Source organism: Trachypithecus francoisi, unplaced genomic scaffold (genome assembly GCF_009764315.1).
Source record: "Trachypithecus francoisi isolate TF-2019V2 unplaced genomic scaffold, Tfra_2.0 Lachesis_group8, whole genome shotgun sequence".
NCBI lineage: Eukaryota > Metazoa > Chordata > Mammalia > Primates > Cercopithecidae > Trachypithecus > Trachypithecus francoisi.
This window is the reverse complement of record NW_022681473.1, coordinates 18,203,142-18,319,196: the sequence shown is the minus strand read 5'-3', so window position 1 is coordinate 18,319,196 and position 116,055 is coordinate 18,203,142. Positions and strand designations below refer to the sequence as shown.

General features: G+C 48.0%; 5 protein-coding genes across 27 annotated transcripts; 2 read left to right on the top strand and 3 right to left on the bottom strand.

The window, feature by feature from the left end:
* Positions 1–228: 228 nt before the first annotated feature.
* Positions 229–15,042, bottom strand: HARBI1 (harbinger transposase derived 1). 4 transcript variants are annotated; one of them, XM_033204900.1, is made up of 3 exons: positions 14,667–15,042; positions 13,354–14,167; positions 229–819 (listed from the first exon to the last, which is right to left on the bottom strand). In XM_033204900.1, exons 2-3 carry the CDS (start codon positions 14,021–14,023, stop codon positions 440–442), a joined length of 1,050 nt encoding a protein of 349 aa, XP_033060791.1. In that variant the 5' UTR covers positions 14,024–14,167; positions 14,667–15,042; the 3' UTR covers positions 229–439. The 4 variants fall into 4 exon arrangements, with proteins under 4 accessions (XP_033060791.1, XP_033060788.1, XP_033060789.1 ...); XM_033204897.1 differs by having other exon boundaries at positions 14,893–15,036; XM_033204898.1 differs by having other exon boundaries at positions 14,935–15,029.
* A 187-nt stretch (positions 15,043–15,229) lies between these two features.
* Positions 15,230–82,381, top strand: ATG13 (autophagy related 13). 17 transcript variants are annotated; one of them, XR_004435744.1, is made up of 21 exons: positions 15,284–15,653; positions 32,866–32,921; positions 47,286–47,367; positions 48,352–48,432; positions 49,207–49,326; positions 53,115–53,161; positions 54,151–54,291; positions 60,382–60,422; positions 61,223–61,319; positions 61,657–61,755; positions 63,510–63,603; positions 68,359–68,457; positions 69,208–69,318; positions 70,058–70,194; positions 72,741–72,855; positions 73,452–73,529; positions 73,749–73,865; positions 74,363–74,491; positions 77,207–79,073; positions 79,483–79,638; positions 82,048–82,381. XR_004435744.1 is itself a non-coding variant. In XM_033204879.1 (21 exons), the coding sequence occupies exons 5-21, from the start codon at positions 47,299–47,301 to the stop codon at positions 77,282–77,284; spliced, it is 1,653 nt and encodes a 550-aa protein (XP_033060770.1). In that variant the 5' UTR covers positions 15,299–15,653; positions 16,025–16,140; positions 24,595–24,753; positions 32,866–32,921; positions 47,286–47,298; the 3' UTR covers positions 77,285–79,479. The 17 variants fall into 17 exon arrangements, 14 of the variants coding, with proteins under 14 accessions (XP_033060772.1, XP_033060777.1, XP_033060768.1 ...); XM_033204879.1 differs by lacking the exons at positions 79,483–79,638; positions 82,048–82,381 and adding exons at positions 16,025–16,140; positions 24,595–24,753 and having other exon boundaries at positions 15,299–15,653; positions 77,207–79,479; XR_004435742.1 differs by lacking the exons at positions 79,483–79,638; positions 82,048–82,381 and having other exon boundaries at positions 77,207–78,352; positions 78,876–79,479.
* LOC117080174 (40S ribosomal protein S2-like) lies at positions 40,819–42,070 on the bottom strand. The gene is made up of 2 exons (XM_033204901.1): positions 41,779–42,070; positions 40,819–41,462 (listed from the first exon to the last, which is right to left on the bottom strand). Exons 1-2 carry the CDS (start codon positions 42,061–42,063, stop codon positions 40,857–40,859), a joined length of 891 nt encoding a protein of 296 aa, XP_033060792.1. The 5' UTR covers positions 42,064–42,070; the 3' UTR covers positions 40,819–40,856.
* On the bottom strand, positions 82,328–107,414 carry ARHGAP1 (Rho GTPase activating protein 1). Of its 4 annotated transcripts, none has more exons than XM_033204892.1 (14): positions 107,282–107,414; positions 101,706–101,887; positions 101,392–101,487; positions 100,096–100,152; positions 93,019–93,106; positions 87,272–87,403; positions 86,524–86,610; positions 86,243–86,341; positions 85,875–85,982; positions 85,723–85,799; positions 85,444–85,521; positions 84,904–85,032; positions 84,619–84,722; positions 82,328–84,474 (listed from the first exon to the last, which is right to left on the bottom strand). In XM_033204892.1, exons 2-14 carry the CDS (start codon positions 101,836–101,838, stop codon positions 84,286–84,288), a joined length of 1,377 nt encoding a protein of 458 aa, XP_033060783.1. In that variant the 5' UTR covers positions 101,839–101,887; positions 107,282–107,414; the 3' UTR covers positions 82,328–84,285. The 4 variants fall into 4 exon arrangements, with proteins under 4 accessions (XP_033060783.1, XP_033060784.1, XP_033060787.1 ...); XM_033204893.1 differs by having other exon boundaries at positions 100,096–100,125; XM_033204896.1 differs by lacking the exon at positions 84,904–85,032.
* An 80-nt stretch (positions 107,415–107,494) lies between these two features.
* On the top strand, positions 107,495–112,954 carry ZNF408 (zinc finger protein 408). The gene is made up of 5 exons (XM_033204876.1): positions 107,495–107,830; positions 108,130–108,407; positions 109,765–109,826; positions 110,055–110,314; positions 111,395–112,954. Exons 1-5 carry the CDS (start codon positions 107,779–107,781, stop codon positions 112,900–112,902), a joined length of 2,160 nt encoding a protein of 719 aa, XP_033060767.1. The 5' UTR covers positions 107,495–107,778; the 3' UTR covers positions 112,903–112,954.
* The last annotated feature ends 3,101 nt before the right edge of the window (positions 112,955–116,055 follow it).

Here is a 116,055-nt window from a genome sequence, read left to right as displayed (position 1 = left end):
CAACCTCTGCCTCCCAGGTTCGAGCGATTATCCTGCCTCAGCCTCCCAAGCAGCTGGGATTACAGGCACCTGCCACTTTTTAGTAGCGACAGGGTCTCACCATGTTGGCCAGGCTGGTCTTGAACTCCTGACCTTTACTATGACTTCGTAGCCACAATCATAAATGTTTGCAACCACTGAGCTTTCAAATTAGTGGTACTCAACCTGGAGTTCCCTGGACAGTAGGTATCCGCTGTCTTGGTTTCGGTTTAATGCATTTGCAAATGAATCAAGATATTCTGGCATAGCCCCAACCTTACCAAAACACACAGATTAAATGTCAGTTTATGACAAGTATCTGAATACTCAGTCATGCTAGATGATGGAACTGTGTAGAAGGTGATGAGGAAGAAAGTCTGTCACAACTCCTGGGAAGTCTCCCTCCTCTCCACCTTCTACATTAGCTAAAATGAGTGAGCATTAACTCCTGACGAATACGGTCAGCCTCTAAGTCCAGGGACTCCATGTGCTCATACTCTTCTTCAGGGGGCTGTTCCATGGGTCCTGTCATCGGAGAGGACCAAACATCCATCCCATGCTCCAGGGAGATGTTGTGGAGAACACAACAGGCCAAGATGATGTGGCTGGATTTCTCTGGTGAGTACTGCAGCGCCCCCTTGGATCCATCCAGGCAGCGGAATCGGGAGCAGAGGGTTCGGAAAGTCTTCTCAATCACACTGTGAGTTGCAGAATGGGCCATATTATAGCGATATTCTGCTGGAGTTTCAGGAATGTGAAGTGGGGTCATGAGCCAGGTTCGAAGAAAGAAGGAACTGTCACCTGTGGGGAAGACCCAAAGAAATCATAAGTGACTATAAGTGGAATACAAACAGGAAGCGAAATGCAGAAAACATATACTGACAATGGACAAGAAAATACAACAGCCTCTGGTGCCAAAGCACACTAGAAAAACCAAGCAGAAAAAAGAAATCATGCCAATGCCAGGAGCAGAAAGACACGAGTTCTGGCTGAGAATATTGTTGGTAAAAATTGACATAGAGAAAAACGCTGGCACCTAAAGGAAGCCAAATATGAAAGAATGTAAAAAGGAGGTGAAGGCACTGGAGGAAATAAAATTCCTGCATTTGGATGGGCGTGGTGACTCACGCCTGTAATCCCAGCACTTTGGGAGGCTGAGGCGGGTAGATCACCACCTGAGGTCAGGAGTTCAAGACCAGCCTGACCAACATGGGAGGCGGAGGTTGCAGTGAGCCAAAATCACGCCATTGTACTCCAATCCGGGCGACAAGCGCAAAACTCCATCTCAAATAAAATAAAATTCCTGCATTTTCCTAATATTGTTATTTAATAAAAGGCTTAATGAAACCAAATAAAACCAAATAGCATGCCAATCTTCAAAATCTCTAAAGAGCAAGAATGAAAGAGGAAAAAAGACAATTCAGCCGAGAGATCCCAAACACTTGTGAGGGAAAGTCTTAACTTTACCCTCAAAATTTCAAGTCTAAAAGCACTACCAAGGGATTTCAGGGGATTTCATGGACTATAGTAATTTATTCTCCCAGCGCTGAGAAGAATAAGATAAAAGTCCGAGCACTTATGGCAGAGATCAGAACTCAGGTGTTCTGCCTTCCTATATATCACAATTACTAGAACCATGCCTTTGTAAGAGGATTTCACATGAACAAAGAGAGCATACATATAATCATGCAAATAGTAATAGTGATAAGCAAATGAATTCAGAAGTCAATTAAAAAAATACACACGGCCGGGCGCGGTGGCTCAAGCCTGTAATCCCAGCACTTTGGGAGGCGGAGACGGGAGGATCATGAGGTCAGGAGATCGAGACCATCCTGGCTAACACGGTGAAACCCTGTCCCTACTAAAAAATACAAAAAAAACTAGCCAGGCGAGGTGGCGGGCGCCTGTAGTCCCAGCTACTCGGGAGGCTGAGGCAGGAGAATGGCATGAACCCGGGAGGTGGAGCTTGCAGTGAGCTGAGAGCCGGCCACTGCACTCCAGCCCGGGCGACAGAGCAAGACTCCGTCTCAAAAAAAAAAAATACACACAAGGCATTCTCCTTAAGTGACTTCTTTATCAAATGATCCCAGGAAGTGCTAACAAAACAACAACAACAAAAAACTGGGGTGCAATGTCCTGATACAACAGCACAATGTTAATATAATGTTTTCTTGTCCTGACTCACTGTCACTACATCTGGCAGATGAGATGTCCCACACAGAGGCAAAACCTCTTAGAAATTTGAGAGACAAATAGCCCCTGGAGTACCAGTTTGCATACCACTGTGTTCCAGCCCCACCGTCAATTTCAGTAAATCGTTCTGGACTGTTCAGACAGTGGTAGGCACTGTTCCCAACATACAGGGCTCATTTCTTTTAGGCGCTTACATTTATTTTTTTAGAGACAGAGTTTTGCTCTGTCACCCAGGCAGGAATGCAGTGGAGTGATAACAGTTCACTGCAGCCTCAACCTTCCAGCCTCCTACCTCAGCCTTCCGAATATCTGGGACCACGGGCATGTGCTACCATGCCTGGCAAATTTTTTTAATGTTTTCTAAAGAGGAGGTCTCATGATGTCACCTAGGCTGGTCTCTAAGTCCTGTGCCCAAGCAATCCACCCACCTCGACCTTGCAAAGCCCTGGGATTACGACGCCTAGCAGGAGCTTACATTTCTAAGAAATGGATTAACTGTAAATATCTAAGAAGTCTCTCTTTTTTTTTTTTTTTTTTTTTTTTGAGACAGAGTCTTGCTCTGTGGCCCAGGCTGGAGTGCAGTGGCCGGATCTCAGCTCACTGCAAGCTCCGCCTCCCGGGTTCCCGCCATTCTCCTGCCTCAGCCTCCCGAGTAGCTGGGACTACAGGTGCCGCCACCTCGCCCGGCTAATTGTATTTTTAGTAGAGACGGGGTTTCACCGTGTTAGCCAGGAGGGTCTCGATCTCCTGACCTCGTGATCCACCCGTCTCGGCCTCCCAAAGTGCTGGGATTACAGGCTTGAGCCACCGCGCCCGGCCTAAGAAGTCTCACAGAATTTTCAAATTTACTGTTTAGCTGACTTTTCCCCTCCCAAATATAACTTTTTATTTTTATTTTTTTTAGACAGAATCTGCTCTGTTGCCCAGGCTGGAGTATAGTGGTGCAATCTCAGCTCACGACCACCTCTGCCTCCCAGGTTTAAGCAATTCTCCTGCCTCAGCCTCCTGAGTAGCTGGTACTACAGGCACGTGCCACCACGTCCGGCTAATTTTTTGTGTTTTTAGTAGAGACAGGGTTTCACCATTTTGGCCAGGCTGGTCTCGATCTCCTGACCTCGTGATCTGCCCGCCTTGGCCTCCCAAAGTGCTAGGATTCCAGGCGTGAGCTACTGCGCCTAGCCCTTTTTTTTTTTTTTGAGACAGAGTCTCACTCTGTTGCCCAGGCTGGAGTGCAATGGCATGATCTCAGCTCACTGCAACCTCCACCTCCCAGGTTCAAATAATTCTCCTGCCTCAGCTTCCTGAGTAGCTGGGATTACAGGCACCTGTACCACGCCCGGCTAATTTTTATATTTTTAGTAGAGACGGGGTTTCACTATGCAGGCCAGGCTGGTCTCAAACTCCTGATTTCAGGCGATCCACCCCCTTCAGCTTCCCAAAGTGCTGGGATTACAGGTGTGAGACACTACACCTGGCCATAACCTTTTTTTTCATTGAACATAACCCTACTAAATAATGAATTTAAGAAACTGATGCTATAAATAATAGTGAAAAATAATATCCGTGACTCATTGAATGCCTACTGTGTAGCATGTACTGTGCTGGTAGTTTTTTTTTTTTTTTTTTTAGCTTTCTTGTCTTTTTCTTTTCTTTTTTTTGAGACGGAGTCTCACTCTGTCACCCAGGCTGCAGTGCAGTGGCACAATCTCGGCTCACTGCAATCTCTGCCTCCCAGGTTCAAGCAATTCTCCTGCCTCAGCCTCCCGAGTAGCTGGGACTACAGGCACGTGCCACTGTGACTGGCTAATTTTGGTATTTTTAGTAGAGATGGGGGGGGGGGTTCACCATGTTGGCCAGGCCGGTCTCGAACTCCCAACCTCAGATGATCCGCTCCCTTCAGCCTCCCAAAGTGCTGGGATTACAATCGTGAGCCACCATACCCTGGCCTAACTTTATTTTCAATATTTATTTAGTTTAGTTTAGTTTTATATTTTTGAGACAGAGTCTCACTCTGTCACCCACACTGAAGTGCAGTGGTATGATCATAGCTCACTGCAACCTCAAACTCCTAAGCTCAAGCAATCTTCCCAACACAGCCTCCTGAGTAGCTGGGATTACAGGCGCATGCCACAACATCCAGCTAATTTTTAAACTTTTTGTAGAGACAGGGTCTTGTTATGTTGCTAGGCTGATCCTGAACTCCTGGCCTCAAGCATTCCTCCCGCTTCAGGAGAACTCCCACCCGCTTCACCTCCCAAGGTGCTGAGATTACAGGCATGACCACCACACCCAGCTGGTACTCTTTAAAGATTATCAGGCTGGGCATGGTGGCTCATGCCCATAATTCCAGCACTTTGGGAGGCTAAGGCAGGCGGATAACCTGAGGTCAGGAGTTTGAGACCAGTCTGGTGAACATAGCAAAACCCCATCTCTACTAAAAATACAAAAGTCAGCCAGGCATGGTGGTGCATGCCTGTAGTCCTAGCTACTTGGGAGGCTGAGGTAGAACTGCTTGAATCTGGGAGGTGGAGGCTGCAGTAAGCCAAGATCACGCCACTGCACTCCAGCCTAGGCGACAGGGTGAGACTGTCTCCAAAAAAAAAAAGATTATCTCTTATTATGCAATCCCAACTCTGCTAGGTTAGATATTGAACTCATTTTTCAAATGAGAAGATCAAAGTATATGTCTGTCATCCTTTGATATGTCAGGCAAAGGAAAGACCTAGTCACTAAATGCTAATTTCAGACTCCAAATACTAAAACAAGAGCATAATAAAACAAGAGTATAATGCTGTAAAGGAGAATAAAGTAAGTATATAAGATGAATACTGAAACCTGGAGATGCTAAATGATACTTGTTAAAGTTTCTCTAGGAAATGGTATGAGTCTTAAACGGAGGAGATACACAGGAAATGCTAAAGGAGACCTTTTGTAAAATTGCTCTACCTCACTAAATGGTTATAAACCAAGCACCACTGGAAAACAGACACTCAAGAGGGGATTAGGATCAGAATTGCTAAACAGATTGCAATTGCTTATATGATCAGTCATCCACAAGGCATTCTGGCAGATCTTACCCAAAGCTGCTTAATAGGACTAGGCCAAGAGCTAACGAAATAAGAACTGAGGCTGAATTGTTTGCAGGAATAGGTATATTTAGAAGGGAATTTAGATAATGCATTCTGAAAGGACAGATGAGAATGAGGACAGGAATGGATAATATTGTAGGAAAAATAATGCTAAAAAAAAAAAAAGGGCTGGAGGATCACAGCTAGTTCTAGGTTTGAGAAATCTAGAACTGTTCCTCAAACCTAAGGGTTGTTTCTTAAAATACAATTAGGTGGCCGGGTGCAGGGCTTCACACCTGTAATCCCAGCACTTTGGGAGGCCATGGTGGGTGGATCACCTGAGGTCAGGAGTTTGAGACCAGCCTGACCAACATGGTGAAGCCCCATCTCTACTAAAACACAAAAATTAGCCGGGCGTGGTGGCGGGCACCTGTAATCTCAGCTACTCAGGAGGCTGAGGCAGGAGAATTGCTTGAATCCAGGAGGCATAGGTTGCAGTGAGCCGAGATCACTCCGTTGCACCGCAGCCTGGGCAACAAGAGCGAAACTCCGTCTCAAAAAAAAACGACGACGACAAAAATACAATTAGCCATCTATTCTCTCTTTCGTTAACATCTTGTCATTCCTTATAATCCTGCCAATCTTCCCATAATTACTCCCATTGTCCACACAACCTCTAGAGACCAGCGTTTTCCAAATCTGTCTATTCATATGAATTATTCAAGGTCTCTCTCTGTTGCCCAGACTGGAGTGCAATGGCACGATCATATCTCACTGCAGTTTTGAACTTCTGGGCTCAAGTGATCCTCCCAAGTCAGCCTCCTAAGTAAGCTGGGACTACAGGCACACGTCACCATGCCTGGCAATTTAAAAAAAAAATTTTTTTTTGAGCCCAGGCTGGAGTACAGTCGTAGAATCTCGGTTCACTGCAACCTCCCCCTCCCGGGTTCAAGCAATTCTCCTGCCTCAGCTGCCCGAGTAGCTGGGATTACAGGCATGCACCACCATGCCCAGCTAATTTTGTATTTTTAGTAGAGACATGGTTTCACCATGTTGGCCAGGCTGGTCTTGAACTCCCAACCTCAGGTGACCTGCCTGTCTCCGCCTCCCAAAGTGTTAGGATTACAGGCTTGAGCCACCCCGCCTGATAATTTTTTTTTTTTTTCCGAGACAAAGTTTCACTGTTGTCCCCCAAGCTGGAGTGCAATGGCGTGATCTCAGCTCACTGCAACCTCCGCCTCCCAGGTTCAAGCGATTCTCCTGCCTCAGCCTCCCGAGTAGCTGGGATTATAGGCGCGTGCCACCAAACTTGGCTAATTTTTGTATTTTTAGTAGAGATGGGATTTCACCATCTTGGCCAGGCTGGTCTCAAACTTCTGACCTCAGGTGATCCGCCTGCCTCAGCCTCCAAAATTGCTGGGATTTAGCACCTGGCTAAAATTAGCACCAGGCTAATTTTCCTACTTTTAGTAGAGATGGGGTTTCACCATCTTGGCCAGGCTTATCTTGAACTCCTGACCTCATTATCCACCTGCCTCGGCCTCCCAAAGTGCTGGGATCACAGGTGTGAGCCACCTTTTTTTTTTTTTTTTTTAAGATGGAGTCTCACCGGGTCATCCAGACTGGAATGCAGAGGCACGATTTCCGCTCACTGCAACCTCCATCTACCAGGATCAAGTAATTCTCCTGCATCAGCCTCCTGAGTAGCTGGAATCACAGGCTCATGCCACCACGCCCGGCTAATTTTTGTATATTTAGTAGAGACGGGATTTCACCATGTTGACCAGAGGAGTCCTGACCTCAAGTGATCCACCCACCTCGGCCTCCCAAAATGCTGGGATTACAGGCATGAGCCACCACGCCCAGCCTAAGGAAATCAGTTTCTACATCTTCAACTTCCACAGGTATATTCGAAGCTTTCTTAGTGCCTCATACCAAAACTAGCTTTAATAAATACTTGCTGACCAGACACAGTGGCTCATATCTGTAATCCCAGCACTTTGGGAGGCTGAGGTGGACCAGCTGAGCTCAGGAGTTTGAGACCTGCCTGGTCAACACAGTGAGACCCGGACTCTTACTTTTTTGAGAGTAAGTCTCACTCATTGCCCAGGCTACAGTGCAATGGTGCAATCTCGGCTCACTGCAACCTCCACCTCCCGGGTTCAAGCGATTCTCCTGCCTCAGCCTCCTGAGTAGCTAGGATTACAGGTGCCCACCACCATGCCTGGGTAATTTTTGTATTTTTGGTAGAGACAGGGTTTCACCATGTTGGCCAGGCTGGTCTCAAACTCCTGACCTTAGGTGATCCGCCTGCTTTGGCCTCCCAAAGTGCTGGGATTACAGGCATGACCCACAGTGCCCAGCCAAAAAATTTTTAAAAAATTAGTCAGAGGCCGGGCGCGGTGGCTCAAGCCTGTAATCCCAGCACTTTGGGAGGCCGAGACGGGCGGATCATGAGGTCAGGAGATCGAGACCATCCTGGCTAACACCGTGAAACCCCGTCTCTACTAAAAAAATACAAAAAACTAGCCGGGCGAGGTGGCGGGCGCCTGTGGTCCCAGCTACTCGGGAGGCTGAGGCAGGAGAATGGCGTGAACCCGGGAGGCGGAGCTTGCAGTGAGCTGAGATCCGGCCACTGCACTCCAGCCTGGGCGACAGAGCGAGACTCCGCCTCAAAAAAAAAAATAAAAAAATTAGTCAGGCATGATGGCAAGCACCTATGCTCCCAACTACTTGGTAGACTGATGTGGGAGGATCAACTGAGCCCAGGAGGTCAAGGCTTCAATGAGTTGTAATCATGCCAGTGCACTCCAGCATGGGTGACAGAGTGAGACCCTGTCTCAAAAATGTATGTGTATATATATAATATAATAAACAGGCCGGGCGCGGTGGCTCACACCTGTAATCCCAGCACTTTGCGAGGCCGAGGCAGGTGGATCACGAGGTCAGGAGATCCAGACCATCCTGCCTAACACGGTGAAACCCCATTTCTACTAAAAATACAAAAAATTAGCTGGGTGTGGTGGCGGGCACCTGTAGTCCCAGTTACTCGGGAGGCTGAGGCAGGAGAATGGTGTGAACCCGGGAGGCAGAGCTTGCAGTGAGCCGAGCTCACGCCACTGCACTCCAGCCTCGGTGACAGAGCGAGACTCCATCTCAAAAAAATATAAAAAATAAACATTTGTTAAATGTTGCTACAGTATCCTTTTTTCCCACTCCTACTCTTTCTGTAGAGAGGGGAATCAGCAGTTATTTATCAGAATTTTTACTAATTTTCAATTATGTACTATAAGCAATGTAAAAAACTACTTTAAAGCCATAATTCCAACTGAATCTTGGATCCCAAGGTGGGAAGAAAAAGAAAATCACTACCTCCTACGTGATCTTGAAGTCCTTACAAGGAATATTTGCCAAATCGAGTAATTCGTACTATGATCTCATTTAAACACTGAAACACAAGGGATTTAAATGTTATGTGCCTCAGTCTCTTCTTTTGTAAAAATGTTAATATTATTATTTAACTCTTAAAGAGTTTTTATAAGCATTAAGTGATATAACTGATGCAAAATGCTTACAATATTGCCTGTCAAATTCTAAGGGCTAAGTTTTAGCTGGCTTAATAGTTAGGGAACTGGGCAGGGTGCAGTAGCTCATGCCTGTAATTCCAGCAATTTGGGAGTACGAGGTGGGCTAACTGCTTGAGCCTAAGGGTTCGAGACCAGCCTGGGCAGCATGACAAAACACCAAATTTACCAAAAATACAAAAATTAGCCCCACATGGTGGTATGCATCTGTAGTCCCAGCTACTCAGTAGGCTGAGGTAGGAGGATAAATTGAGTCCAGGAGGTCAAGGCTGCAGTGAGTCATAATCACACCACTGCACTCCAGCCTGGGTGACAGAGTGAGACCCTGTCACCAAAAAAAAAAAAAAAAAAAATTGGGGGGAACCAAAGTGAAGAGATTCATAAGAAATCAGCTTGGAACCCAAGTAGCCCCACAGCTATAGAAGAAACGGCCAGATGAGACAATTGCAAAATAGACTTTCCCACACTTCTTGGTGTGAGTTGTCTGAAATAAAATCTGAAAGCTCAAAATAGGCAAAAGGTATGTTTAAGATAAAGGTCCAGTAGAGTAGCAAGAAGGTGGCGCACTAAAAATGGTATGGAGAAGCAAAAATCAAGAAATTCACTAAGCTCCAAGATACTACACGTGGTACCCTGGCAACTCTACACCCATCAGTGTCGTCTTCGCCCACTTGGAACATGGGAGGTTTCTCTATAAAGTGCTAGTAAATATGTTAAAGAGAAATATTTCTTGAGCATCAACTCATAGTAAGCACTGTGCTATGAGCATGTGCAGTGTAGATATGATTAGTGGTTGTGATTAGTTGGGTGTGGTGGTGTATGTCTGTGATACCAGCTACTGGTACTATGAGCCTGGGCTGAGGCCAGAGGATTGCTTGAGGCCAGGAGTTCGAGACTAGCCTAGGCAACATAACAAGACCCAATCTCAAAAAAACAAAAGTTAGAGAAGTCTTCCAATCCTTCACATAGCTTTCATCTCTCATATGTTGTATACAAGATAACCCTTGTCCTGATGCTCACATAAAAGTAGCACATAAAAAAAAAACAACCCAAAAAACTAAGCTGCTGGGTTCAAGGGTTTTATCACTACTAACTGCACTCCTCAAAGCTATACAGTCACCTTGGTTCACACTGCTTACTGTTGAATAGATTCTTGTCCTACTCATAACAGTAAGCCAGTCTTTCCAATGGAACTCGGGCAGGTCTGTGAAGTAAGTTGATACCATAAGAATTGTGTACATGCATTGTCTACTATCATTTTTATGCAGATATCACAGTGACAATCAATAACGCAAAAATAATTTCTTGCTTTTTTTTTTTTTAGATGGAGTTTCGTTCTTGTTGCCCAGGTTGGAGTGCAATGGTATGATCTCGACTCACTGTAACCTCTGCCTCCCGGGTTCCAGCAATTCACCTGCCTCAGCCTCCCAAGTAGCTGAGATTATAGACCCCTGCCACCACGCCCAGCTAATTTTTTGTATTTTTAGTAGAGAAGGGGTTTCACACCATTTTGGCCAGGCTGGTCTTGAACTCCTGACATCAGGTGATCCGCCTGCCTCGGCCTCCGAAAGTGCTGGGATTACAGGCATGAGCCACTGACCTGGCCTTTTTTTTTTTTTTTTTTTGAGATGGAGTCTTGCTCCACCGCCCAGGCTGGAGTGCAGTGGTGAGATCTCAGCTCACTGCAACCTCCGCCTCCTGGGCTCAAGCAATTCTCCTGCCTCAGCCTCCCAAGTAGCTGGGACTACAAGTATGTGCCACCAGGCCCGGCTAAATTTTGTGTTTTTAGTAGAGAAGGGGTTTGAACACGTTGGCCAGGCTGGTTTTGAACTCCAACTCTTGACCTCAGATGATCCACCGCTTTGGTCTCCCAAAGTGCTGGGATTACAGGCATAAGCCATCACGCCCAGCCACATTTGTGTATCTGTACAATACTTTATAGGGAACTCTCATATATATTACCTAATCCTCACAATAGATATTACTGTGGTTGGTGTCAGATTAATCATTTTACAGACAATTAACAGAGCCAGATAAGGCTCAATTGTATGGATGTACAATACTTAAACAATTCTGGACAATCCTGATAAGTATGTTGGCTTTTTTTTTTTTTTTTTGAGACGGAGTCTGGCTCTGTTGCCTAGGCTGGAGTGCAGTGGCATGATCTCGGCTCACTGCAACCTCCACCTCCCAGGTTCAAGCAATTCTCCTACCTCAGCCTCCTGAGCAGCTGGGATTACAGACGTGTGCCACCACGCCCTGGTAATTTTTGTATTTTTAGTAGAGGAGGGGTTTCACTATGTTGGCCAAGCTGGTCTTGAACGCCTGACCTCAGGTGATACGCCCTCCATGGCCTCCCACAGTGTGGGGATTATAGGCGTGAGCCATCGTGTCCAGCAGTATTTTGGCTTTATTTCAGGGGATTGTTTTATTTATTTGTTTACTTATTTATATTATTACTTTTCTGAAAGACACTGTCTCACTTTGTTGCCCAGGCTGATCTCGAGCTCCTGGATTCAAGTGACCCTCTCACCTTGACTTCCCAAAGTGCTGAGATTACGGGCAGGAGCCACCGCACCCAGACAGGATTGTTTTTGTAAGGTTGTTTTTGTTGCTGCAGCTATTGTTTGCAATAAAAATTCTTGTATGCAATTTTGTTTTGCATATGTATAAATCTATACCTGTAAGATAAATTCTTAGGAGTAGAAGAGCTGGGTGAAATAACATAAAATACATTTGTTAATATATATGTATTTTTGGCTGGGCACAGTGGCTTACGCCTGTAATCCCAGCACTTTGGGAGGCTGAGATGGGCAGATTACCTGAGGTTGGGAGTTAGAGACTAGCCTGACCAACATGGTGAAACCCATCTCTACCAAAAATACAAAATTAGCTGGGCGTGGTGGTGCATGCCTATAATCCCAGCTACTCAGGAGGCTGAGGCAGGAGAATTGCTTGAACCTAGGAGGCGGAGGTTGCGGTGAGCCGAGATCGCGTCATTGCACTCCAGCCTGGGCAACAAGAGCAAAACTCTGTCTCAAAAAATAATAATAATAGGCCGGGCGCGGTGGCTCAAGCCTGTAATCCCAGCACTTTGGGAGGCCGAGACGGGTGGATCGCGAGGTCAGGAGATCGAGACCATCCTAGCTAACACGGCGAAACCCCGTCTCTACTAAAAAATAGAAAAAAACTAGCCGGGCGAGTTGGCGGGCGCCTGTAGTCCCAGCTACTCGGGAGGCTGAGGCAGGAGAATGGCGTAAACCCGGGAGGCGGAGCTTGCAGTGAGCTGAGATCCGGCCACTGCACTCCAGCCTGGGCGACTGCGAGACTCCGTCTCAAAAAAAAAAAAAAAAAAAAATAATAATAATAATAATATTTTTTACTTTGGGTGTGGTGGCTCACAGTCACATTCCCAGAGCTTTGAGAGGCCGAAATGGGAGGATAGCTTGAGGCCAGGAGCTCAAGACTAGTCTGGTCAACATAGTGAGACTCTGACTCTACACAAAATAAAAAAATTAAAATAAAATAAGAAAAAAATGTTTAATTGTTTTGGAGACAGCATCTTGCTATCTTGCTCAGGCTGGTCTCAAGGTCCAGGCTCAAGTGATCCTCTTGCCTTAGCCTCCCCGGTAGTTGGAATTACAATTACCAGTTGTACTAGTTCGTGCCACTGTGCTGGCTCTAATAGTATGCTTTAAAGTTTTAATAGTGTCTATTAAATGTTGATTTTTAAAAAATTAAGGCTAAGAAAATTCTCACCTGAGGTCTCATAAAAAAGTGACAGGACTGAGATTCAGCTCTACAGACTCCCATATCTCATTCTACTCCACTACATAATTTTTCTTTTTATTTTTTTTTGAGACAGGGTTTCGCTCTTGTTGCCCAAGCTGGAGCGCACTGGCGCGATCTCGGCTCACTGCAACCTCTGCCTCCTGGGTTCAAGCGATTCTCCTGCCTCAGCCTCCAGAGTGGTTGGGATTGCAGGCATGCGCCACCACGGCCAGTTAATTTTGTATTTTTAGTATAGACAGGGTTTCTCTATGTTGGTCAGGCTGGTCTTGAACTCCCAACCTCAGGTGATCTGCCTACCTCGGCCTCCCAAACTGCTGGGATTACAGGCATGAGCTACCCACTCAGCCACTTTTCTTTTTTTTTTTTGAGATGCACTTTTTGCTCTGTTGCCCAGGCGGGGGTGCAATGGTGCCATCTCGGCTCACTGCAACCTCTGCATCCTGGGTTCAGGCGATTGTCCCGCCTCAGCCTCCCAAGTAGCTAGGACTAAAGGCGCCTGCCACCATGCTCAGACAATTTTGTATTTTCAGTAGAGACGAAGTTTCACCATGTTGGCCAGGCTGCTTTCCAACTCTTGACCTCAGGTGATCCACCACCTCAGCCTCCCAAAGTGCTGGGGCTGTGTGAACTACTGCCCCCGGCCTACATAACTTTTCTATGCCTCCAAACAAAATGAAAATTCACACTTGCAAACTTACCCAGAAGCCAGCTATCTTTGTGCATACCAGCTTCAAATTGACTACTGAGGGAAGACTGCTGCAGCACGGCGCAGTCCTGTAGGCTGCCTGGCCAGTTTGTCTCCACGGTCATTAGTGCCCCTCTAATGTCACATACCATCAGGCAGTTTAAAGAATGCAGGCCTTTTCGGTTCACATAGGAGAGGTCTTCAGCATTTGGTGCCTTGATGGCCACATGGATACAGTCAACTATCCCCATCACCCCTGGCATCCCTGCCAACCCATAGAATTCATCCTTCAGAGCCTGTAGGGAGGCTTCATCAGCTGGAAAGCGAATGAACTGTGAGGCCCTTTCCACAAGTGCTTCGGTGACATTGGCAACACAACGACTCATAGACGCCTGACTGATTCCAATGGCATCTCCCATTCGAGTCTGGAAGGAACCTGAGGTATAAAAACCCAATGCTGCAAGGATCTGTGTCTCTGGGCTAATAGCCCTGGATCGCTGAGTAGGCCTAGAAAGATTCGCCCCCAAGAGCTCCACCAAGTAATAAATGAACTGTCGCGGAAACCCATACATGGACATCAAGTATTCATCAGACACATCATCCAGCTTAAAACGGTCCAATGTCCGGTGACCACGGCCATACAGCAAGAGGTCACAGTCAAGCACTGTTATTGGTATAGCCATGGTAAATGTGAAAGTTGTCTCTCTTCTCTGCTTTTTCTGAACTGTTTCCAATGAAGATGTTGGTGCAAGAAGGTATTTTTAAGAAAGTATCAGAATCCAACAGCTAACCACAGTTAAATGGCTCTGCCATTTATAATCTTCTCTCTGTAAATGTTAAAAGAAAAAACATTAGAAACCTACCAAAGACTTTAAAGTGACTCAAAGGCTGGAGCAGCTCCTTTTCTGCAAATTTCCATTTTGTTGAGGCAAAACCTACTGTACTTACAACTCTGGATTTTTCTCCACTAACTCATGGCTGCACGACAGGCTTGCTCTGATTGAAGGATAATGGGAATTTAACCTTTGTGGCTCATTTAATGCCTGGCATTTCAATTGAGAACACCAAAAGAATAATGGAGGTGATGACAATTATTCACAAGGTAAAAGAGGTCAGCTCCTAACTATATAGGCCAAGAAGCAGCTGGCATATGTCATAACCACCTTGGGTAAGAATTGGTCACGGGTTTCATTATCCAAAAACTTCTGGTTCTACCTGATAAGTACAGGACAAATGCTGGGGTGCTCAAACCAGTCTAACAAGAAAAGAAGGGGCCAAAAAAAAAAAACCAACAACAAGGTCCACAACCCAGCCTTATGGATGTACACTGTGTGCTGTAACAAAAGGCTTTTCCCTCACTCCAAGAACTCCAAATCGTGAAGCTGAGGGCCAGGAAGTAGGGAAGACCAGGCACATTGGAAGTCGGGAGCTAAAAAGAGGCTGGCCGAACCAGGTTTGGGAGGCGACTCCGCCACTTTTAAAGGGCACCCTAAAAACGGATGTCAAAGTCTGATTGCGCCGGCCACTCAGTTAGCCCAGACCCGTCACCCACCTCTCCGCGGCTGCCAGGTTAACAGCCACACTCCCCACCCACCTAGCCGGGTTGGACCCTCCTCCGGAACCGGCTACTGCACACAGGCCGCCACGGCGCGCAACAGCGGCACCGCCCCTTCCGCGTCAGGGCCCGCCCCACGCCGCGTCCTCACTGCCGCTGCCACCGCGACCTGCGGTTCGTCCCCGCATATTCCACACATCACCCGAACGGTCTCTCTCTCTCAAACACCCCCTTCCGTCTTTATTTTATCTTGAGTCGCTTAGAAAGATTAGAGAACAAAGCTTACGTGGAAAGAAAATCAACTTTCATGGATATTTTGAGGACTAAAAGAATAAATAGGGCATCCTTACTGTAGCGAAAGTGCGACTAAGGTTAGGCATCTGGATTTCCCCCATAGCCCTCTTCCACCCCCCCGCCCCCGGCCATTACCGAAGCGGATGAAAACAAACACTAACGATGGCGGCGCCGGAGAGCGACCGGCTGCTGGGCTTAAGGCAGGAGTGACCGCTTAACCAGTAAGGGAAGCACTGAAGAGCGCCAGTCGACGTGGGTGCGACAACTCGCGGAGTCCTAAGAGCAAAACGTCTGGGGCCTGCGAGCCAGGACGCTTCTGAAGCCTTAGGTGTCTATCGGCGACGTGTACGGTCACTGCAGCCCCGGAGCGCGGAACCCTCAGCCAGGAGGCGCGGCTGGCCGGTCCCAGGTCCCGGCCTCCGTAATGAGAGCCCGGAGCCACACTTTGTGCCGCAGCTTCGCAGGTACTAACTTTTGGGGGGGATACCCCGAGATCTCTCAGCGCCCCCGGGTGGGAGGCTATGGATCTGCGTCCCCTTGGCTGCTGCTTCGTGGAAGTCGAAGGAGATTAGCCACGGTTCAATCCCGTGGGCCTTTGAGTTTTCTGTGGGAAATTGGGTTGGTCTAGGCCCCGTTGGCCCCTGCTTGTTGGACAGAGAATCCCCTCCACCCCTAGAGGTTTCCTCTCTACTTTTTCTGCTCTTTGGGTTAGGTCGTCAGGCGTTTTGGAGGTAATTTGGGGGGCCATAACTCCGGGGTTGGGTGCCAGTATGAGTGAGGTAGAGTTTCATTCAATCAAGATTTGTTGAGTGCCAAATATGTACTCCGCGTGTAGGTGAGGGTGACTGTTGACTAGTGAAAAAAGGGACCCAAGGTTCACGACTGTCTTCTTACTGTCGGTGGAACGACCTGTGGAAACCTGCGATCCATTCTCATTAAGTAAATCTCTGGGTAAGTGGCTAACCACCTTCTTGAGCTCATCACTAATTCATCTCAGTTTTCACTTTTCCAGTGAGTTCCCAGTTAGCTTGATCAATTCGGCGTAGCGTTTCACTTTTAGTATTTCTTTGTTCTCTCACCACCCCACAGCCCAAAAGAAAAAAGATTTTAAAAAATTACCTATTTTCGCCGGGCGCGGTGGCTCAAGCCTGTAATCCCAGCACTTTGGGAGGCCGAGACGGGCGGATCACGAGGTCAGGAGATCGAGACCATCCTGGCTAACACAGTGAAACCCCGTCTCTACTAAAAAATACAAAAAACTAGCTGGGCGTGGTGGCGGGCGCCTGTAGTCCCAGCTACTCGGGAGGCTGAGGCAGGAGAATGGCGTAAACCCGGGAGGCGGAGCTTGCAGTGAGCTGAGATCCGGCCACTGCACTCCAGCCTGGGCGACACAGCGAGACTCCGTCTCAAAAAAATAAATAAATAAAATAAAATAAAATAATTACCTATTTTCTCATTACACACTTAGTTTAAAACTCATCTCGTAAGGTGATAGAATTTATTGGACACCTTTAGTGGGAAAGTATTATAATAAGCAACAACAGACTCTTCCTTTACACTAAATTAGCTTCCAGATTTTGTGTGTTATTTTATGGCTGTTAGTCCTTTTCATGTGTGCATGTAGTGGCTCCAGCTCAGTTATAAGGTTTGTTGTTGTTGTTTTCAACTCTCCATTTATCAGCTCAGGTGAAGTCTTAATTTTTCAGATTTAAAAATTTTTACTATTAGGGATAAAGTATTGCTCTGTCACCCAAGCTGGAGTACAGTGGCGCCTTCGTAGCTAACTTTAACCTCAAACTCCTAGGCTCAGGGAATCATCCCACCTCAGCCTTCCAAAGTGTTGGGATTACATACATAAACCACAGAGTCGGGCCCAGGAGCTTAATCTCAAAGGAAGTTTACCTGAACTATAGGTGTGGAATATTCGAAAGTAACTTCCAGCATGGGATGTGGAGCTAAGTAAGATGAATTTACATAAACCATCATTTTTCCTGCATGTGTTTAGCGGAGGACAGTGCATAGAGTTGCTGGTCATTGCTTCCTATCAAATTGTGGAAACCAATAAAAACTGAAAGTATTCTATGAGAGAATAGAGGTACTATAGCTAGGAAGAATGCAAAGGAGGCTTTCCAGAGGGAATCAAACCTTTGTAAAGTTTGGGTTTAAAATCTTTAAAAGGATTTTAAGTCTCTAAAAGGATTTAAAGGTTATTTCAAATAATTAGCTGCTTTTTTTTTAATGTCCTTGGAAGGTAGATTTCTTGCCTTTTTTTTTTTTTTTTTTTTGAGATGGAGTTTCACTCTTGTTGCCCAGGCTAGAGTGCAATGCGCGATCTTGGCTCACCGCAACCTCCGCCTCCCGGGTTCAAGCGATTCTCCTGCCTCAGCCTCCTGAGTAGCTGGGATTACAAGCATTTGCCAGCACACCCAGATAATTTTGTATTTTTAGTAGAGATGGGGTTTTTCCATGTTAGTCAGGCTGTTATTGAACTCCCGACCTCAGGTTATCCGCCCGCCTTGGCCTCCTGAAGTGCTGAGATTACAGACATGAGCCACCATGCCCAGCCAATTTCTTGCTTTTAACTAAAGAGTAAATGCGGGCCAGTTTATTAAAAATCCTCCGAAGGGGCCAGGCAGGGTGGCTCACGCCTGTAATCCCAGCACTTTGGGAGGCTGAGGCAGGCGAATCACGAGGTCAGAAGTTCAAGATCAGCCTGGCCAACATGGTGAAACCCCCGTCTCTACTAAAAATACAAAAAATTAGCTGGACGTGGTGGTGGGCGCCTGTAATCCAGCTGCTCGGGTGATTGAGGCAGGAGAATCGCTTGAACCCAGGAGGCGGAGGTTGCGATGAGCCCTAGGTCATGCCACTGCACTCCAACCCGGGAGACAATGCCCCTCTGTCTCAAAAAAAAAAAAAAAATCCTCTGAGGACCAGTATAGGTTACATAGGCAATTTGTCTGTTTTTGTTTTGTTTTGTTTGCAATGGAGTTTCACTCTTGTTGCCCACGCTGGAGGACAGTGGCATGATCTCGGCACACTACAACAACCTCTGCCTCCCGAGTTGAAGCAATTCTCCTGCCTCAGCCCGAGTAACAGGGATTACAGGCACCCACCACCACGACTGGCTAATTTTTTGTATTTTTAGTAGAGATGGGGTTTCACCATGTTGGCCAGGCTGGTCTCCAACTCCTGACCTCAGGTGATCCACCCGCCTCGGCCTCCCAAAATGCTGGAATTACAGGCATGAGCCACTGCACCAGGCCTGGCAATCTGTCTTATCCTGGTATTTTTTTGCATGACCTTGGTCATAACAGAAGGGATGAGAATGTGAATTACCACTGCTTAGAAAAACAACTCAGTTGGGCTGGGCATGGTTGTTCAAACCTGAAACCCTAGCACTTTGGGAGACTGAGGCCGGCAGATCACCTGAGGTCGGAAGTTTGAGACCAGCCTGGCCAACATGGAGAAACCCTGTTTCTACTAAAAATACAAAAATACCCAGGCGTGGTGGCACGTGCCTGTAATCCTAGCTATTCGGGAGGCTGAGACAGGAGGATTGCTTGAACTGGGGAGGCAGAGGTTTCTGTGAGCCGAGATCATGCCATTGCATTCCAGCCTGGGCAACGAGCAAAAACTCCGTCTCGAAAGAAAAACGAATCAATTAACATGCATGGTTGACTTAACAGGGTCTCCTCAGTAAAAGTAAAGGTAAATCAAGAATTCATAGAAGTCATAACTTACAGAAACCTCCTGTGGAGCAGAAAAATAAAATGAAAAAAGTAATAACTTAGTATTGCTGTTTTGGAAAATGCTGCTTTCACTTTTGATTCATACACGTGAAAGAAATGGTAAAGAGATAGTTAAGAATCATTTTACTTTTTTTTTCTTTCTTTCTTTCTTTTTTTTTTTTTTTTTTTTTTTTTGAGATAGAATCTCACTCTGTCACCCAGGCTGGAGTGCAGTGGCCGGATCTCAGCTCACTGCAAGCTCCGCCTCCCGGGTTTATGCCATTCTCCTGCCTCAGCCTCCCGAGTAGCTGGGACTACAGGCGCCCACCACCACGCCTGGCTAGTTTTTTGTATTTTTTTAGTAGAGACAGGGTTTCACCGTGTTAGCCAGGATGGTCTCGATCTCCTGACCTCGTGATCCGCCCATCTCGGCCTCCCAAAGTGCTGGGATTACAGGCTTGAGCCACTGCGCCCGGCCTCTTTTTTTTTTTTTAATACAGAGTCTTGCTCTGTTGCCCAGGCTGGAGTGTAGTGGCGCAATCTCAGCTCCCTGCAACCTCTGCCTCCCAGGTTTAAGCGATTCTCCTGCCTCAGCCTCCTGAGTAACTGGGGTTACAGGTGCGCACCATCACGCCCGGCTAATTTTTGTATTTTTAGTAGAGGCGGGGTTTCTCTATGTTGGTCAGGCTGGTCTCCAACTCCTGACCTAGTGATCCACCCACCTCGGCCTCCCAAAGTGTTGGAATTATAGACATGAGCCACCGCGCCCAGCCATATTTGCTTATTATTTTGAGTTGTTGATACTTTCTTTTTACATGAAGTCTGTAGTTTATAAAAGGATGAATTTGTCTACTTAAGAGTGGGGGGGAAGAGTTACGGGTGTGTACTGGCAGTAGGCTGTGGATTCGGAGCTGTGAAAGCTTCTCCCAAGCTATTCAGTCTTGTTTCTGTCTGTTTCTTGGGGTTTCAGTGTTTCTAAACTAAGTTTTAGGTTAATATCTTGGGTTTTCATTTCCTTATGCATGTAGGTAGTTTGATTATGGATCTTACATTTATGTGCTCTTCTGACTTGTGCTTTTAATGTTTTGAGAGGAACTTGCCCACCTCTCAACATTGCCATGATAGATGGCAGACCTCTTTGTGGCTTCTCCAGGATTCTTTGAGCATCTGTGATCAAGGAAAGGAGCACTTGGCTTCGGGGCTTTATGCAGGGTACAGTGCTTTTACCTGCCTATAAGGTTAAGGTCATATCTCCCAACCCTATTCTTACTCTCATATGTTTGTCAAAAGGACCTAACCCTTGTCCCTTGTAGGCCTCAGTTCCCTGGCATCAGATTTCTCTTACGTCTGTAGCTTTCATTGTACTCTGTATGGAATCTGGGATATCTCCCGTTTTTCTAGTTCAGCTGTGTGTCAGAACATTTTTATTGTCATTTTATCTACATCTTTATGTGTTTGTAGTGACGGGGGAACTGACAGCATTAGTTCAGTCCACCCTGTTGAAGAAAGGCTACTTAAGATTTTTTTTTTTTTTTTGGAGATGGAGTTTTGCTCTGTTGCCCAGGCTGGAGTGCAGTAAAGCAATCTCAGCTTACTGCAACCTCTGCCTCCCAGGTTCAAGCGATTCTCTTGCCTCAGCTTCCCATGGAGCTGGGATTACAGGTGCCTGCCTCCACACCTGGCTAATTTTTTGCATTTTTAGTAGAGACAGGGTTTTACCATGGTGGTCAGGCTGGTCTTGAACTTCTGTCCTCAGGTAATCCACCTGCTTCAGCCTCCCAAAGTGCTGTGATTACAGACATGAGCCACTGTACATGGCCTGCTTCAGAGATTTTTTTTTTTTTTTTTTTTTTGCCAAAGTCTTGCTCTGTTGCTCAGGCTGGAGTGCAATGATGTGATCTTGGCTCACTGCAACCTCTGCCTCCTGGGTTGAGGGGATTCTCCTGCCTCAGCCTGCTGAGTAGCTGGACTACAGGCGCCCACCACCACGCCTGGCTAGTTTTTTGTATTTTTTTAGTAGAGACAGGGTTTCACCGTGTTAGCCAGGATGGTCTCGATCTCCTGACCTCGTGATCCGCCCATCTCGGCCTCCCAAAGTGCTGGGATTACAGGCTTGAGCCACTGCGCCCGGCCTCTTTTTTTTTTTTTAATACAGAGTCTTGCTCTGTTGCCCAGGCTGGAGTGTAGTGGCGCAATCTCAGCTCCCTGCAACCTCTGCCTCCCAGGTTTAAGCGATTCTCCTGCCTCAGCCTCCTGAGTAACTGGGGTTACAGGTGCGCACCATCACGCCCGGCTAATTTTTGTATTTTTAGTAGAGGCGGGGTTTCTCTATGTTGGTCAGGCTGGTCTCCAACTCCTGACCTAGTGATCCACCCACCTCGGCCTCCCAAAGTGTTGGAATTATAGACATGAGCCACCGCGCCCAGCCATATTTGCTTATTATTTTGAGTTGTTGATACTTTCTTTTTACATGAAGTCTGTAGTTTATAAAAGGATGAATTTGTCTACTTAAGAGTGGGGGGGAAGAGTTACGGGTGTGTACTGGCAGTAGGCTGTGGATTCGGAGCTGTGAAAGCTTCTCCCAAGCTATTCAGTCTTGTTTCTGTCTGTTTCTTGGGGTTTCAGTGTTTCTAAACTAAGTTTTAGGTTAATATCTTGGGTTTTCATTTCCTTATGCATGTAGGTAGTTTGATTATGGATCTTACATTTATGTGCTCTTCTGACTTGTGCTTTTAATGTTTTGAGAGGAACTTGCCCACCTCTCAACATTGCCATGATAGATGGCAGACCTCTTTGTGGCTTCTCCAGGATTCTTTGAGCATCTGTGATCAAGGAAAGGAGCACTTGGCTTCGGGGCTTTATGCAGGGTACAGTGCTTTTACCTGCCTATAAGGTTAAGGTCATATCTCCCAACCCTATTCTTACTCTCATATGTTTGTCAAAAGGACCTAACCCTTGTCCCTTGTAGGCCTCAGTTCCCTGGCATCAGATTTCTCTTACGTCTGTAGCTTTCATTGTACTCTGTATGGAATCTGGGATATCTCCCGTTTTTCTAGTTCAGCTGTGTGTCAGAACATTTTTATTGTCATTTTATCTACATCTTTATGTGTTTGTAGTGACGGGGGAACTGACAGCATTAGTTCAGTCCACCCTGTTGAAGAAAGGCTACTTAAGATTTTTTTTTTTTTTTGGAGATGGAGTTTTGCTCTGTTGCCCAGGCTGGAGTGCAGTAAAGCAATCTCAGCTTACTGCAACCTCTGCCTCCCAGGTTCAAGCGATTCTCTTGCCTCAGCTTCCCATGGAGCTGGGATTACAGGTGCCTGCCTCCACACCTGGCTAATTTTTTGCATTTTTAGTAGAGACAGGGTTTTACCATGGTGGTCAGGCTGGTCTTGAACTTCTGTCCTCAGGTAATCCACCTGCTTCAGCCTCCCAAAGTGCTGTGATTACAGACATGAGCCACTGTACATGGCCTGCTTCAGAGATTTTTTTTTTTTTTTTTTTTTGCCAAAGTCTTGCTCTGTTGCTCAGGCTGGAGTGCAATGATGTGATCTTGGCTCACTGCAACCTCTGCCTCCTGGGTTGAGGGGATTCTCCTGCCTCAGCCTGCTGAGTAGCTGGGACTACAGGCACATTCCACCACACTCAGCTACTTTTTGTATTTTTGGTAGAGATGGGGTTTCGCCATATTGCCCAGGGTGGTCTTGAACTCCTGGACTAAAGCCATCCACCTGTCTCAGCCTCCCAAAGTGCTAGGATTACAGGCATGAGCCTCCGCGCCTGGTCTCACTCATGTTTATCATGGCTTAATGCATTAAAGTCTTTGCCACCTTCATTCTTTTTTTTTAATCCAGAAACATTTTAATCTGTTAAAAAACAAAGCAAAGGCCAGGCGCGGTGTCTCATGCCTGTAATCCCAGCACTTTGGGAGGCCGAGGCGGGCGGATCACAAGGTCAGGAGATCGAGATCATCCTGGCTAACACGGTGAAACCGCCGTCTCTACTAAAAATACAAAAAAAAAAAAGCCGGGCATGGTAGCGGGCGCCTGTAGTCCCAGCTACTCAGGAGGCTGAGTCAGGAGAATGGCATGAACCCAGGAGGCGGAGCTTGCAGTGAGCCAAGATCGCGCCACTGCACTCCAGCCTGGGTGACAGAGCGGAGACTCCATCTCAAAAAGAAAAAAACAAAGCAAAACAAACAAACGACAAAAACCCAAAACCACTTTGCTCCTTTTCACAATAGTGCGCATTTATACCATAATTTAGTTACAGCTACAAAACATCAGAAGATTTCTTTTTTAATGTATCTTATCTATGGAATTAAAAAAAAAATTTGTGTGTACCCTTCTAGTCTTTAATTGGTGAAATACGTCCCAAAAAAGAAACTATTGCATTTAAGCCACATCACCAAAAAACAAAACGCAAAACAAAAAAAACAAAACCAACCGAGCATAATAACCGTTTTACTGATGTGTCTTTTTTTTTTTTTTTTTTTTTGAGACGGAGTCTCGCTGTTTCGCCCAGCCTGGAGTGCAGTGGCGCGATCTCGGCTCACTGCAAGCTCCGCCTCCCGGGTTCCCGCCATTCTCCCGCCTCAGCCTCCAAGTTGCTGGGACTACAGGCGCCCGCCACCGCGCCCGGCTAGTTTTTTGTATTTTTAGTAGAGACGGGGTTTCACCGTGTTAGCCAGGAGGGTCTCGATCTCCTGACCTCGTGATCCACCCGCCTCGGCCTCCCAAAGTGCTGGGATTACAGGCTTGAGCCACTGCGCCCGGCCTTACTGATGTGTCTTACAGATTGACATGACCAAAGCCATATGTTTTCATTTAATTTCCATTTCCCCCTCCCACAACATGCACCAATTGAATATATGCTCTGGGAGCCATAAAATTACCAAACATCTGCCTCTTCAAAAGAATGCATTAAAATATATATATATATATATATTTTTTTTTTTTTTTGAGATGGAGTCTGACTTTGTCGCCCAGGCTGGAGTGCAGTGGTGCAATCTCGGCTCACTGCAAGCTCCGCCTCCCAGGTTCATGCCATTCTCCTGCGTCAGCCTCCCGAGTAGCTGGGACTACAGGCGCCCGCCAGCACATCCAGCTAATTTCGTATTTTTAGTAGAGACGGGGTTTCACTGTGTTAGCCAGGATGATCTCCATCTCCCGACCTTGTGATCTGCCCGCTTCGGCCTCCCAAAGTGCTGGGATTACAGGCGTGAGCCACCGTGCCCGGCCAAGAATGCATTAAAATATTTAAAGAATTTTTTGTTGTTTAAAAGGTGAAAAAATGTAAACAAGAAACTGATTCACTCCCTTACTTCATACATTCACAATCTAAACCAAAAACGAATTTTTTTTTTTTTGAGACGGAGTCTCATTCTGTCGCCCAGGCTGGAGTGCAGTGGCGCGATCTCGGCTCACTGCAAGCTCCGCCTCCAGGGTTCACGCCATTCTCCTGCCTCAGCCTCCGGAGTAGCTGGGACTACAGGCGCCTGCCACTTCGCCCGGCTAGTTTTTTGTATCTTTTAGTAGAGACGGGGTTTCACCGTGTTAGCCAGGATGGTCTCGATCTCCTGACCTTGTGATCCGCCCGTCTCGGCCTCCCAAAGTGCTGGGATTACAGGCTTGAGCCACCGCGCCCGGCCCCGGCTGATTTTTTGTATTTTTAGTGGAGACGGGATTTCACCGTGTTAGCCAGGATGTTCTCCATCTCCTGACCTGATCCGCCCGCCTCGGCCTCCCAAAGTGCTGGAACTACAGGCGTGAGCCATCTCACCCGGCAAAAACGAAATTTTAAAAGCAAGAAGAAACTACTGCTGCAAGTTTTTGTAAGTCCGTTTTCTCTGTACACGCAAACTGCTCACTACTGAAGGGAAAAAAATATATAATCCATGGTGTCTGCTGATTCAAAAGGGAGAAACAAAGTTGTCATTTAGTATCCAAAAACTGATACATGTATGTTCTGCTTTTATAACGTATATTTTTCTCTTTGCTCTTTTTCATATCCAAAACTTGTACGTGCTATTTTAGGGGCACCGCAGATTAGATTCCAACACTTGGTGAACAGAATTCACAAGCTGTGACAAAACTGACAAAACTCTGTCATCTTTGGGGTGCAATTTTGTTTATATACACTATATGTGTATATTTATTTTAGATTTGGCTGTAGTGGACTGGCCGTGGTTCAAGTGCCACTTTCATTCTAAGGCAAGGATATGCTGTGATGAAATCTTGGAAGTACAGCTAGAGTCATCATTCTATCTGTTTGAAAAAGGGTATTTGGGCCAGGCACAGTGGCTCACACCTGTAATCCCAGCACTTTGGGAGGCCGAGGCAGGCGGGTCACGAGGTCAGGAGACTGTCTGGGCTAATACAGTGAAACCCCATTTCTACTAAACACACAAAAAATTAGCCAGGCGTGGTTGGTGGGCACCTGTGGTCCCAGCTACTTGGGAGGCTGAGGCAGGAGAATGGCGTGAACCTGGGAGGCAGAGCTTGCAGTGAGCCGAGATCGCGCCACTGCACTCCAGTCTGGGTGACAGAGCGAGACTCCGTCTCAAAAAAAAGAAAAATGTATTTGAAGTACGTCCATAAAGAAAGAGACCTAATTTTAGAAGACCTTTATGCTGGATGAAAGTTTTTCTCCACTGTATTATGGACTATATGATGGCAACTAGTTTTGTTTTTTGTTTTGTTTTGTTTTGAGATGGAGTCTGTCTCTGTCACCTAGGCTGGAATGCAGTGGCATGATCTTGGCTCACTGCAACCTCCGCCTCCTAGGTTCAAGCAGTTCTCCTGCCTCAGCCTCCCAAGTAGCTGGGATTACAGGTGTGCACCACCACACCCAGCTAATTTTTGTATTTTTAGTAGAAGTGGGGTTTCACCGTGTTGGCCAGGCTGGTCTCGAATTCCTGACCTCAGATGATCTGCCCGCCTTGGCATCCCAAAGTGCTGGGATTACAGGCCTGAGCAATCGCGCCCGGCTGACAACTAGTTTTTTTGTTAATTTGATTTTTTTAAATTCAAATCTACAGAAAAGTTGGAAGAATATTACAGTGAATTTTTATGTACTCTTGCCTTAGATTTGTACATTGTTCACTCTTTACCACGTTACTTCATTTCTTTCTCCTATATATTGTGTAACTCTTATTTTTGCGTTGTGTTTACACACTCTTATTTTTTTTTTCTGAACCCTTGAGAGATGTTACTTATATCTCTTATTAATAAGAGTGTGGACTAAAATGTAATTTTATCAAATTCGAAAATTTTTTTTTTTTTTTTTTTTGAGATGTAGTCTCGCTCTGCCGCCCAGGCTGGAGTAGAGTGGCGCAGTCTCGGCTCCCTGCAACCTCCACCTCCCGGGTTCAAATGATTCTCCTGCCTCAGCCTCCTGAGTAGCTGGGAATACAGGCATGCGTCACCACACCCGGCTCATTTTTGTATTTTTAGTAGAGAAAGTGTTTCACCATGGTGGCCAGGCTGGTCTGGAACTCTTGACCTCAAGTGTTCACACGCCGCAGCCTGCCAAAGTGCTGGAATTACAGGCCTGAGCCACTGTAAGCAGCCAAATTCAGGAAATTTAATATTGATGCAATACTGTTACTTGGTATACAGTTGGGTTCAAATGTTTCCAGTTGTTTCAACACTGTCGTTAACAGAAACTTTTTAGAAAATCCAGGAACCAGTCCAGAATCAAGCTTTAGCTTTGCATTTAGTTATCATACTTTATTCTCCTTTAATCTAAAATGGTTCTTCAGATTTTTCTGTTTTTGGTCTTTTATAACAGTGACGTTTTTGAAGAGTGACGATCCGATGATATTATTAAATGTCCTGTCTTTCAATTTGAGCTTGTCCAGTCACTTCCTCATGGTTAGTTTCAGGTCATACAGTTTTAGCAAGAAAGTTATGTAAGTAATACATCACATCAGAAGGGATGGGACATCAGTTTCTTCAGTTGTTGTCCAGGCCAAGGTGAAAGTTCCCCTTCACCCTTGAAAAAATCAGCTCGTTAGCTCATTGACTGGGCATGATTGCTCGTGCTGTAATCCTAGCACTTTGGGAGGCTGAGGTGAGAGGATTGCCTGAGTGCAAGAGTTTGAGAACAGCCTGAGCAACATAGTGAGTTTCTGTCTGTACAAAAAAATAAAAAATTACCTGGGCGTGGTGTTGTGTACCTGTAGTCCCAGCTGAAGTGGGAGGACTGCTTGAGCCTGGGAGCTCAAGGCTACAGTGAGCCCTGATCGTGTTACCGCATCGCAGCCTAAGCAACAGAGCAAGACCTTGTCTCCAAAAGATAATCAACTCATGCACAAGGCCAGGTTCCTAATTCCAACACTTTAGGGGGCCAAGATGGGAGGATCACTTGAAGCCAGGAGTTCCAGACCAGCCTGGACAACATACAAGATCATGTTGCTACCAAAAAATAAAAACCAACTCACAAAAGGCATATGAATTGGAAAAAAAGGCATACAGATTTTTTTCCCTAAGGTACTTTTGCTATAGCATCCTCTTTCTTTCTTTCTTTCTTCCTTCCTTTCTTTCTTTCTTGCTTGCTTGCTTGCTTTCTTGCTTTCTTCCTTTCTTTCCTTTCTTTCCTTTTTTTCTTTCCTTTCTTTCTTTTTGATACAGGGTTTTGCTTTGTCACCCAGGCTAGAGTTGCAGTGACATGATCACAGCTCACTGCAGCCATAACCTCCTGAGTTCAAGTGATCCTCCCACATCAGCCTCCTGAGTAGCTGGGACTATAGGCGAGCATCACCACACCCAGCCCATTTTTTGTATTTTTGTAGATAAGTGTTACCCAGCCTGATCTTGAATTCCTGAGCTCAAGCTGTCCTCCTGCCTCGGGGTCCTAAAGTATTGAGATTATAGGTATGAGTCACTGAGCTGTCCAAGACATACAAATTTATCACAGAGTGATTGCTTATCCCCCCAGGTGGTTCAGAAGGTTATATACCATTCTGGCAAAACAAGTTATGGAAACCTGGAGAAGAGGAATTCTGCCGAGGGGATTACTAGGGAGAATGAATGGATCAGGGAACAGAGATTAACTTGTACATTATCTTGTAAAAGAGTCCATTTAGGTGTGGTTACATTCTTGGTGTCACAGCATACAGAAGAAAAACAGTTGTTCCTTTGGGAGGGTCTGTATTTTAGGCGCATAAAGGAACTTAAGCTACTGTATGCTTTGGAAGAGAAGGTGTGTGGATGGAGTGAGGTATCAGAGATACCTTGAGGTTTCTTTGGTTGAGCATAGGGGGTATTGATTTCTTTTGTTTTTTGAGACAAAAGTTTTGCTCTTGTTGCCCAGGCTGGAGTGCAGTGGCGCAGCCTCAGCTCACTGCAACCTCCACCTCCTGGGTTCAAGTGATTCTCCTGCCTCAGCCTCCATATACCACCACGCCTAGCTTATTTTTTGAGTAGAGACAGGGTTTCACCATGTTGGCCAGGCTGATGTCAAACTTCTGACTTCAGGTGATCCACCCGCCTCAGCCTCCCAAAGTGCTGGGATTGCCCTGCCTGGATATTGATTTCTGAGCCCCAATATCAGTATGTTATCTTTGACGACTTTGTTAAGATTGTGTCCACCAGGATTCTCTTTGTAATTAATAAGTAGTGACCTGTGTTCCCATAGATTGTGTAAATATCTCATTTATAAAGAAAGTTTCACCCAGAAATTTTAGTGTTCCTTGGTGACTTGCTTGAACCAGTTATTCCTATAATGGTTACAAAATTGTCATTTTCTAAGTCTACTATTCTTCTTACATTTACTTATTGCATTATACTATAAAGAAGTGTTTTCCCATCTTCATTTATTGCACAGTTACCTCTGAAGCCAAAGTATTAGGAGGAAGATGTGAACGTTTGCTATAGAAAAAAAGGACTGTCAGGAAAGGATTGTCTCTGCTCTTCCACTGTTAGCTTAGGAAATAAGACTGGGTATGGTAATCCTGTAATCCCAGCACTGTCGGAATCCGAGGCGGATGGATCACTTGAGGCCAGGAGTTCGAGACCAGCCTAGCCAACATGGCAAAACCTCATCTCTACTAAAAATAAGAAAATTAGGCTGGGCGCGGTGGCTCAAGCCTGTAAATCCCAGCACTTTGGGAGGCCGAGATGGGCGGATCACGAGGTCAGGAGATCGAGACCATCCTGGCTAACACGGTGAAACCCCGTCTCTACTAAAAATACAAAAGACTAGCCGGGCGAGGTGGCGGGCGCCTGTAGTCCCAGCTACTCCGGAGGCTGAGGCAGGAGAACAGCGTAAACCCAGGAGGCGGAGCTTGCAGTGAGCTGAGATCCGGCCACTGCGCTCCAGCCAGGGCGACAGGGCAAGACTCCGTCTCAAAAAAAAAAAAAAAGAAAATTAGCCCGGGCCAGGTGTGGTGGCTCACACCTGTAATCTCAGCACTGTGGGAGGCTGCAGTGGGAAGATCACCTGTGGTGATCTTTTTTTTTTTTTTTTGAGACGGAGTCTGGCTCTGTCGCCCAGGCTAGAGTGCAGTGGCGCGATCTCGGCTCACATGTTAAAATTCCATCTCTACAAAAATACAAAAATTAGCCGGGTATGATGGCGGGTGCCTATAATCCCAGCTACTTGGGAGACTGAGGCCAAAGAATCACAAACTTGGGAGGCAGAGGTTTCAGTGAGCTGAGATCGCACCACTGCACTCCATCCAGGGTGACAGAGCAAGACTCTGTCTTAAAAAATAAATAAAGAGAAATGTAAAATTATAAACTTAATTTTAATGCTTTCAAAACCTACATGTTCTGACATGATAAAAATGAGTTTAGAAGCTTTTCTTTTTTTTTTGAGAAGGAGTTTTGCTCTTGTTGCCCAGGCTGGAGTGCAACGGCGTGATCTCGGCTCACCATGACCTCCGCCTCCTGGGCTCAAGCAATTCTCCTGCCTCAGCCTCACAAGTAGCTGAGATTACAGGCATGTGCCACCATGCATGGCTAATTTTTTTTTTTTTTTTAAGTAGAGATTGGTTTTCTCCATGTTCATCAGGCCGGTCTCGAACTCCTGACCTCAGGTGATCTGCCCGCTTCAGCTTTCCAAAGCACTGGTATTACAGGCGTGAGCCACCATGCCTGGCCTGAATTTAAAAGCATTTTTTTTTTTTTTTGAGACAGAGTCTGGCTCTGTCGCCCAGGCTGGAGTGCAGTGGCACGATCTCAGCTCACTGCAAGCTCTGCCTCCTGGGTTCACGCCATTCTCCTGCCTCAGCCTCCCAAGTAGCTGGGACTACAGGCGCCTGCCACCACGTCCGGCTAATTTTTTGTATTTTTAGTAGAGTCGGGGTTTCACCATGTTAGCCAGGATGGTCTCTATCTTCAGACCTCGTGATCCGCCCACCTCGGCCTCCCAAAGTGCTAGGATTACAGGCGTGAGCCACCACGCCCAGCGTTTAAAAGCATTTTTAAGGCCAAGTGCAGTGGCTCATGCCTGCAATCCCCAGCAGTTTGGGAGACTGAGATGGGAGGATTGCTTGAGCCCAGGAGTTCACAACCAGCCTGGACAACAAAGCAAAGCCCCATGTCTACCAAAAAATACAAAAAATTAGCTGAGTGTGGTGGCATGCTAGTAGTCCCAGCTACTCCAGAGGCTGAAGTGGGAGACTCACCTGAGTCCGGCAGGTTGAGGCTGCAGTGATTAGTGATCGGGCCACTGCACTCCAGCCTGAACAAAGGACTGAGACCTTGTCTCAAAAACAAAAACAAAAACAAAAAAAGGCAGGAAAAAAAAGCATTTTGGCCAGGCCTAGTAGCTCACGCCTGTAATCCCAGCATTTGGGAGACCAAGGTGGGTAGATCGCCTGAGGTCAGGAGTTCTAGATCACCTTCGCCAACATGGTGAAACCCCATCTCCACTAAAAATACAAAAATAAGCTGGCGTGGTGGCGTGTGCCTCTGGTCTCAGCTACTCAGGAGGCTGAGGCAGGAGAATCACCTGAACCTGGCAGGTGGAGATTGCAGTGAGATTGCGCCACTGCATACCAGCCTGGGCGACAGAGTGAGACTCTGTCTCAAAAAAAAAAAAACCCCAAAACAAAACCCTGCGTTTTAAGCCTCCAAAGTGTTGAGTATTTGTCAGGAAGTAGTTTTTTTTTTTTTTTGAGACAGAGTCTTGCTCTGTCGCCTAGGCTGGAGTGCAGTGCCATGATCTTGGCTCACTGCAGCCTCTGCCTCCCGGGTTCATGCCATTCTCCTGCCTCATCCTACAGAGTAGCTGGGACTACAGGCGCCCGCTACCCTGCCCGGCTAATTTTTTTTTTTTTTTTGTAGTTTTAGTAGAGACAGGGTTTCACCGTGTTCGCCAGAATGGTCTCAATCTCCTGACCTCGTGATCCACCCACCTCGGCCTCCCAAAGTGCTGGGATTACAGGCGTGAGCCACTGCACCCGGCCTTGTTTTTTTTTTAATTGCAGACAAAACATTCTATTATTTCTGTAATAGTTTTGAGGTTACTGCTTATAGACTTTGTGTAAGTAGAAGTAGGCATTATACACATGTGAAAGCCATGTTGTTAATTTGCCAGGAACTGTTACTCAGAAAAACTGAATTTGGGATTCATTTTTAGAATCAAGGAAATATTAATTGGTTAACTGTTCATTGTTAATATTAGATTAGTTCTGTATACATCTAACAGTCTGTTCTCTACACAGCAACCTGAGCAATCCTTGTTAAAAATCTACTTGATTGAGGTGTAATTGACATACAATAAATTATATCCATTACAAATTTACAGTTTGACAAGTTTTGGCAAATGTGGAAGTCTTATAATCACCACCACAATCAAAACATGGAAATTCCTATCAGTAGAAGTTTTCTCCCTACCATTTCTACCTCCACTCCCAGCCCCAAGTAATATTGATGTTTTCTTTTCTTCTTTTTTTTTTTTTTTTTGGAGGCGGAGTCTCGCTCCGTCACCCAGGCTGGAGTGTCTGTGCGGTGATGTGATCTTGGCTCACTACAACCTCCTCCTGGGCTCAAGAGAGCCTCCCACCTCAGCCTTCCAAGCAGCTGGGACTACAGATGTGTGCCACCATGCCTGGCTAATTTTTGTATTTTTAGTAGAGAGGGGGTTTCACCATGTGGACTAGGCCGGTCTTGAATTCCTGACTTCAGGTGCCCCACCCACCTCAGCTTCCAAAGTGCTGGGATTACAGGTGTGAACCACTGCACCTGTCTGATACTGATCTGTTTTCTATCACAAGAGACTACATTTACCTTTTCTAGAGCATGGTATAGATGCAGTCACACTCATAGTGTGTATTTTTGTGTCTGCTTTCACTTTGTATTATGTGAGATTCATCTGTTTGTATTCATAAGGAGGTTTTTTGTTTCCGAGACAGAGTCTTGGTCTTGTTGCCAGGCTGGAGTACAATGGCACAATCTCTGCTCACTGCAACCTCTGCTTCCTGGGTTGAAGCCATTCTCCTGCCTCAGCTTCCCAAGTAGCTGGGATTCCAGGAGCCCGTCATCAAGCCCAGCTAATTTTTGTATTTTTAGTAGAGACGGAGTTTCTCCATGTTGGTCACGCTGGTCTCAAACTCCCGACCTCAGGTGATCCACCCGCCTTGGCCTCCCAAAGTGCTGGGAATACAGACATGAGCCACTGCGCCTGGCCAACCCTGCTTAATCTTAATAAGCACTTACTACTTTCAAACATATTTTAATTATTTTTATTGTCAGTTTCCCCCTTATTAGAATACAAGCTCCATAATATCAGGAACTTTTGACTGATTACAAATTTCTGGTTAAACATGACAGGGTGACTACATATATCTATTCTGTTTTGTTTATTTATTTTATTTTTGGTCTCCTAAGGCTCTGTCTTCCCAAAGATACTAAGTAACAGGCAGAATTGTTACATGCCTCTGTTGCCCAGGCTGTTGTACAGTGATATTCACAGGCATGATCATATTTCTCCACAGCATCTTGGACTCAAGTGATTCTCCTGCCTCAACCTCCTGAGTAGCTGGTACTACAGGTATGTGCCACTAGGCCCCACTTCTTTTTAAGCCATATAAAATTATAGTAAAGGAATAAAATGGATATAAACATGCAAGAATAGAACCGGAAAAGTAGAGAAGGAGAGATTCTCTACGTTTTTGGGAGAAGGAAACCTAGAGGAGGAATTTTAACTGTTTTAACAATGCAGAAGCAGCAGCAGCCTGAGAATGAAATGAAGTTGGAACAGGAAGTGAACTGATTTGAACCAAGAACCCTGTAATGGTTCCAGACTGGAGGTTCTCGGTAGCTGAGGTTCAGGGAAGGCTCCAGATTCAGAATAACAAACACCGCTTGTGTGTTTCGTGGTGAGTGAGTGGACCAGTTACAAAGGCCAAATGGAGACAAATATGGTAAAATCAGTTTACCTGATTTATCATTCTGCTTGCTACATCCAGAAAGCTGATAGGTAGACTTAGGCTTGGCCCTGGCAAGAAATTAGAGGCTTTTTTTTTTTTTTTTTTTTTTTGAGACAGGGTCTCACTCTGTCACCCAGACTAGAGTGCAGTGAAGTGGTGCAATCACGGCTTGCTGCAGCCTTGACCTTCCAGCTTAAGCAGTCTGCCTACCTCAGCCTCCCCAGTGGCTGGCACTACAGGTGCACGCCACCATGCCTGGCTACTTACTTTTTTTGCAGAAACAAAGTGTCACTATGTTCCCTGGCTGGTCTTGAACTCCTGGGCTCAAGTGATTCTCCTGCCTTGGCCTCCCAAGTAGCTGGGACCACAGGTGCATGCCACCACACTTGGCTAATTTTTTTTTTTTTTGGTAGAGACAGAGTCTCTCCGTGTTGTCCAGGCTGATCTCAAACTCCTAGGCTCAAGAGGTCATCCCACCTTGGCCTTCCAAATTGTTGGGATTACGTGTGTAAGCCACCACGCCCAGCCTGTTCCCTTTTTATTTTCCAATAGTTTGTTGACATCTTTGATTTGTTATTTCTTCTTCTGTCTTTGGGTTTTATTTATAGCTTTTTTATGTCTGTGCTTTTAATTGAGGATTAGGAAGATAGTTTAAATATGTCTTTTTTATCTGCCTATTTAAGTAGAACCCTGTACGTATGTATGTAAGTATAAATTAATGAATGACAGGGTCTCACTCTGTTACCTAATTTGGAGTGCAGTGGTGCAATCATAGCTCACTGTAGTTTCAAACTCCTGGCTCAAGCAATCTGTCCACTTCGGGCTTCCAAAGTGCTGGGATTTTAGGTTTGAACCACCAGGCTGGCCTATTTCTTTATTTAAAATTAGAATTTCAGTACAAAAGTAAGTAAAAGATGTAGAGAACCTGCTTATCCAGTCAAATGTTGTTTTCCATTCGTTTATTATTACCTTTTGCACTTAAGTAGTGTGATAGAATCTTCTGTCCAGCATTTGGAAGTCAGTGATTATCTATAGGCATTATCTAACAATGGGATAATTTGTTTTTTTGGTAATTGTTCAAAAACATTTAGTCTGGTCTGGGTGCCATGGCTCACAACTATAATCCCAGCACTTTGGGAGGCTGAGGTGAGAGGATCATTTGAGACCAGGAGTTCGAGACCAGCATGGGGAACAAACGGAGACACCCGACCCACCCCCCAGGTTTCTGCAAAAAATTAAAAAATTAGCTGGGTGTAGTGACACATACCTGTGGTCTCAGCTACTCGAGAGGCTGAGATGGGAGGATCACTTGGGCCCAGGAGGTCCAGGCTTGCAGTGAGTTATGATGGCACCACTGCACTCCAGCCTGGATGACAGAACAAGACCTTGTCTCAAAACAAAAACAAAAAAGCATTTAGTCTGATACAAGTCTATACATGTTCTCTTACACTTTGGGAACCTCAAAGTGTTATTTGTTAGCAATTTCTATTTGCAAAAGTGATGTGCAGAGATGTTGCAAAATTGAAATTGCTATTTAAAGTTCAATAAATAGTTTTTGTTATTACTCAACTGTCTTGTCATGAAGAAAGGTCTTAATTAAATGAGATTACTTCTAAGACAAGAAAACCTGTAAGTATCAAGTCATGGGACAATAAGTGTAGATGAAGTTTAAAGGGATAGCAATATTTGTGGGAACATTATAGAGTATATTTTTTTTTTAACTGATGAAGGCATTTTAGAAACAGTGACATGATACATTTAATCAATTATTCATGAATGGGAACTACATAAATTTTTTGTGAAAACCTGAAATTATACATAGTAATTGGGTTATATCCCTAGGACAGAAAATTTTAATAACAAGATAGTAAGCAGCTCACGTGAACTTACATATTCAGCATATTAGCAGGAAAGAGGCAAGAAATTTGAAGAACTTGCAGAAAAGTTGCACAGTAAATGAGAGACTAGAATGCTCAAAGGTGAAGTGGCCTTGATTTGAAGTAAGTGGTAACCTAAAAGCTCTTTTTCTTTGGCTTAGTCTCCTAGCAGCTGATGTGTGGCCTTAAAACCTATACTATCAAGGAGTCTCCACCCTTAATGTAGACAGTCATTTTGGCCATCACAAGAATTGTGGCAGTAAGTAGTCTGCAAAGTCTGAAGAGAAGAAAGTCAAATACATAACGTTGTCAGGTGCCTCTATAGACTTTCGGCAGTAGAACCAGCAAACCATTTGCCCCTGTGGTAGAGAATGATACGTAAAGTTTGTAGTGTGGGGTGATACCAGGTAACCATCTGGTACTGTTTTACTTCCCAAAACAGTATCTTTTTAGGAAAGATAACATCCTTATACTTGACACATCTCTTTCTCTCTACTTTCTCAAAAATTGGAATCATGGGCCTAGCACAGTGGCTCACAACTATAATCCCAGCGCTTTGGGAGATGGGGGTGGGAGGATCAGTTGAGGCAAGCAGTTTGAGACCAGCCTGGGCGACAGAGCAAGACCCTGTCACCAAAAAAAAAAAAAAAATTTTTTTGTTTTTGGTGACAGGGTCTTGCTCTGTCGCCCAGGCTGGAGTGCAAGGGTGGGATCTCGGCTCGCTGCAACCTCCACCTCTTGGGTTCAAGCTCTTCTCCTGCCTCAGCTTCCTGAGTAGCTGGGGTTACAGGCACCTGCCACCATGCCTGGCTCATTTTTGTATTTTTTGGTGGAGATGAGGCTTCACCATGTTGGTCAGGCTGGTCTAGAACTCCTGACCTCATGATCCACCAACCTCAGCCTCCCAAAGTGCTGGGATTACAAGCGTGAGCCACTGCACCCAGCCCCCCAAAATCTTATTTTATTTATTTTTTTAGAGATGGAATTTTGCTCTTGTTGCCTAGGCTGGAGTGCAATGGTGCAATCTTGGCTCACTGCAACCTCTACCTCCTGTATTCAAGTAATTCTCGTGCCTCAGCCTCCTGAGTAGCTGGGATTACAGTCACCCGCCACTGCACCCGGCTAATTTTGTATTTTTAGTAAAGACGGTATTTCGCCATGTTGGTCAGGCTGGTCTTGAATTCCTGACCTTAGGTGATCCGCCCACCTCTGCCTCCCAAAGTGTTGTGATTACAGGTGTGAGCCACCATGCTTAGCCAAAAGTTTTTTTTAATTAGCTGCGCATGGTGGTGCAAGTTTATAGTCCCAGCTACTCGAGAGGCTTAGATAGGAGGATTGCTTGAGACCAGGAGTTCCAGGTTACAGTGAGCTATGATTATGCCACTACACTCCAGCCACGGCAACAGTGTGAGACCCTGTTTCAAAAATGTATATATATGTGCTATATAAACAGTCTCTTGTAATTTGTGTTGTCCCCAAAACCTTGATTGAATTAATAAAATTAGTTTCTTTTACTTCATTAAGACCACAAATAAATGAAAGAAATTTTTTAGTTTCCTAAGCCTGAATATTGGAATCCTGGACTTTGGTACAGGATCACCATTTGCCACTATCAGTGACTAGACTCTTTGCTGAAAGTGCCAGCAGGCCTCTGATCACCTTTTTGAAATCACTTGACCTATTTTCTCAGCTGACTTTGCCTGGAATTTATTTATTTTTTAATTTAATTTAATTTTATTTTATTTTATTTTATTTTGAGACAGAGTCTTGCTCTATCGCTAGGCTGGAGTGCAGTGGCGCAATCTCGGCTCACTGCAGTCTCCACCTCCCAGGTTCAAGAGATTCTCTTGCCTCAGCCTCCTGAGTAGCTGGGATTACAGGCATGTGCCACCACACCCAGCTAATTTTTTTTATTTTTATTTTTAGCGGAGACGGGGTTTCACCATGTTGGCCAGTATGGTCTCGATCTGATCTTGTGATCCACCCGCCTCGGCCTCCCAAAGTGCTGGGATTGGATTCTTTTTTTCTTTTAATTTAGTTTAGTTTTCTTTTTTTTTTTTTTTTTTTTTTGAGACGGAGTCTGTCGCCCAGGCTGGTATACAGTGGCACGATCTCAGCTCACTGCAACCTCCGCCTCCCAGGTTCAGGAGTCCTCCTGACTCAGCCTCCTGAGTAGCTGGGACTATAGGCATGCACCAACACACCCAGCTAATTTTTGTATTTTTAGTAGAGACAGCGTTTCACCATGTTGGCTAGTCTGGTCTTGATCTCTTGACCTTGTGATCAGCCTGCCTCGGCCTCCCAAAGTTCTGGGATTACAGGCGTGAGCCACTGCATCCAGCCATTGATAAAGAATTCTACCAACTGCAGATTAAGGATCAGTGGTTGCCTAAGGATAAGGAGTATTAAGGAGTGGCTAAAATTAGGAGGCATGAAGAAACTTTTGGGAACTATTGGGGTTCACTATTTTGTTTTTGGTGATGGTTTTACCATACATAAGTATGTTAAATCGTATTAAATTGTATACTTTCAACATATTGTTTGTTGAGAGCTACAACTCAGCTATTTTTAGTTATCTATTTTGAGATGGAGTCTCACCCTGCTGCCCAGGATGGGATGCAGTGGTGCAATAAAACAAAATGTTTCTATGAGAAAATATAGGAGAATATCTTCATGATTTGCAGATCAGCAAAAATTTATTTTCTTTTCTCTTAATTTTAATAATTAATCTTTCGTTTGATGGTTAGCACTTTTTTATGTTCAAAAAAATAATGTTTTTCCCGGGTTCAAGTGATTCTCTTGCCTAAGCCTCCCGAGCAGCTGGGATTAGAGGCGTGTACAACCACTCCTGGCTAATTTTTATATTTTTTGGTAGAGACAAGGTTTCGCCATGTTGGCCAGGATGGTCTCAAATTCCTGACCTCAAGTGATCTGCCTGCCTCAGCTTCCCAAAGTGCATCAAAGCTATTTTTAATATGGAAATAAAGAGCACCCAGATGAGAACAAGCAAAGGCTGTTCAGAGCAAAAGAGTCAGCTGTTACCATTTGCATTTGGCAGAGACTCAGAAGCGGACAGAGGAATGGGAAAGCTTTATAGTTGGGGGGGAAAGCGCAAGGTTTCAGGTTTGCCCTAATTGGAGGCTCCTGGCATAGGGCAGCGAGAGGCAGCCTGACTAGAAGCAGAGCATCCTGTGTGATTGGTTAGGAGGTGCGTATTTGGCTTTCTTCAGTTGGTCCTAAGTTGGAGGCCATGGGGACCAAAATGGTAGGGTATTAAGTCCTAGCTCTTTTGGGCCAGTGGTTTTTTGTTTTCATTTTTAATTTATGATTGATACATAATAATTATACATATTTATGGGGTTCATGTTTTGATGCATGTCTAAATTGTATCGTGACCTATTCAGGATAATTAGCATATTCGTCACCTTAAACATTTATTGTTTCTTTGTGATGAGAACATTTAAAAACCTCTCTTTTTGGCTGGGCGAGGTGGCTCATGTCTGTAATCCCAGCACTTTGGGAGGCTGAGGCAGGTGAATTGCTTGAGTCTGGGAGTTCAAAACCAGCCTAGCCAACGTGGCATAACCCTGTCTACTAAAAATACAAAAATCAACTGGGCAAGATGGCGCAAGCCTGTAATCCCAGCTACTCAGGGAGGCTAAGGCACCAGAATCGCTTGAACCCAGGAGTCAGAGGTTGCAGTAAGCCAATATCGCACCATTGCACTCCAGCCTGGGTGACAGAGCGTTTTGTTTGTCAAAAAACAAAACAAAACAAAAAAAACTCTCTTTTGCTATTTTGAAATATACATTATTGTTAACTCTAGTCATTCAGCTATGATGTAGAACATCAGAACTTAATCTTCTTCTCTAACTGTGGACTTGTACCTGTTGACAAATTTCTCACCGTCATTCTACACCCTACTTCCCCATCCTCTGGTAACTCCTATTCTACTCTCTACTACTTTAATAACAACATCTTAGATTCCACATGAGTGAGATCATGCAGTATTTGTCTTTCCATGCTTAGCTTATTTCACTTAACATAATGCTCTCCAGGTTCATTCATGTTGCTGCAAATGACAGGATTTTACTCTTTTTCTGTTGGTAATTTCCATGATACATATATTCCTTTTTTTTTTTTTTTGAGACAGAGTCTCACTCTGTCACCCAGGCTGGAGTGCAATGTTGTGGTATTGGCAACCTCTGCCTCCCGAGTTCAAGCCATTCTCCTGCCTCAGCCTTCCAAGTAGCCTTGTCTACAGGTGTGTGCCACCACAGTTGGCTAATTTTTTTTTTTTTTTTTGAGAAGGAGTCTCACTCTGTTGCTCTGGCTGGAGTGCAGTGGTGCGATCTCGGCTCACTGCAACCTCTGCCTCCTGGGTTCAAGTGATTCTCCTGCCTCGGCCTCCCGAGTAGCTGGGACTACAGGCGCCCGCCACCATGTCTGGCTAATTTTTTGTATTTTTAGTAGAGAAGGGGTTTTACTATGTTGGCCAGGCTGATCTCTAACTCCTGACCTCATGATCCGCCTGCCTTGGCCTCCCAAAGTGCTGGGATTATAGGCGTGAGCCACCACGCCCGGCTTCCACATTTTCCTTATCTTCGTTGTTAGACATTTAGGGTGATTCTATATCTTGGCTATTGTGAATTGAGCCTATTGTTATAGTGGTTATTGTTGGCTTCCTGGACTCGTTGCTAGAGATAGTCTGACTTCATTGTCTCATTAGTGTAGATAGTAGGTTGGCTTCTTGTGCTGGTTCCTTCAGATTGTGGGTCAGAATTCTGTCCTTTTTTTTTTTTTTTTTGAGACAGAGTCTCGCTCTGTCTCCCGGGCTGGAGTGCAGTGGCCGGATCTCAGCTCACTGCAAGCTCCACCTCCCGGGTTTACGCCATTCTCCTGCCTCAGCCTCCCGAGTAGCTGGGACTACAGGCGCCAGCCACCTCGCCCGGCTAGCTTTTTGTATTTTTTTTAGTAGAGACGGGGTTTCACCATGTTAGCCAGGATGGTCTCAAACTCCTGATCTCGTGATCCGCCCGTCTCGGCCTCCCAAAGTGCTGGGATTACAGGCTTGAGCCACAGCGCCCGGCCAGAATTCTGTCTTTATATATATATTGTCCAGCTGTAACTGTAATAGGTCCATTGTTCATTTTGTGCAGCGAGTATGCCAAGACACTGGATTGCAACAGAGAAAGAGGTTTAATTGTAGGGCTACCCAAAGAGGAAACAGGGAAGCCTCAAATCCGCCTCCCCGGGGAGTTTGGGGGTAGAGTTTGAATTTAAGAGTTCGAGAGTGGGCTGAAGTGTGGAGATCATTGATTGGTCAGAGTATGCAGGGTAAAGTCATGGCACAGAGAGATGAAGAAGCTATATTCTTACACTGGTTTGGTTTCTCTGTGGGGGTCTTTAAACTGTTTGGTGTCAGCTATTCTGCTGTACCTCAGGATCTGCTTATGCAATTTTTTTTTTTTTTTTTGATAGGGTCTTGCTCTGTCGACCAGGTTGGAGTGTAGTAGCACAATCTTGGCTCACTGCAATCTCTGCCTCCCAGGGTCAAGTGATCCTCCTATCTCAGCCTCCTGAGTAACTGGGACTACCATGCCCTGCTAATTTTTATATATTTTTTTTTTTTTTTTTAGTAACAGGCTTAATTCATTTTATTTTTCTTGTATAAAAAGCCTATGTTGTAGCCACAGCTGGAGCCTGGGTGCGCTGCACGGAGACTCTGGTGTGGGTCTTGACAAGGTGGTCAGTGAATTCCTGATAGGGAGACTTGGTAAACACAGTCTCCTTCCAGAGGTCAGGGGTCAGGTAGCTGTAGGTCTTAGAGATGGCATCAAAGGTGGCCTTGGCAAAGTTGCCCAGTGTGGCAGTGCAGCCCCGGGCTGAGGTGTAGCAGTCATCAATACCAGCCATCATGAGCAGCTTCTTGGGCACAGGCGCTGAGAGGATGCCAGTGCCCCTGGGTGCAGGGATGAGGCGCACCAGCACAGAGCCGCAGCGGCCTGTCACCTTGCAAGGGACGGTGTGGGGCTTGCCGATCTTGTTCCCCCAGTAGCCTCTGCGCACTGGGACAATGGAGAGTTTGGCCAGGATGATGGCCCCACGGATGGCGGTGGCCACCTCCTTGGAGCACTTAACACCCAGGCCAACGTGGCCATTGTAGTCCCCCATAGCAACAAACGCCTTGAACCTGGTGCGCTGGCCAGCACGGGTCTGCTTCTGCACCGGCATAATCTTCAAAACCTCGTCTTTGAGAGAGGCCCCTAAGAAAAAGTCAGTGATCTCAGATTTCTTTTTTTTTTTTTTTTTTTTTTTTTTTTTGAGACGGAGTCTCGCTCTGTCGCCCAGGCTGGAGTGCAGTGGCCGGATCTCAGCTCACTGCAAGCTCCGTCTCCCGGGTTTACGCCATTCTCCTGCCTCAGCCTCCCGAGTAGCTGGGACTACAGGCGCCCGCCACGTCGCCCGGCTAGTTTTTTTGTATTTTTTAGTAGAGACGGGGTTTCACCAGGTTAGCCGGGATGGTCTCGATCTCCTGACCTCGTGATCCGCCCGCCTCGGCCTCCCAAAGTGCTGGGATTACAGGCTTGAGCCACCGCGCCCGGCCGATCTCAGATTTCTTAATGGGCAGAGGGAAGAGGTAGATCTCCTCCAGGGACTTGATCTTCATGTCCTTGACCAAGCGGCCCAGCTTGGTGACGGGCATCCACTCCTTATCCTCGGCCTTGCCTCCGCGAGCTCCACGGCCTCGGCCCCGACTGCGTCCACGGCCGCGACCCCGGCCCCGGATGCCACTGCCGAAACCTCCGCGGAAGCCACCGCGGTTCCCCATCCCAGGGCCACCAGGGCCTCTGGGCCCCCCTGCTGCACCAGCGTCATCCGCCATTTGGTGTTTTCTCGGAGAAGAAGAATATATATATTTTTTCTAGAGATGGTGATTCACCATGTTGCCCAGGCTGGTCTCGAACTCTTGGACTGAAGTGATTCTTCCACCTTGGCCCCCCAAAGTACTGGGATTACAGGCATAAGCCACTGTGCCTGTGTACTTAAGCAATTCTTAAACAAAAGTCTTATGATTCTAACATCAGGGAGCCTAGCTATAGAACAGTAGGGACGCAAATGGTTACAAGGAAGTGGGTCAAAGTGCAGCCTGATTAATGGTTAATTATATTTCTGTCCAGAATTCTTGTTAATCTTCTAAGAATGGCTTCATAGCCGTTGTCTGTTAGTATATTCAGTCTCTTTTTAAAAAATGAAGGCCGGGCGCGGTGGCTCAAGCCTGTAATCCCAGCACTTTGGGAGGCCGAGACGGGCGGATCACGAGGTCAGGAGATCGAGGCCATCCTGGCTAACATGGTGAAACCCCGTCTCTACTAAAAAAATACAAAAAACTAGCCGGGCGAGGTGGTGGGCGCCTGTAGTCCCAGCTACTCGGGAGGCTGAGGCAGGAGAATGGCGTGAACCTGGGAGGCGGAGCTTGCAGTGAGCTGAGATCCGGCCACTGCGCTCCAGCCTGGGCGACAGAGTGAGACTCCGTCTCAAAAAAAAAAAAGAAAAATAGGTCAGGCGCAGTGACTCACGCCTGTAATCCCAGATGGTCAGGAGATCGAGACCATTCTGGCAAACACAGTGAAACCCCATCTCTACTAAAAATACAAAAAAAAATAGCTGGGCATGGTGGCGGGCGCCTGTGGTCCCAGCTACTCGGGAGGCTGAGTCCGGAGAATGATGTGAACCCAGTGGGGCGGAGCTTGCAGTGAGTGGGGATTGCGCCACTGCACTCCAGCCTGGGCGACAGAGCGAGACTCTGTCTCAAAAATAAATAAATAAATAAAAATAAATTAAAAATAGGTTCCATCAGAATGGCAAGCCACCTCTGGGAGAAGATATTTGCAGTATGTATATCCAACGAAGTACTTGTATCCAGAATATATGTTTAAAACTCCAGTAAGAAAAAGAAAACCCAGTGGTAAAAATGGGCAAAAGGCTTAAACTAGCACTTCACAAAAGAGGATATCTTAGCTGTAGCCTATGGTTCCAGCTACTTGGAGGCCGAGGCAGGAGGATCGCCTGAGCCTGGATGATTGAGGCCGCAGTGAGCTATGATCATGCCACTGCACTCCAGCCTAGGCAACAGAGCAATATTTTGTCTCACAAAATTAAAAAATACAATAATAAAATAGGATATCCAAATTGCTAATAAGCATATGAAAAGGTGCTAATAGGGAAAATTTCAGTCATCAGGGAAATGCAGATTAGATGAGATACTACCAGATACTACTATCTTTACCAGAATGGCTGAAATTAAAGAGTAAGTATTACCAAGTGATATATAGATTTATAGCAGCTGGAACACTCAAACACTGCTGCTGGGACTGAACTGGTACAGATACTTTAAACCTTTCTGGCAGTGTCTATTTAAGCTAAACATATGTACCGTATACTCAGTGACCCACCATTAACATTCCTGGCTTTGCCTCTGATAGCAGTGAATGTTTACATCCACCAAAAGACATATACAAAAATATGATAGCTAAAAACAGGAAACAACCCAAATGTTTATCATCAGTAGAATTTTATTTATTTGTTTATTTATTTAAGACGGAGTCTTGCTCCATTTCCCAGGCTGGAGTGCAGTGGCGCGATCTCAGCTCACTACAACTTCTGTCTCCTGGGTTCAAGCAGTTCTCTGCCTCAGCCTCCTGGGTAGCTGGGATTGCAGGTGCCCACCACCACACCCAGCCAATTTTTGTGTTTTTAGTAGAGAAGGGGTTTCACCGTCTTGGCCAGGCTGATCTTGAACTCCTGACCGCATGATCCACCCGCCTCGGCCTCCGAAAGTGCTGGGATTACAGGCGTGAGCCACTGTTCCCAGCCTAGAATTTATTTTTAATATTATGTTATATTCATGAGATAGGGTACTATGAAGCAATGAAAAAGAATAAGCTACTGCTACATCCAACAGTATAGATGAATTGTATTACAGACATAATGTTGAATAAAAGCCACACACAAGAGAGTTAATATTATTGATTATATTTGTAAGAAATTCAAAACAGCCCAAACTAATCTGTGGTGATAGAGATCAGTAATTACTTCCTTTTGGTGGATTTATAGACTGAGAGGGGTGTAATGGAGCCTTCTAGAATATTGGATATGTTCTATAACTGTATCTGGATTGTGGTTATATGGGTGTATACATATAAAAATATTTGTTGACCTGTACACCCAAGATTTGTGCATTTCAATGCATCTAAGTTACACCTGAATTTGTTTTTTCTTTTTTCTTTTTTTGAGACAGAGTTTTACTCCTGTTGCCCAGGCTGGAGTGCAGTGGAGCAGCCATGGCTCACTGCAGCCTTGACCTCCAGGGCTCAGGCCATTCTCCCACATCATCCTCCCGAGTAGCTGGGACTACAGGCATGCGCCACCATGCCTGGCTAAATTTTTTTGTATTTTAAGTAGAGACAGGTTGTGCCATGTTGTCCAGGCTGGTCTCCAGCTCCTGGTCTAAAGTGATCCACCTGCCTCAACCTCCCAAACTGTTGGGATTACAGGCGTGCGCCACCGTCCCCGGCCAAAAAAAATTTAACATGTACACATTATTTCCTCTTTCAGTTCTCCTTTTGTTTATTCTTTTCCTTAAAATCTTTTCCCAATCTGGCTTCCCTGTTTTTGTTAAATGAAACTCTAACCTCTCAGTTATCCACGTTTAAAACTCTGCCACTCCTTTATCCTGTTTCTTAAGTCAGTCATTAAATCTTATCAACTCTTCCTTGTTTTTTTATTTTTGTGGGGGTTTTTTTTGTTTGTCTTTTGTTTTTTGTTTTTTGTGTTTTTTTTTTGAGATGGAGTCTCACTCTGCCACCCAGGCTGGAGTGCAGTGGCGCAGTCTGGGCCCGCTGCAACCTCTGCCTCCCGGGTTCAAGCAATTCTCTTGCCTTAGCCTCCCGAATAGCTGGTATTAACAGGCGTGTGCCACCACGTCCAGCTAATTTTTGCATTTTTAGTAGAGGCCGGGTTTCACCGTGTTGGCCAGGCTGATCTCAAACTCCCAACCTCAGGTGATCCACCCACCTTGGCCTTCCAAAGTGCTGGGTTAACAGGCATGAGCCACCGCGCCTGGCCTTCAGCTTCTCTAAAATATCGCCCAATCATGCCTGTGCTAGAGTTTTGGCCTTGATCACAATCCTTAATTAAAATTGCCAAGGACCTAACTGATTTCCCCACTTTTCATACTCAAAAGTGTTCTGCATTATGCCCATAAAGCTGTCTTTCTATTTTTTTTTTTTTTTTGAGAGAGAGTCTCGCTCTTTTGCCCAGGCTGTAGTGCAGTGGCGCGATCTTGGCTCACTGCAAGCTCCACCTCCCAGGTTCACGCCATTCTCCTGCCTCAGCCTCCCGAGTAGCAGGGACTACAGGCGCCCGCCACCTCGCCCAGCTAATTTTTTGTATTTTTAGTAGAGTGGGGATTTCACCATGTTAGTCAGGATGGTCTCGATCTCCTGACCTCATGATCTACCCGCCTTGGCCTCCCAAAGTGCTGGGATTACAGGTGTGAGCCACTGTGCCCGGCCAAAGCTGTCTTTCTGAAGCAACATTCAGGATGTTGTTACCATTGTGTCACGTCCTCTTGTCAAAAGCCTTGGGTGAGCCTCCCTTGTCTTCTACACTAGGTGCAGATCTGGCTTCTAGATGCTGATTGTATTCAAGATGCTCATGGTCTGACCCCAATACTGTATTACTTCCTGTGAACAAAAGTTCTCTGCAAAGGAATTTGGGGGAAAGAGACTTTATCCCAGTGAACAGTTTGCAAACTGGCAGAACAAAGGGAGGGGTACAGGTTTTATAGTGCCTGGGTTCAGAGTCAGGTCTATTTATGCAAAGGAAGGATTGAAACTTGCTTAGTTCTGGTTGGTCAGCATAGCTGAGTTCTGATTGGTTGATACAGCTGAGCCCTGAACCAGAAAGGGTGAGTTTCCAAGCCCAAAACCAGAAGTCTCTCAGACATTTGTTTCAGACGGCTGATTGAGGGAGTTCAGGGGTTGGGGGTTGGGGGTTCTTGCCCAATTTAGCTTGGGATCAACAGCTCCAACATGTTCGGCTTGATTATAAAAAGGGAGGTCCTGTGCTACTTTTATACATGTTTTTGAGAACAAAGCGTACATGACTACTTGGTCCCCCAGCTATGGCCATCTTGTTCTGTTTTAAACATGGCACACTGCTCAGCTGCGGGAGTCCATTTTATCTGCTGGCCCAGGACGTCCATTAACATTTTCCATCTATACTTAATCCTTTGGAAGACTGGAATACTTATTACTTCTAAACCTAATTTGCTCTCTGTTGTTTATGCCTCTTTGTTCATGCTTGTCTCTCTCTAAATGCATCCTTTCTATCATCTCAAATCATTTCAACCTGGGAGGGCCTTTTTTTTTTTTTTTAAATATGAGATGGGGTCTCAGCATGTTGGTCTTGCCCAAGCTGGTCCAGATTCCATGGCTCAAGCAGTCCTCCTGCCTTGGCCTCCCAATGTGTTGGGATTACAGGCATGACCCATAGCGGCCAGCCAGGGAGGGCATTTATGGTGTGTTTCATGAAATCCATGAATCCCCATGAAATTATATGCAAACATTCCTGTATGTATATATTTTTCTGGAGAAAGGGCTTTTGTCAATAGATTCTCAAAAGCCTGTAACTCCCCAAAGTTAAATTGATTTAGTGGACTTTGAAGGAAGATAAATTAACTCGTGTGTTCAGCAAAGTTTATGTCTCATTAAAATGTAGTCCTAAATCTGCTGGATGATGAAATAATTTTGAATGGATAATTTTATTTAAAGCTTAAAGTTTCAGAATCAGGTAAAATGTTCTCATTCATTTTTTAGGTTCCTAGATGTAAGTCTTTGTGAAATCTATTTTCCTCAAGAGATAGTATCTCAGTGTTTTTCACTTTGGTATCTTTAGTTAAAGGAAATTTTTTTTCCTCCCACTCCCACATGATTATTCCTAGTCTAGTAGACAATACCATCTCTGTATGCTTTGATGTATCAATGCCTCTTTAAAGATACTAGTCATGTTGTTTTCATTTTTTTTTTTTTTTTTTTTTTTTAGATTCCTATAGGCAATGGAAACTGATCTCAATTCCCAGGACAGAAAGGATCTGGACAAGTTTATTAAATTTTTTGCCCTCAAGGTAATATGTCCATTCTCGTGAGCCCAGAAGTGTTAGAAATAACTTCCGTGCTTCTGCCTTTTGCGAACAACTCTCTTTGGAAAGTAGCATAACAGCTTGCAGCTTGCCCATTTTAAGGGATACTTCTGTCTGTTGTCAACCAAACTGTGAGGTATGGGGGTGGTATTGGGGGTGTAGCTAAAATGTAGCTTCCAATTTTCTACAGCTACTTGTTCAAAAAAAAATTTTTTTTTTTTTTTTTTTTTTTTGCAAGACTGCAGAAATGTCAAATTGCTATGCCAGGTTATTGGCACAGTATGTTCCCTTTGGGTGGGAACAAAGACCGTCAGCCGGAATGGGCAGCATTTCGGACGTCTTTCCTTAAGTTTCAGCTAATCCTGAAATGTTCAAATTTTATATATTCTTCCCTTCCTGGTAAATGGGGAATTAAAATTGAATTTTGAATCCCATATTTTCCTAAATCTAAAAATCATTTCCACCTATGTCACTCCTCTCAACCATTGCCATGCTAGAACAATCCATGTAGTTGATTTTAGTTGTGAAATTATGTGGAAGACTTTTGCCATATGGGCCAAATGGTATGAATAATTGTGGAATTTTTGTTTTAAATCTACCATGGGGTTGTAAGTTTGTGGCAGTGAATATTTAAAACCACAGTTGGGCTCGTTTCTTTATGAACATCATAGCCACTATGCTCAGCTTTCCTTCTGCCGTATAAGAATATTACAGTTTCCAAGCCTCAACCTGTAATTCCTTTCGTTGGTTGACACTATACCTTCAGGATGTTTATAAAGTTGTTTTTTGTACGTAATGTTTTTTCTATCTGTTCTCAAAAATTAAAATTATACTGTTTTCCAAAGTATACTTACGGTTAATTGGCATCGTTTAAACCCTGTATTGGGAGGATTTTAACCCTGATCAGGAGCCAGATTAGTTTGTTAAGACTTTTCATCATTTTGGGATTTCTTTTTTTTTTTTTTCCAGACTGTGCAAGTGATTGTCCAGGCTCGTCTTGGTGAAAAGATTTGCACTCGTTCATCTTCTTCTCCAACGGGTTCAGATTGGGTAAAATTCTATTATTTACTAAGGTGTATACTGTAGTGTTTGTCACAAGGAATGAATGTAAAGTTCTCAAGTGCAATAATAAGTAATACCATTTATATTATTATAAATAACATTAAAATATCTAATTCCATTTGATCCATTTACTTGAAAAGGATATTCTAATTGTATGTTAATCCTGAATTTATTTGGTTCTTAACTTTCTGCTTTGATAGATGAAAAGCTCAGTCCTTGGAAGACAAAAATTGTATCTTGGCCAATTTTTGTAATGATGATTACCTTTTTCAACTTGAGATTTGTGGCTTTGATGCAGTATTATCCCTTATGGGGAAGGGAGAAGTGAATGAATTGTCTTCCTTTTTTTTTTTTTTTTTTTTTTTGAGACGGAGTCTTGCTCTGCCGCCCAGGCTGGAGTGCAGTGGCCGGCTCTCAGCTCACTGCAAGCTCCGCCTCCCGGGTTCATGCCATTCTCCTGTCTCAGCCTCCCGAGTAGCTGGGACTACAGGCGCCCGCCTCGTCGCCCGGCTAGTTTTTGTATTTTTTTAGTAGAAACGGGGTTTCACCGTATTAGCCAGGATGGTCTCGATCTCCTGACCTCGTGATCCGCCCGTCTCGGCCTCCCAAAGTGCTGGGATTACAGGCTTGAGCCACCGCGCCCGGCCTGAATTGTCTTCCTTAATCAGCCACAGCAATACTTGCATTACCCAACATACACTAATTTCTGTTTTCATAATGTTCCTGTGAGTGTTTCATGCAAAAGTCCCTTTTGTTTTCCAGTTCAACTTAGCAATCAAAGACATCCCAGAGGTTACACATGAAGCAAAGAAGGCACTGGCAGGGCAGCTGCCTGCGGTCGGGAGGTCTATGTGTGTGGAAATTTCACTTAAGACTTCTGAGGTAAGGCTATGGCCAGGTTGGTGTCTTCATTTAGCACTCAAGGCTCCTCCTCTGAGTCCAATTCATTTCTCGGTCTTATTCCTGCCCTTTCCTCTCTGATGTGCTTATCATTCTCTGAGGGGGTCATGGTTTTTTTTTGTTTGTTTGCTTGATTATTTGTTTTTGAGACTGAGTCTCGGTCTATTGCCCAGGCTGGAGTGCAGTGGAGCGATCTCGGCTCACTGCAACCTCTGCCTCCCGGGTTCAAGTGATTCTCCTGCCTCAGCCTCCTGAGTAGCTGGGATTACAGGTACGCACCACCACGCCTGGCTGATTTTTGTATTTTTAGTAGAGACGAGGTTTCACTGTGTTGGTCAGGCTGGTCTCGAATTCCTGACCTTGTGATTCACCTGCCTTGGCCTCCCAAAGTGCTGGGATTACAAGAGTGAGCCACCGCGCCTGCCCTGTTTTTTGTTTTTATTTTATTTTATTTTTTGAGACAGAGTTTCACTCTTGTTGCCCAGGCTGGAATGAAGTGGCATGATCTTGACTTGCTGCAGCCTTCACTTCCTGGATTCAAGCGATTCTCCTGCTTCAGTCTCCCAAGTGACTTGGATTACAGGCTCCTGCCACCATGCCTGGCTAATTTTTGTATTTTTACTAGAGGCAGGGTTTCGCCGTTTTGACCAGACTGGTCTTGAACTCCTGACCTCCGGTGACCCGCCCACTTTCTGCCTCCTAAAGTGTTGGGATTACAGGTGTGAGCCACTGCACCCGGCCTGTTTTGTTTTTTGAGACAGGATCTTGCTTAGTTACCTAGGCTGGAGTAAGTGGCACAATCATGGCTCATTGCAGCCTCAACCTCCTAGGCTCAAACAATCCTCCCACCACAGCCTCCTGAGTAGCTGAGACTATAGGCATGCACCACCATGCCCAGCTAGTTTTTGTATTTTTTGTAGAGATGGGGTGTCACCATGTTGCCCAGGCTGGTCTCAAACTCCTGAGCTCAAGCGATCTGCCTGCCTCAATCTGTCAGAGTGCTGGGATTATAGGGATCATGGTTTTTGAACTTATTATTCCAACAACTTGATATAGGCTCTTTACCCTCTTGTTCGCATGACATACTTCTGCTCATCCTTCAAGAGTCATGTGCTCTAGAAACTTTCCCCCTTTTAGTGGGAGATATAACTGCAGTCTTTACTTAGACTTCCTATGGTGCTTTGTTTATATTTGTTTCCACAGTGTGACTTACTGGGTGGTGGTGGTGGTGGTTGCTTTTTGGGTTTTTTTTTTTTGAGACAGAGTCTTGCTCTGTTGCCTAGCTTAGAGTGCAGTGGCATGATCTCAGCTCACTGCAACCTCCACCTCCCGTGTTCAAGCAATTCTCGTGCCTCAGCTTCCCGAGTAGCTGGGGTTACAGGTGTGTGCCACCATGCCCGGCTATTTTTTGTATTTTTTATAGAGACGGGGTTTTACTATGTTGGCCAGACTGGTCTCAAACTCCTGACTTCAGGTGATCCATCTGCCTGGGCCTCCCAAAATGCTAAGATTACAGGCCTGAGCCACCATGCCCAGCCTGCTGTTTTGAGACTGGGTCTCAGTCTATCACCCAGGCTGGAGTTCAGTGGTGCAGTCATGGCTCACTGCAGCCTCAAATTCCTGGGTTCAAGGGATCCTCCCACCTCAGCCTTTCCGAGTAGCTGGGAGTACAGGCATGCACCACCACACACGGCTAATGTTTAAAAAAAAAATAAAAAATTTTGTAGAGACAGGGTCTCCCTGTACTGCCCAGGCTGGAGTGCAGTTCTGCTTATAGCTCACTGCAGCTTCAAACTCCTGGCCTCAGCTGATCCTCCTGCCTCACACTCCCAAAGTGCCGGGATTATAGGAGTAAGCCACTTTGCCCAGCCAGTATTATGAGTTTTAAAAAATGTGTTTGCTTGCCTTATTTCACATTAGGATTGGTGCAGATACTGTTTCAATGTATTTTCACTAATAGATTGTAAGGCTGTATGATATAATTAAAGGTAAATAGAATTTGGAGCTACACGGAGCCAAGTTCAATCCCAGCCGAGTGACTTTAGCTAAATTACTTAACGCCACCCCCACTAGCACTTTTTTTTTTTCTGTTCTGTTGCCCAGGCTGGAGTGTAGTGGCATGATCTTGGCTCACTGCAACCTTCCCCTCCCTGGTTCAAGCAATTCTCCTACCTCAGCCTCCCGAGTAGCTGGGATTACAGGTACCCGCCACCATGCCCAGCTAATTTTTGTATTTTTAGTAGAGACGGGGTTTCACCATGTTGGCGAGGATGGTTTCTATCTCTTAACCTCATGATTCGCCCACCTCTGCCTCCCAGAGTGCTGGGATTACAGGCATGAGCCACCACGCCCAGCTAATTTTTGTATTTTTAGTAGAGACGGGGGTCTCACCATATTGGTCAGGCTGGTCTTGAACTCCTGACCTCAGATGGTCCACCTGCTTCGGCCTCCAAAAGTGCTGGGTTTACAGGCGTGAGCCACTGTGCCTTGCCCTAAAAGATTTTTAACTAAAGAACTTGTTAAGGTAGCAAGCTTTCCTAAATTGTAGTTATCACCTAAAAGTATTCCTCCTGGAATTGGAGGGAAAGGCTCTTCCCCTCATTTAAAATGTGTTCGCCTTTCTGAAGAGCAGTTTGGAAATACATATCAAAAGTCTTAAAAGCATGTATACTTGCTCTTTGACCTAGCAATTCTTTTTTTTTTTTGACATGGAGTCTTGCTCTGTCACCAGACTGGAGTGCAGTGGCGTGGCCTTGGCTCACTGCAATCTCTGCCTTACGGGTTCAAGTGATTGCCCTGCCTCAGCCTCCCTAGTAGCTGGGATTACAGGCACGCACCACCACACCCGGCTAATTTTTTGTATTTTAGTAGAGATGAGGTTTCACCATGTTGGCCAGGATGGCCTTGATCTCTTGACCTCATGGTCTGCTGGCCTCGGCCTCCCAAAGTGCTGGGATTACAAGTGTGAACCACCATGCCCAGCCCAGCAATTGTAATTCTGAAAATTTTCTGAAAGAAATTAATTGAGTTTGTTGGAAAAGTTTGAGTCTCAAGGTTGTTTATCACTAATGTTTGCAGTAATGAAAATTAGAAACAACCTTTATGTTCAAACTGAGATGAAGATACAAAAACCAAAACTAAAGAAACAACCTTGGCTGGGCGCGGTGGCTCACGCCTGTCATCCCAGCACTTTGGGAGTTCGAGGCAGGTGCATCATGAGATCAGGAGATCGAGACCATCCTGGCTAACACGTGAAACCCCGTCTCTACTAAAAATACAAAAAATTAGCCGGCTGTGGTGGCGGGTGCCTATAGTCCCAGCTACTTGGGAGGCTGAGGCAGGAGAATGGCATGAACCTGGGAGACGGAGCTTGCATTGAGCCCAGATTACACCACTGTACTCCAGCCTGGGCGACAGAGTGAGACTCTGTCTTAAAAAAAAAAAAGAAAACCTTTATGTCCAAGAATTGGAGGACTGGTTGGATAAAATGATAGTCATATGGTGGGATACTGCGGAACCATTTTAAATGATTTAGAATTTTTAATTATAAGGAAAATTCCATGAAGTATTTATTAAGAAAAAGCAAGTCCTCAAAGTAGTATATAGACTGTGATTGCCCTTTTATTTAGAGAAGAGGCTGGTTCAATTATAAGTTGATATCTCTTTTTTTCTCTTTGCTTATCTATACCTTTTAATATTTTTATAGTGACTGTAATGCTTTGAAATTAAAAAATTTTAAAACAAATACTTTAAATTTGTCCTTTCTACAGGGAGATTCCATGGAGCTGGAAATATGGTGTCTTGAAATGAATGAAAAGTAAGTGCTGCATCTTAGGGTCCTTGGTTGTGGTTGCTGAGGATAAATTAGATGACATCATGTGAAAAGCAGGGCTTTGTTTTCAGAGTCAGGGAGGGCATTCTGACCACTTAACAAAGCCAATAGGTCTGTGCTACAATTTGCTTCATGCTTGGCTTCCAGCCTAGACACAGAGATGACCTTCAGAGGGAACATCAGTCCAGAGAGACTCAGATACTACAGGGAAAGGAGCAGCAGAGAAAGCTGAAAAGGCTTTGTTGTTTTCCCAGAGTACAGCTAGTTCTCTGATTAAATCCCTTGCGAGCTCTTGTAATATGACTACTCTGTTTTGTCTGTTTTCTGTGTGGTAGCCATCCAATAAGATTTCCCCTCCCTGCTTCTTTTTACAGACTGTATGGGTCATGGATTGGAAATGCATGTTATTTCTTTCCCCCGTTTTCTTCTTTCAAGGCAGATTAGCTTACCTCCTGTCTGAAGCTTCAGTTTTCAACAAGAGTGTATAGGAAAATTGAGGAAATATCAACACATCAAAAGAAAAATCTTAGTGATAAGTATATGTGGTGGACATTAATTTTCTTTATTGAATAAATGCAATTGCCAGGTTATGGCCCAGAATTTGAGAGCCAAGCTGACTTTTCTCCAGACTTCTGTTAGATTATCAAGATAGACAGCTCATAGGATAGTACGTGTTTGCACCTTCAGTGTATATAATTGCAGTATTTATTTATATGTTTTCAGATGTGCTGCTTTATTTCTAAAAAAAAAAGTACTTTGAAGCTAGAAAAAAATATATTGGGTGCCTTTTGGTGCTCATTTCCCTGTGTCTAGTACATGAGAAAGTAAAACATTGACTTAACCTCAATCATCTGTTGATAAAGGTGTAATTAGAGTTCTCTGATGAGTTCAGAGCATGTCTTAATAATAAATTTGGTCTTGTGTAGTTCCAGCGCTTAATAGGAGAATGCTGACCGTGTCTTTGTGCCTGGCAGGTGTGATAAAGAAATCAAAGTTTCCTACACGGTGTACAACAGACTGTCATTGCTGCTGAAGTCTCTTCTTGCTATAACTAGGGTGACACCAGCCTATAGGCTCTCCAGAAAACAAGGGCATGAATATGTCATATTATACAGGTAAACAGCATAGATGGTCATCTTGATTCACTCATTAGTCTCCTCACTTTGCACATTGTCTAGCATTTAGATATTCTGTGATGATGTTTTGGACAGTTGGTTGGTTTGTTGGATTATTGATGCTGTCGCTTTCATATGATCGCTATCCAGCCTTCCTTATGAACCTTACCCTTCCAAAGCCACCAGGTTTATTATCCTTTTCTATATGCACAATCATGATTCCTGTGGAATGGATGTTGAGGTCCTAGTGATAAACATCTTAGAGCTAGGAAAGGAAGTCAAGACTTTATTTTATTTTATTTATTTATTTATTTATTTTTGAGATGGAGTCTTGCTCCATCGCCCAAGCTAGAGTGCAATGGCACGATCTTGGCTCACTGCAGCCTCTGCCTCCCAAGTTCAAGCGATTATCCTGCCTCAGCCTCCTGAGTAGCTGGGACTACAGGCACCCTCCACCATGCCCAGCTAATTTTGGTTTTTTTTTTTTTTTTTTTTTTTTTTATTGAGACGGAGTCTTGCTCTGTCGCCCAGGCTGGAGTGCAGTGGCCGGATCTCAGCTCACTGCAAGCTCCGCCTCCCGGGTTTACCGCCATTCTCCTGCCTCAGCCTCCCGAGTAGCTGGGACTACAGGCGCCCGCCACCTCGCCCGGCTAGTTTTTTGTATTTTTAGTAGAGACGGGGTTTCACCATATTAGCCAGGATGGTCTCGATCTCCTGACCTCGTGATCCGCCCGTCTCGGCCTCCCAAAGTGCTGGGATTACAGGCTAATTTTGGTATTTTTAGTAGAGACGGGGTTTCACCATACTGGCCAGGCTGGTCTCGAACTCCTTACCTTGTGATCTGCCTGCCTCGGTCTCCCAAAGTGCTGGGATTATAGGTGTGAGCCACAGCGTCCAGCCTGGAAGTCAAGACTTTAAAAAAACAGTCTATACTGGGAAGATTCCACAGTTTTCTGTATTCCAGGGTTAAATTAAAACTTTGTCTAACAAACTGCTAACTCAGTTTAAGTTGTTAATTAGTTGTCTGTGGATATAAAGAACTAGTCAACAGAGTATTTTCCTTGGAGCATTTCACCTCAGCATGTTTATTGAGTGCCTTTTTAGTGCAAGCATTGTGCTAGGAGCACTGAAGAACTGTACAGAGGCCCAGCACTAGAGGTGGTTCTTATGTAGTGAGGGAAACAGTTTGATACATGTATAATTATTTTTAAAAAGCAAGATTTGAAAACTGCAAACCAGAATCAGGAAAAAAGGGTACTGAGAGAATATAGAAAGATAAAGTTTATTCTGGTTGGTAAACAGTGCAGGTCTTATGGAGGAAGTGGCATTCAAGCTGGCCCATTAGGGAAAGAGAATTTGAACTGGTAAAAGTGAGGGAGAATAATTATTCCAGATGGAGAGTTCAGCAGCTAGCAAGGCACAGAAGTGGAGGGCAGGGTAAGAGCTCTGCTCAAATTGTCAGATGAACCAGAGTGGTGGAGTAGAGGGTGTGTAGCAAAGTGTGAGAGAAGAACTTGGAATGCTGGGGTCCCAAATCTACCAAAGATGCCTTTCTTTTGTACTTAGTGCTGAGCCGTTGGTTTTAGCCTTTGCCTTAGATGTATAGTGCTGATTTTTAGACAAATAGTATAGCAAGACAGAGGGAGCAAAGGAGGAGAGACTTAACTAGTTCTGTTGAAACAATTCAGTACCAGAGAATACTTGTCATTTCCTTTAACTTTCTTAGCAATATCCTAGCAAGCCTAACCATGTCTACTTTTCTAGGCCTGTAATAAATTTTTGTTGTCTTCTCTCTAGTCTTCTTCTGGTTTCAAGTTTGTTGTATTTGAAAATTGCTAGACTTTTATTCAGATTTACTAGAAAGATACTACTAAAATCATCGGCTTAGTTACCTAGGACTGCTAGTCCTTTTCATACCAGTGTTTAAAGTGTTCCTTTATCATGTATCTCTGGAGTAATCATTATTGCTCACAGGGACTGGGCGCATGCCTGTAATCCCAGCACTTTGAGAGGCTGAGGTGGGTGGTCACTTGAGGATAGGAGTTCGAGACAAGCCTGGCCAACATAGTGAAACACTGTCTCTACGAAAAATAAAAAAATTAGCTGGGCAAGGTGGCACACTCCTGTAATCCCAGTTACTCGGGAGGCTGAGGCACGAGAATCGCTTGAACCCAGGAGGCGGAGGTTGCAGGGAACCAAGATCACACCACTGCACTCCAGCCTGGGTGACAGAGCAATACTATATCTCAAAAAAACCCAAACTAGTACTTCTCACAAGATGTTGATCATTTAGGAGTGCTTTTGGATACAAATAAGTGTAGCTTAGATCCAGAGAGGTGGGTGATCTCGGAGGAGGTAGACTTGGCGTTTCCCCTTGCTTTTTATACTGTTGTTAGAAGGTTAACAGCCTGATACCATTAAAGAATAGTCTTGACCAGATGTAGTGGCTCACGCCTGTATTCCCAGCACTTTGGGAGGCCAAGGCAGGAGGATCACCTGAGGTCAGGAGTTAGAGACCAGTCTGGGCAACATAGTGATTCCTTATCTCTACTAAAAATTTAAAAAATTAGCCAGGTGTGGTGGTTCGCACCTGTAGTCCCAGCTACTCAGGAGGCTGAGGGAGGATTGCTTGGGTCCCTTCGAAGGTCAAGGCTTCAGTGAGCCATGATCACACCACTGCACTCCAGCCTGGGTGACAGAGCGAGACCCTGTCTCAAAAAAATACACATAGCCAAGAAAAGGTTTAGCAAATTTTAAGCACTGTATCAGTATTTACATGAATAGTGAATGCCTAAGTCTCAACTTTTCGTTAAAGGGTATTTGTGTAGCAAGATCTCTTTTACCAACACTTTATTAACATTGTTCCTGTATTACTTTATGGCAGGAGTCACTAAACTATGGTTAGCCAACCATCTGCTTGTTTTTATAAAGTTTTTTTAAGACACAGCCACCCCCTTTGTTTGCATATTGTCTATGGCTACTTTTGCAATACAACAGAAAGCTGAGTAGTTGTTATAGCCTATACGGCCCACAGTCTTAAAATATTTACTATTTGGTCCTTTACAGAAAGGTTTACTGATCCCTGCTTTTTAGTATCTTTTGTCTGTCTTATCTGTAGTACTTTTGTGCTTTGTATTTCAGATATTTATATACATTTCGTTTCTTTTCTTTTTTTTTTTTTTTTTTAAGGTGGAGTCTTGCTCTGTCACCTAGGCTGGAGTGCAGTGGCACAATCTTGGCTCGCTGAACTTCCACCGCCTGGGTTCAAGTGATTCTCGTGCCTCAGCCTTCCAAGTAGCTGGGATTATAGGCATGTACCACCACGCCTGGCTAATTTTTGTATTTTCAGTGGAGATGGGGTTTCACCATGCTGGCCAGGCTGGTCTTGAACTCCTGACCTCAAGTGATCTGCCCACCTCGGCTTCCCAGAGTGCTGGGATTACAGGCGTGAGCCACCACGTCCGGCTACATTTCTTTTCTTTCATACAAGACTGTAGTCTGTAAGACCTAGGATTCAGATTTATCCTTATTTCATTCCTGACTTCTAACCATGCAGCTTCTTCATACATTGTTGGAGCTTAGTATTTATTGAGTAAACCCATGTATATATTTTAATTTTTAACAGTATTACTTGAAAAATATAAAATAGATTTTAGGTATTTTGAATTCAAACTTTTTGCCAATATAGACTGGCCTGTCCAGGGAGAATCATAGGAAGGTTCCACTATGTTTATGGTTTTTTTTTGTTTTGTTTTGTTTTTCAGAATAGTCTTACCTAGTTAATTATTCCATGGTGGAAAAGATTTTCTGCTTTGTTAAGCCATCTACTTAGAGATTTCTTCATGGCCAGGCACAGTGGGCTCACACCTGTAATCCCAGCACTTTGGGAGGCTGAGGTGGGAGGATTGCTTGAGCCCCGGAGTTTAAGACCAGCCTGGGCCACATGGCAAGACCTCATCACTACTATTTTAAAAATGATATATATATATATATGTAAAAGAGAGCATCCCACAACTAAAGACCACTTACCAAACTCTGGTACATTCTGCTCAAGTATGGTGGCTCATGCCTGTGATCCCAGCACTTTGGGAGACTGAAGTGGGAGAATAATTTGAGGCCAGGACCGGGGCAGTGGCTCACGCCTATAATCCCAGCACTTTGGGAGGCTGAGGTGGGAGGATTGCTTGAGCTCAGGAGTTCGATACCAGCCTGGGCAACACACTGAGACCCTGTCTATACTAGAAATAAAAAAAAATAGCTGGGTGAGGTGGCACGTTCCTGTAGTCCCAGCTACTTAGGAGGCTGAGGCGAGAGGACCTCTTGAGCCCAGGAGGTCAAGGCTGCAGTGAGCAGTGATCATACCACTGTACTCCAGCATGGGCAACAGGCTGAGACCCTGTCTCAAAAAAGAAACAGTTGAGGCCAGGAGTTTGCGACCAGCCTGGGCAACATAGTTAGACCCTGTCTCTACCAAAAAATTATTTTAAAAAAAAACCAAAAAACAGGCCAGGTGTGGTGGCTCACACCTGTAATCCCAGCACTTTGGGAGGCTAAGGCAGGTGTATCATTGAGCTCAGGAGTTAAGACCAGCCTGGGCAACATGGTGAAACTCTGTCTCTACCAAAAATAACAAAAATTAGCCGGGCATGGTAGTGCACACCTGTAGTGCCAGCCACTTGGGAGGCTGAGGCACAAGAATCGCTTGAACCCGGGAGGTGGAGGTTGCAGTGAGCCAAGATGGTGCCATTGCATTCCAGTCTGGGAGACAGAGCGAGACACTGTCTCAAAAAAAAACAAAAAATAGGGCCAGGCATGGTGGCTCACACCTGTAATCCCAGCATTCTGGGAGGCCGAGACGGGCAGATCACGAGGTCAGGAGATCGAGACCATCCTGACTAACACGGTGAAGCCCCGTCTCTACTAAAAACTACAAAAAACTAGCCGGGCGAGGTGGCGGCGCCTGTAGTCCCAGCTACTCGGGAGGCTGAGGCAGGAGAATGGCGTGAACCCGGGAGGCGGAGCTTGCAGTGAGCTGAGATCCGGCCACAGCACTCCAGCCTGGGTGACAGCGCGAGACTCCGTCTCAAAAAAAAAAAAAAAAAACAAAAAATTAGCCGGGCGTGGCAACAGGTGCCTGTAGTCCCAGCTACTCTGGAGACTGAGGCAGGAGAATGGCATGAACCCAGGAGGCGGAGCTTGCAGTGAGCTGAGATCGCGCCACTGCACTCCAGCCTGGATGATGGAGCAAGACTCCTTCTCAAAAAAAAAAAAGAAAAGAAAAAACAAAGAACAGTAGCCGGGCGTGGTGGCATACGTCTATAATCCCAGCTACTTGGGAGGCTGAGGCAGGAGAATCACTTGAACCCAGGAGGCTGGAGGTTGCAGTGAGCTGAGATCATGCCACTGCACTCCAGCCTGGGTGACAGAGCAACACTCCGTCTCAAAAAAAAAGCCTTCTAGTAGCAATCCTTGACCTGTTGGCCACTTTTTAAAATATATTCTTTATTTCTCAGTAGGTGTAATTTTAAAGTATGTTTTAGTAGCAGAGAGAAGAAACTTATAATAGCAATTTCCACTTAATTATTATTTTCCTCATTTCTTTTTTTGAGACAAGGTCTCACTCCTTTTGCCCAGGCTGGAATGCAGTGGTGCAATCTTGGCTCACTGCAGCGTCGACTTCCTGGGCTGAAGTGATCCTCCCACCTAAGCCTCCCGGGTATCTGGGACTACAGGCATGCACCACCACACCCAGCAAAATCATTTTTTGTACATGCAGGGTCTTGCTATGTTGCCCAGATGGGTCTTGAACTCCTGGCCTCAAGTGATCCTCCCAAAGTGCTGAGATCACAAGCATGAGCCACTGTGCCTGGCCTTATTTTCCTTGTTTTTTAACCAACCCACTCTGTATGCATCTCCATACCTGTAGTTTAATTGAAGTAGTAGAAATTATTAATGCTCCGTCAGGAGAGGTATTTGAGCAGATGAGTAAGGAAGGCTTTGTTTTGTTTATTTTGTTTCTAGGTGTTTTGGCTATAGGGGCCCCTAGGAGTAAAGAATCACGTAACATTTCTTATTTTTTCTTGCATACAGAATATATTTTGGGGAAGTTCAGCTGAATGGCTTAGGAGAAGGTATGTATCAAGGTTGAAAAACATTCTTAGTGTTCAGAGCTCGCCTAACTTCAGAGATGAGCTTTGTTTCTGCTTGTTATAATATGTAGATTGTCATCTTAATATGCATAATACAAGTAAAGAAAAGATGAGAATGCAGGTAGGTGGTCCAGGTTACCCCGATCTGCCAGGGGTAACCAAATAATTTTCCCCAAAGTTCCAGGAAATCAGTTTTCTTTCTTACTCTTTATAAAACTGTATATTTTCCTAATTTTCTACAATGAGGGTGTTAAATGTTTCTGGTGAACACGAAGAATTTTGAAAAATTGGAAATGAAACCAAGAAAATCAGGAAAGCTTTGTTGAAAGTGTCACTTGCAGAGCCCTGGCTCTTTACTTAGCTGTGGAGTGGCAGCTTGGGTGGAAGGCAGTTGCTTCTTATATTGAGGTGTTTGTGTGACATTCTAGTGCTCCTTCACTGTCTTTTTTAGCATGTGATGTATCCTTTGCAGGGCTGGTTGGTAGAACTTTCTCAGGCCTTAAGACTTAACAGTTATTTTATCTCTTTGAAGGTAGCTTTATCTATAAATAGAGTGCTATTTCCCCTGCCAATATTGGCTCGATATAGAATACATTGAGAGGGAAGGAACCTATGTATACACACACACACACACACACACGAAATTAAGGCTGCTGCACTTAACATGCTAAGTGGATAATGCCAGAGATTACACAATGGGCCAAATAATTCAGGGAAAGACGGTCTAGGGGCAGTGTCAGTATTCTCTGCAAAAAAAGCTAATAATGTATCTTTTCTCCTAGGCTTCCAGACAGTTCGTGTTGGGACAGTGGGCACCCCTGTGGGCACCATCACTCTTTCTTGTGCTTACAGAATTAACTTGGCATTCATGTCTACCAGGTGAGGAAGAGCCCTGGAATCCAAAAGAACTCTTCCAAAGATAGTTTTTTTTTCTCCTAAACTTTAAGACTAAACCTACAATGCAGTTTTGCTGAAAGCAGTGCCTTCAAAAGAATAAAATCAAGAAAGAGAGGGCACAGTTGCCAGATTGGAGAATTTGAGTGTCCCAGAGCCAGTTTGTCCAGAACGTAGGATTGGTGGTTTATATTTAGGGATTGTGATAGTTAAAGCTGTGGTAGTGCCTGCCAACAGATACAATGTGAGGGGCCCTCTGAGGACTTTGTGGGGGCTGGAAAAGCATTCTAACAAATACTGGAATCTGCTTATTGTATTACAGGCAATTTGAGAGGACTCCACCTATCATGGGGATTATTATTGATCACTTTGTGGACCGTCCCTATCCCAGCTCCTCTCCCATGCACCCCTGCAATTACAGGTGAGGAATGTGAAAAGGTGCTCTCCCAAACTGCAGCTGGGCAGAAGCATCCATCCTGCACAGGTGCATAGAACACCTTTCTCAGCACTCACTCTCCAATGGGCAGGGGGTCACTGATGGAGACCCCACATGGAGAGAAATCAAATGGGCTAGTTTCCCTTCTTTCTGCTCCCTCTTAGGTACACCAAGACTTAGTGTATACAGACTGTCTCAGAAAATTCTTGGGATATTTTGCATCTTGATGTTAGTGATAAGACTTTTCCTGGTGAAACCCCATCTCTACTAAAAATACAAAAATTAGCTGGGCATGCCAGCGTGTGCCTATAATCCCAGCTACTCAGGAGGCTGAGGCAGGAGAATTGCTTGAACCTGGGGGGCCAGAGGTTGCAGTGAGCCAAGATTGCACCACTGCACTCCAGTGTGGGCTACAGAGTAAGACTCCATCTCAAAAAAAAAAAAGACTTTTCTCAGTTACAAGTTACTTAGAGCCTTAGAAGAGTGGCAATGATTTGTGGAATATCCTTGGCAGATGAATTGGTTTTCAGGTTACCATCTGGCATATTAATTTTATATCAGAATAAAATGCCTCCAGGTCTAGAACTCAGAAAACAGGGGTTAGAATAGATGTATATCAGGAAGGATAGTACCTTTATGTGATAGACTTGTGAAGTTGAATAAGCTTGTCTTTAGGGTTTAGATACTTGTTTCATGGAGTCTCTACTACTGATAATTCTTTGAAAACCCAGATGTGAGCTCCACTACTAGTCTGGCTTAAGAAAATGCTCTCTCAGACCAGGCATGGTGTCTAACGCCTACAATCCTGGCACTTTGGGAAGCTGAGATATGTGGATTGCTCAAGCCCAGGAGTTCAAGATCAGCCTGGGCAATGTGGCGAAACACCGTCTCTACCAACTTTTATTATTACTATTTTTTTTTTGAGATGAATTTTGACTCTTGTTGCCCAGGCTAGAGTGCCGTGGTGTGATCTTGGCTCACCGCAACCTTTGCCTCCCAGGTTCAAATGTTTCTCTTGCCTCAGCCTCCCGAGTAGCTGAGGTTACAGGCATGCGCCACCACGCCTGGCTAATTTTTGTATTTTTAGCAGAGATGGGGTTTCTCCATGTTGATCAGGCTCGTCTCAAGCTGCCGACCTCGGATGATCCGCCTGCCTCGGCCTCCCAAAGTGCTGGGATTACAGGTGTGAGTGAGTCTACCAATTTAAAAAAAAAAAAAAAGAAAGAAAATGCTCCCTCAAATAATAGGTCAGGTAAGATGTTTGGGTTTAAAACACAAAACAGGCTGCACGCAGTGGCTCACACCTGTAATCCTAGCACTTCGGGAAGCCGAGGCAGGAGGATTGCTTGAGCTTAGGAGTTCTAGACCAGCCTGGGCAACAGAGGGAGACCGCTGTACAAAAAATTGTTCCTGTAGTACCAGCTACTCAGGAGGCTGAAGCAGGAGGATTGCTTGAGCCTGGGAAGGCTGCAGTAAGCCATGCCACAGCACTCTAGCCTGGGTGACAGAGTAAGACCCCGTCTCAAAAATGAAAAACAAGAACAAAACATTGTCAAACCTCTGAATGCCACTCTCTGGAATGTTTGAAATTATCGAGGACTCCACACGCCTTTCTTGCCAGTACGAACTGTGTGAAATAGTTCTTAGCACAGGTCCCATCCCTATCTAATCAGCTTTTGTAGCCTTTCTGAAAGACTGCCACCACCATAAAATTCATTATTTCTTTCTTTCCATTTTAGAACTGCTGGTGAGGACACTGGAGTAATATACCCATCTGTGGAAGACTCTCAGGAAGTGTGTACCACCTCTTTTTCCACCTCCCCACCATCCCAGGTAGGGGGAAGCAGGTTCTGGGTGATGGTTGTTATTTGGTATATATATGGGCTTTATGAAATGGTGTCCAAATTTAGCTACAATCCCTTTTGGTAGTGGTGGTGATTATTTCAAGGGGATTACTTTGAGGGGTAAGGGAGAGACTTCTTGTCCAGAAGATAGTATTTCTAGTCTGTAATTATTCATAACCTTCAGGATTACATTTAGCCCTTACCTTCCTGGTGACATCTTAAAATTCCCTAGAACATCAGTCACAGAATTCCAAATGCATTCTGACACCAGAGATTTTCTCTGACTTACACTTGTTAACTTCATAGCTACTTCTCTATCGAGTGGTAAATTTCATTTCTAATAATGGAAGAGGCCCCAAAGAGCCAAAAATTATTTAGCGTAAAATGCCAGGGAGAAACCAGTAATACAGCTTTTCTTTATAGGTGACACAGATTTCTGCTTGTGTGTATTCTCTATCCAGACATTTTTAACCATTAACTTCTACTTCAGTCTTCAGTGGCAAACCCAGTTTCATAAAACAGGCTCCAGGCCGGGTACGGTAGCTCACGCCTGTAATCCCAGCACTTTGGGAGGCTGAGGTGGGTGGATCACGAGGTCAGGAGTTCGAGATCACCCTGACTAACATGATGAAACCTCGTCTCTACTAAAAATACCAAAATTAGCCAGGTGTGGTGACGTGCGCCTGTAATCCCAGCTACTCAGGAGGCTGAGGCAGGAGAATCGCTTGAACCAGGGAGGCGGAGGTTGCAGTGAGCCAAGATCACGCTACTGTACTCCAGCCTGGGCGGCAGAGTGAGACTGTCTCAAAAAAAAAAAAAAAAAAAAAAAAAACCACAGGCTCCAAACACTATTGTCAGCTTCCCCAGAGAAAGCACCCCTGTGGTCTTGTGTAATGTGTGTGGTGCCAAGGCAGCTTTAGCTAAACAGTGATTTTTGCAGCTGGCTGGATTGCAGGGGCACACTTCTTGCCTTCCACCGGAAGTCACACATCCCCAGCTTCCTTGCCTCCAGATTCCTCTTCTGCCTGCATTGTCTTAATTATTGCTCTCCTCTTTGACTTTCATATTAGGTGGTTTCTTCTAGACCTACCTCAGTTCTACTTGCCTTTAAATCAGCCCAGATTCTCCCATTTCAACTTTTTATTTGGCGGACCAGACAAATTCATTAGCTGTCCATGTGTTTTTATTTACTGTTGTTGGTTTTTTGTTTTTTTTTTTTCAATTTTTCTTTTTCCCTTTTTTTTTTCTTTCGCCAAGGCTGGAGTGCAGTGGTGCAATCTTGGCTCGCTGCAGCCTCCACCTCCCAGGCTCAAACCATCCTCCCACCTCAGTCTCCTAAATACTGTCTTTGTAATTACAAAAATTAAAAAATTTTTTCCGGCCGGTCGCGGTGGCTCAAGCCTGTAATCCCAGCACTTTGGGAGGCCGAGACGGGCGGATCACGAGGTCAGGAGATCGAAACCATCCTGGCTAACACGGTGAAACCCCGTCTCTACTAAAAAATATGAAAAACTAGCCGGGCGAGGTGGCGGGCGCCTGTAGTCCCAGCTACTCGGGAGGCTGAGGCAGGAGAATGGCTTGAACCCGGGAGGCATAGCTTGCAGTGAGCCGAGATCACGCCACTGCACTCCAGCCTGGGCAACAGAGCGAGACTCTGTCGCAAAAAAAAAAAAAAAAAAAAAAAATGTCCATCCTTGGTTGTTGGAGGAAATATTGGATTAAAGTCGTAGTTCTGCTGGGCACAGTGGCTCACACCTGTAATCTCAGCACTTTGGGAGGCCAAGGCAGGCAAATCACGAGGTCAGGAGTTCAAGACCAGCCTGGCCAACATGGTGAAACCCCTGTCTTTATTAAAAATACAAATTAGCTGGGCGTAGCGGTGGGTGCCTGTAATCCCAGCTACTTGGAAGCCTGAGGCGGGAGAATTGCCTGAACCTGGGAGGCAGAGATTGCAGTGAGCCAAGATTTCTCTACTGCACTCCAGCCCGGGCAACAGAAAAAAAAAAAAAAAAAAAAAAAAGTCATAGTTCTGCAGAGCTCAGTGGCTCATGCCTGTAGTCCCAGCACTTTGGGAGGCCAAGGAGGGAGGATCGCCTGAGCCCAAGGGTTCAAGACCAGCCTGGGCAACATGTTGAAACCCTGTCTCTACCAAAAATACAAAAATTAATGGGTGTGATGGTACAAACCTGTAGTTGCACCTACTTGGAAGGCTGATCTGGGAGGATCGCCTGAGCCTGGGAGATTGAAACTATAGTGAGCTGAGATCGTACCACTGCACTCCAGCCTGGGTGACAGAGTGAGATCCTGTCTCAAAAAAAATAAAATAATAAACTCAGTTGTAATCTGTTTCTTTTTTTTTTTTTTTTTTTTTTTTGAGACGGAGTCTCGCTCTATCGCCCAGGCTGGAGTGCAGTGGCCGGATCTCAGCTCACTGCAAGCTCTGCCTCCCGGGTTTACGCTATTCTCCTGCCTCAGCCTCCTGTGTAGCTGGGACTACAGGCGCCCGCCACCACGCCCGGCTAGTTTTTTGTATTTTTTTTTTAGTAGAGACAGGGTTTCACCGTGTTAGCCAGGATGGTCTGGATCTCCTGACCTCGTGATCCGCCCGTCTCGGCCTCCCAAAGTGCTGGGATTACAGGCTTGAGCCACTGCGCCCGGCCGTAATCTGTTTCAAAAGCAGGAGTTAATGTCTGTGATTGATGTTGTAAAATCCATGGATCACTATTGTTTCTATCGTCCTAGTTTGTTTAGGGTGAACAAGATTCTTGTTCTAAAGTTGCTAAAACAGTTTAGTTTGGGGGTTTGAGAATTGTCATTCCCCTGCTCTCATGAACATGTGTAGGCATGAATGTCAGCATTGATCTGGTCAGGGGAGCTTCTTGTATGCTTACTGACACAGAGTAGCATTGACAAAAAAATGTGCACTTTCTTTCTAGTGCACATTAATGGAAGCAGGGTTTTCTTGTTGTTTTTAGGTAATTAAGTTGTAGATATGTTGAATATTTTTCTTTTTTTAATAAGCTCATCCCAGCTGTTCTAAAAGATATGTCAAATTTAAATTTCAATAAGCAGTTCTGGTTTACAAGTAATAGATTCATAAATAATAAAGTTGTAACTTGTGAGATATGAAGGATGGTGAGACTGGGCCTTAACCAAATCAATTTGTCTGTTTCCCTGATACAATGGAAAGTTGAACCTAAAAGTAAAGGGAAGTTTAGTAGTTTCTGCACCTGATGTTTGCATCAAAGTTTGTATGCCTATGTGACTAGAGGCTGTCTTTTTTATGGTAACTCTCTTATTGTGTCTTATCGCAGTATAAAACTAGATCACGCCAAATTCTTATCAACAGTCTGCACTCCATAAGTGAGCCCTGTCGTTACTCCCTGGGGACCTCTGATCAAGGCTGGTACAATTTGGTACAAAAATACTCAATTTTGAACCTAATTTCTCTCAGCGGTAGAGAGACAATCATTTGCTATCATTTCTTCTCATTCTTGTTAATATTGAAGTAGTATTTTTCTTAGTGACTTACATAATTACTTAATTCAGCAATTTCTATTGGAGCTTTTGCTGGAGTCCAGTAAATACATGTTGTTGGTTTTGCCAGCAGTATAAGGATCATTGTGCCATTTGGGCACAGAGTTGAGTCTAGAGGTGAACCTACTGTGTGGCCTAAGGTCCTGCCTCCAGTTCTAAGCATTAATTAGCTAATTGGTCACGTTTATAAATGGGACAACAGGCCGGGTGCAGTGGCTCAAGCCTGTAATCCCAGCACTTTTGGGAGGCCGAGGTGGGCGGATCACGAGGTCAGGAGATCGAGATCACCCTGGCTAACATGGTGAAACTCCATCTCTACTAAAAATACAAAAAAAATTAGCCGGGCATGGTGGCAGGCGCCTGTAGTCGCAGCTACTCAGGAGGCTGAGGCAGGAGAATGGCATGAACCCAGGAGGCGGAGCTTGCAGTGAGCCGAGATCACGCCACTGCCCTCCAGCCTGGGCGACAGAGTGAGACTCTGTCTCAAAAAAATAAGGAACAGCAAGACCCAAAATAATCATCATGACCATAATCATTATGCCCCTAAGTAGCTTTGAAATCATGAGAGTTTTCGACGTGCCCCAGGTTTTTACTTCATCAGGTTCACCTACGCCACCAGGGACTGTAAGAACTGCATACACACACCCCTGCACACCCACTTGCCTTCCCTGGAATGACGTAGGAAAGTGTGCATCTGAGCTTCTTAAAGTTCCAGCCAACAAATGTCAGCTATTTGAAACTGTCCTGCAGATTCTGGGTTTCCTGAAAAAAGCTTTCAGTTGAACATTACAAGCCCCGCATCCTTATTCATCTTCAGCACACCTTGCATCTGCAGTCAGGCCCTTCTTTTGGAAGCTGCTATCTGACTTCCTCTCTTTTTTGAGTAGAGACAGACCAATAGTTGATTCAAGTTTCTCTGTTTTGCCAAGTGGTAGCCAGCTCACCTCAGCTTTGTTTTCTAGCTGCTCATCAGGGAGACAGGCATACATGGAATGCCCTGAAATAAACATCACTGTAGGGACCTTCCAAGTTGTCCCTTTGGAAAGACAGCCCCACGCCCTCGCCCTGCTTCACTCCTGACTCCAGTGTCAGTCCCAGCCTCTCTTACTACTGCCCCTTCCAGAGTTTCTTCACTTCTTTCTCAAGTCCCTTTTCTTTTCTTTTCTTTTCTTTTGTTTCTCTTGTCTCTGTGTGTGTCTGTGCACAGTGTGTGTTTACTGTCACAAAGGCACATTTTCAGACCCCTACTCCTGTGGTGACGGACACCCTGAGGGTCCCCATGGCAGGACTGGCCTTTTCCCATCAAGTGAGTCCATAATGGGAAGAAGGGTATATAATCAGATGGCATACTTTTATTTAAAAATTGTAAATAAATTACAGGGTGTAGTTATTTAAATGTCCCGAGTGTTCTTTGGGATTATTTTGAGGCTTGGTAATAGATTTTAATAGGACACAGCTACGGCCCAGCAGCCCAAAATAGTGAATTTTTTCATCTGCCCCTCCTCCTACCATTGATGTGAAAAATACATGGAGTTATTTATATCAGGTTTTTAAATAAACAACTCACAACTGGTATTCTGTCTTTTTTCAATATAAATAGCAATATTCCCATACCCAGGGGTGATGGAGGGTGTGATTACAGAAGATGACTTTCTGTTTCTAAGGGGCCTCAGGACAAAGGAGAGAATAAAATGACTTTGGAGAACCTGATGATTTCGGCTGCCAGCTCTGCCCAGGCTTGTGCTCCACACATCTCCTGGGCTTAGCACTGAAACAGTTAGCTCAGCCCCTGGGAAAATGGGGAGCAAGGAACTTATTTGAGGCCTTTGGGAGGCTCCACAGCTTGGAATCCCAGTCCCAGTACAAACAAGTCTGTGTTTTCTCCTCTGATAATGGCCTGATATGTCCCTAACCCTATCACGTCAGGACCCTGCACTATGGGCATGTGGGCGGGAGCCGTTCCTCATCTCTCTGCTGAGCCCTCTTGTTTGTCACGCTCTGGAATTGCCTATTTTTTCCTTGTCTTTCCTCTTCTCTTTGTTTTTCTCTTGCTTAGCTCTCAAGCTCTCGCCTTTCCTATCAGCCTGCTGCCCTGGGCGTTGGATCAGCTGACCTGGCTTATCCAGTAGTGTTTGCTGCTGGCTTAAATGCTACACACCCTCACCAGGTATCTTTAAAGATGGGGAGGACCTTGGGTTTCCAATACTGCCTTCCCTGCCCGGAGGCAGTTGAGGGCTCTCTCTAGGCAGAGGGATATGTTCTAAGTGCTCTATTCTGAAGCAAAGCTCGTTTGTAACTTCAGAGACCTAAAGTGACTCTCTGAGAGGAAGGTGCCTGTTAGACTTCAGAAAGGAAAGAAGGCTTTTCTTTTTTTTTTTTTTTTTTTTTGAGACGGAGTCTTGCTCTGTCGCCCAGGCTGGAGTGCAGTGGCCAGATCTCAGCTCACTGCAAGCTCCGCCTCCCGGGTTCACGCTATTCTCCTGCCTCAGCCTCCCGAGTAGCTGGGACTACAGGCGCCCGCCACCTCGCCCGGCTAGTTTTTTGTATTTTTTAGTAGAGATGGGGTTTCACCGTGTTAGCCAGGATGGTCTCGATCTCCTGACCTCGTGATCCGCCCGTCTCGGCCTCCCAAAGTGCTGGGATTACAGGCTTGAGCCACCGCGCCCGGCCTTGGAAAGAAGGCTTTTCCAGGATTTTTCCCCCTTTCCTTTTTCTCTGTAGTCATTACCGTGCATTTCTTCCATTAACTGAGTTTCAGAGAGGATAAAGATCCAGGGATTACTGCCCACTTGGTGGCAGCGTTGGTGATGGAAAAGTCAAAAGCAGATACTGTCATGCTAGAATGTGAGGTTGCCCTCCTGCCTGGCATGCCAGGATTCACTGTCTCTTTCCATTTTCCCCCAAAGCTGATGGTTCCTGGGAAGGAAGGTGGGGTACCGCTTGCTTCCAACCAGCCTGTCCATGGTGCCCAGGCTGACCAGGAGAGACTGGCAACCTGCACCCCTTCTGACGGAACCCACTGTGCTGCCACACCCTCCAGTAGGTGAGTTCACATGTTGGCTCTGTCTCTGGTAAGACTGGCCAGGGGCCTGGGCTCCCTGACACACGTGCTTATTTAGTATCAGTAAAAAGTAACTTTCAGCACTGGCTGGGGCGTGGCATTTGAGCCCAAAGCATGGGCTCCTGGCTGGGAGTGGTGGCTCATACCTATAATCCCAGCACTTTGGGGGAGGCCAAGGTGGAGGATTGCTTGAGGCCAGGATTTTGAGATTAACCTGGCCAGTATAGGGAGACTCTGTCTCTCAAAAAAATTTATTTTTCCTTTTTTTTGTTGTTGTTTTGAGACAGAGTCTCACTCGGTTGCCTAGGCTGAAGTGCAGTGGTGCAATCATGGCTCACTGCACCCTCCACCTCCTGGGGTCAAGCGATTTTCCTGCCTCAGCCTCCTGAGTAGTTGGGATTACGGATGCGTGCCACCACACCTTGCTAATTTTTGTGTTTTTAATAGAGATGGGGTCTCGTCGTGTTACCTAAGCTGGTCTCGAACTCCTGGCTTCCAGTGATCCTCCTGCCTTGACTTCCCGAAGTGTGTGGATTACAGGCATGAGCCACCACGCCCAGCCTCAAAAATATATTTTTTAAAAAGAAAGAGAAAAACAAAGTGTGGACTCCTTGAAGTTCCCTGATAAGAATCTGATACATCTGCTGGGATGTCAGGAAGTTGGCCTGGAACTTCAGTACTAATAGGAAACAGCAGGAGCTCAGTTCTTGTCACCCTTATCCAGTAAAGGGGATGTCAGATGTTTTTCTCTTACCCCAAGATTTATATCCTTGGAGTCAGTCCTTAGTATTCCCCAAGGCCCAGAACAGGTTGTTGACCATAGCCCTGAAGTCTGGGCCACAGTATGTCTGTGTTGTAGTTGGGATTGATCTCCTTTTTCTGCTGCGTAAGAGCCTCGTGGAGAGCCTTTGGAACAACTATTTTCCTCGTGTGAAAAAATGTAAAGCTTTGTGTTTTCTGATTACCGAAGTGATACATTCTGTAGAACTCAAATCCTGAAGACATTAGATACGAAGCGAACGTTCTTATGTTTCCACCCTGCAAAAGTTACCACTTTTGCCTGCTTTTTTTTCTTTTTTTTTTGAGATGGAGTCTCGCTCTGTGGCCCAGGCTGGAGTGCAGTGGCTGGATCTCAGCTCACTGCAAGCTCCACCTCCTGGGTTTACGCCAGTCTCCTGCCTCAGCCTCCTGAGTAGCTGGAACTACGGGTGCCCGTCACTTCGCCTGGCTAGTTTTTTTTTTTTTTTTTTTTTTTAGGTAGAGACGGGGTTTCACCGTGTTAGCCAGGATGGTCTCAATCTCCTGACCTCGTGATCCGCCCGTCTCGGCCTCCCAAAGTGCTGGGATTACAGGTTTGAGCCACCGCACCTGGCCTGCCTGCTTTTTTTTAAAGACGAGAAACCTTCAGAAGGGTTAAGTGATTGACCTGAGCTCACTTAGCTCACAGGGCACGAGGGCAAGCAGATTCTCTGACTCCAGAGCCCCATCCGTTCTTTCCACGATGCTTTCACTCTCCCTGGGGAGCCATGGGCTGTTTTGACCTGCCCTACCCTCCCTTGATTTTGAAGTCCCCAGAGATAATGAGATTACTTTGCCCCCTCACATTCTAAATGAACTTTCTCATGATAGAAATTCCTGATTTTTTTTTTTTTTCATTCCCACGGTAAAGTGGGAAGGAAGTCATTTAGGAAGTTTTTTTGTGTGTGTGCCATCCATCAGGAAAAATAATTTGTGTCATTTCTGTCTTCTCAAACTTCCGTCCTCTCCCTTTTCTCCCTCTGTTAGATGATTAAAGGCATTTTATACTCTAGTTTTCTGAGCCTTGACTCTTGGGACATGTCCAGGAGTAAAGACAAAGGCCCCTGTTGTGTGAGAATTCTTAAATGGAGGTCATAAGAGCTCAACATTTGCACAGTACAGGTCCTCCGTGTTGGCTGGAGCCCAGGGGCCACTTGACTGCACAGTCCTCTGCCCACCTTGAACCCCTGTTTTTGGCCAGAGGACTTTTCCTAACCCTTGCTGCTTGCTGGTTTGGCAGCCTCAGCCATGGGCCCCCACTGCTGCTGCTTAGGGCCCCCTGTGCTGGACTCAGCTTCAGTCTGAAGGGCTGGGGAAGGAGGGAGTGGGAGCAGCCAAAGTAAATGTGTCATTCAAAGACCTTTAGTTGAGGGAGGGATGACTGGGGGCGAGGAGAGGGGAAGAAACATGGCAGGGAGCCCAGAGAACCTTAGCCCAGGCAATTTGTCAAGGGCGAAGAGAGCTCTGGCAAGCTAAGGAATCAAGTTTGGAACTAAAGAAGAAAAGCTAGAACTTTTAGTAGTTCCAGGAAGTGCAGCCCTCTGCAGTCAACTCAAAAGGCAGGGCAATAGTGGCATCAGCCAGACCACGTAATGCTATCTCCCCTTGATGGGCCAGTGGGGGCCAACTCCTACCCTAGGCCACAGCCCCACCAGATGGTGGATTTATAGAGAACTAAGTTGTCCTGCTGTGGTTTGAGAATGAGTACTAACTTAACCTTTCTTCTCCAGTGAGGATACTGAAACTGTATCAAACAGCAGCGAGGGACGGGCCTCCCCCCATGATGTCTTGGAGACCATCTTTGTCCGAAAAGTGGGGGCTTTTGTCAACAAACCCATTAATCAGGTGATTTTCCTGCCACTGCCACCTGTGAGAATGTCTGAGTTCTTAGAGTAAGGCCCCACAGGCAGTTTTCTTAACCTGAGATATTAATATCTCAAAACTGCATGTGTGTGTAAATTTTTCTCTGAAGAGGATTAATATTAATAACCTGTGCCACCCCTCCAGAATAACTTAAGAACTATTGTTCTGTGACCTTTTAAAGGCCTCCTACAAGAAAGGGAGACTAGACCTAGATACCATTTAGTACAGAAACACAACACTGCATCATTGCCTCGGCCTTATTTGAATTGAACTAGGAGGCTCCTCCTCAGCGGGGCCAGTGAAGCACATTGTTACTGCATGACTGTGGGGCAGGCTTGCAATGCTGAATTCCCAGGGTCCTCAGGACCCCAACTCTTGTTTATGCTGTGGGTGTATGTGATGGGAGACAGGGAGGTGAGGGAGCTTGGGGAGCCTCTAACAAGGCAGGAGCCTGAGGGGCAACATGGTCAGCATAGGTGGGCGAACTTGCTGGACCTCTAGGCTTGTGGCAGCCTAGAAGGAAGCATGAACACTTCAGGAGGGGCAGGCATGAATGCTTTTCTCCTGTGTCTCTTCAGGTGACCCTGACGAGTTTGGATATACCCTTTGCCATGTTTGCTCCCAAGAATTTGGAACTGGAGGATACCGATCCGATGGTGAGCCCACCATTGACTACGAGTTCCCAGTAGATGGTGCGGTAGTCATTGTTCTTCCTGGGCCAGAGTCACACTAATCCCCCACAGACTGTAAACCATGGCTCCTCGGCTTATGGATTAGTAGCCAGCATTAAGTTCTTCCCGGAATTTTCAGATTGTTTACAGTAACTTGAATCTGGGTCACAGCATCAGCCCTAACCCTGCCTTGCTATGAAACAGGTGAATCCTCCAGATTCCCCACAGACTGAATCTCCTCTCCAGGGCAGCCTGCACTCAGATGGCTCCAGCGGGGGCAGCAGTGGCAATACCCATGATGACTTTGTTATGATAGACTTTGTAAGTCGCCATCACTTTCCTTGACCTTTGCTGTCCCGGGGAACTAGACCTAGAAGCAACTACTGCACTTGATCCAGATTTCCTTCATAGGGATCAGATGTGCTGGTATAGACAGAAGGGATGGACAGGTGGAGCCTGGTCTGGGGAGACATTTTGGAGGCCAATAAACAACAAGGCATTTTGTGTCACGCCTTTGGTTAAAATTCATAATGAAATTCAACTATAAATGGAGATTTTCCACTGATACCCACTTAGGTCCTATTCGTGCCTAGGCAAGGAGTTTGAAGAAAGGGGACATAAACTTAACTAGTGAAGAGGAGTATTATTACCAGCATTAGAAGTAAACAGTCTGGAAGAGAAAAGTGTAAAGATTTCTCTCCCTAAGATAAGCCCAGAAGAACCTTTTCTTTGATCATTGCTAGAAGGAAAGACTTGTTCATAGCTTATCTCCTCTGTGGTTCAAGGCAAGCTAAACTGAGTCTGTCTTGTTTTTGAAGAAACCAGCTTTTTCTAAAGATGACATTCTTCCGATGGACCTGGGGACCTTCTATCGGGAGTTTCAGAACCCCCCCCAGCTGAGCAGCCTCTCCATAGATATTGGAGCACAGTCCATGGCTGAAGACTTGGTATGGAAAAGCCTTCCTCTACCACAGTGCATCCTTATTTGATGGTCATTCCTTTGCCACAGGCCTAGGAGGCCTACCACCTTCTGTCTTCCCTGTAGTAGAAAAGAGACATACTTAGACCATTATCTTTTGATCACACTTGAGATTTGCATTGTGCCCAGCAGTCATTATCTGGAATTTGCTTGAGCTTAGTTCCTCCTTTCTCTGCACATTCTCAGCATTACTTACATGCTCCTGTTGTTCTGTGCCTGACGTCTTCTCCTTGCAGATGCTACTAGGCCAAGTTGCTCTGACAGCCCTTGCATTAGCTATTTAGCTTTCCAGGCAGATGCCAGTGGTACTGGGCAGAGGAGATTGTGAGGTCCTGAGTGTCTGTGTTTTTGCCCTTTCCTCAGAGAGCTCACTCCGTCATCTAGCAGTTCTCACACTTGACCAGATGTCCTGATACTGACCATAATGACCCCATCTCTGCTTCGTGCATTTCCTCTTCCTGCCTCTGAGGGGCAGAAGAGTGCCCTGCACAAGCCACAAACTTTGGGTGCCCCATGCCAGGAGATGTCCCTCTTTGAGGTGGAGTGAACACCTCCTAAACAGATGCTAAGATCCTGTGGTAGCTGCCCTGGATTTGCTTTAAGGAGAAAAGCATGCCCAGTAATAACAATACAGTAATAGCCAGGTGCGGTGGCTCATGCCCGTAATCCCAGCGCTTTGGGAGGCCAAGGCAGGCAGATCACAAGGTCAGGAGTTTGAGACCAGCCTGGTCAACATGGTGAAACCCCGTCTCTACTAACAATACAAAAATTAGCCAGGCATGGTGGCGGGCACCTGTAATCCCAGCCACTCAGGAGGTAGAGGCAGGAGAATCGCTTGAACTCGGGAGGTGGGGGTTGCAGTGAGCCAAGATTGCACTACTGCACTCCAACCCAGGTGACAGAGTGAGACTCCATCTCAAAAAAAATGAATAAATACAGTAATAAGTATTATTACCAAGGCTTTTGGGGCCAGGCACAGTGGCTTATGCCTGTAATCTCAGCACTTTGGGAGGCTGAAGCAACTGAGGCCTTCACTTGAACTCAGGAGTTTAAGACCAGCCTGAGCAACATGGTGAAACCCTGTCTCTGCAAAAAGTACAAAAAATTAGCTGGGCGTGGTGGCACACATCTGTAGTCCCAGCTGCCCCGGGAGGTGGAGGCAGGAGGATTGCTTGAGCTGGGGAGGTCAATGCTGAAGTGAGCCATGTTTGTGCCACTGCCTCTAGCCTGGGTGACAGAGTGAGACTCTGTCTCAAAAAAATAAAAATAAAAATAAAAATCAAGGCTTTTTGAGTGCCAGGCATTTTTCTTAGTGTTTTACATGAATCTTCAACAGTCGTAAGAGGTAAATTTTCTCATCCCAGTTTACAGATGAGAAAACCAACAATGATTAGCTTGCTCATGGTCACACAGACCCAGGCAAAACAAAGCTTTGTTTGATCTTAGAGGATCTGGCTCCTCAATTTAGCCTTTTAACCACCAAACTCCCCGCTATCATGACATGCACTTGGAAGAAAGGGTGGCTCCATTTCTCTCAACTGGTGCCACAGCCATAGCCAGTTCTGAGGCCTCCCTCTCCTTTCAGGAAGCTGCACCCAAACCACCCTCAGCTCTTGGTGTGTTCAGGCCACATAATAAGCTCCGAGGCAAGAGACTCCCCAGACTCCCTTGTGGTCATGTTTAAACCCCTACTGTTAGGAAATTGTGATGGTGAAACTCTGCAGCTGTAGCTTCTGTTCATTTAGTCATCAGTAGAGACACATTTTTATTAATAGTTGATACTCTAGGACAGTTAAACTTTTCACAGGTCTGTTTTCCTCTGCTGCTCTCTTTACCATTCTCTCTCAACCTCCTCTAACTCACCCCTTCCTCAGCTGGTGTAAAGATAACAGATTCTGGCCGGGTACAGTGACTCATGCCTGTAATCCCAGCACTTTGGGAGATCGAGGCGGGTGGATCACAACATCAGTTCAAGACCCGCCTGGCCAACATGGTGAAACCCCGTCTCTACTAAAAATACAAAAAATAAGCTGGGCGTGGTGGCGGGCGCCTGTAATCCCAGCTACTCGGGAGACTGAGGCAGAGAACTGCTTGAACTCAGGAGGCAGAGGTTGCAGTGAGCTGAGATGGCACCACTGCACTCCAGCCTGGGTGACAGCAAGACTGTCTCAAAAAAAAAAAAAAAAATACAGATTCCTAGGCCTTACCACAGACCTGCTGCTGTGTCAGAATCTCGGGAGTATAGCGGGGCCACCTGGTTCGTGTTCCCCCAGGGGGTCCTGATGCCTAGCAAAGGGTGCGAAGAAATCTTTTGTAAACTCTGTTTAATTTGTAGAGCTGTACACTTGGTGTTTTATTCTAGTGTCAGTCAGATCTGTGCCAGGGATATTTCATGTTTAATTTCTGGATCATCTCGCTCTTGTGGTCCTTTTCTCTTTCATTAAGTGTGCGACCCACTTGGACTCCCAAGGCCGTTCCATTAACCCTCCAGCCCCCACAAAGCCCTGAGACATATACCCTTCCCCACCCTGTGCGTACGCAGCTGCCCTGCGTTCTCCCACCTGCTCAGCCCAGCTAGGGCTGAACTTTGTCTTGCTTGCTTCCTCCCCTTTTGGGGACTGGGCTAGCTGCCTCTTCAAGGCCCTGCCTGAATAAATGGCTCTTCCTTCTCTTTCCGGTACAGGACTCATTACCAGAGAAGCTGGCTGTGCATGAGAAGAATGTCCGCGAGTTTGATGCCTTTGTGGAAACCCTGCAGTAAAAGTATCCTCAAGTCCCAGCAGCACCCCCTTTTTGTGGCCCCAGAGGACAGGCAGCCTCCCATGCATTAGCTGCTCCCACCCCTCATCCTGCTCTGAGCCAGGTGGAAGGGAGGCTGGCTTCTCTCATGGGGACCCAGAAGTCCCTACTCTTAGACCTCCTGGAGACTCCGTGGTGGCAGTCAGGCCCAGTGCCCAGTTGGAGAAGACTCACGTGCTAGCCTTGGAGATGGGAAGACCCTTCCTACGAAAAAGCCCTAAGCAGGGCCATCTGTGTGCCCCGCCCATCACCAACTGCTTCCCAAGGATGTCATCCTGTTCCTGCTGCTGCTGGCCTCCCGCCTGGGCCTGCCTTGCAGCTGGCCCCTTCCCTGCCTGCTGTTACCATCCACTATTTGACATTCCAGCTGGTGGCCAAGAGATTGGTGTGGAGGCAGAAAGAGGAAGGAGACAGTGCCAGGAGGAAGAAGGAAGGAGTCCCTTGGCTCTCTTCATTGTCCTCTTTACTTCCTTCTCTCTTCTTCCCCTCTTCCTCCCTCTCTTGCCCCAATGCCTGTACTTCTGGCAATATGACAGGCCTGCCTGCCCAAGATGAGAACTCCAAAACCAGCCACTCCCACCCCTGAAGGTTGGGAGGGTCTGAGCAGCCCTGGTGGCTGCCCGTGCTCAGGTCCTCAGCTCCATAGGAGATAAAAATGGAACCCCGAATCTCTAGGATTTTGTCACTTGGAGTCACAGCAAAGTTCTCTTCCTCTTTTTCCCCCGTTGCTGCTCCTTGGTTATAGAACACGGTAAATATTTATTACTTTCAGAGAAACCAGATATTTTATAGAGAAAATACGTTTGAGGTGAGTTGTGTTTCACCTGGAGAAGGTGGAGGGCTCTTCCTGGGACGGAGACCTCCTCTTCTGGAGGTTCTTGAGAATCCGGGCTGCTGCTGCGAGGATCTTCCTTCCCACCATACAGACAGCGAGATCCAAGAAGAAGGCTGGCCAGGGGCAAAGTCACCTCCCAGCGTGGCTGCACTGGAACTGACTACAGGCTGTACCTTGGACAGCTGCGTATTCCTGGTGAGAGCCTTACATCTCCCACAGCTTCTGCAGAGTGACTGACTCCATTCTGGCAGCCCAGGAAGTCCTGGGTGCTAAATGTGATGGCCACATGTGGTGGTTAGGGGATGTTGTGTGTGTTCCCCCGACTGCTGGAGTACTTGTTCCTGATCCCTGGGGCTGTCCTGTGGAGCTTTTCCTTCTCCTGCTTGGGCCTAGCTACACCTCTCTCTAACCCAGGGTCTGTACACTGCCCTGGGATTTGCCAACTGGATTGGCTCCTGGTTCAGAAACCAAAGCTGGGCTATATGATTGACTTAACCCTTCAGGTATTGTTACTTGAGTAAGTCCAGTGTCTAGCCTCACCCACCTACCATCTGTCCTTTCCCAGCTTCGCTGGTAGTCCTGGCCAGGGAGATACAGGCTTACTCCATTCCTCCTGGCCCAGCTGGGGCACTCACTGGCAGCAGCTGTGCTTCAGTGGAGCAGGTGGCTCTCAACTGCTTGTTAGTAAACTGCATGTGACACTGTTCTCACCTACAAGGCTGACCTCTGAGGACTGGAGCAGACTCTGGAGGGGACCCAAGCTCTGCATGCTGCTGCTGCCACAGAGAACTGTTCTCAGCAGCAGCAGCAGCCAACTGGCCCTCCTGTCTTTGGCCCAGAGCACACGCGTGGCTTGCTGAGCCCAGGCCCAGGTGTATCACCAAGGCCTCAGCTTTGAGAAGGGGGAAGGCCCCTGGTAAGTTATTAATGCCCCCATATTTTAGCCACTGCTGTCTTTCCAAGGCCTTGCATGGAAAGGCCTACTAGCCATTGTCCCAGGCAGCAATCTTTGGCCTCTGCAGGTGGCAGCAGCCTTTCACCAATGCTCCATCTGTGAAGAGTCTCAGCCATAACTTTGGGCTGAGCCTGGGAGAAGTAAAGCAACTGTTAAGGCCGGCCCTTGCCCCTCAGCCCTACCATAAATGGAATAAGCCCTAGACTGACTCCTGCAGCACCCCCGGGAAAGGCTGGGATCAGCTGTCTGTCTCCAGGTGGCAGAGTCCCTCCTCCTCCAACTTTTCCAACCTACTTTGTTTGGAAATACTGAGCTACACTTCAAAATGTATTCAAGAGATTTCCAATAAATTTTTTTCTGTACTTTACAGCCTCCTGTCCTGCAGGTTGTCTGAAGACCTCGTAACCCCTTCTTCCCCACCCCTGCCCCAGTGCAGGTCTGGGAAAAGGGAGAGTGGTGCATTGGAAAGTGCAGAAAGACCTCAGTGTCTGTGTGGCCACTTAGCGGCTGTATACCCTGGAAACGGGTCAGGAAACTTCTTAGAATTTCTCTTTCCCTGGTCCCCTGTCAGGGGCTTATATTTGAATATTCAGTTAGAGAATGCATTTAAAATACACCCATAGTAAAATCTCCATAAAATGTAGGCCACTGTCATCAGCTCTTTATTGCTCTTACGTAACAGAACTCACCCTGCAGGGAAAAACAACAGTGGGAGGCAGGGAGTGCAGGGCTTCTCAGGCCATCCGGGGGATTTGTGGCTGAGCAAGCAGAAGAGAAGTAGCAGGAATTTAAAGGTCCATGCAAGTTTGTTAGCTGCCTTGATCTGACTGGCAGTCCATGAGAAGCCAGGAAGAGTAGAAGAGCCCCGGGGGGATGTGTCCTGTCTGGCTTCTGGGGGTGGGGCTGCAGGCCTCTCAACCTGGCCAGGGCCAGCCCCGCCTCCTAATTCTCCTAGTTTGTGCCCATAGTTGGGGGAGGGAGCTGATGAGTGGAGCCAAGGTCCCAGAGGTAGAGATGGTTCTAGAGGCAAAAGAGAACTGACAAGAACTGGACAGCTGCTGTCTGGGTTGCTGCCCACCCGCCTTCATGCTGAAGCCAGGCCCAGGATTAAAAAGGGCTGGTTAGGCCGGGCGCGGTGGCTCAAGCCTGTAATCCCAGCACTTTGGGAGGCCGAGACGGGCGGATCACGAGGTCAGGAGATCGAGACCATCCTGGCTAACACAGTGAAACCCCGTCTCTACTAAAAAATACAAAAAACTAGCCAGGCGAGGTGGCGGGCGCCTGTAGTCCCAGCTACTCGGGAGGCTGAGGCAGGAGAATGGCGTAAACCCGGGAGGCAGAGCTTGCAGTGAGCTGAGATCCGGCCACTGCACCCCAGCCTGGGCGACAGAGTGAGACTCTGTCTCAAAAAAAAAAAGTTGGGGGGGGGCCGGGGGCTGGTTAGAAAAGTCCAAATCCAGCCTCTTCCTGGAGCCGGGAACTCCTGATTATTAGTAAACCAGGTGACACTGACCATGTGGCCAACCAGGACAGTTGCCCAATACCTGAGTCAGAAGTGATGAAAAGTCTGTTCCTGGTGTTTGCCCTTCAACCAGGAACCCCCAATAACAAAGTTCTCAGTTGCCCCATGCCCAGCAATGGTGTCCTACCTCTTTAAAGCATCTCCCTACACTCCAACCCCAGAGGCCAGCGTTGCTAAGGCCTTGGTAAATGGGCATTTGAGTCACTCAGCAGAGGCCCTGCCAGGAGCCCAACCCAAGTAAACAGTTTCCTCGCTCCTGTTTCCCTGGGTCACTGCCTCTCTGTTGCAGTCACCCAGCTCTAGCTGAGCAGATCCAGAGAGAGAGAGGAGGCCCCCAGTGCCTGGAGGAAGGCCAGCACTGTGGAATGGGACTTGCTTCCTGGGGCTCAGGCCCAACCACCATCTGTAACCACAACCTGATCCTGCAGCTCTGGCGCTGCTCCCCCAGCCCAGAGAAGCAAGGAGGAGAAAAACCAGGCCTAACTGGGGCCGCTATAGCCTCCTGATGGCCATTAGCAAGCAAGCAGCAGACACACCTGGAACCTGACCACTGTGGGAGGTGAAATTCCAGCCTACTCTCCCACCAACAAACTTCTCAAAAAAAAAAAAAAATGCGGTAAATAACCATCTTAACCTTTAAAGCAAAGCAAAACCTGCTCAAAGAGGATAGGAGAACTGGATCTGTCACAGCCTCTGTGTGGGCATGGCAGGGGAAATGGCCTGGTTTCAGGCTGAGGGATGGCCAGGAAGGGAGGGCTCGGGCTGAGGGACTCTCTCCCAGCTGCTGCATGAGGCTGGGGCTGTCACACCATTCACCCATGACCACTGCACACTCGCGGTGTTAGATGCTGTCTACATTTATTTTATTTTATTTTATTTTTAGGTAGGGTTTCGTTCTGTCACCCAGGCTGGAGTGCAGTGGTGCAATCATGGCTCACTGCAGCCCTGACCTCCAGGGCTCAAGAAATCCTCCCACCTCAGCCGCCTCAGTAGCTGGAACCACAGGCATGTGCGAGCACGCTCGGCTAATATATATATATATATGTTTTTTTGGTAGAGACAGGATCTTACTATATGAGATCTATGTCCAGGCTAGTCTCTAATTCCTGGGCTCAAGCAATCTTCCTGTCTTTGCCTCCCAAAGTGGCGGGATTACAGGTATGAGCCATGTGCCTGGGGTGTCTGCATTATTTCTGAACCTCAAAGGAACCGTCCTCTGATGAAGCAGCAGCCACAGGGGTGGTGAGCCCGTGATGATGACTGTTAGCAGTGACAGCTGGCACGTGAGGGAATGAGGACTCAAACTCTTGTGTGACTCCAGATCCCACACCATTGTCCACCACTGTCCCCACCACTTTTCTTCCCCCTGCTTGCCTTGGATTAAGCTTCCTTCAAACTTCTGGTACATTCCAGTTGGAAAAAGAAGAGAGGCCCTGGTCACAGGATGCAGCACATGGTGGCCCACTGGAATGCTGGGGATACAAACAATGGGAAGGTGGCCGTGGACTCCATGCCTAGAAGCTGGTCAGGAAGCTGCCCTCATCACCATTCGAGTGCACAGGATGAGGAAGCAGCAGACGGACTGGGGAGGGGACTTCCTGAAGCTCCATCTGTGCCTTTTCCTCTACCGTACCACACTTCCCATCCAGTTCCCAACTTCTACGCCCCACTCATTTCCCCGACATCCAGATGGGCCGTTTTGCATCTCCATTTTTATTGAAATACAAAAAGTGCAAATGGTGAAATACATGATGGGTGCCAAGGCAGTCATTAAGTGTGAATGTGAACACTGGATTCACAGTACAAGCGCCCCTTCCCTGGCGTACAGACCAGTGGGGGCATGAGAAAGACCAAATAGATCCGAAAGGCTCCCCAGTGAATGGGGCTGTGAGCGACACTTGATACACAAAGGAGGGCGGAGAGCAGAGCAGCCCTGGATGAGGCTAGAGACCAAGGGACTGATGGAGAACCAGCAAAAGCCCAGGCCCCAGGGGGCTGAACGTGCTGCCGATGGTCTTGGGAGAGCCCAGCGAAGTGACACCCAGGCCCAGCCTGGTTTGTGGATGGGGCTGGGCTGGTCAGTGAGGATTCCAACAGTATGGGCTCTGGAATTGTCCTGCCTGGCCAAGGTCGTGGGGGCAGGGTCACCGCAGGTACTTCCCTGTACTCCCCAAGGACAAGACTGCAGGAACAGGAGTCCCCAGGAAGGAGTGTAATTCTATGAGACAGTGGGAGTGAGAGATCAGCCATCACTGGGGTTGAGGTTCTTTGAAAGACAACAGGGCTGGCCGGGTGCGGTGGCTCACGCCTGTAATCCCAGCACTTTGGGAGGCCAAGGTGGGTGGATCACGAGGTCAGGAGATCGAGACCATCCTGGACAACATGGTCAAACCCTGTCTCTACTAAAAATACAAAAATTAGCCAGGCATGGTGGTGTGCACCTATAGTCCCAGCTATTCAGGAGGCTGAGGCAGGAGAAATCGCTTGAACCCGGAAAGCGGAGGTGTACCAAGATTGCGCCACTGCACTCCGGCCTGGCAACAGAGTGAGACTCCATCTCAGAAAAAAAAAGTAGGGGGCCCTAGAGCCCCTTAATCCCCTGGGGAAATTGCTAGAACCCACCTACCTGGGCTGATCTATCAGCACAATCTCTGCCCCTCCTATGGGCACTCATAGCCTCTACCCCAGCCCCTTTAAGAGTCCCCCAGCTGGAGGAAGGAGCCACAGAGATCCTAAGGCACTGAGTCACCTCTGGCCGGGGCAGGGGCCAGTGTGACTCCACAACAGACAGGTCCACAAGAACCTGAAGGCTGATGATCTGCCCGTGTGGGAAAAGAGGCCAGGAGGGAAGGGGCTGACCCGGCCAGTCACTGATCCCACCACACACTCTAGCGCTCAGGGGCGGGAAGGTGGAGGGAGGTTTCAAGTGGATGCTGGGACTCTGAGCACTGTGATCCAAGCTACCAGTCCCAGCAGAACCAAGGGATTAGGACACCCCAGGGGCAGTATCACTTGGGAAAGGCTGACCCAGGATGTGTGGAAGAGGAGGAGGCAGAAAGCAGACACAGGCTCCAGCCCTGTCACTCCTCAGCAGGGGAAATACCCCAGACTGAGCTGCTGGGGGCAGTATAGGAGCAAGGGTGCCTGCACTCAGGCCTTCATGCACTGGGACTTCTGCAAAGCAGGGCAGCCTACCAGACAGGGAGGCACCTCAGCTTGGGGCGGTGTCCACACCAAGGAGCTCAGCTGCTCATTCCCAGCAATCCAGAGGGGAGGACCGGCCCCTGCTACCAGCCCAGCCAGCAGTGATTTGATTCATCCACAGTTGCCAGGGAAACAGAGGCAGGAAAAAGCAGGAAAAGGGTTACTGGGGCTCAGTCCTTCTCCAGTTAGAAGAGCCAAGCCCAGCTCTGGAGAGCCCAGCAAAAGCCAGGTGTCCAGAGAGGCAGTGAGAAGTGTAAGGCGAAGAAAAACATCTTCTGGTAAGAGCGAGGCCGCCAGGGCTGTGAGGCGGGCTGGACAGAGGTGGGGGAGAGCATGCCTGATGGGCGGCTCCAGCATCTCTCCAGGGGGCTTCATGGCCCCTGATGCCAAGGGGAAGAGTCCAAACCCGGGCTACCAGAAAAGGGTCTGGTGGGGCAGGGGCCAGGTTCAGAGCCCCCTGGGGTCCGGGCTGGGGAACAGTTCCCCTTGGTGATCCAGAAGGAACTTGGTGAAGGTGTTGATGGGATTAATGGCCTTGAGGGTAATGGCTGCATCCTTGGCCCACAGCAGGTTAGGGCCGAAGACAACAGCCAGGTTAGTGTTGGTCATTTTGTTCTGGTCACTGTGTGCAGAAATCTGTGGAAGGAATCAGGGACTGCAGCAGAAAGCCACAGATGCTGCCTCCCACTCCCAGCAACCACAACCAGGGCGCAGAGGAGGCGGCAGCTCCTCCTTCCCCCTTCCTTGGACTCACCCCAGAGGCCAAGTCCAAGGTCTCACCTGCACCAGGAAAGCAGTCAGGAAACGAAGCACCTGGTAGTTCTCCTCGGGCAGCGTCTGGAGGACCTGCAGCGTCTCTGCCACCCTCTGGCTTTCATCAATGTCTATGAGGAAAGGGGGCCCAGGTTATAGGGGCCCTGGGCTGGGCTGGTTCAGGACGCTCTGACGCAGGCTACAGGGGAGACCCCCCCAGCAACCTTCCCTGGGAGGCACCTAGGCCCGAAAGGTTGCAGCGCACCTGCCTTAAGTCCAGCCCCAGGCCCAGCAGAAGAGAGGGGGACTCACTGAGGAAGCCCACCACATGGGGGTAGAGGTCAAAGGTGAGCAGGGGCTCAGGAAGCTCCCGGAGGAAGGTCTTGAGGATGACTGCTGGCAGGTGCAGCTCATTGTACTGGTCGAAGTCCACGGGCAGCCCTGGGGTGGGGGCAGCATGAGAGAAGCTCGGCACAGCCTGAAGGGCAGCACCCATCTGCAGACAATGCGGGCCGCACTGCCTGACTGCCCTTGGACCCTGCACAAGCCCCTCTGACACCTGCCTCCCTCTTCCTCTGACCAGAGAATGCAGGTTCCAGCCATCTGGGGGGAGTGGGGCCTGGCACACCCCACCATTATTCCTCACCTCTGAATATGCCTATACCCAGGACCCGGGAGCCCAACCAATAAGGCGGCTGGCCTGGCAGAAGGGGGACTTACGTGACACCAAGTGCCACGGAAACCTCCAGCAGAAAGAGACTCTGAGGCCCTCATTTACAGGGCAGCAGAGGGCAGAGAAGCCCCTACCAGTCACACACACACATGGCCCTGCCACAGCCCAGGGCCTCTCACCCATGTTGTACTTCTGCTGCACTTCCCGGACCACTTGGGTGTTGGCCGACCTCCGGAAGATGCCCTCGGTGGTGAGAGCTGGGAAATATTAGGGCCTGGTGAGCCTCCAAGCGCTGGGCACCGGTTGGATTCCCTGCCCCTTCTCTGTCTTGGGGTTCTAGGCAGGGCTGGGTGGGGGCGTTGAGGCTTGCAAGACCTCCCTCTGCCCTGCCCAGCAGCTTCCCCAGCTTCCTGAGGGGAGCCAGGAGACCTGGCTGGTGAGGCAGGCCCAGCACTCACCATGGGCCTGTAAGTAGGCAACAGTCTCCCTGAGCACAATGGGAATGGGCTCCTGCTCTGGATTCTTCTCCTGGAGGCTGCGGGAACAAGGCTGGTGAGCTGGGCCTCCAGCCCTTCCCGCCCGCCATGGCCCAGCCACCTTTCATACTCACTGCTGCAGCGAGACTCCAAACTGCTGGTTGGGCAGTGGGGGCCGTGGGGGCATGGGCTTGGGGGCTGTCGCGGGGCTCTTCTGTGTGGATTTGAGGAAGTCGTCATATCTGCAGGAGTAGAGGGAGGTGGGTCAGGCCCTGCCTGGCTCTGGAGTCACTCTGCCAGTTCAATCAAGCATTGACCACGCAGGGTCAGGAGGATCGTCTCATGCGATCTCCATTAACAACTCCGCTTTCCACAGCAGCAAAGACCTGGGAGAGGTCAGGACACGGGCTTGCTCTGCCTAAGCCCCACGTGGTCTCTGAATCGGGACATGCGTCCTCGTGACCCTGGCTTCACGAGCGCCCGGCTGCCGGACCCGCCTCACTTGAGCACTTGGCGAGGGATCCCCAGCTGCTCCAGCTTCACGTGCTCGCTCAGCTCACTCAGGTAATTTACGTAGAAGATCTTCTGCCCGAACTTGAAGCTGTTGGTGGAGGAAAGGGCCTGGGTTGTGGGGACCCCTTCCAGTGGCCTCTACTCTCCCCTCAACACCCACCCAGTTCAGACCGAAGCCCAGCCGCACCTGGTGGTCCCTGGGCTGCCCAGCCTCCCGGCTTCAGAGTTCCAGGCAAGCGAGGACCACCGGCCCTGCCCATGGCCACTCACCTGATGAGGGGCTTGAAGAGGATGAGCAGAGTTTTGATGAACATGGTTGGATGCACGATGTACAAGGCCTTGATGTTCTTCTTATACCTGCAGAGGCAGAAGGGACAACTCAGGAGCAGGCGTGGTGGGACAGGCACCATGCTAGGGTCCCGGTGCATACTTTTTTTTTTTGAGACAGAGTTTCCTTCACCCAGGCTGGAGTGTGATCTCAGCTCACTGCAGCCTCCACCCCCCGGATTCAAGTTATTCTCCTGCCTCAGCCTCCTGAGTAGCCAGGATTACAGGCATCCACTACTACACCTAGCTAATTTTTGTATTTAGTAGAGACGAGGTTTCACCATGTTGGCCAGGCTGGTCTTGAACTCCTGACCTCAAGTGATCCATCTGCCTCGGCCTCCCAAAGTGCTGGGATTACGGGTGTGAGCCACTGCACCCAGCCTCAGTGCATACTTTCTGATTTGAACACGCATGGCCAGCATGCAAGGTAAGGGCCATCGCTGTCCCATTTTACAGATTAGAAAACAGAAGGCTCAGAGAGGTTAAAACAAGAGGTCAGAGTACGAATAAGCTGAGAAACTGGGCTTTAAGCCCAGGGTGATCTGACTGCAGATTCTTTTTGTTGACGTAGATGGCAGCCCCCGCCACCCCCTGCCTTGGAATAAGCTCGTGCCCAAGTGGAGGGCAGCCCGGAAGCTGGCAGAGCCGCTGCCTCTGGATCTGCCTGTGCAGGCCCCATGCCCCAACCCACTTGCGGTCAAACTCCCGGTAGGCGTCACGGAGCCAGCTGAGGGAGGGCTTGTTGTCACTGGTCAGGCCGTGGTGCAGATACAGCAGCGTGTAGTCACTCTCCACGTACTGGTCCAGGGTGTGCTTCAGGTACCTTCCAGGGAAAAGCCCTGCTCAGGCCTGCCCTGTGCATAGGGGCAGCCCCATGAAGACAGAAAGCAGCTCCAGGGGTCTCCCGCCATGTCACAGCCCCTTCCCCGCAGCCCACCCCTAGCACAGTCTGTTCTGGCTCATAATCAGTCGCCAGGTTCCCGTGGAGGAGACCCAGGGTAGTGGCTGGGGGGAGGAATACAATAATAATAACAGCTCTCGGGCCGGGTGCTGTGACTCATGCCTGTAATCCTAACACTTTGGGAGGCTGAGGCGGGTGCATCACCTGAGGTCAGGAGTTCCAGACCAGCCTGGCCAACATGGTGAAACCCCATCTCTACTAAAAATGCAAAAATTAGCCGAGCATGGTGGTGCATGCCTGTAATCCCAACTACTCGGGAGGCTGAGGCAGGAGAATCGCTTGAACCCAGGAGGCAGAGGTTTCAGTGAGCAGAGATTGTAGTACTGCACTCCAGCCTGGGCAACAAGAGTGAAACTCAGTCTCAATAATAGTAATAATAATAACAGTTCTCACTCCTGAGCAGGAACTAGATGTCAGGAGACCAGGACCCTAACCTGGGCACTCCTAGGCCTGCAGTAAAAATGGGAATGATGTTTCCCCTGAATCAGGATTTCCCTGAATCAATAATAATGATGATAGTCACCATTTATCAATATTAAGCTTTTAGTGTGTGCCAAGCACTTCGCATACATTATCTCATACCTTGCTTATAACTGAGGCTGATGTAATCCCCATCCTACAAATGGAGGCAATGACCAGAGAGGTCAAGTGCTGATCCAAGGTCACACAGCTTGTGGTAGATCCTGGAAGTGAAGTGTCTAACACCAAAGACTGCTTTTTTTTTTTTAAGACAGGGTCTTACTGTCATCCAGGCTGGGGCACAGTGGCATGATCACAGCTCACTGCAGCCTTGACCTCCCAGGCTTAAGCTCTCCTCCTGCCTTAGCCTCCTGAGTAGCAGGAACCACAGGTGTGAGCCACCATCCCCGGCTCATTTTTTCAGTTTTTATTTTGTAGAGACAGGTCTCACTATGTTGCCCAGGCTGGTCTTGAGTTCCTGGCCTCAAGTAATCCTCCTACCTCAGCCTCCCAAAGTGCTGGGGGATTACAGGCACGAGTCACTGCACCCAGTTGAAAGCCTGCATTCTTGACCACGGGACAGCTTTGCTTTTTACACACAAACTCCAGCGCCGGTGGTAAAACACTGTGCCCATGAGAGGTGATGGGGTGGCCAGAGAGTCACCTGCTTCAGTCACTGGGCCTTTAGTGGACCAAAGAGCCCCAACTCCTCTGGTTCCCTATTATGCTCATAACACGCTATCTACGAGCTCAGCACAAACATATACACACCTGGTGTTGAGCACACTGAGAGGTATGGATGGAATGAACAAGAACTGGGTAAAGGGAGGGGGGTGCATGTAAAGCCCTCTTCCATTTTTTTTTTTTTTTTGAGATGGAGTTTCGCTCTTGTTGCCCAGGCTGGAGTGCAGTGGCGTGATCTCAGCTCACCGAAACCTCCGCCTCCCGGGTTCAAGCGATTCTCCTGCCTGAGCCTCCCAAGTAGCTGGAATTATAGGCATGTGCCACCATGCCCAGCTAATTTTGTATTTTCAGTAGAGATGGGGTTTCTCCATGTTGGTCAGGCTGGTCTAGAACTCCCGACCTCAGGTGATCCGCCTGCCTCGGCCTCCCAAAGTGGTAGGATTACAGGTGTGAGCCACTGTGCCTGGCCATAAAGCCCTCTTTCTAGTTGGCCAAACAGCTCCTAGGCTCCCAAAGGGACACTACTCCAGGCTGGGAGGCTAGGCAGATAGAATGCTAAGGACTTCCAAGGGGAGACAGGGAAGGAGAGAAGCCTGGTGAAGTGGCCAGAGCTTGACGTAACCCAGAGAGAGTATGCTCAAAACTGGCCCATGGGTGCCAGGCTGGGCTAGCACAGGCAGGCGTGGGGTGGCTGATGCTGGGATCCCCAGTACGTGGTCATTTACCGCTTCTCCACACTGAGCACTGCAGTTTACAAAGAGCTGTAGCATAAAGAGATTGCATTTTGCAACTACAAAAATAGCAAAGATTGTAGTGAAAACAGATACTCTCATCCACTGACGGAGGTTATGGCCTTTTGTAGGGAAATAAAGTGATGTTTATCAGAAGCTATAAAATGCTCATACTCTCTGACCCTGTAAAAATATGTCTGGGAGTTTGTCCTAAGGAAAGAATCTGAGATGAACAGAAACATTTTTGTAGAAGGCTGTTCTTCATGGCCCATTTTATGATGGGGGAAAAAGAATCTAGTGTCAAGCTAACTGCAACAGCAGGGAATTGGTTAAATCAACCACGTGACAACCATAAATAGAACAGCTCACAGGACATTTCTGCAGACAGAATGAATCTGTGAAGTCAGATGTCAGAACAGTGGTTATACCCTTTGTAGGGTGTGAGTGACACAGATGTGTTCGGTTTTTGAAAATTCACACAGTATACTTACAATGTATTCACTTTTCTGCCGGCATATTAGATGTCAATAAAAGGTTTTTTAGAAGATATCTTTGCAGAATGTTTAATGCTCAGAAAAAAGTGTTATGTAAGATACAAAACCAGGCTGGGTGTGGTGCCTCACACCTGTAATCCTAGCAATTTGGGAGGCAGAGATGGGCAGATCACCGGAGGTTGGGAGTTCAACCTGGCCAACATGATGAAACCCTCTGTCTACTGAAAATACAAAAATTAGCTGAGTGTGGTGGTATACGCCTGTAATCCCAGCTACTTGGGAGGCTGAGGCAGGGGAATCGCTTGAACTCAGGAGGTAGAGGTTGCAGTGAGCCAACACCATGCCACTGCACTCCAGCCTGGGTGACAGAGCAAGGCTCAGTCTCAAAAAAAATAAAAATAAAAAAGATACCAAACTGACTATACAGTTCCATATACATTATAGAAAAAACAGGAAATTACTACACAAAAATATTAACAGTAACTTTCTCTCTAGGTAGTGGGTGTGTGGGAGACCTTTTTTTTTCACAGTTGTCTATATATTTTTTCTTTATGGCTACATAGATTTTTCTAAACTCTCTAACTTATAATACTTTAAAAATGTACACAATGGATTTCATGTATATTCTTTTGTTTGTTTGTTTGTTTTGAGATGGAGTTTCACTCTTGTTGCCCAGGCTGGAGTGCAATGGCATGATCTTGGCTCACTGCAACCTCCGCCTCCCGGGTTCAGGTGATTTTCCTGCCTCAGCCTCCTAAGCAGCTGGGATTACAGGTGCCCGCCACCACACCCAGCTAATTTTGTATTTTTAGTAGAGACAGGGTTTCTCCATGTTGGTCAGGCTGGTCTTGAACTCCTGACCTCGTGATCCACCTGCTTTCACCTCCCAAAGTGCTGGGATTACAGGCGTGAGCCACCATGCCCAGTCATGTGTTCTTACCTAATGCCCACAACAACCCTGGGAGGTGGGCACAAGTCTTTTTTTGTTTGTTTGTTTTTTTGAGACAGAGCCTCGCTCTGTCGCCCAGGCTGGAGTGCAGTGGCGCGATCTCAGCTGACTGCAACCTCCACCTCCCGGGTTCAAGCGATTCTTTTGCCTCAGCCTCCTGAGTAGCTGGGATTACAGGTGCACGCCACCATGCCCAGCTAGCTAATTTTTATGTTTTTAGTAGAGATGAGGTTTCATCATATTGGCCAGGATGGTCTCAATCTCCTGACCTCATAATCCACCTGTCTCGGCCTCCCAAAGTGCTGGGATAACAGGCGTGAGCCACCGTGCCCGGCCTTTTTTTTTTTTTTTTTTTTGAGACAAGAGTCTTGCTCTGTCACCCAGGCTGCAGTGAAATGGCATGATCTGGGCTCACCGCAACCTCTGCCTCCTGGGTTCAAGCAATTCTCCTGCCTCAGCCTCTTGAGTAGCTGGGATTACCCTGAGTAGCCGGGATTACAGGCCTGCACCACCACGCCTGGCTAATTTTTGTATCTTTAGTAGAGACGGGGTTTCACCATGTTGGTCGGGCTGGTCTCAAACTGCTGATCTCGTGATTTGCCCACCTTGGCCTCCCAAAATGTTGGAAGCACCCACCACCACGCCCAGCTATATTTTTAGTAGAGACGGGGTTTCACCACGTTAGCCAGGTTGGTCTCCATCTCCTGACCTCATGATCCGCCCGCCTCGGCCTCCCAAAGTGCTGGGATTACAGGCATGAGCCACCGCGCCCGGCTGCTTCAGGCACTTTCTATTTCAACCTCCCGGATCTGGGTGGACAGCTGGGAAGAGCCACGTCTGAGATAATCTGACTGAAAACGGGACAAAGTGCTCCATGATGGAAGCACCCTGCTGCCCTCAGCAGGGACTGTGACCAGGACAGAAGTGATGGAGGACAAGCAGCAGCTGATGTTGAGGACTTCCTGAAGCCAAGGACGCCCTGGGGTGGGCGTCGCCTCCCCAGCAAGCTGTCTCCTGAAAACCAGGTGCTTTCCACCCCCATCTACTGACTTCCTCCCACTTCACTTATTATCTGGGCAGAAGGCTGTCACCTGGTACATGAGACACAGAAAGAACAAGAGAAAAGGCCATGTGCCTCCTCCAGCAGCCCCAGGCCAAGCTCTTGCCCATTCTGGCTGGGCCACGCGGTGGGCTCGGACAAGGCTCTGCCTGCCTTGTGAGGAGCAGTGGGAAGAGCATTCAGAAGACCAGAGAGATAGAATTCCTAGATGGCACTGGAAGACTCAGCCTGTGGCCCTCGCCTGCCAGGACTGGCTGAGACTCCCAATTCAGGCCCTTCCCCTTCTGCCGCTGCCCTCTGGGTCTGTCCCTGAGCCCACACTTCCTCCTGCTCGCACGCAATCATCCAGGATCTCAAAGAGCGGCTTGGGACAGTGCCAGAATTTTACATTTCAGAGTGCTTCAAACTGGTCAGGAAAGGAGTGCATCTTTCTAAAATTTACCAATAGAAAACAGAAAGCAGGGCAAGATGGTCTCACTCTACTACATACCCTGAGGACAGCAGCAGGAGGTGAGTTTGCTCGCCTGTGAGCCCAGAGCTGGCTCAACCATAAACGGGTCTCTCAAGCCTCGCCATTTGACCAGTCTTCAGCCCTGAATCAGGACGTGTCTGGACCGGCCAGAGTTATTACGTATGTTTGGCTCACAGAACCCACATTGGTACAGAAACCACTGACACTAAAGGCACAAAATAAGACAACACTAACGATTCTTATAAATGATAAATAACTGCAGCCATCTCAGAAACACCACAGGATTATAATAGTCAATCCTCACATCTGGACAAAAGTCCTTCCTTTTCATATGCTGTTTCTCACTCCTGTAAGGAAAGAGGCTTGTATTATTATCCCTTTGAAAGGTGAGGAAAGCGAGGCTTAAAGATGCTTCCCAAGATCACCCAGCTTCAATTAATAGAAACTAGGTCTGACTCCTCGTCCAGTGCTCTCCCCTAAATATAAACCAGCTCCTTCATGAGAAGAGGGGAGGCATTAAGGCAGGTGGTCTAGCACCCACAGGCAGGGAGGGAAAGTAAAGAACGTGGCATTAGGCTACACTGGGGATCTGGGCTAAGCCCCAACGCACTTCCCAGCAGGTACTCACCCCAGGAGCTTGCTGTGGTCCAGCTGGTGGCTGGGGGGCATTCGACAGGCACTAAACACAATGATCTTCCGCCCATACTTGTCATCTCCTAGGTATGGAGAAAGACGGAGCGCAGTGGGTTGAAGGGGAACCAAAAGAAGTGGGGCGAGGAACTTAAAGGGGCCAGGCATGCTGAGCTGAGCCAGTTACCACAGGGGCCGGAGCGCCCATGCAGACAGACCTCTGGGCAGCCTCCTGCACTCAAGGGTGTGCCATTGAAGAGAGAGACAGCTTGCTTTCAGGGTTACTGAGCTGGGGTATTTAAAAAAAAAAAAAAAAAAAAAGATTTTTTGTTGTGATGGGGTCGTTCTTTCACCCAGTCTGGAATGTAGTGGCGCAATCACAGCTCACTGTAGTCTCCATCTCCTGGGCTCCAGAGAGCCTCCTACTTCAGCCTCCCAAGCAGGCAGGGCTATAGGGGAGCACCACCATATCCGGTGAAATTTTAAAAATGTTTTGTAGAGACAGATCTCACTATCTTGCCTAGGCTGGGTCTTGAGCTCCTGGCTTCCTACCTCAGCCTCCCAAAGTGCTCGGATTACAGACGTGAGCCACCGCACCCAGCCAACATCACTTTTTAAAAAGTCATGCCGGCCAGGGACAGTGGTTCACGCCTGCAATCCCAGTACTTTGGGAGGCCAAACCAGGGGGATCACCTGAGGTCAGGAATTACGAGACCAGCCCGGCCAACATGGTGAAACCGCATCTCTACTAAAAATACAAAAATTAGCTGGCTGTGGTGGTGCACGCCTGTAGTCCCAGCTACTGGGGAGGCAGAGGCAGGAAAATTGCTTGAACCTGGGAGGCAGAGGTTGCAGTGAGCTGAGCTGGCGCCACTGTACTCCAGCCGGGGTGACAGAGCAAGAATGTCTCAAAAAAAAAAAAAAAGTCATGCCTGGTGCAGAAAACCCAAATATCCATCAGCGGATAAAGGATGTAGTTAATCCATGCAATGGCATACTGTTTGGTCATAAAAAGGAAAGAAGTACTGATACATGCTACCATGTGAATGAACCTCCAAAACACTATGCCAAGTGAAAGCTGGTCACAAAAGGCCACCAACTCTATGATTCCAGTTACATGAGGCGTCTAGATAGGTACATGCATAGAGACAGGAAGCAAAGTATTGGTTTCCAGGTGCTGGGAGGAGGGGGAAGGAGGACAGGTCGCTTAGTGGGTACAGCGTGGTATGAGTACGGGTGGTGAAAATGTTTTGGGATTAGATGGAGGTGATAACTGTATGACAATATGCACTAAGTATTATACCACTGAATTGTACACTGCAAACTGATGAATTTTGTTATGTGACTCTTATCTCAATTTTTTTTTTTTTTTTTTCAGATGGAGTCTTGCTATGTCACCCAGGCTGGAATGCAGTGGCACAGTCTTGGCTCACTGCAATCTCCGCCTGCCAGGTTCAAGCGATTCTCCTGACTCAGTTTCCTGAGTAGCTGAGATTACAGGCACCTGCCACGGTGCCTGGCTAATATTTGTATTTTTAGTAGAGACAGAGTGTCACCAAGCTGGTCTCAAACTCCTGACCTCGTGATCCACCCGCCTCGGCCTCCCAAAGCAATGGGATTACAGGCATGAGTCACCATGTCCAGCTCTTACCTCAATTTTTAAAAAATGCTCACTAAAGCATTTGTGATCTTGCCAAATAGTCATAAGTCTACACTTTTCCATAAGCACCCCCACTGAGCAATGTGTATTTGAAAAGCCTCTTGAAGTTACCTTCTCAGCATGTTTGAGGCCACTGACGAAATCAGTCTGATTACTAAACAGTCATGTCTCATTTCTGACCACTGACAATCGCTTTCTGATTTTATTACTAGAATTTTTTTTAAGAGATGGTGGTCTTGGCCCGGGGTGGTGGCTCACGCCTGTAATCCCAGCACTTTGGGAGGCCAAGGTGAGCGGATCACGAACGAGGTCAGGAGATTGAGACCATCCTGGCTAACACGGTGAAACCCTCTCTACTAAAAATACAAAAAACAGCTGGGCGTGGTGGCGGGCACCTGTAATCCTAGCTACTAGGGAGGCTGAGGCAGGAGAATGGCGTGAACCTGGGAGGCAGAGCTTGCAGTGAGCCGAGATTGCGCCACTGCACTCCAGCCTGGGCGACGGAGCGAGACTCCATCTCAAAATAAATAAATAAAAATAAAAATAAAAGAGATGGGGGTTTCATTGTGTTGCCCAGGCTGTTCTTGAACTCCTGGCTTTAGGTGATCCTCTCACCTCAGCTTCCTAAGTAGCTGAGACTACAGGTGTGCACCACTGCACCCAGCTTATTACTAGTATTATGGACGACACTGGCTCTGATTGACTTCTGTAGGCTTCTAAGCATTCTATCCTTTCCAATTAAGATATTCTAGGGCCCCCACCAACCCCCTTAAGACTCAACGCAGGCATAATCGCCTCCTGGAAACCTGTGTCCTTGCCCTCTTTCCCCAGACAGGTTAGCTGCCCCTTTTCATGGTTCCCAGCATAAACCATCCCCCATCACCGTCTTGACCCTTCACTCTCCTGTAGAATTGTTTATGTACCTGTCTCCCTGACAGGCTTGTGAGCAGCTCAAAGACAGAGGCTGTGTCTCATTGTCTTTGTTCTTTTTCTTATTTTACTCCTGGCAAGCTGTGATTGATTTTGTTTTTTTTTAAGAGACAGGGTCTCGCTCTGTTGCCCAGGCTGGAGTGCAGTGGCACAATCGTAGCTCACTACAGCCTTGAACTCCAGGCACATGCCATCCCACCTGCTTAATTAAAAACAATTTTTTTTGAGACAGGATCTTTCTATGTTGCCCAGGCTAGTCTTGAACTCCTGCCTCAGCTTTCCAGTAGCTGGGATTATAGCTGCATACCACGGCACCTGCAGTCTCCAGTACTGGTCCAGTGTCCGGCACGTGGCAGGTATTCAATACGTTTTGGTAGCCTGCACAAAATCACAGGTCACCATTAAACTATGGGATGCCTGGTTCTAGTTCTATTTCTGTGTTTTTCTTTTTCTTTCTTTTTTTTTTTTTTTGATAGAGTCTCTATCATCCAGGGTGGAGTGCCATGGAGTGATCTGCACTTACTGCAACCACCACCTCCCGAGTTCAAGAGATTCTCCTGCCTCAGCCTCCCAAGTAGCAGGGACTACAGGCGGATGCCAGCACACCTGGCTAATTTTTTTTTTTTTTTTTTTTTTGAGATGGAGTTTCGCTCTTGTTACCCAGGCTGGAGTACAATGGCGCGATCTCAGCTCACCGCAACCTCCGCCTCCTGGGTTCAAGTGACTATCCTGCCTCAGCTTCCTGAGTAGCTGAGCTTACAGGCATGCCCCACCACGCCCGGCTAATTTTTGTATTTTTAGTAGAGACAGGGTTTCATCATGTTGGTCAGGCTGGTCTCGAACTCCTGACATCAGGTGATCCGCCCACCTCAGCCTCCCAAAGTGCTGGGATTACAGGCGTGAGCCACCATGCCCAGCCTTAATTTTTGTATTTTTAGTAGAGACAGGGTTTCACCATGTTAGCCAGGCTGGTGTCCAACTCCTGACCTCAGATGATCCGCACACCTCAGCCTCCCAAAGTATTGGGATTATAGGAATGAGTCACAGCACCTGGCCTCTATGTTTGTTCTTGATTATGCTTTGGTTATGGGTCAGACTGCTTCAGACAGTGAGTTTCCCAAAGCTCTGGACAGAACGTCTCTAGATTTGCAAGCAGAGAATCCTCTACTAGCCTGTCTGCAGAGGAGGTGCAGCTCCATCCTGGAAGGTCTGTTTTAAAGGACCAGGTGGCACCTGCTCTCTTTCGTACCCCAGCCTAGATCCTGAGGTGCTGAGATCCCGGAGGCCAGCGGAGGGTGGCTCTGGGGCTATGTGCCTACTCTGATTCACTTCCCAGTGGCTCTGACAGTGGAAGGAAAAGCAGACTGGCAGGGGCCAGGGCCAAAGGGTTAGACTGGCAAGCCCAGCCTCCCTACAGTCTGCAGCTTCAGAAACCCCTGAGATGCCTACCACCAGCCTGGGGAGAGGGGCCTCATCTGCCTACCTCTTTCTAAGCAGAGGAAATGCCCAGGATATAGGGGAAATGCTCGAGGACCATGAGGGCTACCAAAAGAATCTTTCCTTCCAGCCCGTGAGTCCCCGTGCCTCACACCTGCACCGGCAGCAAGGCAGGCCTCATTCGCTGGCAGATTTGAGGATTCAGCCAGGGCAGAAAGTCTGTGAGGCCCCTGGCTCTAAAATTTAAGAGGTAGAAACTCGTTAGGGAAGCTGTTGTGGGGAGGGCTGGAGGCCCATGGTGCCTCCTCTCCGCTGGCCACAGTACTTTGTAAGTGGGAAGCTGTGGGTTCTCAACCAGGGCTCCACCAATGCACTCAGCAGACACAGCACCTCCATGATGTTATATGACAAATATTACAAGCATGTGTGTGTTTTGTTTTTTTTTTTTTTGTGAGACAGTCTCGCTCTGTCGCCCAGGCTGAAGTGAAGTGGCGTGATCTCAGCTCACTGCAATCTCTACCTCCTCGGTTCAAGCGATTCTCCTGCCTCAGCCTCCTGAGTAGCTGGGATTATAGGCATGCGCCACCACACCCAACTAATGTTGTATTTTTAGTAAAGACAGGGTTTCTCTGTGTTCGTCAGGCTGGTCTCGAACTCCTGACCTTGTGATCCGCCAGCCTTGGCCTCCTAAAGTGCTGGGATTACAGATGTGAGCCACCGTACCCGGCCGCACTTCTTTTTTTCAGTCAAAGAGATCCCCCCTTATCCTGGGGATACGTTTCATAATTGCAAAGTGGACTGCAGCCAGTTTTAAGAACCACTTCACCACTTCACTAGACTGTAAGCTTTTTTTTTTTGAGCCAGGATCTTGCTCTATCACCCAGGCTGGAATGCAGTGGTGCAATCATAGCTGGCTGCAGCCTCCAACTCCTGGGTTGAAAGGGTCCTCTCACCTCAGCCTCCCAAGTAGCTGGGACTACAGGCACAGGCTACTACACCTGGCTAATTTTTTATTATTTTTGTAGAGACAGGGTTTCACTATGTTGCCCAGGCTGGTCTTAAACTCCTGGCCTCAAGCAATCCTCTCACCTCACCTTCCAAAGCACTGGGATTACAGATTACTGAGCCGCCACGCTCAGCTGGCTGTTAGCTTCTTGAAGGAGGGGAGGTGTGTTTTTCCTTACTGAATCCCTAATGCAGACTACAAGTCTCATTTCAGGGTTCTTTTTTTTTGTCACCCAGGCTGGTATACAGTGGCGCGATCTCCGCTCACTGCAAACTCCACCTCTACCTTCAAGTGATTCTCCTGCCTCAGCCTCCTGAGTAGGTGGGATTACAGGCACCCGCCACCACGCCGGCTAGTTTTACTTTTTGTATTTTTAGTAGAAGACGGGATTTCGCCATGTTGGCCTGGCTGGTCTCCAACTCCTGACCTCAAGTGATCCACCCACCTCGGCCTCCCAAAGTGTTGTTTCAGGGTTCCGTGAATGCACACTGAATGAAGCCAGGATGAAGATGTGGGCAAAAAGGGGGTCGGTCAGATGGCGAGACTCCCAGATAGTCGAGGAATGAGGGGATGGGCAACACTAGCTCTAGCTCCTCCCTCGGGCTTCCTGAGTGGGTCCCAATGCCCAAGTCCTTGGGTAGCTTAGTATTTGCCAGCAGGCAGGGCAGCTGCTGCTACAAGCAGCACATGGAAGGAAGCTCAAAACTCCCCGGCCTAATCTCAGATCAGAGCCAGCTTCTGCCCAGGAGCTTTTTAATATTTTTTTGAGACGGAGTCTTGCTCTGTCGCCCTGGCTGGAGTGCAGTGGTGTGATCTTGGCTCACTGCAGCCTCCGCCTCCCAGGTTCAAGTGATTCTCCTACCTTAGCCTCCCAAGTAGCTGGGATTACAGGCGCCCACCACCACGCCCGGCTAATTTTTTTCTTTTTTCTTTTTTTTTTTTTTGTATTTTTAGTAGAGACGGGGTTTCACTATGTTGGCCAGGCTGGTCTCGAACACCTGACCTCGTGATCCACCCGCCTTGGCTTCCCAAAGTGCTGGGACTACAGGCTTGAGCAAAGGCCCGGCCCTGCCCAGGAGCTTTAAAGACAAAGGAGCTGGCAGCTCTAGTGTCTCCAGGGCACTGGGGAGAAGACTCAATGAGGAGGGAGCGCCAGCATTTGTGCAAAGCACCAGGGAGAGACAAGCCGCCTGAGAAGGCCTCTGCATTTCCCAGATACCAATCAGGAACTCTCCCAGGGTGGCCCTGGAGTTAATCAGCAACAGGTCTCCCCAAGCATTCTGGGCCCCCTCAAACCAGCCGCACCCACAACCAGACCAGCAGGCCTGGAACCTGGGAGGTAGGGCTGGGCTAACGGAGCCAGTCACATGCTACAGCCAGCTCACACATTTGTTAAGCTGTTCAATTGTCAGGAATTTTGCAAGCCAGTTGACGTCACGTTGGTAGCTAGAGATCTGCGAGGCAGAAGCTGCAAACGCTACAAATCATGGCCTTTTTTCCCCTCTCCAGAGAGCCATTTACCAGCACACCACTGGAAAGAACCCACTGGGACTGAGTCAAATCTGACCCTGGGGCATGACAACCATTCCCAGCAGGGAGATCAGGGGCTGCAGGGGAGCTGAGGCTGTAACCCACCCTCCCTTCCTACAAGGGCTTCTCCCGGACATCCCCACGGTCTCATCAAATGAGTGCCTGGTGATGCCAATCCAGCCTCCTCTCAGCAATCAGGGAGGCACATCCATGGGGACACCATCACCCAGAAGGTCCCTGAGCCACCACTCAGAGGCCATTGCCCAAGACCAGCACCTCCTTTCCCTTTGGGGTCTGGGTGTGTCCCCACCCAGCCTACCCCACCCCCATCCTATCTCCTGTAAATCTTCTGCTATTTCCGACTCCCAGGCACCACCAGCTCCCAGCTCCCCAGGGTGGGGCTGCAATTAAGCTAGCCCCATCTGGCCTCCACCGAGAGCCCTTCCTGATCCACAACCCCAGAGGTCGCAGCCCAGAGAGGCCAAGCACAGACAGCCAGGACGGACACCTACCTGGCTGGGCCCCCTCAGGCTCATCGCAGTCTGGGGAAATAGAAACGAATTGCAGCTCTGTGTGGGGGATGTGGGGAAGGAGGTGTCACCCACAGAGGTGGGGAGGTGCAGGTTCCCCCAGCTCTGCCTTGACCACACAGGCCAGGATGATGTCAGGACAGAAACTCCTTCACATCAGGTACCCCCCAGATTCCAGTCAAGTTCAGAACCCTCAGGGTGACTCTCCTGTGCCCAATTCAGGACCAGACTGGGGAAAAAACCCTCAGCCTTACTTCTGCAGAGGGCGAGTGAGGCCAGAGCCAAGGCCCTCAACCCAGACTAGGGCAGGCACCAGGAATACAAATGCCATGGAAACACCTTTGACCTTCGGGGCAATCCTCTCAACTGCCCCCTCCCTCTCCAAGCCCAGCACCCCCATGGCCGGACAGGTTTCTTCCAGGGCCACTGTCCGCCAGGTTCTCCTTGCCCACGCCAATGCCTCCGAGCAGGGCCATGCTGCCACCTGCTTATAAATGCCTGGCCTCACCAGCGAGGACAGACAAATGTTAGGGAAAGACAAAGGATCCTGGATTCCAGCTGCTCCTTCTGAAGTGGGGCCCTAAGGGCAGCAACCACCTCATCAGCCTGACTCTCCTGCTCCTGGTTTCTTCTGGGTCCCCTCTTATGAACAGGAGGGAGGGAGCTCCCTGAGACAGAGACCTAAGCAGGGCTCCGCACCCATTCTCAGCAGGGCAGCACATCTGCCAGGAACCTGATTCTCCAGGGAGCATGTGGCCTGCCCACTTCTGGAGAGAGGCTCTGCCCATTCCAGAACTCCCAGGAAGGACTGGCACTCTCCATCCTCCCCAGTAACGGATGGGGTGGAAAAGCCAACATTAGGGTGGAGGGGTAGGAGGGGAATAGAATGAGGGGAAGGGAAGGCCACTTATTCAAGGCCACTATGTTCTGGCTCCAGGCTAGGCCCTGACATGCATTCATTATTGTAACCCACAAGGAAGACATGAGAGTTCAGAGAGCAGAGCTGGAGATCAAACCCAGGGCTTTCTGACTTCAAAGCCACTAGGCCACATGGCTCCCCACATGCCTCCTGCAAGTGGAGACAATGGGGCCATAGGTCAGGAGGTGGCTCCAGGTGAGCACATTAAATGGCAATGAGGAGTCTGCACTTTTAAAGAACAATGCATGTCCAGGGCCAGGGCTCAGACTGCAGGGAGGCCCATCCCCTGTGGTGGGAGGGGCTGACTTCCTGAGGCCAGGAGCTCTGAGGATTAGGAAAACAGTGCTGGGTGCACTCACCTGCCACCTCCACGATCTGGTGCCGGGCGATGTCATAGTACGGGTCATCCCACTTCAGGTGTGTGACAGGTTCCGGGGAGCTGCTTTTGGAGTCATCTGAGGAACACAGCAGGGTCAGGGGACAAGCCAGGGGGCTGGCACCATGCTCTGCCCCAGAGGCATGCTGTCTGGCCCTTCCCCAAGTAAGGCCTGTGCTCCCCGCCTAAACCTGGGACTGGTCTGCCCCCTCCTGCCCTCCTGGTGTCTCCCTTCAGCAGCAGTGGTACATCCCCCTCTAAAGCGCCTGTAGCTGCCTGAGATCAGACACAGCCCACCTGACTTGGGGAAGTCAGGCATTTCATCCGAGGGCCAGTTCTTCTCATCGATGGAGGCCAGCTTCAGCTGGTTCAGAGACTCGCTGGTGTCATCCAAGGTCAGATCATCCTGCAGCTCTGACAGCGGATCCATGGCCAAGCCTGTCCCCGACAGTCTTGCCCTGCAGAACCTTAAGAGAAACCTGGGAGAGAGGAGAACAGGTGGCAGGTCAGTGACCCGCTATTTTCACCTTCTGCAACCTCCACCGCATGCCCTCCTGCCCCTACCCTTCCCTCTCCCAGGCTCCCCATCCCTATTCCTCAACACTCCTCATCCCCACCAAGAGCTCCACGTAGCTCTGGGTTCTCCTGGCTCTGTGGCTCACACGTGTTGCCAGAAAAGGCAGCTGGGGCAGAGGATGGCACAGCTCGGCACCTCCCTCCAGGTCCTGCAGCTGGGGAGGGAAGAGCTGTGCCAGGTCCTGTGCTGCCTGCCACCCAGCTGGCTCAGTGATGCAGTCCCAGCTGCAGAGGGCAGAGGTCCATGCCTCTCTCCTCAGAAGACCTGGACACAGAAGCCTCCCAGGCTCTAGCAGTTACAGGGGTAGAAATGTTGTAAGAATCTAAGGAACATACTGGGCGCCGTGACTCACGCCTGTAATCCCAGCACTTTAGGAGGCTAAGGCGGGAGGATCACCTGAGGTCAGGAGTTCAAGACCAGCCTGGCCAACATGGTGAAACCCTATCTCTACTAAAAAAACAAAAAAATAGCTGGGCATGGTGGCAGGCACCTGCGGTCCCAGCTACGCGGGACGCTGAGGCAGGAGAATCACTTGAACCCAAGAGGCAGAGGTTGCAGTGAGCTAAGATTGCGCCAAATGCACTCCAACCGGGGCAACAAGAGTGAAACTCCATCTCAAAAAAAAAAAAAAAAAAGGAAGAAAAAGAAAAAGAAAAAAAAACTAAGGAACATAGGGTGTCCAAACCCATTCCACGCCTGAAAAAGGTCACCTGTGGTCCTGGCCACTCCATCCCTCATTCCTGGCCCAGAGGGGAGGAGGGAGCCAAAGACTACAGGGTCACAGAAAAAAAATGGCTATGACTGGCTGGGCACGGTGGCTCACGCCTGTAATCCCAGCACTTTGGGAGACCGAGGCGGGAGGATTGCCTGAGGTCAGGAGTTCAAGACTAGCCTGACCAGCATGGTGAAACCCTGTCTCTACTAAAAATACAAAAACTAGCCGAGCGTGGTGGCAGGCACCTGTGATCCCAACTACTCAGGAAGCCAAGGCAGGAGAATCACTTGAACCCGGGAGGCGGAGGTTGCAGTGACCAGAGATCGCGCCATTGCACTCCAGCCTGGGCGACACAGCAAGACTCCGTCTCAAAAAAAAAAAAAAAAACGGGGGAGGGCTATGGCTGAGGGGCCCAGCTGGGTTTGTTCCAGGACAGGAACTAGCAACAGGGGATGTGGAATTGCCTGCCAGTCATCACACACAGTCTGCAGGCTCCTAGGGGCGTCCAAGCCCACTCTTACTCTGCAGGGTGCTCCTGACACCAGTTTCAAGGTGGAAAGGTCGACTGCCCTAAGGATTGGAGGGCACAGATGGGAAAGGGGGATGCTTGCGATGTCCGGAGTGCTGAGACGAGGAGGTGACCAGCGGAACAGCAGCTCCAGCAGGCACGGGGCAGAGCCGACCACCAAGCTGGGTTTCTCCAGGTCTGGAATCTGGCCAGAAGGCTGCAGCCGCATGCAGCCTGGGGGTAGGCACCTCTGCCCTCAGCCCTAATGGGAAGCAACTCCCTCTCCCGCCACAAGCTCTCCACAGGAGGGAGGGGAGTTTTCAGTTCAATCTATTCAGTCTGACCCCAAGGAAGAGGCTGTTCCATGTCCAGCTGTATTCCTGGAGCCCCAAAACTGACATATATGGTCAGAGAATCAGCAGGGCAGATAAGCAGAACAGACAAGCCCTGGGAGTGGGCAGGAAGAAGAGGGGGAGAGCTGCCATCCCAGAGCCACAGACTCTGGGCTCTGAGGCCACTTGACAACCTCCCGCACACATCACATCACAGCCAAGGGCCCTGGATGGTGAGCCCTCTCCCTGTGCCTGGCAACAGCCACCCTATCACCAGCGCAACCAAACGGATTGAGTGGTAACGCTGTTTCAAGCTCCCAAACCAAAGCCAACCAGCCAAAACGGCCCCAAAAAACCCTCTTCTTCCTCTCCCTCTTCCTGTCCCCTGCCCTCATCCACTACCCCTGGTTACCACCAAAATATAATCCCTTCCCAAGAACACAGAGGATGATCCCTCACAGTCAGGAATGCCTTTCTCTGAGTGACACCAAAGCCCAGCTCCCTCACTCCCCTTCAGCCTTCAACCCTTCAATATCTACATGCTCTTCCTGCCATCCAACCAGGAGGCTGTGGGAGCTGCTCCCCATAGAGACCTCCAGCTGGGTAATAAAAACAGAATCCAGCTCCAAGCAACCCCCTCCAGGCCAGAGTCTTCTCTCCACCCTTTCTATTCAACCTGTCACTGGCCAGGGACCAGGGGCTCCTTCAGTCCCACCTACAGCTATCCTAGAGACGTCTTTCTGCACACAGGAGGTGCTGATGCCGTGAAATGATGAGGTAGTATGGAGAGCTGGATTATCATCCTGCCTAAGCCAGTGAGCTGCGAAGATGCTGAGCAAGTCCTTTTCCTACTTGGGCCTAAACTTCCTCCTCTGCAGAGGCAACGGCACCTCCCAAAGATATAATTCTCCAGTGTTCAGAAATACTTTGTGCTGCAATGAACAACAGGACTAGAAGGAGCAGCCGGGGCCGGGCACGGTGGCTCACGCCTGTAATCCTAGCACTTTGGGAGCCCAAGGTGGGTGGATCACCTGAGGTCAGGAGTTCGAGACCAGCCTTGCCAACATGGTGAAACCCCATCTCTACTAAAAATGAAAAAAAAAAAAAAAAAAAAAATTAGCGGGGCATGGTGGTGGGTGCCTGTAATCCCAGCTACTCAGGAGGCTGAGGCAGGAGAATCACTTGAACCTGGGGGGCGGAGGCTGCAGTGAGCTGAGATCGTGCTACTTCATTCCAGTCTGGGTGAAAGAGCGAAACTCCGTCTAAAAAATAAAAAGGAGCAGCCGGGAGCTGGGGTAGGTGTGAGGGAGGGAGGGCACCAGCTAAAAGGGAGCTGAATTTGAACTTCACCACTTTTCCAATGACTGCTCTTCTATACTGTCAGTTCTTCCAGACGTGACCTCCCCCAACCCCCCCACATAACCTCCTTTCCCAGCATAACTAAGCCCAGGAGTTCCCATCTCCCAGTCAGACTGGCCCCTCCCACCACCCCCAACCCACAGCTGTTACCTTCTCTGAGCCCGGAAGTTAAACTCCCATTCAGTGGGAGGGTGAGGAAGCTAGCACAGGGAAATTGTAACATCAAGTAGTAGAAACGAAGTATCCTGCCTGTTTAAGACACCAGCCACCCACAAGCCTGCTGTACTCTGCAAAATACACCCAACTCTGAGATTAATTTTTCCATTCTCAGCAGGTAAACCTTTACAAAAACTGAAGGATCACCTTAGGCAATCACTTTTGGGAAGTTGTAGACTTTTCTGAAATTGGTAACATTTGTGAACTTTTTCCCTAAGAAAAGTTAGTAGATGTATGCAATTTTAAGAGGTTCATACACCTTCTGAGAATCACTGTTTAAGAACTTCTGGCCTATTCAGAATAACACCTGACATAGTAAACGCTATCATTTGTTGAATGACTGAACCAATTAATTCATCTTCTAAGTAAAGAAGGGAACCCACACTTGTTGAGGGCCTATATAAGACCATGAACTGGGGACACAAACTCAACTTCACAATAGCACTGATGAGGCATGTTCTACTAAGCCCATTTTACAGTGAAGAAAGAGAGGACCAGCCGGGCGTGGTGGTTCACAGCTGTATCCCAGCACTTTGAGGTGGATCACGGGGTCAGGAGTTCAAGACCAGCCTGGCCAACATGGTGAAACCCCTTCTCTACAAAAATACAAAAATTAGCTGGGCATGGTGGCGTGTGCCTGTAATCTCAGTTACTCAGAAGGCTGAGGCAGGAGCATTGCTTGAACCAGGACCCGGGAGGCGGAGGTTGCAGTGAGCCGATATCGCGCCACTGCACTCCAGCCTGGACTACAAGGCAAGACTCCGTGTCAAAAAAAAAAAGAGAGAGAGAGAGAGAAAGAAAGTGAGGACCAGAAAAAAATAAGCCAGTTGCTGAGGGTCATACTACGAGCAGAGGCAGGAGTTTAATCCACGTCTGTCTGTAGCGGTCTCTTGGTGAGGGTCATCACCTCAACAATTATCTAAGTGGCTGCCATTCATGCAATTCTCAAGGTTCAGAGGTGCCACAAAAGAGCAAACTAAAGCCTCTCCCCTAATATTCTCTTTTACACAGAACATAGATAGCAACTTGAAACCATATTCTTGCAGGGCACAGTGCCTCACACCTGTAATCTCAGCACTTTGGGAGGCTGAGGCGGGCAGATCCCGAGGTCAGGATTTGGAGACCAGCCTGGCCAAGATGGTGAAACCCCATCTCTACTAAAAATACAAAAATCAGCCGGGTATGGTGGCGCGCGCCTGTAGTCCCAGTTACTTGGGAGGTTGAGGCAGAAAAATCGCTTGAACCTGGAAGGCGGAGGTTGCAGTGAGCCGAGATCACGCCACTGCACTCCAGCCTGGGCGACAGAGTGAGACTCCGTCTAAAAAAAAAAAAAGAAAAGAAATAATATTTTCAATGTTGGAGTCAGCCTCCCAGTTGCAAATCCCACCACAATACAGCAGCAATTACAACTCTCAACTACAATTAGGTTTGCATAGAGCTTCATGATTACAAAGCCCAGGTTACGTATTGCAGCTATCCCATTTCACAAATTAAGAAGCTGAACTGAGGCTGGGCGCAGTGGCTCACGCCTATAATCCCAGCACTTTGGGAGGCCGAGGCGGGAGGATCACGAGGTCAGGAGTTCGAGACCAGCCTGGCCAACATGGTGAAACCCCGTCTCTACTAAAAATACAAAAAGTAGCCGGGCGTGATGGCAGACGCCTGTAATCCAGCTACTCAAGAGACTGAGGCAGGAGAATCGCTTGAATCAGGGAGGCGGAGGTTGCAGTGAGCCGAGACTCCAGCCTGGGCAACAAGAGTGAACTCCATCTTAAAAAAATAAATACGTTGAACTGAAAGTGTGGCCTAATAAATGGTAAGGAGGAACATTTCCCCCAAATTTCTTGTTATTAGTGCTTTGCCAGATCAGATATGGGAGATTTCCCCCTCCCGCCAGCTTGCTGGATGACAGCGATCCGGCCTGGACTCTGCCCTGGGGAAGACAGGAAGAAGGCAGTGAAAATGGTTAAGTCCTCTTATTGCAGGCGCCAAAATGGGGCAGAAACCCTGCAGGAAGTCCAGGCCTCCGAGTCCAATTCCACCCCCGTTCCCCTCCTCGGATCTGCTCGGGTCCTCCCCATCCAGACCCCATCCCTTTGGACTATCTGGCCAGCTCCTTTCCTTTCCCCATCCCCACCCGGTGAGACCCCGCGCCCAGCAGCTCACCGCGCTCGGGCACTGCTCCCTCTGCCACGCCTGTCAAAGCTCGGCAAACATCCGGCTCCGAGGTGGAACGGGAACCGCCCCCTCCCGCTCGCCTCTATCCCCAACAACTTCCGCCACACCTCTAACCCACTTCCGGTCCCAAACATGGCCTTTCCAGAAGCCACGCCCACTTCCTGCACTCACCGCCTAAGTGCCTGCCCCGGGGAGGTAACAGCAAAACTGTCCGACTCGTCACTCCCAAAAAGAGGTGGCTGGAACAACAGTTCCGCTTTCCCAGCTACTGGAATCCCTGGTGCACCTCCGGAATCCTAGGTTCTCATTGCTCTCGGACAGAGTTCTGCCTCCCCAGTACTCCCAAACTCCCAGTCTTGTGCACCAATGAGGTCCAACTCTGAGGCTTCTTTCCTGAGAAAAATATTTGAAAGTCCGTTACTGTTTCCTGGAGGAGCTGAGAAGAGGACGCTCACTTCCGGCGTAGGGAGGCTTTCTGACCCGGAATGGAGGAGGCGGAGGAGCTGCTCTTGGAGGGGAAGAACGCGCTGCAACTCGGTAAGTGACCTGCGATGTTCGCGACCCTCAACCTTGGCCCAGATGGATCTGACGCTCTCTGGTCAGCTTTCTGCTTAGTCTCCTCTCCTCCCGATCCCAGGATCCTCCAGTGTCCTCAGAGTCTCTGGGGGCTTCTGAAGAACCCTTGAGCCTCCTCAAACCTTTCAGGGCCCCCCTTAGAGCCCTCACCTGTTCCTCGGGCTCCGCAGGCCCATCTGGGCCTGCGGTTTCCTCCCACACCTTTCCCCACTTCACACCTTCTTGGGCGGCTCCCTCACCGTCTTCTCTTCTCCCTGCAGCCCCGGAGCCGCGCCTGGGCCTGGACTTAGGATGGAACCCCTCTGGAGAAGGCTGTACGCAGGGCCTCAAAGACGTCCCACCCGGGCCGACCCGAGCCATCCTCGCTTTAAAGAGTCTCCCCCGGGGCTTGGCCCTTGGCCCCTCACTCGCCAAGGAACAGCGCTTGGGGGTCTGGTGTGTCGGAGAGCCCCTGCAGCCCGGCCTGCTGTGGGGGCCGCTGGAAGAGGAGTCTGTCTCCAAGGAGAAGGGCGAGGGAGTAAAGCCACGGCAGGAGGAGGTATTGAAGGATAGAGCGGCTTCTCTCCGCCCTTGAAAATGTAGGGGAGGTTTGGACATTTCTAGACAGCTTTTCAATTTGAAGAAAGAGAGTATTTCAAGAGGTAGGAGATGGTCTTGTCCCTTCTCTTCAGGACTGTCTCCTCCTCTTAGCAGCAGTAGTTAAAGAATGGAGGTTCGGGCCGGGCGCGGTGGCTCAAGCCTGTAATCCCAGCACTTTGAGAGGCCGAGGCGGGCGGATCACAAGGTCAGGAGATCGAGACCATCCTGGCTAACACGGTGAAACCCCGTCTCTACTAAAAAATACAAAAAACTAGCCAGGCGAGGTGGCAGGCGCCTGTAGTCCCAGCTACTCGGGAGGCTGAGGCAGGAGAATGGCGTGAACCCGGGAGGCGGAGCTTGCAGTGAGCTGAGATCTGGCCAGTGCACTCCAACCTGGGCGACAGAGCGAGACTCCGTCTCAAAAAAAAAAAAAAGAAGAATGGAGGTTCGAAAAGTTGTTTACTTTGTAATCGTGTAGTGTCAGCAGTGAGGAAGGTCAAGAATTAAGGTTTTTGGAATTAAGAAAGCATGGGATCAAATTCCAGCCTTGTCACCTAGTTGGTTAAATTACGTGCCGCATTTAATTCATCTGTGAAGCAAAGCAGTGGCTCTCTTGGGATTATATGGAGGCGCTGATGAAATAGTGAAGATAAAAGGTTTCCCTGCACGATAAGTACCATTTTATTTTATTTATTTTATTTTTCTTTTTTCTAAGACAGTCTTGGTTTGTCACACAGGCTGGAGTGCAGTGGCACGATCTCACCTTACTGCAACCTCCACCTCCCAGTTCAAGTGATTCTCATGCCTCAGCCTCCTGAGTAGCTGGGATTGCTGGTGTGCACCACCACGCCCAGCTAATTTTTGTATTTTTAGTAGAGACAGGGTTTCACCATGTTGGTCATTCTGGTCTCAAACTCCTGGCCTCAAGTAATCTGCCTGCCTGGGCCTCCCAAAGTGCTAAGATTACAGGTGTGAGCCACCACGCCTGGCCCAATAAATACCATTTTAAAAAGCTGGTGTTCCTTACTACTTTTTATGTTTAGTACTCACTGGAAGACAGTAACATGTTCAATTTAGTAATTCTCCATACCCTTGGGAGGGAAGTGAGGAGACAGACTTTTTGGTCCTTACTGAATGAAGAATCAGACAGCACTCTCTTGTTAGAGGAGAACCAGAGGCTTCTAACCTTCCAGGAGTTTCATCTTAAATTTGTCCCAGGAAAGTTTCATCTTGTTTTTTTTTTTTGTTTGTTTGTTTTTTTCCTACCCGACCCCGTCGAACACATTTGAGGAAGGACTTTTGTTGGTTTATTTCAGAACCTGTCATTAGGTCCATGGGGAGACATGTGTGCCTGTGAGCAGAGTTCTGGCTGGACTAGGTAAGTCAGAGGAGAGTGTGTCATGAATATTCGTTCCTTTGAGGCTTTCTGTTGTGGCTTGGAATGGAACCGGACACTGACTGCCATTCCCTATTCAGTGCTCTTTTGCAGTGAATGTTCCAAAGGCATGGCGTCCTTTAGGACCCAGACTGCCTGAGGACTGGGGCTTTCAGGGAAGACCACTTGAATAGTGAGCATCTCATAGCTGGCTGTTACTTTGCATTGCAGCTTGGTGCAGCGGGGCAGACTGGAGAGTGAAGGAAATGTGGCCCCAGTGCGGATCAGCGAGAGGCTCCATCTGCAAGTGTACCAGCTGGTGCTGCCAGGCTTTGAACTGCTGCTGTGGCCCTGGCCTTCCTCTGAGGGCCCAAGTCTCACCCATACCAGGCTGGACAGAGAGGCAGCTGTAGAAGTGGTGACAGAAGTGGGGTCTGCTCTTCAGCAGGAAGTGGCCTCCCCTGGGGAGGATGCAGCAGAACCTTGCACAGGTATGTGTCAAATAAATGCTGGTTCCCCAGCAATTTCCCCACCAAAACAACCTGTTGATAAGACAAAGCAGAGTTTATGGCTCATTGCGGTAAGGAAGGACACTATAGAGTCTTAGTAGCTTTTCAAAATCTGTTTGAAGGTGGATGTTTCAACATGGGATAGGAGGGTGGGGCTTGATTACTATTGGGTAAGGATTGTGACTGAATAGCTTAGGGTTGGTAGATACAGCAAGGTTAGAATTTTCAGGCAAGGGACAGTCTCGGACTATAAATTGTCATTCAGTGCTTTCTGTTGAAGAGCAACAGGTCTGTTCTTTGGAATAACAATATAGATATTTGCAACTTTTACCTTGTTAAGAGCTTCCTGGAATCGTAAGGAAGAGAGTAAGCTTTGTATGTACAGGGTTTCCAGCCTCCCATGTTTCTTCTCTCTGGCGTGAGGGTTCTTTTATGTTACAGATGAGCTATGGTGGGAAGGGGTTTTTGTGTGTGTGTGTGTGTGTTTTTTTTTTTAAGATGGAGTCTCACTCTGTCACCCAGGCTGGAGTGCAATGGCATGGTCTCAGCTCGCTGCAACCTCCACCTCCCAGGTTCAAACGATTCTCCTGCCTCAGCCTCAGCTCATTTTTTTTTTGTATTTTTAGTAGAGATGGGGTTTCATCATGTTGGCCAGGCTGGTCTCGAACTCATGGCCTCAAGTGGTCCGCCTGTCTTGGCCTCCCAAAGTGCTAGGATTACAAGTGTGAGCCACCATGCCTGGCTGGAAGGGGGTCTTGAATCACATCCTAAATGTGTCTCTAGGGGGCGAACAAGGGGATCCTTCATCTGGGATGGCCTTATTCTAGCGATTATCCAGATGGCCAGGACCCCATGGCTCTCAGGAGTGCGTCCCCAAAAGGCGCCTAAGGCTGGACAGGAAGATGTATGGAGTGTGCACCCCATGCTCCAGGGAAGAGACTGGCATCATTGCTCCCTCTAAGGCTTAGGGACTGGGTGGGAGAAACATCTATTCCTGTAATTCCCTGGTAACACCACCGGGATTGACGCTCCCTAACCCCAGCACTCCATCCTTGCCTTCAGATCCTGGTTCCCACTCACCCCCTGGCATCCAAGCAGAGAGTATGGTGAGCCCTGGACTTAAGTTCCCAACCCAGGACCAACTTTCCAAGGATAGCCAGCCACTTGGCCCATTGCTTCAGGATGGCAACGTGGATGAGGAATACCCACCCCAGGCACAGATGCCACCTGAACTTCAGAGCAACTCGGCTACCCAGCAGGACCCAGATGGCAGTGGAGCCAGTTTCTCATCTGCCAGGGGCACCCAGCTGTGTGGCTACCTGGCCAAGAAGTTACACAGCCCCAGTGATCAGTGCCCACCCAGAGCAAAGACCCCAGAGCCTGGAGCCCAGCAGCCTGGCTTCACTACTCTCTCACGGAGCCCTCCTGGCCCAGCAGGAAGCTCCCCAAAGCAGAGGCGACGGTACCGGTGTGGAGAGTGTGGCAAGGCATTCCTGCAGCTGTGCCACCTAAAGAAGCACGCATTCGTGCACACAGGCCACAAGCCCTTTCTTTGCACTGAGTGTGGCAAGAGCTATAGCTCAGAGGAGAGCTTCAAAGCACACGTGCTGGGCCACCGTGGGGTGCGTCCCTTCCCCTGCCCACAATGCGACAAGGCCTATGGCACCCAGCGAGACCTTAAAGAGCACCAGGTGGTACATTCAGGTGCCCGGCCCTTTGCTTGTGACCAGTGTGGCAAGGCCTTTGCCCGCCGGCCCTCCCTGCGGCTGCATCGCAAGACCCACCAGGTGCCAGCTGCCCCTGCCCCTTGCCCATGCCCTGTGTGTGGGCGACCCCTGGCCAACCAGGGCTCCCTGCGGAACCATATGAGGCTCCACACAGGAGAAAAGCCCTTCCTGTGTCCGCACTGTGGCCGGGCGTTCCGTCAGCGGGGCAACCTGCGTGGGCATTTGCGGCTCCACACTGGAGAGCGTCCTTACCGCTGCCCGCACTGTGCCGATGCCTTCCCCCAGCTGCCTGAACTGCGGCGCCATCTCATCTCCCACACCGGGGAGGCCCACTTGTGCCCCGTGTGTGGCAAGGCCCTCCGAGACCCACACACACTGCGAGCTCACGAGCGCCTGCACTCTGGAGAGAGGCCCTTTCCCTGTCCCCAGTGTGGCCGTGCTTACACGCTGGCCACCAAGCTGCGGCGCCACCTCAAATCTCACTTGGAGGACAAGCCCTACCGCTGCCCCACCTGTGGCATGGGCTATACCCTCCCGCAGAGCCTCAGGCGGCACCAGCTCAGTCACCGGCCCGAGGTACCCTGCAGCCCACCCTCTGTGCCTTCTGCTGCTTCTGAGCCCACCATGGTGCTCCTGCAGGCTGAGCCACAACTGCTGGACACACACAGAGAGGAGGAAGTCTCCCCTGCCAGGGATGTTGTTGAGGTCACCATTTCAGAGAGCCAGGAGAAGTGCTTCATGGTGCCAGAGGAGCCGGGTGCCGCCCCCAGCCTGGTGCTAATCCATAAGGACGTGGGCCTCGGCGCCTGGGCAGAGGTGGTGGAGGTGGAGATGGGCACCTGACAGCTTTACCTTTTCCTGACACGGTTCCATAAAGACCTGTGCTTTCTCACTACTGCGTGTCTGCATCTTCTTTCTTGGGATTGCCTAGTAGGGATTAGAGTCTACTATGAGAGACAGATTAAGGACTTCCCTTCCCGCTTAAGAACCACCAAATCGAGTTCTAAGCCTGCTAGGTCAAACCTCTTCTGAAGCAGAGGTCTTTGTGTTGACATCTGGTAGAGCTTGTTCCGCCTCCTTCCCTAGGAGCGCCACAGGGTGCTTACTGCTTAAGCACTGCTGCAGGCACCCGGTGAGGCAGTGGTTGTTGGCAGCGCTACTGCTGCCTGGATGCTTAGCGCTGGGATGGTCACACCCATGGAGCTCCTTAAGGGATAGGCACTTCAATTGGGAAGCAAACTGAATGGCTGTTAAGACTGAATACCTTGGGAGGTGACTAGAGCCAGATCTGTGCCCCTCTGTGTGCCTGCCTGCTCTAAAGGCAGCCCTGTTCAGGGAAGGACATGTGTTTTGTATTGACTGACCTGCAGTGTGCTAGGTACTGGGGCACAGCTATGGACATGACAGGCAGTACCCTTTACTGATCACCCATGCTGAGGGCAGGGAGGCAGAAATCACTGGATGAAAGTTTAAAGGGGCATAGCTGGGTACTGTGAACTTGTTTAATGGGGCAATTTAATGTGGTCTAGGGTGCCAGGGAAGATGTCCCCAAGAAGAAGAATGTTCAGCGCTTACTGTAGGCTAGTGCTTTATATAATCCTCATAACAACCCTGTGAGGCAGGAGTAGTGGTTTTTTTTCCTACAGATCAGGAAACTGAAGAGCAAAGAGCTTCAAGTATCCCGCCCAAGATCACCGTGCTACAAGCGTGTTCAGATCCCAGCCCACAAAACCTCGCGCCGGAGTCAGGCTCTTCACTGCTGCACTCTCCTGCCCCATGTTTCAGCTGTGGCTCGATGGATGCGGAGGTGGGAGGGGAGGTGGTGAGAGACTGGTAGGTCTGAGCTACTGGGACCAACATGGCTGGGCAGGGGAAAGACAGGGAGAGGGAGGAGGGCCAGATCACATAGGATCATGGCTCAGGAGTTTGGACTTTATTTTCAGGACATTGAGGAGTACTTTGAAGGGTTTTGAACAGGGGAATAACAGGATCAAAATTGTGTTTGAAAAGACAACTAGGGGCCGGGCGCGGTGGCTCAAGCCTGTAATCCCAGCACTTTGGGAGGCCGAGACGGGCGGATCACGAGGTCAGGAGATCGAGACCATCCTGGCTGACACGGTGAAACCCCGTCTCTACTAAAAAATATAAAAAATTAGCCGGGCGAGGTGGCGGGCGCCTGTAGTCCCAGCTACTCGGGAGGCTGAGGCAGGAGAATAGCGTGAACCCGGGAGGCGGAGCTTGCAGTGAGCTGAGATCCGGCCACAGCACTCTAGCCTGGGCGACAGAGCGAGACTCCGTCTCAAAAAAAAAAAAAAAAAAAAAAGACAACTAGGAAATGGATTGGAAAGCAAAATGAAGTTGTGGAAAGTCAATTAGGAGTCTGCAGGGTGCCTGGGAAAGGGGTGGTAGCTGTGGAAACAGAGAAATGGAATCATCCACCCAGCATATATTTACTGAGTGCTTCCTGAATGCTAGTTAGGGATGTAGCAGTGACTGTTTCTGTGTTCACATTAGCTCACCTTCTAGCATGGAAAATGACAAATGCATGTCAGATGGCAGTAAAAGTGTTAAGCGTATTAAAAGTAATGCAGGGTGGCCGGGCACCGTGGCTCATGTCTGTAATCCCAGCACTCTGGGAGGCCAAGGTGGGAGGATCACTCAAGCCCAGGAGTTCAAGACCAGCCTGGGCAAGATAGCCAGGAGTGGTGACACGCACTTGTGGTCCCAGGTACTCAGGAAGCTCATGGTGGAGGATTCCCTGAGCCCAGGAGGTCGAGGCTGCAGTGAGCCGTAATCAAGCCACTGCACTGGAGCCGGGGTGACAAAGAATGGGAGTGGGATTTACAGAAGGTGGTCATCAAAGGCCTCTAAGAGCAAGGCTTAAGCAGAGGCCTGAATAATGGAGAGGAGGATGTCGGGGAGGAGCTGGATTCTGAGCAGGGCACAGTGAGGACAAGCCCAGTGTAGACAGCAGGAACAGGGAGACCAAGACAAGAGTGTGGAAGGAGATGAGGTCAGAGAGGCGCCGCAGAGGCTGGGTTAGGGCTGTAGGTGGGTGGCTATGTGCTCCAGGAGGCACAAGCGACCCAATTCAAAGACAGTGGAAAAGAGGGAGGTCTGACTCAAGATTTCTTTCTTTATTTTTTAAATTTTATTTTGAGATGGAGTTTTCCTCTGTCTCCTAGGCTGGAGTGAAGTGGTGTGGTCTCGGCTCACTGCAACTTCAGTCCCCCAGTTTCAAGCAATTCTCCTACCTCAGCTTCCTGAGTAGCTGGGATTATAGGTGCCTGTCATCATGCCCAGCTAATTTTTGTATTTTTAGTTGAGACGGGGTTTCGCCATGCTGGCCAGGCTGGTCTCAAACTCCTGACTTCAGGTGATCCACCCTCCTTGGCCTCCCACAGTGCTAGGCTTACAGGCATGAGCCACAGCGCCCAGTCTCAAGTTTCTAAAGTAAGTAGGTAAAGGGGGGACCCGGGACAATTATGATTTGGGTTTGGGATGAGTTCTGAGTTTGAACTCATCCCAAAGGGGGTCAGCAAAGGGGTTCTTGGGATGTAAATGAAACCTCACATGCAGTAGCCCTCAGAGAGAATGGATGATAAATATTTCTGTCAGACCTTTAAAGGTGTCAGACTTGGCTGGGCATGGTGGCTTACACCTGTAATTCCAGCACTTTGGGAGGCCGAGGCAGGAGGATTGCTTGAGCTCAGGAGTTGGAGACCAGCCTGGCCAACATAGCGAAACCCTGGCTCTATTAAAGATACAAAAATTAGCTGGGTGTGTTGGTACGTGCCTGTGATCCCAGCTACTCAGGAGACTGAGGCACGAGAATCACTTGAATCCAGGAGGTGGAGGCTGTAGTGAGCCAAGATCACGCCATTGCCCTCCAGCCTGGGCAACAGAGTGAGACTCTTTCTCAAAAAAAAAAAAAAAAAAAAAAAAAAGACTGGGCACGGTGGCTCATGCCTGTAATCCCAGCACTTTGGGAGGCCG

Bases quoted from the DNA above. Each gene is read 5' to 3' on its own strand.
- HARBI1 (XM_033204900.1), bottom strand. From the start codon at position 14,023: ATGGCTATACCAATAACAGTGCTTGACTGTGACCTCTTGCTGTATGGC. The intron at 820-13,353 runs GTAAGTTTGCAA...TCTTCCCCACAG, and splicing joins CAAAGATAGCTGGCTTCTGG to GTGACAGTTCCTTCTTTCTT.
- ZNF408 (XM_033204876.1), top strand. From the start codon at position 107,779: ATGGAGGAGGCGGAGGAGCTGCTCTTGGAGGGGAAGAACGCGCTGCAA. The intron at 108,408-109,764 runs GTATTGAAGGAT...GGTTTATTTCAG, and splicing joins TAAAGCCACGGCAGGAGGAG to AACCTGTCATTAGGTCCATG. The intron at 110,315-111,394 runs GTATGTGTCAAA...CCTTGCCTTCAG, and splicing joins TGCAGCAGAACCTTGCACAG to ATCCTGGTTCCCACTCACCC.
- LOC117080174 (XM_033204901.1), bottom strand. From the start codon at position 42,063: ATGGCGGATGACGCTGGTGCAGCAGGGGGGCCCAGAGGCCCTGGTGGC. The intron at 41,463-41,778 runs GCGCGGTGGCTC...AAGAAATCTGAG, and splicing joins AGAAATCTGAGATCGGCCGG to ATCACTGACTTTTTCTTAGG.
- ARHGAP1 (XM_033204892.1), bottom strand. From the start codon at position 101,838: ATGGATCCGCTGTCAGAGCTGCAGGATGATCTGACCTTGGATGACACC. The intron at 87,404-93,018 runs GTGAGTACCTGC...TTTCCCTGGAAG, and splicing joins GACCACAGCAAGCTCCTGGG to GTACCTGAAGCACACCCTGG. The intron at 84,723-84,903 runs GTGAGTCCCCCT...CTTTCCTCATAG, and splicing joins CCATGTGGTGGGCTTCCTCA to ACATTGATGAAAGCCAGAGG.
- ATG13 (XM_033204881.1), top strand. From the start codon at position 47,299: ATGGAAACTGATCTCAATTCCCAGGACAGAAAGGATCTGGACAAGTTT. The intron at 54,292-60,381 runs GTAAACAGCATA...TCTTGCATACAG, and splicing joins GAATATGTCATATTATACAG to AATATATTTTGGGGAAGTTC. The intron at 61,320-61,656 runs GTGAGGAAGAGC...ATTGTATTACAG, and splicing joins TTGGCATTCATGTCTACCAG to GCAATTTGAGAGGACTCCAC.